The 139630-nt window shown below is 45.2% G+C and overlaps 12 protein-coding genes, 2 long non-coding RNA genes and 2 pseudogenes across 23 annotated transcripts; 9 read left to right on the top strand and 7 right to left on the bottom strand.

Moving 5' to 3' along the window:
- The first annotated feature begins 3289 nt into the window (after nucleotides 1-3289).
- On the top strand, nucleotides 3290-5180 carry LOC117189370 (DNA ligase 1-like). The gene is made up of 3 exons (XM_033394497.1): nucleotides 3290-3505; nucleotides 3565-4197; nucleotides 4730-5180. The coding sequence occupies exons 2-3, from the start codon at nucleotides 3629-3631 to the stop codon at nucleotides 4842-4844; spliced, it is 684 nt and encodes a 227-aa protein (XP_033250388.1). The 5' UTR covers nucleotides 3290-3505; nucleotides 3565-3628; the 3' UTR covers nucleotides 4845-5180.
- A 13976-nt stretch (nucleotides 5181-19156) lies between these two features.
- Nucleotides 19157-19783, top strand: LOC117189375. Its single transcript, XR_004473374.1, has 2 exons — nucleotides 19157-19420; nucleotides 19482-19783. It is a non-coding gene; the product is annotated as an uncharacterized LOC117189375 (long non-coding RNA).
- A 7288-nt stretch (nucleotides 19784-27071) lies between these two features.
- On the bottom strand, nucleotides 27072-31737 carry LOC117189374 (annotated as a pseudogene).
- Nucleotides 31738-34351: 2614 nt separating this feature from the next.
- On the top strand, nucleotides 34352-35847 carry LOC117189376. Its single transcript, XR_004473375.1, has 3 exons — nucleotides 34352-35067; nucleotides 35123-35370; nucleotides 35436-35847. It is a non-coding gene; the product is annotated as an uncharacterized LOC117189376 (long non-coding RNA).
- On the bottom strand, nucleotides 35767-37493 carry LOC117189368 (regulator of nonsense transcripts 3B-like). The gene is made up of 2 exons (XM_033394496.1): nucleotides 36185-37493; nucleotides 35767-36119 (listed from the first exon to the last, which is right to left on the bottom strand). The coding sequence occupies exons 1-2, from the start codon at nucleotides 37469-37471 to the stop codon at nucleotides 35988-35990; spliced, it is 1419 nt and encodes a 472-aa protein (XP_033250387.1). The 5' UTR covers nucleotides 37472-37493; the 3' UTR covers nucleotides 35767-35987.
- A 1250-nt stretch (nucleotides 37494-38743) lies between these two features.
- Nucleotides 38744-40276, top strand: LOC117189373. Its single transcript, XM_033394500.1, has one exon. It carries the CDS (start codon nucleotides 38760-38762, stop codon nucleotides 39078-39080), a length of 321 nt encoding a protein of 106 aa, XP_033250391.1. The 5' UTR covers nucleotides 38744-38759; the 3' UTR covers nucleotides 39081-40276.
- On the top strand, nucleotides 39185-40276 carry LOC117189371. 2 transcript variants are annotated; one of them, XM_033394498.1, is made up of 2 exons: nucleotides 39185-39543; nucleotides 39619-40276. In XM_033394498.1, exons 1-2 carry the CDS (start codon nucleotides 39210-39212, stop codon nucleotides 39963-39965), a joined length of 681 nt encoding a protein of 226 aa, XP_033250389.1. In that variant the 5' UTR covers nucleotides 39185-39209; the 3' UTR covers nucleotides 39966-40276. The 2 variants fall into 2 exon arrangements, with proteins under 2 accessions (XP_033250389.1, XP_033250390.1); XM_033394499.1 differs by having other exon boundaries at nucleotides 39458-39543; nucleotides 39606-40276.
- A 76-nt stretch (nucleotides 40277-40352) lies between these two features.
- LOC117189369 lies at nucleotides 40353-41697 on the bottom strand (annotated as a pseudogene).
- Nucleotides 41698-42382: 685 nt separating this feature from the next.
- LOC117189367 (histone-lysine N-methyltransferase 2C-like) lies at nucleotides 42383-47582 on the top strand. The gene is made up of 9 exons (XM_033394495.1): nucleotides 42383-43040; nucleotides 43122-43244; nucleotides 43302-43471; nucleotides 43533-43723; nucleotides 43795-45764; nucleotides 45836-45983; nucleotides 46043-46353; nucleotides 46412-46720; nucleotides 46776-47582. Exons 1-9 carry the CDS (start codon nucleotides 42449-42451, stop codon nucleotides 47420-47422), a joined length of 4461 nt encoding a protein of 1486 aa, XP_033250386.1. The 5' UTR covers nucleotides 42383-42448; the 3' UTR covers nucleotides 47423-47582.
- Nucleotides 47583-63419: 15837 nt separating this feature from the next.
- LOC117191037 lies at nucleotides 63420-64315 on the top strand. 2 transcript variants are annotated; one of them, XM_033396007.1, is made up of 4 exons: nucleotides 63420-63447; nucleotides 63518-63693; nucleotides 63759-64092; nucleotides 64178-64314. In XM_033396007.1, exons 1-4 carry the CDS (start codon nucleotides 63443-63445, stop codon nucleotides 64269-64271), a joined length of 609 nt encoding a protein of 202 aa, XP_033251898.1. In that variant the 5' UTR covers nucleotides 63420-63442; the 3' UTR covers nucleotides 64272-64314. The 2 variants fall into 2 exon arrangements, with proteins under 2 accessions (XP_033251898.1, XP_033251899.1); XM_033396008.1 differs by having other exon boundaries at nucleotides 63440-63460; nucleotides 64178-64315.
- Nucleotides 64316-64522: 207 nt separating this feature from the next.
- On the bottom strand, nucleotides 64523-66041 carry LOC117190561 (nucleosome assembly protein 1-like 1). The gene is made up of 5 exons (XM_033395616.1): nucleotides 65934-66041; nucleotides 65410-65878; nucleotides 65204-65344; nucleotides 64947-65135; nucleotides 64523-64873 (listed from the first exon to the last, which is right to left on the bottom strand). The coding sequence occupies exons 1-5, from the start codon at nucleotides 66020-66022 to the stop codon at nucleotides 64643-64645; spliced, it is 1119 nt and encodes a 372-aa protein (XP_033251507.1). The 5' UTR covers nucleotides 66023-66041; the 3' UTR covers nucleotides 64523-64642.
- Nucleotides 66042-68016: 1975 nt separating this feature from the next.
- On the bottom strand, nucleotides 68017-69337 carry LOC117190562. The gene is made up of 2 exons (XM_033395617.1): nucleotides 68669-69337; nucleotides 68017-68610 (listed from the first exon to the last, which is right to left on the bottom strand). The coding sequence occupies exons 1-2, from the start codon at nucleotides 68694-68696 to the stop codon at nucleotides 68159-68161; spliced, it is 480 nt and encodes a 159-aa protein (XP_033251508.1). The 5' UTR covers nucleotides 68697-69337; the 3' UTR covers nucleotides 68017-68158.
- An 18736-nt stretch (nucleotides 69338-88073) lies between these two features.
- LOC117185707 (solute carrier family 12 member 6-like) lies at nucleotides 88074-98502 on the top strand. Of its 7 annotated transcripts, XM_033394569.1 has the most exons (22): nucleotides 90009-90185; nucleotides 90821-90977; nucleotides 91264-91455; nucleotides 91685-91818; nucleotides 91879-91961; nucleotides 92023-92125; nucleotides 92198-92303; nucleotides 92362-92491; nucleotides 92549-92667; nucleotides 92730-92948; nucleotides 93015-93171; nucleotides 93234-93493; nucleotides 93554-93806; nucleotides 93869-94231; nucleotides 94304-94490; nucleotides 94548-94763; nucleotides 94853-94960; nucleotides 95296-95349; nucleotides 96348-96440; nucleotides 97837-97970; nucleotides 98037-98176; nucleotides 98254-98502. In XM_033394569.1, exons 2-22 carry the CDS (start codon nucleotides 90887-90889, stop codon nucleotides 98343-98345), a joined length of 3234 nt encoding a protein of 1077 aa, XP_033250460.1. In that variant the 5' UTR covers nucleotides 90009-90185; nucleotides 90821-90886; the 3' UTR covers nucleotides 98346-98502. The 7 variants fall into 7 exon arrangements, with proteins under 7 accessions (XP_033250459.1, XP_033250454.1, XP_033250457.1 ...); XM_033394563.1 differs by lacking the exons at nucleotides 90009-90185; nucleotides 90821-90977; nucleotides 95296-95349 and adding exons at nucleotides 88077-88240; nucleotides 89404-89532 and having other exon boundaries at nucleotides 98254-98345; XM_033394565.1 differs by lacking the exon at nucleotides 95296-95349 and having other exon boundaries at nucleotides 98254-98345.
- A 324-nt stretch (nucleotides 98503-98826) lies between these two features.
- On the top strand, nucleotides 98827-100464 carry LOC117189444 (WD repeat-containing protein 47-like). Its single transcript, XM_033394572.1, has 5 exons — nucleotides 98827-99006; nucleotides 99198-99355; nucleotides 99425-99827; nucleotides 99891-100114; nucleotides 100184-100464. The coding sequence occupies exons 1-5, from the start codon at nucleotides 98971-98973 to the stop codon at nucleotides 100407-100409; spliced, it is 1047 nt and encodes a 348-aa protein (XP_033250463.1). The 5' UTR covers nucleotides 98827-98970; the 3' UTR covers nucleotides 100410-100464.
- An 839-nt stretch (nucleotides 100465-101303) lies between these two features.
- Nucleotides 101304-108973, bottom strand: LOC117185953 (calcium-transporting ATPase sarcoplasmic/endoplasmic reticulum type-like). Of its 2 annotated transcripts, XM_033394571.1 has the most exons (10): nucleotides 108868-108973; nucleotides 106612-106764; nucleotides 106520-106537; nucleotides 106340-106422; nucleotides 104085-106256; nucleotides 103909-104024; nucleotides 103594-103829; nucleotides 103412-103530; nucleotides 103224-103341; nucleotides 101304-101570 (listed from the first exon to the last, which is right to left on the bottom strand). In XM_033394571.1, the coding sequence occupies exons 2-10, from the start codon at nucleotides 106727-106729 to the stop codon at nucleotides 101551-101553; spliced, it is 3000 nt and encodes a 999-aa protein (XP_033250462.1). In that variant the 5' UTR covers nucleotides 106730-106764; nucleotides 108868-108973; the 3' UTR covers nucleotides 101304-101550. The 2 variants fall into 2 exon arrangements, with proteins under 2 accessions (XP_033250462.1, XP_033250461.1); XM_033394570.1 differs by lacking the exons at nucleotides 101304-101570; nucleotides 103224-103341; nucleotides 103412-103530; nucleotides 108868-108973 and adding an exon at nucleotides 107194-107417 and having other exon boundaries at nucleotides 103574-103829.
- A 2336-nt stretch (nucleotides 108974-111309) lies between these two features.
- LOC117190914 (digestive organ expansion factor homolog) lies at nucleotides 111310-113856 on the bottom strand. The gene is made up of 4 exons (XM_033395920.1): nucleotides 113574-113856; nucleotides 112818-113513; nucleotides 111590-112765; nucleotides 111310-111481 (listed from the first exon to the last, which is right to left on the bottom strand). Exons 2-3 carry the CDS (start codon nucleotides 113503-113505, stop codon nucleotides 111627-111629), a joined length of 1827 nt encoding a protein of 608 aa, XP_033251811.1. The 5' UTR covers nucleotides 113506-113513; nucleotides 113574-113856; the 3' UTR covers nucleotides 111310-111481; nucleotides 111590-111626.
- Between the last annotated feature and the right edge of the window lie 25774 nt (nucleotides 113857-139630).

Here is a 139630-nt window from a genome sequence, read left to right as displayed (position 1 = left end):
AAACGAATTGTTAAAGATAATTTCCCATTGCCCCTTATTGAGGACTGTCTTGAGTTTTTAGAAAACAAGTGCTGTTTTTCCATTATAGATTTGAAAAGTGGGTATCATCAAATAGGCGTAGAAGAAAAATCAGTTCCGTATACATCGTTTGTGACACCGCAAGGACAGTATGAGTACTTGAGAATGCCCTTTGGGTTAAAAAATGGATCCGCTATTTTTCAGAGATTTATTTCGGAGCCCTTTAGAGACTTTATTAGGAACAAAAGCATTGTAGTGTACATGGATGATATATTAGTAGCGACTAAAATAGTTGAAGAACACATGGATATATTAAAAAGACTATGCATTCGGTTTAGCGAGCAAAATTTAGAGATAAATCTAAAAAAGTGTAGGTTTGACAATCGAAACATCGGTTTCCTGGGGTATAAAGTTAATCAAAACGGAATAGTTCCTAGTGATTCCCATATTGAGGCCTTGAAAAAATACCCAGTCCCTCAAAATGTAAAAGCACTGCACTCATGCTTGGGATTCTTTTCGTATTTTCGACGTTTCATGTTGTCATTTGCGACGACAGCTAAGCCCTTGGTGCAGTTGATAAAAGAAGGTGGTCCGTTTCCCATGAATAGAGAACAGGTGAAGACGTTTGAAACTCTTAAGAATGCGTTGGCAAATCCTCCGGTATTAGCCATTTTTAGCCCAAATAGAGAAACGGAATTACATACAGACGCAAGTTCATACGGTTATGGCGCAATACTGATGCAAAGACAAGATGATGGGAAGATGCACCCTGTGTCCTATTATTCCGGCAAAACAACAGAAAGAGAATCACGTTATCATAGGTTCGAACTAGAGACATTGGCTATAATTTATGCATTGAGGCGTTTTAGAGCATATTTGGAGCATAGGTCCTTCAAAATAATCACGGATTGTAATTCGTTAGTACAGACGTTAACCAGAAAGTCAATTAGTCCTAAGATAGCACGGTGGTCCCTAGAGTTAGAGAACTATGATTACTCCATTATGCACAGACCTGGAGCCATATAGAGAATAGTGAATATAGGGTAGAGGATGGATCGAAGATTGAAATTAGAGATTTGAGCCAATGTAGAAGAAGCGTTAACGATGTGGTGGGGGGAGTAAAGTACATTAGTAATAGGAATTCAGATAAAGAGAAAAAATGTGTTGAGGATACAGTAGAGAGGGACAAGTTAGAGTTTCAGGAGGAAAGATTACTAAAATCATTGATAGTTGGGGTAGTAGGTGCAACGCCAGAAGATGTTGATTTGATATTGCAAACAGAACAGATGCGAGACAAGGAAGTAGTTAGGATTCGAAAAATGCTAGAGGATGGAATTGAATTAGATTTTGAAATGATAGATGGTATTGTTTACAAGAGGAGTTGTGAAAACAAACTATGTTTCTATGTACCAATGTGTATGGAAGAGCAGTTGATAAGGCGGTCACACGAAAAACTAGGACATCTGGCCGCAGAGAAGTGCGTGAGTGACCTTTTGAGGACCTACTGGTTTCCGTCAATGAGAAGTAAAGTGGCAAGGTTCATCAGAAACTGTCTACCGTGTATACTACACTCGATGCCTAAAACAATTCATAACAGAACGCTCCATAGTATCCCAAAGTCGTGTGTTCCTTTTCATACCCTACATGCTGATCATTTGGGTCCGTTGCCGAGTATTAGTTCTAAGCGAAAACACCTCCTTGTGGTAATAGATGCATTCACTAAGTTTGTCAAATTGTTCCCGGCTAATAGTACCAGCACGCGGGAAGCGAAGGATGCCTTAAGTAAATATTTGGATTTCTATAGTCGCCCTACTAGGATAATATCAGATCGTGGGACCTGTTTCACCTCGTTAGAGTTCTCTAGTTTTCTGCAGGAGAGAGGGATAGAGCACATTAAGGTAGCTACAGGTGCACCGCAGGCGAATGGCCAAGTGGAGCGGGTGAATCGTGTTCTTACTCCTATGTTAGGAAAACTGTCAGAGCCCCTTGAGCAAGCCGATTGGTATAGGTTGACGAGCAAGGTAGAGCACGCCATTAATAACTCCGTTAACAGCAGTACGAAAAAGACACCTAGCACATTGTTATTTGGAATACCCCAGAAAGGACCCGTTGTAGATGAATTAACCGAATACCTAGAGGAGAAGTTAGCGTCAGAACTTAGAGAGTTGGAAACTATAAGAGAAATAGCAAATGAGAACATACGGTTGTCGCAGAAAAGAAATGAGAAGATGTATGCCCATAAACATAGAGCCCCATTAAAGTATGAACCTGGTGACTATGTAGCAGTCCGGCATGTGGACACAACACCGGGGATCAATAAGGAGTTCGCACCAAAGTATCGAGGACCGTACAGGATCAATAGAGTATTGGATAATGATCGTTATGAGGTTGTCGACATTGAGGACTGTCAGTTGACGCATATGCCATTCCGAAGTATACTAGAACCAGCAAGGCTTAAACCCTGGGTAGAGTGTAAGGATAAAACCATGGTCTCATGTTGTTAATCGATGAAATAGTATGTTAAGTAAGACAATACCGAATAAGAAATGTTTGACCAACTGTATGCCTTAGTGTGTAGATCGTGGGCGATCTGTAGTCAGGTTGCCCGAATGTAAGATATGAATATTAGTTTATAAGATTTGAATATTAGTTTAAGATTTACTCATCGATAGTATTATAAGAAATACCAATGTACTCGATATATCGATACTTTTCCTCGACAAGTATCGATATGCCAACACACATTCATTCGAATACGACGATCAAGAAAGAAGAACATATAATAAAACCGTGCTATTAAAAGTTTACAAATTGGATAAAATTATGTGGGCAGAACTAAGGGTTTTAGTTAGCCAGAATTATTCGACGGAATATCAAAAACGAGGAATATGTAAGAGAACTATCGATAGTGCCATCGATAATACTCCACCTCTATTGGAAACTGGCGGGAACACACAATAGCTGCTAAGTGCATTTTGTATTTGTATTAAAAGTGCATCAACATGCAACAGTCCATAACGTAAATATTGTTCAATAGTTTTTACTCATTCTACTGCATTGCCTAATCCATATTTTGGTTTTCCTATTTTAAGCAAAATTCCGATGTGCCGGAGAGCCCTGGCAAAGCCAGAGCAGTTTCGGAGTAAGACCAAAAATGGATTTTATTTAAGACAATGCAACTCAAGTGTTTTAACAATTTGTCGTATAGAATTAAGTCGGAGATTGATTTGGCTGAAAATGAACCAAAAATCAAGCGTGAAGATAAGACGTCTGATGCTAAGATTGAAGCAAAGCGTATTGATCCAAATCCGAGCACAATGGAAGCTATGGAAATCAAGGAGGAGCCGACAAGCAAAGTTGAACGGAAAGTAACAACAATTGGACTGAACTCCACATCAAAAGATAACTAAGAGGAAGTGGAAAACTACGATCCTTCAAACGAAGCGTATCATCCTCTGGAGCACGCATACTGGAAGGCCAAAGCGGTGTAAGTATATCCATTCTCAGAATAACATAGCTTTAATTTAATGAAATAACCTTTTTTAGGACACCGTATTTGGCGTTAGCTCGAACGTTTCAAGTGATAGAGGAGACCAAAGGCCGCCTCAAGATGATTGATACGTTAAGCATTTTTTTTTCCTCGGTTATGTTAGTTAGCCCAAATGACTTGCTGCCCAGTGTTTATCTCAGTATTAACCAGCTGGCCCCCGCTTACGAGGGGCTGGAACTTGGTGTGGCTGAGACAACGTTAATGAAGGCCATCTGCAAGGCGACGGGCCGTAACTTGGCACACATCAAGTCTCAAACGCACTTAACCGGCGACCTGGGCATTGTCGCCGAGCAGTCGCGCGGTTCGCAACGCATGATGTTTCAGCCTGCTCCACTGAACATCAGAGGAGTATTCAACAAGCTAAGAGAAATAGCCAAGATATCTGGTCAGTCCAAGATGACTCTCGTCTATGATGTCTTTGTGGCCTGTCGATCATCTGAGGCTCGTTTCTTTATACGCTCCCTGATGGGCAAGTTGCGCATTGGCATCGCAGAGCAAAGACTTCTCACTGCTCTTGCAATTGCTTTGGTGAAGAAAAATCACATTAACGACTGCAAGGTCAGCAAAATAGTCGACGTTTACAAAGATGAAATAACGGAGACTACGTTATTGCTGAAAACAGCATATAGGTAGATACTAGTGTTGGGTAAACATTGCTCATTTTAGGGAACATGTTCACTTGTTCTTTTTTAGTATGTGAGTCAACTCACTCATATTGCTCACTTGTTCACCTGATTGCTCAGTTGCTCATTGCTCACTTAGATTGCTCAGTTTTTACTATTTCACTATACTTTCGAAGTATCGAATATACTTTGAATTAGCGACATACTGAATTTTCAAAAGAATAAACAGTTTTGCCGGTAATACAATAAGTGTGAAGTAAAAGCAAATATGAGCAACTGACAGAATGCAAAATGCCCTTTGAGGAGCAAAATTGCGCAAAAAGTGAGTAGAGAACAAGTGAGCAAAAATGAACAAGTGAACAACAAAGAACAAGTGAGCAAAAAAGAACAAGTGAACAAAAAAGAACAGCTTGGAAGGAACATGTTCAGTTGCTCACTTAAGTGAACAACTCTTTTTTGTTCACTCACTCATGAGCAACACAACACTAGTAGGTACACGAGTTATCAGTATCTACATATTAAAATACGTATTTTCTAGCCAATGCCCCAACTACGACATTATTATTCCTGCAATATTGAAGTATGACATCAAGGAGCTCCAAGAGCGTTGCCCGAAAAAAACGTTGTTCAACACTGGTATGGCGCGTACCTAAAATTGTTTGCGGAAGGAAAAAATTAACATATTTCAAGACGTTCGCTGATAGTTTTAATCAAAAAGACATTTTCCGAAGCTTCTGGGGGTGCCTCACACGCCTACGAAGACGGCGCGAAGAAATTCCCAAAGCTTCATCAATTAAGTCGAAAAACCTGGAATTTACTGCATGGCGTTCCGGAATAACTCTTAAAACGGCTCTTGGAACTCCGTCTGGACCCTGAGAAGCATGGCAAGCATAGGAAAGACAAGGATGGCCACGGAGAAGGCGACGGGAGTTAAAATTCGCATGGAAACGCTGAAAAAAAGGGAAGGAGAAGCTAAATCCGCCATGCGGGTAGGAGTAAAGATGGCGGCAAAAACGGCTCCGCAGCTTTTGGCTTCTAAACTGCTGTGCAAGAAACCAAACTTGTCGACGAACGTGTCGACAAACATGTCCACGAACACGACAACAAGCAAATTAAATAACTGCGGTAGCGGATTGTGTTTTTAAAAAGTTTTTATTTTACTTCTAACTTCACTGATATAGATTTAAGTAGAGGGTCACAAAGGATTCCGGGCAAAGGGTTTGCGCGATCTTAATTTTTAGCTCGACTTTGCGGTGTCGCTTCTGGATCAAGACTGACTTGAACTTTCTGATCTTTGCATCGTTGATCCCTTTCGGGAATAGTTTTTCTATAAACATTTCAATTGATTTCGCCATCCCGAGTATTGGATTTCGTCATCCAAAGAGAGAACTGTAAAATGCCTAAAGTGCAGGATCTGCAGAAAGCCGGGAGTGAGATTGTTTATGATAAGCCGGGTTTGGGCAAACATTGGTTTTCCATTTAGGCGAGTGTCAAAGATTGGTATTGCGGCGGGAGCCCTTGAGATTGTACATCTTAGAAATCAATTAGGCGGAGTGAGTGAAATTGTTTTTGTTTTGGAAAGCCAAAGATTGTTTACAACTCGTATAAGAGCTCAATAGAATTGGGTACGTTAACTCCCCCCATTCTTAAATGTTTCGACCCGATACATTTTGAAGTTCTGATAGAGCTCTAATTTCTTCTGACAGTATTTGAATGTTGCTTTCCACTATTTCTTCTGACGGTATTATTATTGATTTAATAAGTACAAATTTGGTTAATTTATAGCCGAAGTAAAATAACATTATCAATATCAAAATGATTAAGAATAATGTTGTTAATGGTAAGGCCGTATTACCTAATGTTATAAGGGGATTTAAAATATTAACATTATCAAAAGAAAATTGCTTATCATTCGATTGTATATAATCAACTAATTCAAAATCGCTATATCTATGATGCGATATATATCTTAGAATTTTACCCTTATCATTTATGTGGGTTATATTATTTATTACAATTGTGTTGTTGAATATAAGGAGATACGATCCTAACAAAGTAGTATTGTCTACGATATTTTTGCCTGAAACTAATATGGCACCATCCTGAATGATGTCTATTTCTTTGTTTTTTTCCTTTTTTTTAGTGCAGTTGGCTTTAAAGCCATTAAATAAATTGGTGAAACAGGTCTTCTTTAAATTTATTTGTGCGTAATTGTTAAAAGTTTCACTTTTAAAATTATTCATTAAATAGTATTTCTCCTTACATTCACAAACTTTTTCACTTATAACTAACATTCCATCATTTTGTGAGATGGCTCTTGCATGGTAAAAATTGCAAATATCTTTAATTTGAGGATATTTTATGTAAATGATTATTAAATCAGTATTTCGAATTATTTTAACCTTTGCAATGTCCAGCAGATCAGACAGTTCAACAGGATGTTTTTCATGCTTATAAATGTCCTCTATTTCGTTTTTATTTAAAATTTTTGTATTGAAAATGTTTACTTTTAAGAGGGTTATGGTATCAACTAAATTTAGTAGGTCAAAAGTTATTAATTTTAAACGATGCTTTCTCAGTATCGTTTCTTCATTGAAGATGACATTTTTTAATGAATTTGATAGCAATTCAATTTCTTTGAAAAATTTGAAATTTATTACAAATTGTTTATTATTATTTTCAGTAAATTCATTTACTTTATTTTGTATTTTCAAAAAGTCGTCATGATCAGGGCTGCCTGCTATCCATTTCCAAATGGTACCTAATTCATTTATTCCCCTTTCATTCCGTTTTGGAACTAATTCTGAAATCATTAATTTTAATAGACTTAAGTCCATTGATATTTCCCACTCATCGTCTGAATTAATTGCTTTGTTGACATATTTGGATTCTTTATCAATTATCTCTCTATAAAAACTCAAATTAGTAATATGGAAAAGTTCAGCGTATGTTTCATAAGTGTAAACGTCTCTGTCGTCTTTGAGCAATAGATAGTCACTATGCGTATAGTCAATTACTTCCGAAGTCGTCAATATAACAAAAGTCAGTATTAGTATATTCGCATACATTTTCTGGAAAAAAAATATTTAATATTTGATGTTATCTTTATGTATAATTCTGTTTCTATTGTTGATTATAATTTTATTCGGTCGATTTTCCTTGACTACCTGCTTTTTGTATCGGGATTGAAGTTTATTTCTTTCCCCGAATTTCTTTTCATAAACTACTTCTCCTATTTTATAATCTTTTTCTCTTCTATCTTTGTTATGTAGCTTAAGCATTTTGGTCTGAGCTTCCTTAAGTAATATTGGATTATGCTTGTGTTCTATTTTGTTATGCAATATGTCATATGGCATTTGATTGGTCGTTGAATGTATCGTCAGGTTATATTTCAGTGCCGCCCTTATTATTATTTCTGAATAATCTGTTAGATTTAGTTCATCCTTGATGCACCGCGCTATTTCTGTTAGTGTGGAATGTACCCTTTCTACCTGACCATTTGAGGTGCTGTGTCTGGGATCAGCATAATAAATAGTTAAGTTACTTCTTTGTATGAATGATCTAAATTGTGCTGAAGTAAAGCTTGGTTCGTTGTCAGTCATTAAAGATGTTGCTAACGGAAAGTGTTGCAAAATTTCCATTACCTTATTTTCAATGTTTAATTTACTTTGAATTTCCTTGACCACCAAGTATTTGGAATAAGAATCTATACAAGTTATGAATGTTAGGTTTTGGGCATAGTATATGTCTAAGTGTAATTGATCTCCTTCTTTTGCTGGAATGGGAGCTTCCCCAATTGGAATTTTTACAGGGTGTCTGTGATATTTGTTTTTGTTACAGATCTCAATTTTTTATATATTCTTTTAATTTTTTGTGCAGGTTTGGCCAATAATACAGCTTAGTTATTTGCTTGTAATTTTCGTCTAGTCCTCTATGGGCTCTGCAATGTGTTTCTTCTATAATTATAGCTTTATCTTCTGAATTTACTACATCTTGGAGGAACTTTCTCGTGAAGAGAAATTTATTTATGAAGTTTTCCTTTAGCTTATTTTGGATAAGGTATAAATCTTCTAAAGTGCAGTGTATTCCTGTGGTTAAGTGAGGCTGAATAAATTCTTTTAAAATTATTAGCAGATTGTCTACCGTATCAAATTCAATAATATGTCGGGTATTTTCATAAACTCTTACTAACTCATGAACTGTGAATCTCCCTTGCGCTAATAGTAGCTGCTGTTTAAATTGGCTTAGAGACTTGCTAGTCTCTTGAATGACGTTTTCAAAACTACTCTCTGCTGAATGCTGAGTATTTATGTCTGATTCTGATTCTGTCTGGTCCACATCACTATCTGTCATATGATTTATTTTAATCCGAGATAAAGCGTCCGCTACTACGTTAGTTGAGCCTGGCTTATAAATGATTTTTGGTGTGAAACTTTCTATATAGGAATACCAACGTTTCATTTCAACATTTGGATTTTTTTGCGACATTGCAAAGGACAAATGTTGGTGATCTGTATGTATTTCAATTCCACTCACTCCGTATAAATAATTTCGCAAATTTTTTAATGCCCATACAATAGCTAATAATTCCTTTTTATACCCGATACTCAAAATGAGTATTGGGGTATATTAGATTTGTGGTAAAAGTGGATGTGTGTAACGTCCAGAAGGAATCGTTTCCGACCCCATAAAGTATAGATATTCTTGATCAGCATCAATAGCCGAGTCGATTGAGCCCTGTCTGTCTGTCCGTCTGTCCGTCCGTCCGTCCGTCCGTCCGTCCGTCCGTCCGTCCGTCCGTCCGTCCGTCCGTCCCCTTCAGCGCCTAGTGCTCAAAGACTATAAGATCTAGAGCAACGATGTTTTGGATCCAGACTTCTGTGATATGTCACTGCTACAAAAATATTTCAAAACTTCGCCCCGCCCACTTCCGCCCTCACAAAGGACGAAAATCTGTGGCATCCACATTTTTAAAGATACGATAAAACCAAAAACGCAGAATCGTAGAGGATGACTATATGTTCTAGAGTGTAAGATCTCAACCAGATCGTATAATTATTATAGCCAGAATTAAGAAAACAATTTCATTCTTTCTCGCTCTGTCTCTCTCTAACACACAGGTTTCATGGTCGGTTTTGTCAATTGCAAAATATGAGTTCAAGGATCTCAGAACCTATAAGAGCCAGAGCAACCAAATTTGGTATCCACACTCCTGTGATATCCGACCTTGACCGTTTTCTGTCCAAATTTCGAAACACCCCCTTCCGCCCCCGCAAAGGACGAAAATCTGGGGCATCCACAAATCTCAGAGACTATTAAGGCTACAGTAACCAAATTTGGTATCCGCACTTCTGTTAGATCTCACTATAAAACGTATATCTCAGAATTTCGCCCCACCCCCTTCCGCCCCCACAAAGGACGAAAATCTGTTGCATCCACAATATTGCACATTCGAGAAAACTAAAAACGCAGAATCATAGATAATGACCATATCTATCAGATTGCTGAATCTGGATCAGATCAGATCATTTTTATAGCCAAAAGGAACAAATCAATTTGCACTGGCTACGCAGCGCCCGACGTCACGCTCAGACTGATTTTCTGTCTCTCTCGCACGCACTCCTTGTCGTGTCGTTTAATATTAGCGGCGTCTGCCGGAGAAGAGCCATACTGACTTAGTATCGGGTATAACTGTAGAGTTGCGGTCTCCGCAGCAACTCACAACGTTCCCCCTCGTTATTAGTAGCATATAACTGCTCGGTTTTACTTAAAGTTTTAGAAATAAATGTTATGGGATTCCCATCTTGCGACAAAACTGCACCTATTGCTATGTCCGATGCATCTGTGGTTAATGTGAATTTTTTATTGTAATCTGGTTGTACTAATTCAATATGTGCTATTAAACTGTCCTTTAAATTTTTAAATGCTCCCATTGCTGGTTCATCCAGCTGTATTAATGTTTTCTTGGATGCCCTTCGTGAAACTTTCCCATTTACTCCACTGAGATATTTTGTTAATGGTTTGGCAATTGTAGCATAATTTCGGACAAATTTTCTGTAATACCCTGTTAGTCCTAAGAAGCTACGTAGCTCTCTGATATTTTTAGGAATTGGATAGTTTTGTATTGTGGAGATTTTGTCTGGATCTGTTTTAATGATATTTTGGGAAACAATGTATCCCAGAAATTTGGTTTCCAATTGAAAGAATTTAGACTTTTCTAGGGAAATTTTCATGTTAGCGTTTTGCAATATCTGTATTATATGAATTAGATCTTTATAATGTTGTTCTATAGTTTTTGAAAATATTATTATATCGTCCATATAGACGTGACAAGTTTTCCCAACTTGTTCTCTAAGTATATCGTCCATTGCCCTTTGGAAAATTCTGGGATCGTTCGTCAATCCCATAGGCATTCTTAGAAATTCATATTTGCCGTTATTTATGGAAAAAGATGTTTTTTCAATATCTGATTCCCTCATTAAAATCTGATAGAAACCTGACTCTAAATCAATGGCCGAGAAATACTTTGCCTTACCTAAATTGGCAAGGATTACTGAAGGATCTTGCATAGGGTATCTATCCGGTACGGTGTTTTCATTAGGTTTCTTAAAGTCTATTACTAATCTATGTTTAGGAGTTCCGTCCTCATTTACTCCCTTCTTTGGTACTACTATTACCGGTGAATTATATGGGCTTTTACTAGGTCTGATTACACCTTCATCTAACATTTTACTTATTTCGTTATTAACGAAATCGTTAACCGAATAAGCGTATGGATACTGCTTGCCATATACCGGTCTATCATGTTCAGTGTTAATCTCTCCTTTCATATCCGTTCTGAACGGTAACTGTAAATTTATATTGGCATGGTCTTCTTCGATGATAGATACCATTTTCTCTCTGAGATTTTCTAAATTGTCCTCTTTGTAGGTTATTGTGTTATACAATTTCATTTTTTATACCCGATACTCAAAATGAGTATTGGGGTATATTAGATTTGTGGTAAAAGTGGATGTGTGTAACGTCCAGAAGGAATCGTTTCCGACCCCATAAAGTATATATATTCTTGATCAGCATCAATAGCCGAGTCGATTGAGCCCTGTCTGTCTGTCCGTCTGTCCGTCCGTCCGTCCGTCCGTCCGTCCGTCCGTCCGTCCCTTCAGCGCCTAGTGCTCAAAGACTATAAGAGCTAGAGCAACGATGTTTTGTATCCAGACTTCTGTGATATGTCACTGCTACAAAAATATTTCAAAACTTCGCCCCGCCCACTTCCGCCCTCACAAAGGACGAAAATCTGTGGCATCCACATTTTTAAAGATACGATAAAACCAAAAACGCAGAATCGTAGAGGATGACTATATGTTCTAGAGTGTAAGATCTCAACCAGATCGTATAATTATTATAGCCAGAATCAAGAAAACAATTTCATTCTTTCTCGCTCTGTCTCTCTCTAACACACAGGTTTCACGGTCGGCTTTGCCAATTGCAAAATATGAGTTCAAGGATCTCAGAACCTATAAGAGCAAGAACAACCAAATTTGGTATCCACACTCCTGTGATATCGGACCTTGACCGTTTCGTGTTCAAATTTCGCCACACCCCCTTCCGCCCCCGCAAAGGACGAAAATCTGGGGCATCCACAAATCTCAGAGACTATTAAGGCTAGAGTAACCAAATTTGGTATCCGCACTTCTGTTAGATCTCACTATAAAACGTATATCTCAGAATTTCGCCCCACCCCTTCCGCCCCCACAAAGGACGAAAATCTGTTGCATCCACAATATTGCACATTCGAGAAAACTAAAAACGCAGAATCATAGATAATGACTATATCTATCAGATTGCTGAATCTGGATCAGATCGGATTATTTTTGTAGCTAAAAGCAAGAAATCAATTTGCAGTGGCCACGCAGCGCCCGACGTCACGCTCAGACTGATTTTCTGTCTCTCTCGCACGCACTCTTTGTCGTGTCGTTCAATATTAGCGGCTTCTGCCGGAGGAGAGCCATACTGACTTAGTATCGGGTATAACTGTAGAGTTGCGGTGTACGCAGCAACTCACAACGTTCCCCCTCGTTTCAATTCAGAATTTGCATAATTTTGAATGTCGGATATTTCTACGACGGCGCGTTCAGGATTTTTGCATCCCAAACTTTTAAATTGTTCATTGTCGGATAATTCAACGACGGCGTGTTCAGGATTCTTTAATCCCAAACTATTCGAACTTTTAGTGTCGGATAATTCTACGACGGCGTGCTCAGGATATTTTAATCCCAAACTATTAAAACTTTGGATGTCGGATAATTCAACGACGGCGGGTTCAGGATATTTGAATCCCAAACTATTGACGGATAATTCTTCGTCGGCGTGCTCAGAATTTTTTGATCCCAAGCTATATAAACTTCCTTCTACCTTTACTGAATCACTTTTCATTTCTTTTTCTTCTTCAAAATATTTTTTTATTATATATTCCTTCAACGGAAGGATGGTTTTTCCTTCTATAAGGGTTAATTTGTTTAAAGAAAGGACCTCGTCATATATTAGTTTCTCCTCATTGTCTTTATAACTTAAAGTCCCCTTTCCTGTATCAATAACAGCTCCGATTTTCTTTAATAGGTTAAATCCTATTAGTAAATCTGCCTCCATTCCATCTATTTCATAAAACACTTGTTTTGTGTTGAAAATAGTTATATTATGGAAATATTTAATTATTGAAAACCCATTCACTGTAGCAACTTTCTTATAAATTGATAATTCTTTTTTATTTTCGTAAATTCCATTTTTTATATAACATGAAGTTGCTCCCGTATCTATCAAAACTTTTAATTCTCTGTTTATTTTTTTATCTACTCTTTTTAAGTAGGGCAGACCTACTTCGGGGGCTGATCTAAAAAATGGTCCTCCTCAATGTTATTTATCCGCATTGCTTTATTAGCCGGTTGTTCCGACATTTCGTTTGGCTTTCGTTTCTGCGCCTGATTTTCGTTAGACTGATTATTCGGTACTACGTTTGCCCTAAAATGCTGAGCTTGGTTATAATTGTTATTATTTCTCCTATAATAACCGTTAGTATTCTCCCGATAATTTCTATTATTATTATTTCCCCTGAATTGATTGCTGTTCTGTCGGTTCTTGATTTGTATCGATTCGTCTACATCCATTGGTTCTGGGACCTGATTTTGTTGTCTATTACCCAAGAAATAGGGTTGTCCCCATGACATGTTATTCCTCTGAAGATCCTTTTTTTGGTCGAATGGTGAACTATTAGTCCTTGGTTGTCGTTGGTTGAATCCTAATGTATTGTAGTTATTATTCCCTGAATTTCTGGGGCCACTGAATTGGTAGGCAAATTGGGCCCGAATGTTATTTGATTGCAATTCCTGTACCTTTGCCAAGGCATTCGGTAAATCTGGGGGATTCAATGAAAATAGGATTTCTGCGATGCCGCCGTTTAGGCCAGTGACAAAAATGCGTAAGGCATTGTCTCTAATTTTTATACCCGATACTCAAAATGAGTATTGGGGTATATTAGATTTGTGGTAAAAGTGGATGTGTGTAACGTCCAGAAGGAATCGTTTCCGACCCCATAAAGTATATATATTCTTGATCAGCATCAATAGTTGAAAAATATATATTAGCTTATTTCCACGGTTAAAGATTGTTGTTAACGTTACAGACAAGGAGGAACTAGTCCCAATTGCTGATGTACACACATACTCGTACTTCGTGTTGCAAGAGAAAAATTTAAAAAGTGATACGTATAATAAAACAGATTTTAGATTTATTTGGGCCATATTTCGGGCCAGCGGACAAGGAACGAAGTCTGAACAGCATCGTTGACCAATTGCCAGAATACGGATGCGTTTTGTGCCTGATGCTGCCAGTGGTCCAAGTCATCGTGGTGTCGGTTGCCGTGGCCAGATATCCAATAGTTCGGATTATCTCGACTGTCGCTATATTCGGATTTGATGCTTAGCCAGTGATCTGCATTGTCGCGCGGAGCAAACATTTCGGGCTTTCGGTTATTCGTTTTAAGCGGTAGATTAGGTACGGATCGAACAAAGCGTTGCGGGTTGTTTGAGCCCTGTCTGTCCGTTCGTCCGTCCGTCCGTCCGTCCGTCCGTCCGTCCGTCCGTCCGTCCGTCTGTCCGTCCGTCCGTCCCTCCGTCCGTCCGGACCTAATTGAACTTATATATTTATTAATACAACTTTTGCTCACGAACTATCCGGTAGGGGTCGTCCTTCTTAGTTTGGCTGACAGATCTTCGAACGGGTCTTCCTTCTTGATTTGGCTGACAGGTCTTCGAACGGGTCTTCCTTCTTAAATTTCTTTGTTTAACTGGGTCTTCTGGGGGTCTTCCTTCTTTGGTTTAGCTGATAGTTTCACTTTCTTTGTATTTTGGTTTGGTTGGCTTTGTTTAAAAACTTTGGTTTTGTTGGTTTTTTTGTATTTTTGAATTGTCTTGATTAGCTTTTGTATTTATTTGTATTTTGTATTGTATTTGTATTTGTATTTGTATTGTATATTGTATTTATTTTTGCACACCATAAGCTCCGGTTTGTTTCCTTTTTATCTCACTTTTTTTTATCTTATATCTATGTCCTTCGGGTTTCGGCACGACGCAACACTTTTATTATTCGGTGCTTTTTATACAACGTCGCCCCACGTTGGGCGCCAATTAAATAACTGCGGTAGCGGATTGTGTTTTTAAAAAGTTTTTATTTTACTTCTAACTTCACTGATATAGATTTAAGTAGAGGGTCACAAAGGATTCCGGGCAAAGGGTTTGCGCGATCTTAATTTTTAGCTCGACTTTGCGGTGTCGCTTCTGGATCAAGACTGACTTGAACTTTCTGATCTTTGCATCGTTGATCCCTTTCGGGAATAGTTTTTCTATAAACATTTCAATTGATTTAGCCATCCCGAGCATTGGATTTCGTCATCCAAAGAGAGAACTGTAAAATGCCTAAAGTGCAGGATCTGCAGAAAGCCGGGAGTGAGATTGTTTATGAGAAGCCGGGTGTGGGCAAACATTGGTTTTCCATTTAGGCGAGTGTCAAAGATTGGGATTGCGGCGGGAGCCCTTGAGATTGTACATCTTAGAAATCAATTAGGCGGAGGCCCAAGATTGAAATTGTTTTCGTTTTGGAAAGCCAAAGATTGTTTACAACTCGTATAAGAGCTCAATAGAATTGGGTACGTTAACTGACATGCCGCCCGGAACGCAGAGGCGGCCAAGGCAGCAGCCAACATGGCAGAGTGGAAGAACTCAATAAACTCAGACTGCGTCCAAATGAGCGAGAAATTTGTTAGATCTTCATCCGTGGCATCTTCTCTGGCCCAGGATAAGCTAAACGCACTAGGAGCCAAACTCACAGCGTTCCTGATTGATCCAAACAACATCATTAAAGGGGATTCCTTAGCGAATAAATTTATTAAGGAAATTAGAGAATTTGTCAATGCTTCCAACGCAGAACTAGATAGGCGTCAGATTGCCCAAGGGATGGCAGTTGGTTCTCAAAACATCCAACAATGAAGATTCTTCAGCTAAATATTCAAAGTCTGACACACAACAACAACAAACAGTTCCTCTCAATGTTCCTAGACAAGAACGCAATAGATATTGCCATCCTCTCAGAGATTTGGGTGTTGAACAACGCGGACTGCAGCATTTTAGACTATAACTTTTTCTGCAGGCCCAGAGAGGACGACTACGGCGGGGTTGGCATCTACGTCAGGAAAAACATTCAATTCAGCATTTTAAAAATAGAGAACGACTTGGAAATTTTAGGAATAAAAACATTAAACCTCAAGAGCAATTTCAATATTTTTAGCATATATGCACCGCCATCAACAACAGTTTCACAGTTTAAATCGGGCACAAAAAAGTTTTTCGAATTCGCGGCTTCGCTTGACATACCCTCAATAGTGGGCGGGGACTTCAACGCTAGGTCTTCTATCTGGGGAAGTCCGATCTGTGATCGCAAGGGTCGCAGCATTGAGAATTCCACCCGGGAGGCCGGATTTATCTGCCTAAACGACGGTTCGCCAACCTTCTCCAGGAGCCCATCTCAATTCTCCGTTCTTGACCTTTCTTTTTCGAACTACAGAAATGGAACTATTAACTGGCAAGTCCTCAAAACAAAAATTACGAACAGCAACCACTTCCCAATTGTATTAGCAGTGCAAGGCCTAAATGCCTCCCTCCAAGGCAAGAAGATCCTTCACAACAGAATAGCCCGGATTCTGGGTGCAAGTGATTTCTCAAATCTGGAGGAGCTCAATGAAAAAGTGACATCCCTGACCTTAAAAAACACGGTCACATTCCCAAGCAAGAACAAGTACGTTGCTAAGAAATGGTGGAACGAGGAAACGGAAAAACTTTTTCGCGTGAGAAACGCTTGCAGGCAAAAATTCTACATCACCAAAAAATTGGCTGATGCCAGAGCAACCTTAGAAGCTGACAAAAATCTACAAAATCACGTAAAAAATCTTATAAAGCGCAACTTTTCCAAGTTTATAGAAGAGGTCTCCTCATCGCCCTCTATGTGGAGCAGGGTGAAGAACATCAAAAAATACGGTCAAATCAAAAATGTAGGGAACAAATGGACGAACGAAGATGACAAAAAACTTTCTCAATATGGTTAAAGTAACCCCATCCACGTCAAACAGTAGGCCCCTAAGAAAATTCCTGCCCCTTTGTTAGGACCAGACGACCCGGAACCCCTGGAACTGGAAGAATTCCTGGCCTTCCTAAAAACCAGGAACCCCAATTCGGCTAGAGGCCCTGATGGCATCTCGTTCAGGATGCTTCAAAAGCTACCAAGTGGGAAAAACAAGACATTTTTGAAATTATAAATAAAGTATGGCTGAGTGGCGGCATCCCTGAAGTCTGGCGCAGGATAAAAGTGGTACCCATCCCCAAGAAGAATGCAGACCCTACTTCCTTCCAAAACCATAGGCCGATTTGTTTGATTAACACGCTGTTTAAGTCCATAGAGGGGTTGATAAGGTTGAAGTTGGACGAGCACATAGCAAACTGTGACCTGCTGCCGGTCAGGTCCTATGCCTTCAGGAGAAACAGGTCCACGGCTCTTTGCATCAACGACCTTATCAACAAAGTTCTGGCGCTGAAGGCGAGGAGTTGTCGCAGCTTGCCTAGATTTACAAAGAGCGTTAGACTGCGTAAGAGTGGACACACTCGATCACAGGATGAGCGATATGCGGTTCAATACAAGCCTCACGGCTTGGATCTCCAGCTTCCTTAACAGACGAATTCTCATAAAGGGCAAAAGCGAGGTAGAGGTGAACAGAGGTGTTAGCCAGGGTAGATGTCTCAGCCCAACCCTTTTTAACCTTTACACAGCCGAACTACATGATATTAACAGTCATAACTGCTTACTGTTTCAGTATGCTGATGACTTTTTCATAGTTTGTTTTCATAAAGACGTATCCATTGCGAAAGGTGTGCTGGAAGACAGTATAGATAAGTTCGAAGAAAAATGCAATAGGCTAAACCTGTCATTCAATCCGGTGAAGTCTAAAGTGATTTACTTCAACAATCGTAGAGCGGCGCTAAATATCTCGCATCAAGGAGTTGAAATCAGACAAGTGGAGCAGATCAAATACCTAGGCAGGACTATCTCAGCAAACAACTCAGCCTCTGGTCACATTGATCTGGCCATCTCGGAATCGAACAGAAACTGTGCGTTTCTCAGATTACTCAGTGGGTGTCACTATGGTATCAGCCCCAAAAGAGGGCTTATATTTTACAAGGCATTTGTCAGAAGTAGGATAGAGTACGCGTGCTCATCATTCTGCAACCTGTCCAAATCTGCCTTGGCCAAAATCAAATCCCACTGCAACCATCACCTCAGAAAGTCGCTGGGTCTGATAATCTGCATTCCTGTTCCTATCATATATCACATGGCAGGAGAACTTCCCCCGGACTACAGGATGAGGTTCCTGGCGGCGAAAGAGTTGGTTAAGGTGTTTGCATTTAATCTCTCAGCAAGTGAAACAGTGTCAGCAAATAGGGATTTAAACACGGGCTACGCTAAGGCATATCGGGAGTTTGGCAGCATAATAGATAGAGTTGATTTTTTCGAGAACACAGCATCATTTTGCACTAAAATTAGCTCCGACTTCGAATTTTTCAAGGGTTCTGCACCCAACAAGCACGCTATAGACCAGGCAGGTATCATGCTGCTCCACGGGGAAAAGAAGGATCAGCTGACAAAGGGTGGTTTTGAAATCTATTACACGGATGGGTCAGTCGCAGATGGGCATTCCAGCGCCGCTTTCCTGCACGATAGGACAGGTTTTTTAGATAGCTATTACACGCACAAAACCCTTTCCTCGTTGTCCGCCGAGCTCCTTGCTATCGAGAAGGCATTAGACCATGCTATTTTGTACAATTTTCCTCGTGTCGCGCTCCTGACAGACAGCAGAAACGGGGCCCTCATTCTGGCGAAGAACATTCAGGATAACTCTATCGCCTACAAAATCAGAGAAAAGATCCAACAAAATCCACATCTAAGAACTGTAGAGGTTCACTACATTCCCGGACACGCTAACATCCCTCAGAACACTTCAGTTGACGCAGCAGCCAAAGAAGCCCACAGACGAGGAAAATACACAGTGGTTAAATGGAACCTTAAAGACGCTATGTGCGAAATACACAGAATCTTAAAAGCAGAATGGGAGAGAGAATACGCCGAGTTTGCTAGTATCAAGCACCGAGGTTACTGCTCGCTTTTCCCCTCAACATCATCCAAACCGTGGTTCCTAAATAAAACTAAGCTTAAAGCCATTGACGCTAAAAGAATCAACAGACTGCTTAGTGGTAACGCATTCTCGCCAAAATGCATGTAGTTCCTAGTAACATATGTGATAGGCTAATCACACTGACGACCATCCACCATCCATTTCGGGGATGGTCCGTAAGGTTGTGCCGTTCCGAAAATTTCCCAGTTAGTCCACCATCCATTTTGGATGTTCCTAAACCGCACGTTTCTATGCGATAGTTAGCCGATGGTTTTCAAATGCAACTCTGAATAATTGTCATTCACAATGGAAAAATGGTATTCACTGCGAAAACGTAAACAATGATTGTGACAAAATTAACAAAAAACAAAAACAACAACAGAACAGCTCGGAAGGACAGCAACCAAATTTTCGAAAAACTTATTAATAAAATGGATTTAGTGCCAGAAAACTCCTCCAGTGGTACGTTGAATAGATATATTTGTTTTTTATTGTTTATAATATATAATATTACACAATGCAGCAAACAAGAGAACAACAGCAGGAGGCAGGGTGAAATGGAGTGCCGCGCTTGAGAGCCTGCTGATTGACATATGGAAGGAGAAAATTGAAGATTTGCGCGGACCACGCAAAAATTCACATGTGTAAATTAAGTAGCCTTAGCTGCTTGATGCGGTGGTCCTCGTGCGGGTTCCGTGGTATAGAATCCTTTATGAAGATTATGTTGGAGAGATAACTGTCTCTCTTATCACTGGCCTTGTGGTACAGTGGTATATAATTAATAATTCAAAGTGTTTACGGCTGGTTGCCGGAGCAAGGTTTATTAACAAGCGTTAGCTTTCGTTATAAGAACAGAACTAAAACTAGGAGCCACCAGCAAGCTGGGTCATAAGCTGAATCAAAAGTATTTAATTGCCAAAGAATGCAAAGCTACAAAATATATGTACTTAGAGCTACAAAGCTACAGTCGGTAAGCCGACTTGGCATAAGCGACAATGCTGATCTTGCGGCATATGCAAGATATCAGATTACCGCCAGTTGACCGTCACATTCAGGGCGCTGAACTGAAGTTCGCTGATTTGGCATCTTGAGTGCAAACAACATGGAGCAGAGCACATGGTAAGTTTTATTAATTTATTGCTAAAAAAAATATATTTCATTTAAGGTGTTCATTGCAGATCCTGATGAGTACTTTTCGGATATTATTGAGATGGACCTGGACGGATCTTGTAGCTCCAGCACCTTGTCTGGGCGTCCGCCAAAGAAAAAGAAAAAGACCGACATTTCGTGGCTGGCAGAGATCGCCCAGGAGCGTCTCGAACAACAAAAGGACCACCACAGAAAGAAGGAGGAGCACGACGTTAAGCAGGAGAAGATAGTGCAGGACTTGATCAGCACCCAAACAAAATTCCAGAACGACTTATTAGAAGTTTTGCGATTGCAGATCGTATCTGTTCTGCTGTCTGATTAAAGTCAGCAGAACTGTTGCTGGTATCAGGCTGTTCGCGCTGCTCATTTGTTGCAAGATCCCAATTTTCATTAATCGCGCTGTTGTGCAAATTTAATATATTGTGTAAAATACAACAGCTCATTATTATGGCGCTATTATTTTTGTGGTGGCTATCAAGACCTTTTCCGATTATTCGAAATCTGGCTTTTAAATGCCCAAATGCATTTTCCACCACTCGCCTAGCTTTGGAAAGGTTGTAGTTAAACGTGCGCTGTTCCAAAGAGACGACTGTGGAAAACGGGTAAGGTTTCATCAGCTTCTTAGAAAACCTAAATGCCGAGTCCCCGATAAGCATTACAGGGACGTTTACTCCGCTTATTTCCTTGGCTTTCTCTTGGAGTAATGCCGATGCTTCGATATGTTTTGCAAGGCTTGACTTCTGGTATATCATCGAGTCATTGCACCTTCCTGCAGAGCCGATATTTACATATGTAAATCTGTATCTAAAAAGAATCGGATTTAAATAATTTAGGACATTAAACCAACTTGCTAAATACATATTTTTGTGCAAGATATTTGCATACCTATAATCCACTAGGGCAAACAAGACTGTGGAATACCAACCCTTATAGTTATTGTTTGTAGGAGGGCGGATCACCGGAGCGGCTTTACAGCGACGAGTGGGAAAATATCCAAAAGAAGAAGTCAGAGTTGTTTCAATAAATATGTTCCTTGTATTTCGGTATATATGTATGCGGACTGTAGGTGCGCGTATGTGCACGACGACAGCTTGTAGCGGGGTGGGAAACGTAACTAAAACTAGGCCTTACGATCTATGCTCCATGATGGCTTGAGCGCCGGGTGGATCGTGGGTCGTAAAGTCTCCCGAGCACCCCTCCGAGCGCGCGAGAGCGAGTTGAGACCGGAGCGCACGAAGTTGGCACAGTGAGCGGCAATCGTCTGCTGCTGGCCTGAACATCCTCCCCCCCCCCCCCCCCCCCCCCCCCCCCCCCCCCCCCCCCCCCCCCCCCCCACCCCCCTGCAGGATGCAAAGCCCAATCGGTGTCTATGGCTGTGTGCATGCGCCGGATACGATCCATCCGAACACCGTGCTCTGGGCCACAGGAAGGCCGTCCTCGCGTGCCAGGAACCCGGGTTGGATCACTTTCGGGTAGACGTCGGCGCCTAAGACCAGAGAGATGGTGGCTGGTCGATGGAATTGCGCATCTGCGAGCTTCAGATCGTCAAATCGAGCCCGGATCGTACCGCTCAAAGGTCGGATCGGCGTGCGGATGCGCAAACGGGGCTCGACCTACAGGATGGCTTCCAGTCGGAAGGCGCCTGTCTTGGTACGAATGACCGCGGTGCACACCTTCTCGTTGCCGACGCGCGTAGTGGGTATCTTGAAGGCGGAGGCCAATGAGTCGTCAATGCAGCTCACCGGCGTGCATGGGTCGATGAGCGCGCCCGTCTCGAAATCCTTCGAGCCCGTATCCAGGACCACCAGCGCCGTCGGGAGGATATTGAGGCTCCTATGTTGTAGAAGGGAGCTTACGGAGGGCGCCGGGGTTCCTACGACGGGGCGGTTCACGGGGTGACGGGGACGGCACTCAGCTTGAGCCGCTGGACTCGCAAACGATGAGGTCGCGGTTCCTACGACCGGTCGGCTGACGGGCCGACGAGGACGGCGTTCGGCGTGAGCCGGCGTAGATGGCGGCGGTGCAGCCAGGTCTGGACGGGCTGGGCGACGAGGGCGGCGTCCGGCGTGGGCCGATGTAGCTGTCGACTGTATTCGCGAGGCTGAGCGGGCTGGACAGCGAGGCGCGGAGATGTGGAGTAGCGTGTGGTGGTTCTTGCCACACACCCCGCACAGCCCGCCAGGGACTGAGGCAGTCCTTCCCGGAGTGCTGGTGCGCCAGGCAGTTGGCGCAGTATTTGTTTCTCAGGACGGCTCGGAGCCTCTTCTCAGGGCTCAGGCGCGGAAACACATGGCAGGTCCGTAGCGGGTGTATTCCTGAGCAGACTCGGCAACGGTAGGTGCTTCTACCTCGTGGATGCCGGCTCTCCCCGGTGCGGTTGGCGCGTGAGCGTGGGGCCATGTCTGGATACGATAAACTAGGAGGAAGGAAAGTGGTCGAAGAAGTATTATTAATGAAACTTGGAGCTTTGGAAGGTACATTCGCGTTATTGTTGGACGGAACTAGGGCGTTCTACTGGGAGGAGAGCGACCTTTACAACAGGCCTTTTAAGGACCCCGCGGGCAGTAAGGATATCTACCACACGGACTCTGTCGTCAGCGCCGGGATACACGGACTGGACTCTCCCGAGCCGCCATTCATTGGAGGGCAGGTTGTCTTCTTTGACGACAACCATATCCTCTTTCCACCGCTGGCAAAACTGTTGGGTGATCGCCTTTAAATGCTGCCTTCGATTGATTATTGATTTAAGGTCACCCTTTATTTCGGGTTCGGCCGTGGACATCAAGGGTCCCCCGGTAAGGAAGTGCCCGGGAGTAAGGGCCAGCAACTCAGTTGGATCTTCGGACATCGGCGAGAGCGGCCTGGAATTAAGGCATGCTTCGATCTTTGCGAGAAGCGTGGAAAGCTCTTCGAAAGTGTACTTCCGAGTGGACGTGGCTTTGTAAAAGAGAGTTTTGAAACTCTTCACCCCGGCTTCCCATAGACCTCCCATGTGTGGAGCTCCTGGTGGGATAAAACGCCACGAAACCCGGTGATGGCTGTACGCATCAGTTATCGAGCCCTTGAATGCATCTAGGAAGTCACGGGAAAGCACCTTGGCGGCACCAACGAAAGTTTTGCCATTGTCGGAGTGAATGCGCTGCGGACACCCTCGTCGACGACACCCTCGACGAAACGAGCGAAGGCTGCAAGAAATTTCTCGGTCGTGAGATCCGACGTGGGCTCCAAATGGATCGCCTTCGTGGAAAAACACACGAACACACACACATACCTCTTGGTTATCATGCACGCTCTGCCTGTGTAATTCCGTATTTCGAAGGGACCCGCGTAGTCAATTCCGGTGTGCGTGAACGGTCTGGAAAAGGACGTTCGTTCCGTAGGAAGATCACCCATCATTTGGGCTTGCAACTTCTGTCTGTGGATGACGCATACCTTGCAGGAGTTTACCACCCCCTTCATGAGTTTCTGAACCTTGGGAATCCAGAACTTGGATCGGATAAGTCGCACCATTAGTTGGTTCCCGCCATGAAGAGTTATCCGGTGGGTGAATTGCGCGAGAAGGCGGGATACCCGGCAGCGGTACGGCAGAATAATGGGATGCCGTTCGTCGTACTTCAGAAAGGTAGAAGTTGCGATACGGCCACATGCTCTTATGAGCCCATGTTGGTCTAGGAACGGGTTCAAATTCAGGATAGAACTTGACCTTGGCACTTGCCGCTTCTCGCTAAGGCAGTGATGCTCTTGGGAGTATTCCCTGCGCTGAGTCTCTAGGATAAGAGTGCGCTCAGCTTCGGTAATGTCTTCGCTTGCAAGGTGGTCCTCTTGTCCGGTGACCAGCTTCCGGCAGCGTTTTGTGAGCGAAGGACATAAGCACGGACTCGCAGGGCTCTCTCCAGATTGGAGAACCGATCGAGGAAGTCTTCGGATGGGCTCGGTGCAAAATGAACCTTCAGAGCACGTTGCTCGAGGGTTATCACGGGATCGTCCCCGCCTTGGGCTGGCCATTGATGCCGGGGCCCTTGCAACCACGCTGGTCCGTGCCACCAGAGTTGGTTCTCGACGAACTCCTGTAACGATACGCCCCTGCTGGCGAGGTCGGCGGGATTTTGTGCGGACGGAACGTGACCCCAATTCTCGACCCCGGTGGCTTGCGAAATTCTGGTCACTCGGTTGGCCACGAAGGTAGTCCAGTGGCAAGCAGGCTTTTTCAGCCAGGACAGGACTATAGCGGAATCTGTCCAGAAGTAACAGGTTGTAGGTGCGCTTGGCATATTTGGCAGGATAGCCGTCGCCATTTCGGACAGCAGCACGGCGCCGCACAGCTCTAACCGGGGGAGCGATACAGTCTTAACGGGTGCGACTCGTGTTTTCGCGGTAAGCAACTGCACCTTGACCAGGTGGTCAGTCTCGATGCGTACGTAGATCGCCGCACCGTACGCCTTTTCGGACGCATCGCAAAATCCGTGATGCTCGACCCTTACAGCTGGTTCGGAGCCAATCCACCTTGGAATGCGGATCTGGTCGAGAGCGGAGTAGCTCCGCAGAAAACTCTGCCAGCGCTGACGCATCTCGGTCGGAAGATCTTCGTCCCATCCCCCTTCTTGCAACCAGATCTCTTGCATGAAGATCTTTGACCGGACAATGAAAGGCGCCAACCAGCCCGCAGGGTCGAACAACCTTGCTATCTGGGAAAGCACCGCTCGCTTGGTATTGGATGCCGTAAATGCCAGTTCTGGCGGAACGAAGAAGAAATCGTCTGTTGTCGCCTTCCAGCGAATTCGGAGAGTCTTGGCTGTGCGTTCTGCCTCGAGTTCAAGGAAGTCGGTGTGAAGGAGATGGTCATTCGGAATGGTAGTCAGGATATCCTTGTGGTTGGACGTCCATTTTCTCAGTGGAAACCCGGCAGAACTCAGGGCGGCCTGTAACTCGCGGATAGCTAGTTGAGCCTCAGTGGGAGAGTCTGCTCCCGCTAGGACGTCGTCGACATACATACAGGACCGAATGATGTGACTGGCTCTTGGGAATCGGGACTGGACATCGTCTGCAAGCTGTTGCAACACCCGGATGGCGAGAAAGGGAGCACAATTGACTCCAAAGGTGACAGTTTGCAACTCATAGTCGCGTATCTCGCCCTCCTTGTTGCGAAACAAAATTCGCTGGAAGGGGGTGTGCTTCGGATCTACCCAAATCTGCCGATACATCTTGGTGATGTCAGCATTGAAGACGTACCGGTAGTAGCGCCACTTCAGGATCTGAAGGGTTAAGTCGGACTGGAGAACAGGGCCGGGGTGCAGAAGGTCATTCAAGCTGATACCGTTAGTCGACGGGCTGGATGCGTTAAATACAACGCGGACTTTCGTGGTGGTGCTATCAGGCTTGAAGACAGCGTGGTGCGGCAGGTAGTAGGTTGAGGACCCATGAGTCGGAAGAACTTCTGTCATGTGTCCAAGCTCTAGGTATTCTTGGATCACGGTGTCGTACTGCTCTTGTAGGGGACTGTTTCTTTTCAAGCGATTTTCGTTTCTTAGGAACTGGGCCAGCGCGGTTGCCCTTGAATACCCCAGATCTGATCCGAGATGATCTGGGTCGCGAAACGGTAACGTGACGACGTATTTCCCGCTTGGCGTTCTTGACGTAGTTCGGAGGAACTAGCCATGATGACTTGAGCGCCGGGTGGATCGTGGGTCGTAAAGTCTCCCGAGCGCCCCTCCGAGCGCGCGAGAGCGAGTTGAGACCGGAGCGCACGAAGTTGGCACAGTGCGCGGCAATCGTCTGCTGCCCAATCGGTGTCTATGGCTGTGTGCATGCGCCGGATACGATCCATCCGAACACCGTGCTCTGGGCCACAGGAAGGCCGTCCTCGCGTGCCAGGAACCCGGGTTGGATCACTTTCGGGTAGACGTCGTCACTTAATACCAGAGAGATGGTGGCTGGTCGATGGAATTGCGCATCTGCGAGCTTCAGATCGTCAAATCGAGCCCGGATCGTACCACTCAAAGGTCGGATCGGCGTGCGGATGCGCAAACGGGGCTCGACCTTCAGGATGGCTTCCAGTCGGAAGTCGCCCGTCTTGGTACGAATGACCGCGGTGCACACCTTCTCGTTGCCGACGCGCGTAGTGGGTATCTTGAAGGCGGAGGCCAATGAGTCGTCAATGCAGCTCACCGGCGTGCATGGGTCGATGAGCGCGCCCGTTTCGAAATCCTTCGAGCCCGTATCCAGGACCACCAGCGCCGTCGGGAGGATATTGAGGCTCCTATGTTGTAGAAGGGAGCTTACGGAGGGCGCCGGGGTTCCTACGACGGGGCGGTTCACGGGGTGACGGGGACGGCACTCAGCTTGAGCCGCTGGACTCGCAAACGATGAGGTCGCGGTTCCTACGACCGGTCGGCTGACGGTCTGGACGGGCTGGGCGACGAGGGCGGCGTCCGGCGTGGGCCGATGTAGCTGTCGACTGTATTCGCGAGGCTGAGCGGGCTGGACAGCGAGGCGCGGAGATGTGGAGTAGCGTGTGGTGGTTCTTGCCACACACCCCGCACAGCCCGCCACTGAGGCAGTCCTTCCCGGAGTGCTGGTGCGCCAGGCAGTTGGCGCAGTATTTGTTTCTCAGGACGGCTCGGAGCCTCTTCTCAGGGCTCAGGCGCAGAAACACATGGCAGGTCCGTAGCGGGTGTATTCCTGAGCAGACTCGGCAACGGTAGGTGCCTCTACCCCGTGGATGCCGGCTCTCCCCGGTGCGGTTGGCGCGTGAGCGTGGGGCCATGTCTGGATACGATAAACTAGGAGGAAGGAAAGTGGTCGAAGAAGTATTAGTAATGAAACTTGGAGCTTTGGAAGGTACATTCGTGTTATTGTTGGACGGAACTAGGGCGTTCTACTGGGAGGAGAACGACCTTTACAACAGGCCTTTTAAGGACCCCGCGGGCAGTAAGGATATCTACCACACTGACTCTGTCGTCAGCGCCGGGATACACGGACTGGACTCTCCCGAGCCGCCATTCATTGGAGGGCAGGTTGTCTTCTTTGACGACAACCATATCCTCTTTCCACCGCTGGCAAAACTGTTGGGTGATCGCCTTTAAATGCTGCCATCGATTGATTATTGATTTAAGGTCACCCTTTATTTCGGGTTCGGCCGTGGACATCAAGGGTCCCCCGGTAAGGAAGTGCCCGGGAGTAAGGGCCAGCAACTCAGTTGGATCTTCGGACATCGGCGAGAGCGGCCTGGAATTAAGGCATGCTTCGATCTTTGCGAGAAGCGTGGAAAGCTCTTCGAAAGTGTACTTCCGAGTGGACGTGGCTTTGTAAAAGAGAGTTTTGAAACTCTTCACCCCGGCTTCCCATAGACCTCCCATGTGTGGAGCCCCTGGTGGGATAAAACGCCACGAAACCCGGTGATGGCTGTACGCATCAGTTATCGAGCCCTTGAATGCATCTAGGAAGTCACGGGAAAGCACCTTGGCGGCACCAACGAAAGTTTTGCCATTGTCGGAGTGAATGCGCTGCGGACACCCTCGTCGACGACACCCTCGACGAAACGAGCGAAGGCTGCAAGAAATTTCTCGGTCGTGAGATCCGACGTGGGCTCCAAATGGATCGCCTTCGTGGAAAAACACACGAACACACACACATACCCCTTGGTTATCAGGCACGCTCTGCCTGTGTAATTCCGTATTTGGAAGGGACCCGCGTAGTCAATTCCGGTGTGCGTGAACGGTCTGGAAAAGGACGTTCGTTCCGTAGGAAGATCACCCATCATTTGGGCTTGCAACTTCTGTCTGTGGATGACGCATACCTTGCAGGAGTTTACCACCCCCTTCATGAGTTTCTGAACCTTGGGAATCCAGAACTTGGATCGGATAAGTCGCACCATTAGTTGGTTCCCGCCATGAAGAGTTATCCGGTGGGTGAATTGCGCGAGAAGGCGGGATAGCCGGCAGCGGTACGGCAGAATAATGGGATGCCGTTCGTCGTACTTCAGAAAGGTAGAAGTTGCGATACGGCCACATGCTCTTATGAGCCCATGTTGGTCTAGGAACGGGTTCAAATTCAGGATAGAACTTGACCTTGGCACTGGCCGCTTCTCGCTAAGGCAGTGATGCTCTTGGGAGTATTCCCTGCGCTGAGTCTCTAGGATAAGAGTGCGCTCAGCTTCGGTAATGTCTTCGCTTGCAAGGTGGTCCTCTTGTCCGGTGACCAGCTTCCGGCAGCGTTTTGTGAGCGAAGGACATAAGCACGGACTCGCAGGGCTCTCTCCAGATTGGAGAACCGATCGAGGAAGTCTTCGGATGGGCTCGGTGCAAAATGAACCTTCAGAGCACGTTGCTCGAGGGTTATCACGGGATCGTCCCCGCCTTGGGCTGGCCATTGATGCCGGGGCCCTTGCAACCACGCTGGTCCGTGCCACCAGAGTTGGTTCTCGACGAACTCCTGTAAGGATACGCCCCTGCTGGCGAGGTCGGCGGGATTTTGTGCGGACGGAACGTGACCCCAATTCTCGACCCCGGTGGCTTGCGAAATTCTGGTCACTCGGTTGGCCACGAAGGTAGTCCAGTGGCAAGCAGGCTTTTTCAGCCAGGACAGGACTATAGCGGAATCTGTCCAGAAGTAACAGGTTGTAGGTGCGCTTGGCATATTTGGCAGGATAGCCGTCGCCATTTCGGACAGCAGCACGGCGCCGCACAGCTCTAACCGGGGGAGCGATACAGTCTTAACGGGTGCGACTCGTGTTTTCGCGGTAAGCAACTGCACCTTGACCAGGTGGTCAGTCTCGATGCGCACGTAGATCGCCGCACCGTACGCCTTTTCGGACGCATCGCAAAATCCGTGATGCTCGACCCTTACAGCTGGTTCGGAGCCAATCCACCTTGGAATGCGGATCTGGTCGAGAGTGGAGTAGCTCCGCAGAAAACTCTGCCAGCGCTGACGCATCTCGGTCGGAAGATCTTCGTCCCATCCCACTTCTTGCAACCAGATCTCTTGCATGAAGATCTTTGACCGGACAATGAAAGGCGCCAACCAGCCCGCAGGGTCGAACAACCTTGCTATCTGGGAAAGCACCGCTCGCTTGGTATTGGATGCCGTAAATGCCAGTTCTGGCGGAACGAAGAAGAAATCGTCTGTTGTCGCCTTCCAGCGAATTCGGAGAGTCTTGGCTGTGCGTTCTGCCTCGAGTTCAAGGAAGTCGGTGTGAAGGAGATGGTCATTCGGAATGGTAGTCAGGATATCCTTGTGGTTGGACGTCCATTTTCTCAGTGGAAACCCGGCAGAACTCAGGGCGGCCTGTAAGTCGCGGATAGCTAGTTGAGCCTCAGTGGGAGAGTCTGCTCCCGCTAGGACGTCGTCGACATACATACAGGACCGAATGATGTGACTGGCTCTTGGGAATCGGGACTGGACATCGTCTGCAAGCTGTTGCAACACCCGGATGGCGAGAAAGGGAGCACAATTGACTCCAAAGGTGACAGTTTGCAACTCATAGTCGCGTATCTCGCCCTCCTTGTTGCGAAACAAAATTCGCTGGAAGGGGGTGTGCTTCGGATCTACCCAAATCTGCCGATACATCTTGGTGATGTCAGCATTGAAGACGTACCGGTAGTAGCGCCACTTCAGGATCTGAAGGGTTAAGTCGGACTGGAGAACAGGGCCGGGGTGCAGAAGGTCATTCAAGCTGATACGGTTAGTCGACGGGCTGGATGCGTTAAATACAACGCGGACTTTCGTGGTGGTGCTATCAGGCTTGAAGACAGCGTGGTGCGGCAGGTAGTAGGTTGAGGACCCATGAGTCGGAAGAACTTCTGTCATGTGTCCAAGCTCTAGGTATTCTTGGATCACGGTGTCGTACTGCTCTTGTAGGGGACTGTTTCTTTTCAAACGATTTTCGTTTCTTAGGAACTGGGCCAGCGCGGTTGCCCTTGAATACCCCAGATCTGATCCGAGATGATCTGGGTCGCGAAACGGTAACGTGACGACGTATTTCCCGCTTGGCGTTCTTGACGTAGTTCGGAGGAAATTTCTTTCGCAGTACGAATCCGACTCGCTTTCTATTTTAGTAGGAATGTCCTCCACCTCCCAAAACTTTGTGAGGAGTTTGTCTAACGGAGTCTCTAGCTCGGTGGAAATTTGCGTGGAGAAGGATGCGACCCTGCCTTGTACCGTGTTTGGCACTGGGCCTGTAAGAACCCATCCGAAAATAGTCTCCTGTCCGAGGAGAGATCCACAGATGTTCGTCTGTGAGCCGCTCAAGAGGATGGATGGAAGGATGTCGGCACCAATCAGGACATCTATTTGTGAGCTTGCGTAAAATGTCGGGTCTGCCCATGGCAGGTTCTCGCAACGAGTGTTGCGGGATCGGATGGGAGGGAAGGCTGCCTGATAGATCCGGCAGGACATAGGCTGTGGCGTCCAAGTGTAAGCCCGGCTTAGTCGGGGAGCGGATGGAAAAATGGCAGAGCTTCTTGGACTGAGCGGATATGGTCTGATTGAGGCCCGAGACCTGTGCCTGGGCGAGTCGGAATGGCAACTTAATGATCTGGAAGAGACGTTCCGTAATGAACGTCGCCTCGGAGCCCGGGTCGATTAGAGCGCGGGCGCGAAAGTTTGTTCCCAAGTGGCAAATATTAATAATAGCCGTGCCCAGGAGTACCGCCCTCTGGCCGGAGGCGAAATAGTTCTGAACGCTAGGCTGAGCTTCGGCAGGAGTCGGAAGTGGTACGGAGTTGGGCACGGATTGGCTGGAAACTGGAGTGCCACGGTGCAGCAGCGTATGATGCCGGTCTCCACACGTGTTGCAGTTGTGGGCGCTTTGGCATTCACGAAAGCATTTTTTGCTTAATATAGCTGGAGCGAGCATCAGGTCTCATCTGAAGGAATTGAGGGCATACCCGGATCGGATGGTTCTCTTTGGAGCAAAGATCACACGTTCTCCGCTTCGGATCCACAGTTGTTCCGAACGAGTGACCCCGCCTTGCAACAGGGCTCCCTTGGGAACGGAATGGGTTGGGATTGCCCTTTGAACTCTCTGACATGGGTAGACTCGCCCTGGAGTGGGCCTGAGTCTCCATGCCTGGATGGCCATCCTCGGTCACCTCGAGAGACAGGTACCGCTCCGCCAGGAACTTGTCCATAGCGTGCCAGGTGGGAAATTCGGACTTGTGTGTCACGGACTGCTCCCAAAACTCCAAAGTCGCTTTCGGCAACTTCGCGGATATGGGGTACACTAACACTCCGTCAGCGAAAATGCTGTCTGTGGAGACCTCGGAGTGGTTGAGTGTCGTAAGGCACTTGTGGACGGCCCTCTGAAGCTCTTTTAGCGCTGCAGCTGACTCGGTGCGGATTTGGGGCAGACTGAAAAGGATCTTCAGCTGGGCTTTGAGTATCAGCCTCTTGTTTTGGAAACGCTCACGGAGGGCGCTCCATGCGGACGCGAACCCTTCGTTCGTGAGTGAAGCCTGTGCCACTATGTCGTGGGCCTCACCGCTTGTTTTTTTGTTGAGGTGGAACAGTTTTTCTACTGGAGCCAACCTCGGGTTCTCTATATATATGGCGGTGAACAGGACTCGGAACGTGGGCCACTGCTGGTAGTCCCCACTGAAAACATCAGTGTCACATGGAGGAAGACGGCAACCGCCGGAAGTCGGCACTTGAATGGCCAGTTGAGGCGTGTGAGGGACAGTCGGGGGTTCGAGCTGATCGTTCAGTTCGGCAAGGCATTGCGCGTAGACCGCGTAGCAGTCATCGTACATCCCCTGGACGTCAGCTGCCCCCTCTGGATCTACTTCCGTTATCGCCTCCACACAGGCCTCGAACTCCGCGTCCACCTTCGCCCACAGGCTTCGGAGTTGATCTCGATGGACTTGGGAGAGCGAGCGGGTTGGTGTGCTAGCATCTGGAGCGCTGAGCTTCTGGTCGAAGCGTGTCAGTCTGCTTGCAGCCAAGGCAAACTTAGACCGTGCGAAACTGACGACCGATTGGGCCATAGTGCTCGGAAGCGTGCGAGGGACGACCGAGGGGAGCAACAAGGCCTCAAAGGCATGTGGTGTGTGAGCCCTGGACGTGGTCGGACCTCGCTCAGCTGGGGCCGGACGGGAAGCTGTGGGCGTAGTGATTGAGCCGTTGGAGCTGGGTGGATGGGTCAAACTCAGCGAACTCCCCCGCCTAAACTTCTTGCGAGATTTCTTCTCACCAGTGGGCATGGTTGGCTGATGGATTTGCGATAGCGCGTATCAGAGTCGCAAAGCAGGTGAGCGGAAATGGCCTGGCCGTGGTTATGTGGCCTTGGCGGGATTTATCGCGAGTATTTATATAGTAGAAGTCGGGCACCGTGGCCGGAATATATAAATATAAAATACTACGATCAAATAAAAAACAAAGGGCCAACCAAGAGCGACTAATGAGGATGAGCAATGATATGGATGCACAAGGTACCCCTATATAGAGTCGGTTGCAAACGAATGTTGAAAACAATATACCCTCGCAGTGCTGGGTAGCGCTACACTTGGCGTTCCGTTACGGTCAAGCGCGGCACCGAAAAATATTCTCCCACCAACAACAGCGCAAGCAAACGGTGGAGAAGCGAAAGCGAAAGGAAAAACGAAACGAATGCACCGCTGCTGCTGCTTGTATGTGTGTGCGTATGGATGTAAGTGCTATGTACCGTGGCTTGGGTTGACGACCCAACCTTTTGGCGAGATGTAAAACAACGGTTAAAACGGTGGATGACCGTTTTATATGCAATATGTATAATTTTAAAATGCGTACGTATGTATGTATATGTAAGATAAATATATATGTGGTGCCGTATGTATGGATCGTGTCTTATTTTTGTTGGCAATATAATTAGTTAAATACGGAGACGCAGTGATTTATTTTCTTTATTTATAAAACCGAAAACCGATGGAACGTTGAGCATGGAAAAAAAAAACAACAAACCAATTGCAAGCATATGAATTTATGATTGTTGTCAGCCGCTTGGATTGCGTTGCGATGTGTACATGTGCTTGTATGCATGTGCATATGTCAGCAACCAAAGCTCAGCTAGCTGGGAGAGGTAGGAATATATACACTGGATCGGAGGTTGACCGCAGGAGCTTGCTCGGATCAAATCAAACCTTTGGAGAAGTAGGTGGCCACAACCGTTGGCAGAACGAGGTATGGTTTAATTTGGAGCTAGAGCGAGAAATGAATACATATGTATGTACATATGTATGCCACGGGTACTCGGACTGGGATGGAAAACTCGCACAAAATCACTGCCCGGGTGTTGGGCTTACTTATCTTGAACTTAGAGCGATCCGCCGATGCTGGCTGGGGTAAGCTTCTCCTTATGGGGAAGGCGAAGATCCGGCTCGAAGGACCAATGTTTGTAGGAGGGCGGATCAGCGCTCCGGTGATTTTCCAGCGACGAGTGGGAAAATATCCAAAAGAAGAAGTCAGAGTTGTTCCAATAAATATGTTCCTTGTATTTCGGTATATATGTATGTGGACTGTAGGTGCGCGTATGTCCACGACGACAGCTTGTAGCGGGGTGGGAAACGTAACTAAAACTAGGCCTTACGATCTATGCTCCATGATGGCTTGAGCGCCGGGTGGAAAGTGGGTCGTAAAGTCTCCCGAGCGCCCCTCCGAGCGCGCGAGAGCGAGTTGAGACCGGAGCGCACGAAGTTGGCACAGTGCGCGGCAATCGTCTGCTGCTGGCCTGAACAGTTATGGTGGTCTACTGCCTCAGGTGCTGGTGGTTTTATTTCGATGTGGCATCCATCTAGAATAAAAAGGAAGTTTAAAAACCAATTTATATGTAAACATATTGCTGAAGTTCTTATTGATTTCCTACCAATTGAACCTAGGCACTGAGGAAACCCAATTGCCTCGAATCCCTTTTTGCTGTTGAACCACAGCCGAAATAATTGCTATATCTTCATCATCCATTATAAGAACCAAGAATTAATAAATCTTCCGCGCAAATTTAATGAACTTGTTATTGGCATCAGCTGTTTTTGACGGATGGTGGATGGTGGCAGTGTGAATCGGAGTTTCACATCTGTCAAAAAATCCCACCATTCCCCCGGGATGGGCTAAGTGTGCAGAGCCTATGATACATGCGAAAGTATCGATAACGCCTCGCATTTAATTTTCAATTTTACAAAGTACAACACAACAAGGCAAAACTTCCCATCTCTAAGAAAATATAATGATATTTACAAATTCTTTGAAAAAGAAAACATCAGCGCGTACCAAACACTAATTGACTTCATCGACGAAATTGATGTAAAGCTATAAACAGTACTCCAACATCTTCTATTCTTTGACTTGGCAATTTCCACCTTCAAAAGGCGGGCGGCCAAATAATCCCACGCTACTCACGGGTAGTTTGGTAACTTAAATCCTAAAAAAAAAAAAAGAGCGTTGCCCCATGCACCCAGGCATGCCACTGAGGCCAATGCTCGCACAACCAACAAAAGGAGTTCATGAGGTGTTTGAGCGCTTTAGAAGCATGCACATAACGTGCGAATGGAAATACGACGGCGAACGAGCCCAGATTCACTGCAACGAGCGGGGAGAGATAAGCATATTCTCTCGCAACTCGGAGAACAACACGGCGAAGTATCCGGATTTGATTGCCAGGAGCAAAGGTTTCCTTAAGGGTGCAGTGCAGTCTTACATTATTGATAGCGAAATCGTTGCCTGGGACGTTGAGCGAAAGCAGATTCTGCCATTCCAAGTACTCAGTACGCGCAAAAGAAAAAACGTGGACATAGAAGAGATCAAAGTTCAAGTCTGTGTTTACATATTCGATCTTCTGTATATTAATGGTACGACCCTTGTCACAAGTCCATTATCCGAGCGCCGCAAGCTGCTGCTAGAAGATTTCCAGGAAGTCGAAGGTGAATGGAAATTCGCCACAGCTCTGGACACTAACGATATGGATGAGGTGCAGCAATTTTTAGAGGAATCAGTTTAAGGTCGGTCGAGCATCAGTAGCCATTTCCAAAAATTAGATCGTTGATGTTCTTCCAGGCAATTGTGAGGGACTCATGGTCAAGACATTGGATGAGGAAGCCACGTATGAAATCGCAAAAAGATCAAGGAATTGGCTTAAGTTGAAAAAGGATTATTTGTCAAATTATTTGTCGACTCGCTTGATCTTGTTGTAATTGGCGGCTACAAAGGAAAGGGACGACGAACCGGGACCTATGGCGGATTTCTGCTTGCCTGCTATGACACCAAAAACGAGGAATACCAGAGCATCTGCAAAATTGGAACAGGTTCTATTTAATTTTATTAATTTTACATTTAGATGAATCCAATTCACTAAATTGACTTCTTTCAGGGTTCACTGATGAAGATTTGCGGATACACTCTGAATTCTTAGGCAAACATATCATACCCAGTGCCAAGTCATACTTTAGATATGACTCAAGCCTGGAACCGGACAACTGGTTTGAGCCGGCTGAGGTTTGGGAAGTAAAGTGCGCAGACCTCTCACTTAGCCCCATCCATAAAGCAGCCATAGGCATCGTTGACACCGAGCGGGCTATTTCGCTCCGATTCCCGCGATTCATTCGAATTCGAGATGATAAGAGCAGCGAAAACGCAACAGATGCCAATCAAGTAGCCCACATGTACCAGTCGCAGGATCAGGCTAAGAATAATCAGAATACTTGTACACAGATGGATATGGAGAGCGAGTTCTACTGACGCAACTGCCCCATCCCAAGAGTGAATGTTCATTTATTTAAAAATAAACATATTTTTCTTATTTCACGATGGCCGGTTCGTTTGCACTGCAGCTATTTTCTGAAGACTTGGAGATACCCTGGCAGGGCTTCGACTTATTGTGACGACCTGGCCTCTTGTTTTTCCTTGCCGGCTTCTCCTCAGCTCAAGAAACCTCTACATCCGAAATTGGCTCGTCGCGCGATTTGTAGGCGTCTTTGTTACCGTTTTGAGACTGATCTCCCGATCCCTTACGAACGCGAGCCTTTGGCTGATATATTGCAATAGAAGGACGATCCTGCAACAAATAATATGATCATTTTTATTTTTTTCAAGTTAAATGTTTGGGTGTTTGGTAATCACCTTATTTCGAATGCGACGCTCCTCGGGTGATCGAAAGCTTGACTTCCGCGTATCATCGAAACTTTTTGACCTAGATGGACCTGCTGGCTGAACCGTAGTAGCTGTCGAATTGTCGTTTTCCGATTGATCGCTGACAGCTTGAACAGTTTTCTTTATGGTATCTGGAACGCTGGTTTCTTCCTTCGATTTTGGCTGCGCTGCTTCCGAGCAATCACCTACATTCGTTTTCTTGGACGCCGATGGAAGTTCTTCAAATTTTTTCAAATCAAATTTGCTTTCTTTTCTTAAAATAGCAATATCTCTTTCTGGCTTATTTAGATCTTTCTGCTGTTTAGATTTTTTACCACTTTTATTGCTGAAAGGCTTTTCCTTATCGGGGTTATCTTGGCGTTCAGGATTTTTTATATCTTTCTGGTCACGTTCGCGGTTCAGCTTTCGCTGCTCATGCTCTTCACGTCGACGTTTGTCGCGCTCCGTCCGACGTTTTGACCGTGAGTTCTTTGCTCCTTCAGTTGTCTGATTTTGGGATTGAACATCTTTAGCGCCGGCTTTGGGCTTGGTGCCAGTATCCTTTTTAACGTCAGCAGTGGATTCTTTCGGCTTACTGCTTTCCGACTGTTCCATTAATCTGACTTGCTTTTGCTCCTCGCGGTGTTTCTTTTTCTCTTCATTCCGTTTTCGGGCTTCTTCCCGCCACTTTTCCTTTTTGTTAGCTAGGTATTGAAGCAGAGGGGTGGACCTCACCCTGTCGTCAGATTTTTGGTCGAACGTCAGGTCGATCTTAACTTCACCTATGCGGCTTGCCTCTTCTCTTTCATCAGCCAGCTTCTGAAGAAAAGCCTGGTAGTGCGCCTCGGTCTCAATCGTGTTTACCTTGTCATCAGTTCGGGACTTGTTCTTAAGGAAGCACTGGAAAGGAGCATACTCCACCATGGCATGGTATTCAACGCCATATTGATTAACGAAAACGTATCCATCAAATCGAACTCGAAATTGCAGAAGCTCGGTGTTATCCTTTGGGGTCATATCGATGTATGCCCGGCATGTCGCGTCATGACCCAGGGACCAATCTGCTTGGCAGTAATAGTACGAGTCGCTTTCCGACGGCAACGGCCCCACTTGATCCAAGAATTCCTTCTCCGTCATTGTCGGCGGCAAATGCCGCATCACTATCTTGACGGTCGGATTACTTTTTTCCTTCCTGTCTTTTCTCCTGTTTCCCCGCGGTCTCTCTGGCTTACTATCAGGATTACTAGCCTTTTGCTTTTCATCTTTAATTTCTGACATGTTGCCCCCAAATCAAAACAATGTTTGCTACGCAGTGTGACCGGGGATTTATCGGCAAAATATACTGTATGATTTTAAAAATATACCACAAATATACTGACGAATTCAAGTTAAATTATAATTATTCCTCAATTTTGATATTCCGTCGACTATTACTAGCTAGGTAAATCTCTCAGTCCTGCCTACATAATTTTAGTCCGTTGATGAATAAATTTATGTTTTTTAGATCAGTTTAGTCCTTGCTTTTATTGTATTTTGGCTAAAACAAGGCATAAACAAAATAATTCAACAAAAAAAAAAACAGTCGCAATGTTGCTGGTATTTGAAGACATGATTCGTTTATAGGCCTTTGTATACCCTATTTCGTTAATTTCTTTTGAAGATGAAACGTAAAAACCTTTTCTCAAATTGATATGTTTTAGACATATTCATGTATATTATTAGTATCTTGTATATATATATCTCGATCCTGATAACTACACATCCTGGAATGAAAAAAATTTTCTCAATTTATAATATCCTTTTCCCTAGGGTGTGAAAATTAGTGTTGCCGGGAATCATTGTTGTCAACCGGTTATGCACCAATAAATACTCGTTTTTAATCTTCCGTCAAATATTCCCATCTATATGGATCTCTCAGTTTTGCCCAGATAATTTTATACAATTGATGAATCAATGTTCTACTTCATTGGCTTAATTTAAATACTTGCTTTTATTGGATTTTTATATACCGTTGAAAATGAAATTTAATAGATTGATGAAATTGACAAAATATACCATTATAAAGTATTAAAAATACCGGAACCAGCAGAGATGCCAGGATTCGTTCAGAAATGAACTACTTGTTGTATGGCTCACAAAATCCAATGCTATTCCAATATACTTAAGTTGAGGACCAGTCATACAGCGTTAGCGAAAATAAAATATGCTTTACTAAATTTACATTGACCCTCACCACAGCGGACGACGTCACCTTAGTACTAAATTCACCTTGAGCTGGCTCACGAAAAATATATCGAAGTAAAGTCCAATTATTCCCGGCGCATCCATAGTCAACAAATAATGGACCTGCATACGACCACTGTCAACGTGCAATCGTACGGATCGTCTTTAAAGTGTTGTGTTTGTGTGTACAACCGGGCGCGTATGTTGCAGGCCATGCGAATGCAAAGGACTCCGGAAAACGAAAATGGAAAACTAGAAGAGACATCTAAAAAAAACTCCAGATTTGTTGTGCAATTGCAAGGTGCAACGATATTGCAGTGTTGCCCATCTTACTGAGGATCTCATGGAGCACCGCGACTTCTGCCGGATTCTAAGGGAAGTCCAACAGGTGGAGACCATTTCATTTCCTCATTTTCTGCAAGGTGTTGTTCTGTCCCGTACCATGCTGAACCAGGCCATTTCTCAGTTAAAGCTCATCCTGAGCGTCAAACTCCGGCGACCTCTTTCCTTGCGCGAGAAAGAAATAATTGGAAATCCTGGTTACTGCGTTATTTGCTATCGAACCACGCCTCTAAATTCTTGCGCAGGATGTGAGGGCGTGGCCTACTGCTCTGAGTACCATCGGCAGCTCGACAAGGATAATCACACGCCGAAAGTGTTATGAACCCTAGCCCTCGTCTACAGCCCCTACCGACTGCTCGAATCAAATCAATTTCAAATCAAAGAATTCCATAGAAGCAGCATCCTTCAAGAGACCAATCTTGTCGAGACATTTTACAATGCTACTTTGCTAATGGTGAACGACAGCCCAAAAAATCTTCAGCAGTACGATCTGCTTGCTGCTTGCTCTTCATTTAGTACCGTTTGCACCGTTTGCCTAGCTTTGACCCATTTGACCATTGTGGCTGAACCAGATAAGGCTGTCATCGTGTACATTGTGGGAGCAACCAGTGAATGTCTACGCTACTTCGAAGAAATGCATCTAAAATTCTTCTTTCTCCAGTACGAAAGTGTACAAAATTTTGAATTGTACTTTATTGGAAACATGATAGAGGCCCAAGAATCTGAGGAGTCAATTTTTTGCGTGGGAGATCTAAAAAGAACGGTTCTTAAACGGAATGTACCTGGTACGTTTACACGTTTTTCAAAGACGACCAAAATAGATCCCACTCTGATTATAATGCTTCAGCTCGATTTAACAGGGATCGGAAATATGACCCCTCTTCTTGTTTCGCAATTTTATCCTCGTTCTGTACAAATAGAGGAACCAGATGATCGCTATTGGCCGGAATGTCTCATTAAGATTCTTCAAACATATGGTGCGCCAATTTTTTTTACATCTATATCAAAGGTGCTAGCACTTTCCAATTATTCAGTATTCAACGATTTGGCCAGAGAGAACGACATTGTGATCAAACGATCGTACAATATCACCAAAAATCTCTATCGTGGAATATTGCCATTGCGCAATCATTGTGCCGAAGACTCTGAAATGATAGTGTACAACAACAACTATCTTGAGGTGATGTTTACGAATCCCAAAAACTGAGATATTATTATGCATAAAACTAAACTCTTTGAAAGAGTTAATATCGAAAAGTATACAATTCGTGTACTTAATACTCATTAGATCTAGATCTAGATCTAGATAGTACCCACATAAGGGGTATAAAAAGTTGGCTTTGTTTTAGAGTTATATAAAATTCTGTTATATTCCATTGCAATTTAATAAATATCTATTTTTAAGAAAAATATGTGAACAAATACGTTCGCATCTGTTACACTCCATTTTGAAATATGTGAACAAAGATTTGCTTATCTGCTATGTTTCAATATAATAAACATCGTTCAACTTTTAAATTGTATATTTGTAGTGCTTAGATTCGCCTCCATTTTAGGTGACGCCAAACGCAGCCCATGCCATAATTTCAGACAATTTTTGTAAATTACATTATTGGTAATTTATTAGACAAATATAATTTGATACCTAAACTATAGCCTATAAATGTATTAAGTATAAATGCTCAGCTTAGCAACGTGGCCATTAACCTATTTTAGAAAGAACTAGGAATTCAAGCTTAATTTTTCGTACTCGCGGTCGTACGTGCGTTTTAACTGAATTTTGTAGTCTGGAGAATTTAGAGTTATTGGAGACGATACCGGTCTAAGATGCCTTTTTTGAAATTACAACAATTAGATCAATCAGCCAATAAAATGACTGATGAAGGTCTCCTTCGCAAAGATATGGAGCTTTCTTCGAGGACTCTACTTTGAAACCACAGTTTTCCAGCAGGTCCATAAATTTTGTGGCCTCTTCTTCGTCCGTTGTTACTGCTTTCTAGGAGTGAACGAATAGGCAGATGCGAGGAATTTGTCTCAACATAATGCATATATGGAAGCACTAAGGCTATGACCGCTCGACCCGCTGGTGCGAGTGTATTGTGAATATCTTCCAAAAGTTTGAATGGGTCAAAACATCTATCTAGTACGTTGAGGCATAATATCAGCTCCATGTTTTGCAAGCCTCCAATCTCCGTAATCACATTGAAATTGAGTTTCTTCAGTCTAACTCGCATGGTCCAGCTAGCTTCCGTGGCAAACACTCTAAGGCCAGCATTTCCACTTAGTTCAGCCACCGTGTTGGCCACTCGTAATGAGATTTCGCCGTCGCCGGCACCGATATCCAAAAGCGTAACCTAAAATACATTCGTAAAGTATTTTTTCCAACATAAGTAAAATGGTTTGATCAAACCGGCTCCGATGTTGCGGAAAATCCTCCAGCTACAAGCTACTTGTTGAATTGATCCTCTGATAGAATAAACATTGAGCCACGCTTTAGAAAGCCATTGATATCGGTTTGAGTCATAAAAAACTGGAGAATTGACCGGGCTAATGCGTGCCATAAATGCAACCATATGTTGACCGACAGTAATTTGGTTCGTTCCAGCCAGTGCACTGTGGTGCTATCCGGTTGCTCAAGAGCCACAAATTTCGACTGAAACCTGGGAGGCAACGCGTGAGCCAATGAGTACCACTGGAATTTGGAAGCAAGCAACTATTAGATCTGTTCATAAAATCATAAAAACTCGGTCCATACCCTTCGGGTGTCTATGCTGTCCAGGGAGTTGTCATTGTGAAACTTAGCATGAATGACTCGGGCTAGAGTACCTCGCGGACGATAAATAGCCATCTTAATAGCTCATTTACATGTTCTTGTCTTATTTAAGCTTTCCTCTTGACTTTTTTTTATTTTAATCTTATCACAATTTACTTTATGTACAAATAGTCACATCGCTAACTAGAGATGGCCGTGCATTGTATGGTCCATTGCACTACGTTTCAAGACCATTGTAGTCTGAAAGACTGATTTAACATGAGGTGAGGTAAACAAATTATTGTAGTGTTTAGTCTCCCAGTGGTATTAGTGAAGAAGCTGTGATTCTTTTGTGCCAAAAATATGTTTTCCAACACGCGCAACTGATTTAGATTAGCCAAAAACCAACAGAACATATCTAAACCAACGCATATATTTTTCCCGCTCACATTGCATCCTTCTCCCATACGGTTTTTATAACTCGTCTCACTGCCTTAACTTGAAGAATAGTCCACCTCGACCGTACTTTTTCTATATAGACATGTTGATAATGACATGAATATGTAGTTGCTATGTAGCAAAACTTGTACTACCATGTAGAAACGTTAATTTTGTAGAAACTTTGTTTGATTTTTTTTGTTGAAACCATATTTTATTTACAGTCCAATAAAGAGAAGTACTGACAATTAGCCAATCTTATAGAAAATTGATTAATTTATTGGAGAAAATTATTTATTTAGTGCTGAGGCATCCATCTAGATAGTAACACTCTACCGAATACGAAATAGATGAAATATTATTATGAGCTAAGGTAACCCACAGGTGAACTTATTTAGTTCGTTCATGAACGACCCAACAACATTAAATTAATGTATACAAAATAAAAGCGGCGAATTTATGTTGTTTTTTACATTAAGCGCAAGGAATTAATAAAATAAATGAATACAAACGTGGTGGTGAACGCTGAGGAGAAGCCTGCGGTGGGCGATGAACTTCCATATTCGCCAGAACAGTTTCCGGGAAAGGTGTGCTGTTTATGCAATCTCGGAGAAAGAAGTGCCTTGGGCCAGGGGACGATTCTCCAACTAAAGGCTCCCGCTGACATAAAAGATGAATATCCACCTGATCGGCTCACAGAAGATGGGAGTCGATCGTATTATGGATCCAAAGAGGAAGCGGCTTGCACTGCCGAGAGCAACTATGAATTGGACAAAATCGGGCAGGCGGAGGTCGTGCATCCTTCAAAGTTCCTCGACGAAGGATTCGTTTATGTGCATCGAATGTGTGTAATGTGGTCATTGCGTAAAAGCCAGATAGCCGACTCAGATGCCGCGTATTTTGTGAACCATATTGGCGAGTTCTTAAAACAGAAATGCAACTTCTGCGGTCGATATGGAGCCTCCATCAATTGCAAGATGAATTGCCGCCAAGTGCATCACTGGCCGTGTGCCGCTGCCGCCGGATGTCTGTTAATATTGGAGAGCTTTACAGTATTTTGCATTGAGCATTTGAGCCAAGTGCCTTTAATATGTAAGATTTAAGGATTAGTAACCATCCCTTGACTGTTGAACGATAAATTGTTCTATAAATCATAAATTTGTCGCACTGTAGGTAGTGACAATAACGTTGAGTGTCTATCATGTTCTTCGTTGGGGGATCTATCGAAGCTGATAATGTGTAGCACCTGTGGAGATCATTTCCATTCCACCTGCATCGGCTTGGCCAATCTGCCAGGTAATGTTCTTACTTCAGCTCTGATTCTTTTCTCATTCCGTGCCGCTTTTTTTGCAGACACTCGTTCTGGATGGAACTGCGCTCGCTGTACAAAATGCCAAATTTGTCGACAGCAAGACTCGAATGATTTGAAATACGTCAAATGTGAGCAGTGTCAAAAGATATATCACGCCTCGTGTTTTCGACCCGTAATCTCAGCAATTCCGAAATATGGATGGAAATGCAATGTAAGTAGGATGTTAATATATATGTTCATATGCATGCTGGTATGACATTTTAATATTTTAGCGCTGTCGAGTCTGCACAGACTGTGGATCCAGAACTCCCGGTGGTGGTAGCTCCTCTCGTTGGCATAGCCACTACACCATCTGCGATTCTTGTTATCAACAGCGAAATAAAGGATTTTCATGCCCGTTTTGTCAAAAAGCATATAGAGCAGCATCACATAAGGAAATGGTTAAATGTAGCTGGTGCCACAAGTATGTTTAAAGCATTGAGTCGTGTCCTGCATTGTTTCGTATTGTACATTTATGTATGCATTCTTTTTTAGGTTTGTGCACAGTACATGTGATGAAGAAGCAGACCTTACGGCTTACCACAAGAAAAAAGAACAAAATCCTGACTATGATTACATCTGTCCGAACTGTAAGCAAAATTCTTCTGGCCCTGCCCAGCCTCAACAGCTGATTGACTCGATCGTGTTAACTGCCATGGACTCCTCAGCAGAGCAGTTAAGTGTAAAAGACCTAGAACTTGTTGATCCCTTAGAATCCAAGCCTATTGCGGATGTGTCCACTGATGATGTTCAGAAGATGCCCCCCACTGGGAAGAAGAAGATGTGTCTGTCAAACGTACGAGGAAAGAGTGGAAAATTTCTCCATCGCATGGGCGTACTCTCGCAAATAAACAAAAAGCGCAGCACGCGTGGCAAAGGACGGGCGATTGTGCTGCCAAACCTGTCAAGAGATCGTTATGCAAATCGAAACATGGATGCTGACCTAACCAGCGACAAGAAGATGGTATTATGCTCTACTCGCGACAAGTTCACGCTGAATCAGGATATTTGCGTGATGTGCGGTTCATTGGGTATTGAAAGTGACTCGGTAATGATCACCTGTGCCCAGTGCGGCCAATGCTATCACTCGTATTGTGCCAGTGTCAAGCCTTCCAAGGGAATTCTACAGAAGGGCTGGCGTTGCCTGGACTGTACGGTCTGCGAGGGATGTGGGAAGAAAAATGACGAAGCTCGGCTTCTTCTGTGCGATGAATGTGACATTTCATACCACATATATTGTGTCGATCCCCCACTGGAGACAGTTCCCTCTGGCAACTGGAAGTGTTCCTTCTGTAGGCTGTGCCAAAAGTGCGGGCTGAATCCCACGGAAAAGAGTGATTATGGCGACTCCAACATGCCGGAGTGCCCCTTATGTACCAGCCAATCGTCGTGTTCAGTGTGTCGGAATCCTTACAGTACTGGGGAAATGATAATTCAATGTGAAACCTGTGAGCTCTGGTCGCATTTCCTGTGTGACTCTATAAACGTTCAGCTCACTATTGAGTACTATGACCAAAACGTGTACAAGTGCTTGAAATGTCGTTGCGCTGGAAAGCCGCCGTTATCATTAAATGATGGAAAACCCGGTAGCTCAACACAGACACAGACCAATAAGGTTTCAGCTCATCCAGGCAGCGGAGCGGGTGGGGCAGAAGGAAAGAATGCAAGTGGCTCGGATCAAGGCCAAATGACTTTGTCAAGTGATCTGGTCGAGAGCACTCCAGAAGCTATTCATTGGATAGACGGTGTATGCCTGAGTGAAAATGGATTAACCATGATAAAGTCCCTATCCACTGAGATCAAACGCAAGAGAAAGATGCGACAAACCATTGGCAATGGCAAGGACTCTAAAGGTGATGCTGCGACTGCTGAGGAAGCTCAGAGTGAGAAGTACAAAGACGGCATGGTCTGGGATGGCACGGAGAATCCCATTCCTGAAGGTTTCACCATTACCACAAATGACGAAGGTGTGCATATTTTGCGCAAGAAACGGCAGCGCAACTTACAAAAATTAGGCATTGGTGGGTTCTCAGTTCGCAATCGAGCTCTGAAAAAGGACAGTGAAGATACACCAGTGGCCGACCAGCTGAATGCGATTATGGTTATGGACAAGAAAAAGAAAATTATACGCAAAAAGCAGAAAAATAAGCTAATCGAAGCATATCCACCGTACTTGCAAGAAGCCTTTTTTGGAAAGCCTCTATTGGAATCTGGCGAGCTAGTGCTAGGAGAATCGGACTCTTCTGATGAAATAGACGCATCAATGAAAATGTATTTTACGCGTGTCGAAGGCATAAGCCTCGATCAGGAGGCGTCACTGGTGAATAAGAGTGCTGCAAAGTCGTTGAAGAAGGTGAAAGCTGAGAAAAATCAACCTGAAAATAAAAATGCCTTGACAGAGCAAATATCCATTGGACCAGGACTACAGCCGAAAACAGCGAATGGATCTACAGCAAACGTTTTTGGTAAATAAACGAGCTATTGCTGTTATTTGGGGATGCAATTTTTAATGCGTCAGTTAATATTCTATTCACAGATCCTTCACAATCAGATTTATCGAATACTATGCTGGCCAGCAGGAATCCATTAGATTCCTTGGCATCGCCAAATATTTCAGAGTTAGACGGTATGAATACGTCTGTAAATTCGGTTACATCATCTGAAAATATGGAAAAGCCAATGAGGTAAGCGGATACTTCCAATTTTGGTGAGGCAAACTTCTACTTTTTTTTTATATTTGAAGGGAATCACCCGTTGTCTTGGTGGATAACTACGCTGTGCCTCAACAGATTGTCCCGGATCAGAAGTTCCACAATCAGATATATTTGCCGGGGAATGTGGTGTCTAATCCCGCTCAGCAGCTACACTATCACTCACAGCCGGATCTCTTGAGTGCAAAGAATGCGAATAAGCAGAAAATGCAAAGCATGATGGCTCAGGTGTGTTTGCAGACCGAAAAGAGAGTCGAAGAAGAGCCTAAGCCTGTGGAGCCCGTCACGGAAAGTTTGAATGCTGGGACACAGAAAACAGCTGAAAAAATGCGCAAGGACGAGGGTAAAGCCATTCATTATACATCTTATTTTCAATATATATACCGTATTTCTTGTTAAAGATCTTGGTCTTATGGCCACCATTTCGGCTGTACTATATGCAAATACTGAGCATCCGAATATAAAGGATTTGTTTCCGAATTGGAACGATCGCTGTAAGCAGATTCTGAAAAGATGGCGCTCCTTGTGCAACGAAAAAAAGGCTCCGTTTTTACAAAAAGCCAAGGATAACCGTTCGGCACTAAGGCAGAGACGTGAACAGAACAAGATCCCTTTGCCAACAAAGCCTCAAAAGCAAGAAGACATTGGACGAGCATGGAAGCATCAAAGTAAAGTGAAGGAGGAGCAGTCAAATATGTTTGTCACTTATAGTAGGTATACTATTCAAAATACGTACGTTTTAAGAAATGAATCTCCTCTGTTTAGATGGCAATACATATGACTCGTGCTATGTGGGTGGCCCACCGCCAGCTACAGTTAACCCGCACCTTGCGACTCCAAGTTTAAATGAAAATCATGTAGTCAAGGCCCCGATGCAAAGAGCAATTATTCATGTATCACCAGCATCAACATCAAACACTGTGAAAATTTCCACGGTAGACAACCGATTGGATTTGAATTCAGCTTACGGACCCGAACCAATCGGAGACAAAAAGCTAAGGAATCTATTGCAGAAAAATAGCTCAGAATCGATGCTAATGGGACCAAATTCTGAATTATTTTTACAAAATGATGTTCTGCGGCTCGGCATGATGTCTAATACCCCACTAACACAGAACAATCCGATGCTAAGTGTTACCGGAAAAGCACCGCCAACGGATGGAAGGAGCTTAGACCAAGATGTGAAGATGAACGAGTCGCAGGAGGGCACAGCTTCTGTAGTAGAATTAGAAAATGTTGGATTCGGTGATCTTTTGGGAGGCTTAGGGGAGGGCGATGATGATGATTTACTGAAATCGCTAACCTCCGAAATAGGAGATGACTTTAACATTCTTGAGTATGCGGACCCCGAACTGGACGTTAATGTACTGAACACGTTGGACTTTGATGACAATGAAAAATGTTCTGCATAATCTTAATCTGTTTGGATAAATACGAATGTGTGTGCGAACCAAGAGGATAATGCAAATTAATAGCCGAAAAAAATTGAATAACAAGATTTAAAAAGATATTGTTGGTGGTAATGTTACTTATATATCATGTTTTTCTGCAATTTTTCAAATAAAAACGCTTTTAAAATAATCTAAATAAACTTGTGTTAAGTTATTGGGCTTATACTAGTATGATATTGGACGGAGTAACTAAAACCACATAGACATTGATCTAGTCTATCGATTTGGGAGAACATGGAACTGGAACTGGAACTGGATACTGATTTCTCATATCGTAAGAGATTCGTACTATTGTTACCTTTGTTTTCATACTGTAAGGAAGCGATCCTGGGCTGGGGTACATATCTTAGTCTCCTCCAGGGTCGAAATTACAGTAATATTTATAATTTGCCGGGACTACGTATTTCGGACCGACGATGGAGGGACGGGGCAGCAGTCCCGCGGACGGGAGCGATCGTAGCGTGGGACGGGGCCGTTGGTTTCACCGAGAGCACTCCGGTTATCGCCGAATAGCGCCTTCAGGACCCCACCGAACTCAGAATCAATACGGAGGTCTTTACTATGCGATAATACCGACAGGTGTCGCCGAGAGTACCTAGGCTATCGCCGGACAGTACTTACGGGACCCCGCCGGCCTGAGAGTTACTACGAAGCGGAAAGGGGGACTATGCTACGCGGAAATACCGACAAGTATCGCCGAGAGTACCTAGGCTATCGCCGGACGGTACTTACGGGACCCTGTCGGCCTAAGAATTACTACGACGCGGTAAGGGGAAATTTGCTATGCGGAAATACCGGCAAGTATCGCCGAGAGTGCCTAGGCTATCGCCGGACGGCACTTACGGGACCCTGTCGGAGTAAGAATTACAACGACGCGGAAAGGGGAACTTTGCTATGCGGAAATACCGACAAGTATCGCCGAGAGTACCTAGGCTATCGCCGGACGGTACTTACGGGACCCTGTCGGCCTAAGAATTACTACGACGCGGAAGGGGGACTTTGCTATGCGCAAATACCGGCAAGTATCGCCGAGAGTACCTAGGCTATCGCCGGACGGTACTTACGGGACCCTGTCGGCCTAAGAATTACTACGACGCGGAAAGGGGAACTTTGCTATGCGGAAATACCGACAAGTATCGCCGAGAGTACCTAGGCTATCGCCGGACGGTACTTACGGGACCCTGTCGGCCTAAGAATTACTACGACGCGGAAGGGGGACTTTGCTATGCGGAAATACCGGCAAGTATCGCCGAGAGTACCTAGGCTATCCCCGGACGGTACTTACGGGACCCTGTCGGCCTAAGAATTACTACGACGCGGAAAGGGGAACTTTGCTATGCGGAAATACCGACAAGTATCGCCGAGGGTACCTAGGCTATCGCCGGACGGTACTTACGGGACCCTGTCGGCCTAAGAATTACTACGAGGGTCAGGGATATCGACGAGCATCACCGAGAGTGCCTAGGCAATCGCCGGATAGCACTTACGGGACACTGTCGAACTAAGAATTACCACGGGGGGTCAGGGATATCAACAAGCATCGCCGAGGGTGCCTAGGCAATCGCCGGATAGCACTTACGGGACGCTGTCGAACTAAGAATTACTACGAGGGTCGGGGGTACCGGCAAGCATCGCCGAGAGTGCCTAGGCAATCGCCGGATAGCACTTACGGGACACCGCCGAACTAAGAATTACTACGAGTACGAGAATACCGACGCGTATCGCCGAGAGCGCTTAGGCAATCGCCGGATAGCACTCACGGGGCACTGTCGGGTTAAACATTACTGCGAAAATCTTTATCATACAGGGCAGGTATCGCCGAGAGGGCTTAGGGAATCGCCGGACAGCCCCTTCGGGACCCAGGGAACTACGGGGATCAGGCGAGACACCAACAGGCGTCACCGGGGGCGCTTAGACGATCGTCGGATAGCGGCCTCGGGACCCTGCGGGGTCACAAACTACGGGAGGGAATCATGCGGAGGGAACGCCGACAGGTGTCACCGAGAACGCCTAGGCAATCGCCGGACAGCGGCCTCAGGATCCTGTCGGGCTACGAACTACTGGATGGAAGCACGCAGGCTCGGGCAAGAGGCGGGAGAAAGGGCAGAGAAGATGAAGCCCCGGGCCTCCAGGTTCCGTAGTGTACAGATTGTTGGTGGTCGGGCTATGTTTCTGTTATATTCGTTACACTTCACTTTATATTCTTTTGGTTCCCTACCTATCGCACCGCTCAGCAGCCCGTATACACGTCTAGAGACTAGCTTACCCCTGAACTCCCACGCTTGTACTCGTCGAAAGCCTCCTCTTCCCCGTGGGTGCAGCGTAGATGCAGGATCTCCTCTCCGTAAGTGTGGTATCGATGCCGGATCTTCCCCGTGTCACTGATAGCGTTGGAGTGGATCCGGGCCGCCACGTGTTTTTACCTTTTCCAAGCCACTCGAATTTTTCCGCGAACACGTCCGACTCCTACGACTGCTTCCAAAAAACCCTTTTTTTCCTTCCACGTTTTCCCAGCTCAGAGCCGGCGTTCTGCTGGCTCTCCGATCCAGCGTCAGCGTGAGCGGCTAGCGTCGTCATCTTCCGCGGCGGCAGAGGGCCGGCGCCGTCGTTCGGCGTCTATAGCTGCGCCGGTGACTTTCGCCTCTCTTTTCCGCTGCTGGCGCGTCGTTGCTGGATTTGATTGCTGTTCTCAGCGGTCCTCTTCTGCCGTTGCTGCGTTGATGCTGTTATCTTATCTTTTCAGCGCTTCTCCTCTGCCGTTGCTGCGTCGATGCCGGCGGCTCGCTGTTCTCGGCGTTTCTCTTCTGCCGCTGCCGCGTCGATGCCGGCGGCTCGCTGGATCCCGGTGTTTTCCTCGTCTCTCTTTGGCCGCTGCTGCGTCGTTTTTGTTGGGTTTGGTTCTCGGCGTATTCCTCGTCTCTCTTTGGCCGCTGCTGCGTCGTTGTTTTCGGGTTTCTGCTTTCTCGGTGTATTCACGCCGTTGCTGCTTCGATGCCGTTGGTTTTCGGTCCTCGGTGTATTCCTCTCTCGTTTTGGCTGCTGCTGACTCGTTGTTGTTGGTTTTTGGTTTTGAAAAGCCAGTGGCGTCCGCCGTGATCGCGACTTTCCCCCCCTTTAAAGAAGATAATAAGCTACGTGGGGCTTAGAGACCCCTCGGGCCGTATAATGTATAAAATTAATGTCATGTAGCCTTCGTGGCCTTCCCCCTCCCCCCCCCTTAACCTAAAACTGAAAAGTCAATAAAGAAAAGTCAAAAATCTTAATTCTAATAACGTAATCTCGGGTCCCTCCAATGGGAAAATGACGGCGAACTGATGGGCGGAAAAAATGTGGGTGGAGCGTACGCGCCCTCACACCCCCTCCATAATTCGGCGGTGCCGAAGAGTGACGGTGACGGCCCGGCTGCGGGTAATCTTTATGCGGAAGCAAGTGCCGTCATGGACCTCCAGTCGCCGGACTTCTAGTCGGTAGGCGCGATCGCGTAAGAATACGGTGATGTTGGATATGAGGTCCCGGGGCAACTGTCGACCTGGCGCGTTCGTCCGCCATTCGGGGGAGCCTCTGCCCATTCCGGGTCGTCCTGCACCGCGGCTACCGTAGGGTGGAGTCGGAGGATCTGCAGCAGGTCGGCCATCTCGCCATACTCCAGCGGGAGGCTCTCTTCGGAGTCGAAGTCAACGACTCCCTCATCGGGACGTTGTGGGGGTAGTCCGGCGTGAGCGGCTACGAGGGGAGACGGGACGTCATCTGACCCCGACGGGTTGGCTGGCGCCCACTGCTGGTTCGTCTGGGGCGCGAAGCCCAGGCTCATGAGGGACCCGGAATCGGACTCTCCGTCGTCGCGTTGGGGTCCTACTTCCCCCCCTGTATCGCTTGCGTGGGACACGTCGGAGTAGTGTGGTCCAGCACCGTCCCCGGATTCGTCCTCGTGGTGTACTGCTGGAGGGGTGGCTGCCCGACCTTGACCGGCCAGGTTCCACTCGGCCCAAAGGGGCGAGTCCCATTCGTTCCCGCGAGCCAGTGGGTGTCTGTTCCCTTCGTCCTGCAGCGTGGACGCCAGGCTTTGAGCGTCGCGTATTATCGTCTCGTGCTCGTCGGTGTCCGTTGTCGCGTTGTCGTCGTCGATGGCAGCCCCATAACTCCCGAACCAACGGCGATTCAGGGCGGCGACGTCGTGATTGGGCGCCGAGCGGACACCTGCGGTTGCGAAGCGGCCATCGGGCTCTACTTCCTCTTCGGCGTCGGTCCCCGGGTCCTGGGTTTGTTGGTCGATCCACCCTTGGATGGCTGCCGCGCGCTGGCACCATGGCATCCTGTCCTGTTGTCGAAGTGTCGCCTCTCCGACCCGCCTCAGCTGGGCTTGACGGGAGGCGGATGGCCCATTGGGGTCGACGATCCAGCCGCGAGCACGGTTTGTTGTTGGTTCGTCGGCAGGTGCCGGGACTTCAGGCAGCTGGTCTCCGCTAGGGTGTCCCGTCTTATCACCATTTGCCCCTAGGGGCCGAGCTTGCCTTCCGTCTCTTAGACGCTTCATGTCTTCAGCCCGTTGGGTGTTCTCCTGTACGACCTTGAACACTTCCTGCAGTCGTGTCGCCTTCTCGTGGGCAGGCTCTGGTTCATTTCCTAATCCTGGGGTCACTTCGTCGTACAAGGCTCCTGGTAGCCTTGGTTCTAGTCCGAGTACCAAAAAGGCCGGGCTGAAGCCCGTGGTGTCCGACGTGCTGCTGTTTATGGCCAAGCTTAGCTCGGGGAGGAGATCGTCCCAGGTCCGTTGGTCCCCGTCGACGTATTGTGCAATCATTGTCTTGATGGTCCGGTTTGCCCTCTCCGTCGGGTTTTGCTGAGGGGTATACGGCGCGGTGTGCTCGAGTTCCATTCCCGCCACCTCGCAAAATTTCCGGAAGGATCGACTGGTGAATTGTGTTCCGTTGTCGCACACAAACTTCCACGGGACCCCGAATCGGCAGAGTATCCTCTCGGAACGCCTTCTCCAAGTGGGCGGTTGTGGCTTTCCGGAGTGGCACAAGTTCTACCCATTTGCAGAATGAGTCGAAGAACACGAGGAGCATCGTGTTGCAGTGCGTTGAGCGGGGTAGTGGGCCTACGAAGTCCGCGCAAAGGATGTCGAACGGGCCCTTCGCCTGTCGCGTATACATGTGACCTGCGGGTTTGTTCTGGCTCACCTTAAATTTTTGGCAGCTTTCGCAATGTGTCATGTATCGGGCCACGTCTCTGTAGAGTCCTGGCCAGTAATATCGTTGGGTTACCCGAGTGGTAGTCTTCCGTATTCCTAGGTGTCCGGCGGTCGAGTCATCGTGGCATTCTTCTAACACTCGTCTACGATGGCCACTGGTGACGCATAACTTCCACTGGTGAGATTCTTCCTCGATTGGTCGGTGTCCAGGCTGCCGGTAGATCTGTCCGTTCTCGATTATAAATTCTCTGCATTCCTCAGGTCGTGACTGGATACGTTTGAGCAACCTTTGTATCCAGGGGCAGGTGGGCAGGTCTTCTAGGGTGTCGGTATGGTGTCGATAGGTTGCCGGGAAAGAGCGTCTGCTACGATGTTTTGGCTTCCGCGTCGGTAAAGCACGTCAAAGCGATACTGCTGGAGTTCCAGCGCCCAACGGGCGATGCGACCGGTTGGATTATTGATCGAGTTTAACCGCTTCAAGGCGAGATGGTCGGTGATGACGTCGAAGTGGTAGCCCTCCAGGTAGCATCGTAATTTCCTGATGGCCCAGACGATGGCTAAGCACTCCTTTTCCGTGGCTGAGTAGTTCTCTTCTGCTTTCAAGAGCCTTCGACTGGCGTAGGCTATGACCTTCTCCTCTCCACTGATCTGTTGCGTCAGGACCGCCCCTAGACCGTAGTCGCTTGCGTCAGTTTGTAGAGCGAACCTCTCCGCGAAATCCGGGCAGGCTAAGACGGGTGCTTGGGTTAACTTCAACTCCTCGAAAGCGGCCTGCTGTTCGTCACTCCAGATCCACCTTTTCTCCTTCTTCAGGAGGCTAGTCATTGGTTGTACAATCGTCGCGAAGTTTGGGACAAACCTCCGGTACCACGATGCCATTCCTAGGCAGCGTCGAAGCTCCTTTATTGAACTGGGTGGGGCCAACTTCCGGACGGCGACGATCTTATCTGGGTCGGTGTGTATACCCTGCTCACTAATGACATGTCCCAGGTATACGATGCTTTTCTGGAAGAAGCTGCATTTCTTTTGGTTCAATCTTAGATTTGCTTCCCGTAGTCTCCGGAACACCTCTCGCAGATGGTCGACGTGTTCCTCCAACGCCGCTCCGATGACAATAATGTCATCAAGGTAAGCGAATGCGTTGGGTTTCATCTGTGGTGCGATGACGCTGTCCAAGGCTCGCTGGAACGTGTCCGATGCTGAGTGCAGTCCGAACGGCATCACCTTCCAATGGAAGAGTCCTCTGCCCGGAACGGTGAAGGCGGTACATTCTCGGCTCCCCTCGGCCATCGGGATCTGCCAATACCCGTTCTTGAGGTCCAAAGTCGAGATGTAACGTGCGTTACGGAGCCTCTCGATGATGTGGTTGATCCTGGGCAGTGGGTAGGCGTCGGGTATTGATTGCGCGTTGAGTTGTCGGTAGTCTACGCACATCCGCATCTCGCCTGTCTTCTTTGCCACCAGTACGATGGGCGCGCTGTGTGGGCTTTTTGAAGCTTCGATTCGCCCGTCTTGCAGCAACTCGTCGACCTGAGCATTGATGATTTTCTGCATGGCCGGATTTTTGGGGAAGTACCTCTGCTTTATCGGCTTGTCGTCCTTCAGAGTGATGGTATGCTCAGCTACGTGAGACACGCCCTCCAATCCCTCGAACTTGGCCAATTCTTGCTTCAAAAACTCGGCTACCCACGGCGGGAGGGGTGGTTCGGTGGTGGGGGCTGTCGGTGGCGAGATTTCTTCGAGCAGGGCACATGTTATGATGGCGAGGTTCACGGTGATAGGGTCAGTCGAGTCTGATCTTCGAAATGGGTTGCGTTGTCGACCGGCCGCGGCATCGGCTAAAGGGGCGAGTTGATAATCCGTTGGGGGGATAGGTGCGAGTTGGTCTACCTTGACCCGCTCCCGTCCTTCGGGGCCGTGGTCTTCCTGGCGTAGCGGGTCGTGGTGTAGAACGATGCTGGTTTCCCGTGGGGTCGTTCGCCCTGATTGAGCCGCACTGCTGGGCACTTCTGATTTGGCTCGCGTCGATCGTGTTGTATCCTTAGCGCCGCCGGGTCCGTCTCGGTCGGGGCTTAGATGCGTTGTCCTTGTATTGCTGCTGGGTCTGGCATGGTCGAGGCTTCGATGCGTTGTCCTTGTATTGCTGCTGAGTCTGGCGTGGTCGAAACTTAGATACGTTGTCCTGATGCTACTGCTGGTTCTGGCGTGGTCGTGGCTTAGCTCCGTTGTCTTGGTAGGGATACTCTGGGTGGTTTTCGAGGCCCTGGGTGTGCCCAGCGGTGTCGCAGTCGTCTCCGTCGAATCCTCGTTGCTCTGGGTGTTCTTCGAGGCGGACGGACTGGCCCTGGGTGTGTCCAGCGGTGTCGCAGTCGTCTCCGTCGAATCTTCGTTGCTTTGGGTGTTCTTCGAGGCGGACGGACTGGCCCTGGGTGTGTCCAGCGGTGTCGCAGTCGTCTCCGTCGAATCTTCGTTGCTTTGGGTGTTCTTCGAGGCGGACGGACTGGCCCTGGGTGTGTCCAGCGGTGTCGCAGTCGTCTCCGTCGAATCTTCGTTGCTTTGGGTGTTCTTCGAGGCGGACGGACTGGCCCTGGGTGTGTCCAGCGGTGTCGCAGTCGTCTCCGTCGAATCTTCGTTGATGGTTCTGGCGCGGTCGTATCGAATCGTGGGTTGGGTTCGGGTGGCGTTGCTGGGTCTGGCGTGTTCGATATCCTGGGGCGTTGTCATGGTTACGTTGCTGGGTCTGGCGTGGTCGAGATTCTGGTGCGTTGTCATGGTTACGTTGATGGGTCTGGCGTGGTTGGGATTCTGGTGCGTTGTCACTGGTACATTGCTGGGTCTGGCGTGGTCGGGATTCTGGTGCGTTGTCACTGGTACGTTGATGGGTCTGGCGTGTTCGACACTCCGGTGCGTTGTCATGGTTACGTTGATGGGTCTGGCGTGGTTGAGATTCTGGTGCGTCGGCTTCGTCCGGTGGGTCGCTGTTGGATTGGTCGAGTGGGTAGGAGCAGCGGATGCAGTCGCGGGACTTTCGTCACTAAAAGTATCCATGCGGGGCCGATTCGAGGATGATGTGGGGATCGGGTTGGTTTCCCGGATCGCCCGCTGGGTCAACTGCAAGTACGCTCGTCCGCATTGTATTATGGCCTGGACGCCGCAAAGGAAATCGAGCCCCAGTATGATGTCGTCCACTACCATGGGTAGGACTAATAGAATCACCCGCGTTTCCTGTTGATCCAGACGCACCTTGACCGAAACTGCTTGCGTCACCTCCTTTGCGTTTGCTCCCGTGTCGAGGGTAGCTGTGAGCGGTACTCCTTCGATGGTTACTAGCGCGGCGATCCTGCCTCCTTCCAAACTTAAGGGATGAGTTACTCCTGGGGGCCCTGGAGGTATGTCTCCGATCGGTTCCCTGACGAGCGGAGACTCGGCCCGTTTCCCGACTCGAATAGCCTACAGCAGTCGATCGTCCGGATGCCGCGGCGGCCACACTCCCAACAGAATAGCACTCGCCGATTCCTGCATGAACTGCTGAAATGACCTTCCTCCCCGCAATTCCGGCAGGCCCGGCGTGTGTTCACCGCCCGGTCTCCATCCTGGGTCACTACGCGGCTTGCCGTCTCGGCGCTCAGGGAGGGCCTGGTGTCGTCTGGAGGAGCATGCTGTGGGGTGGATAAACCGGGTCCTTGGTATGTTGGCGTTCTGGCTTTCGTATTTGGGCGGTCGTTAGCTGGGTGGGTTTGTTCGCGGTCCCGCGTTGTCTCGTACGCTACGATCAATTGGGTCAGTTCTCGCAACGTCTCGAACTCATGTCTACGGGTGAACAGTTGGTATTCCGGCCGAAGGTTCTCGTAGATCCTGTCCAGCTCCCTGTCTGGAGTATACTGAGCTCGTTGCATCATGAGTCGGAGGTCGATCAAGTAGTCCTGAAAGGCTTCTCGGGGTCGTTGGCGACGGGAGCGGATCGTATCTTCCAAGCGCTGAAAGTATCGCGGGGGTAGGAAGAACTCCAAGAACTCCTTCCGGAACTCGGTCCTTGGCTTGCCTTGCATCTGGAACGTCCTAAACCATCCTTCTGCCTTGCCAGTTAGTAGCCCCGAGATGGCTCGCGGCAGTTGTGCTGGGCTTCCGCCATATGAGTCGACCCTTTCTTCCGACCGTTCGATGAAAGCCAGCGCATCCGAGTGTCCGTCGAACTTCAGACCCCAATTGCGCAGTTTATCGGCCAGGGCGGCGAAGGAAATTTCTTCCCTTCCGGGTCGCGAAGTTCCGGCTTCCTCGGGGAAGCGGTGCTGGTGGTGATTGTCACCATGTCGTCGGTCAGTCGTGGTTTCAAGCCGGCCAGAGTCGCCGTGAGCTGCACGCGGGAACTCGGGAATTATGATAGACAGAGGCTGCTCCGCACAGATCCCTTCCTTCCGCTCTCGCTGACTCGGTCCCGGCGACGGGGACGTGTTCCTTGGGCTTCTCGGGCTGGGCGCGCTTTCGAAGACCATTCCGAGCTCTTTGATCCATTTTTCGATGGCAGTCGGATGCTCACCGCGCGAAATAAAGGCCGAGATCCGGCTGCGCAGTTCGTCCACTGTCCCGGTTTCAACGAGGCCGAATTCGGCGGCGATGGCCTGCAATTCGTCCTTGCGCCGATACGAAATCCACTGTACCCCCATGTCGAAGTACGGTGGTCGAACTGGCACTTCGCGTTTCCGACGGTAGTATCACGTATTGACCCTCCGGTAGAATCTTTTCTTAGGTAACGCACTGAATACCGGAGTCCTTGGGGCTAGTCACGGAAGCGCGGCGTATGCACGGTTAACAGTGGAGGCGTCCTTGGCGTCCTTGCTGCTTGGGGTCCTGGTCGATAGTCCTTGCTATCGTTGTCCTTGGAACTGTCCTGACTGTTGATCCTGGCTAGGCCGGTCGATAGTCCTTGCTGTCGTTGTCCTGGGGATTGTCCTTGTGGTCCTGGTCGTGCTGGGTTCGTTGATTTAAGCGTTGGATCTCGTCCCGTGTTGATGGCTGAACGCTGACTGATCACTTTGAAGGCCGGGCGTTTTCTGATCGCGCTGAATACCGGGCATTTACTGATCGCGCTGAAGACCGGGCATTGACTATTCTCGCTGAGGGTCGGGCATCGACTATTCTCGCTGAGGGCCGGGCGTTGACTATCGGCTATTGTTTTGTAGGCCGGGCATTGACGGCTTGCTATCGTTTTGAAGGCCGGGCATTGACTATCCTCGCTGAGGGCCTGAGTACGAAATATATAGCCGGGCTGGTTGGTCTTCGGGAGGATTCCGGCCTCTACCGCTCACGACTCGCTGGTCGCCGCGTACGTGTCGCTCTCTCTCTAGCGATTTCTGCCCAGCTTCGGCTCTGTTCTCTTTCTCTGCCGCCTCGCCGCGGCGACCTCACGTGCGGTTTTTATACCCGATACTCAAAATGAGTATTGGGGTATATTAGATTTGTGGTAAAAGTGGATGTGTGTAACGTCCAGAAGGAATCGTTTCCGACCCCATAAAGTATATATATTCTTGATCAGCATCAATAGCCGAGTCGATTGGGCCCTGTCTGTCTGTCTGTCTGTCTGTCTGTCCGTCTGTCCGTCTGTCCGTCTGTCCGTCCGTCCGTCTGTCCGTCCCCTTCAGCGCCTAGTGCTCAAAGACTATAAGAGCTAGAGCAACGATGTTTTGGATCCAGACTTCTGTGATATGTCGCTGCTACAAAAATATTTCAAAACTTCGCCCCGCCCACTTCCGCCCCCACAAAGGACGAAAATCTGTTGCATCCACAATATTGTACATTCGAGAAAACTAAAAACGCAGAATCATAGATAATGACCATATCTATCAGATTGCTGAATCTGGATCAGATCAGATCATTTTTATAGCCAATAGGAACAAATCAATTTGCAGTGGCTACGCAGCGCCCGACGTCACGCTCAGACTGATTTTCTGTCTCTCTCGCGCGCACTCTTTGTCGTGTCGTTCAATATTAGCGGCGTCTGCCGGAGGAGAGCCATACTGACTAAGTATCGGGTATAACTGTAGAGTTGCGGTGTCCGCAGCAACTCACAACGTTCCCCCTCGTTTTTTTTTTTCAGAGATATGCAGCTATTCTTGTCCTAATGATTCCGACTGGCCGTGCTTGCGCATGGTACAGTCCCGATTCCCCCTGCTACTCGTTCTTCTGATCGACTGTTCCACTTAGCGCCCCAAAACATAACGGAATCCCGGAGTCCCTGCTCGGGCGCCATCTGTAAGAAAGCGATCCTGGGCTGGGGTACATATCTCAGTCTACACCAGGGTCGAAATTACAGTAATATTTATAATTTGCAGGGACTCCGTATTTCGGACCGACGATGGGGGGACGGGGCAGCAGTCCCGTGGACGGGAGCTATCGTAGCGTGGGACGGGGCCGTTGGTTTCACCGAGAGCACTCCGGTTATCGCCGAATAGCGCCTTCAGGACCCCACCGAACTCAGAATCAATACGGAGGTCTTTACTATGCGATAATACCGACAGGTGTCGCCGAGAGTACCTAGGCTATCGCCGGACAGTACTTACGGGACCCCGCCGGCCTGAGAGTTACTACGAAGCGGAAAGGGGGACTATGCTACGCGGAAATACCGACAAGTATCGCCGAGAATACCTAGGCTATCGCCGGACGGTACTTACGGGACCCTGTCGGCCTAAGAATTACTACGACGCGGAAAGGGGAACTTTGCTATGCGGAAATACCGGCAAGTATCGCCGAGAGTGCCTAGGCTATCGCCGGACGGCACTTACGGGACCCTGTCGGCCTAAGAATTACTACGACGCGGAAAGGGGAACTTTGCTATGCGGAAATACCGGCAAGTATCGCCGAGGCTATCGCCGGACGGTACTTACGGGACCCTGTCGGCCTAAGAATTACTACGACGCGGAAGGGGGACTTTGCTATGCGGAAATACGGCAAGTATCGCCGAGAGTACCTAGGCTATCGCCGGACGGTACTTACGGGACCCTGTCGGCCTAAGAATTACTACGAAGCGGAAAGGGGAACTTTGCTATGCGGAAATACCGGCAAGTATCGCCGAGAGTGCCTAGGCTATCGCCGGACGGCACTTACGGGACCCTGTCGGCCTAAGAATTACTACGACGCGGAAAGGGGAACTTTGCTATGCGGAAATACCGACAAGTATCGCCGAGGCTATCGCCGGACGGTACTTAAGGGACCCTGTCGGCCTAAGAATTACTACGACGCGGAAGGGGGACTTTGCTATGCGGAAATACCGGCAAGTATCGCCGAGAGTACCTAGGCTATCGCCGGACGGTACTTACGGGACCCTGTCGGCCTAAGAATTACTACGACGCGGAAAGGGGAACTTTGCTATGCGGAAATACCGGCAAGTATCGCCGAGAGTGCCTAGGCTATCGCCGGACGGCACTTACGGGACCCTGTCGGCCTAAGAATTACTACGACGCGGAAAGGGGAACTTTGCTATGCGGAAATACCGGCAAGTATCGCCGAGAGTGCCTAGGCTATCGCCGGACGGCACTTACGGGACCCTGTCGGCCTAAGAATTACTACGAAGCGGAAAGGGGGACTATGCTACGCGGAAATACCGACAAGTATCGCCGAGAGTACCTAGGCTATCGCCGGACGGCACTTACGGGACCCTGTCGGCCTAAGAATTACTACGACGCGGAAAGGGGAACTTTGCTATGCGGAAATACCGGCAAGTATCGCCGAGAGTGCCTAGGCTATCGCAGGACGGCACTTACGGGACCCTGTCGGCCTAAGAATTACTACGACGCGGAAAGGGGAACTTTGCTATGCGGAAATACCGACAAGTATCGCCGAGGCTATCGCCGGACGGTACTTACGGGACCCTGTCGGCCTAAGAATTACTACGACGCGGAAGGGGGACTTTGCTATGCGGAAATACCGGCAAGTATCGCCGAGAGTACCTAGGCTATCGCCGGACGGTACTTACGGGACCCTGTCGGCCTAAGAATTACTACGACGCGGAAAGGGGAACTTTGCTATGCGGAAATACCGACAAGTATCGCCGAGAGTACCTAGGCTATCGCCGGACGGTACTTACGGGACCCTGTCGGCCTAAGAATTACTACGACGCGGAAAGGGGGTTTTTGCTATGCGGAAATACCGACAAGTATCGCCGAGGGTACCTAGGCTATCGCCGGACGGTACTTACGGGACCCTGTCGGCCTAAGAATTACTACGAGGGTCAGGGATATCGACGAGCATCACCGAGAGTGCCTAGGCAATCGCCGGATAGCACTTACGGGACACTGTCGAACTAAGAATTACCACGGTGGGTCAGGGATATCAACAAGCATCGCCGAGGGTGCCTAGGCAATCGCCGGATAGCACTTACGGGACGCTGTCGAACTAAGAATTACTACGAGGGTCGGGGGTACCGGCAAGCATCGCCGAGTGTGCCTAGGCAATCGCCGGATAGCACTTACGGGACACCGCCGAACTAAGAATTACTACGACGCGGAAGGGGGACTTTGCTATGCGGAAATACCGACGCGTATCGCCGAGAGCGCTTAGGCAATCGCCGGATAGCACTCACGGGGCACTGTCGGGCTAAACATTACTGCGAAAATCTTTATCATACAGGGCAGGTATCGCCGAGAGGGCTTAGGCAATCGCCGGACAGCCCCTTCGGGACCCAGGGAACTACGGGTATCAGGCGAGACACCAACAGGCGTCACCGGGGGCGCTTAGACGATCGTCGGATAGCGGCCTCGGGACCCTGCGGGGTCACAAACTACGGGAGGGAATCATGCGGAGGGAACGCCGACAGGTGTCACCGAGAACGCCTAGGCAATCGCCGGATCCTGTCGGGCTACGAACTACTAGATGGAAGCACGCAGGCTCGGGCAAGAGGCGGGAGGAAGGGCAGAGAAGATGAAGCCCCGGGCCTCCAGGTTCCGTAGTGTACAGATTGTTGGTGGTCGGGCTATGTTTCTGTTATATTCGTTACGTTTCACTTTATTCTCTATTGGTTCCCTACCTATCGCACCGCTCAGCAGACCGTATACACGTCTAGAGACTAGCTTACCCCTGAACTCCCACGCTTGTACTCGTCGAAAGCCTCCTCTTCCCCGTGGCTGCAGCGTAGATGCAGGATCTCCTCTCCGTAAGTGTGGTATCGATGCAGGGTCTTCTCCCCGTAAGCGCAGCGTCGATGCCGGATCTTCCCCGTGTCACTGATAGCGTTGGAGTGGATCCGGGCCGCCACGTGTTTTTACTTTTTCCAAGCCACTCGAATTTTTCCGCGAACACGTCCGACTCCTACGACTGCTTCCAAAAAACCCTTTTTTTCCTTCCACGTTTTCCCAGCTCAGAGCCGGCGTTCTGCTGGCTCTCCGATCCAGCGTCAGCGTGAGCGGCTAGCGTCGTCATCTTCCGCGGCGGCAGAGGGCCGGCGCCGTCGTTCGGCGTCTATAGCTACGCCGGTGACTTTCGCCTCTCTTTTCCGTTGCTGGCGCGTCGTTGCTGGATTTGATTGCTGTTCTCAGCGGTCCTCTTCTGCCGTTGCTGCGTTGATGCTGTTATCTTATATTTTCAGCGCTTCTCCTCTGCCGTTGCTGCGTCGATGCCGGCGGCTCGCTGTTCTCGGCGTTTCTCTTCTGCCGCTGCCGCGTCGATGCCGGCGGCTCGCTGGATCCCGGTGTTTTCCTCGTCTCTCTTTGGCCGCTGCTGCGTCGTTTTTGTTGGGTTTGGTTCTCGGCGTATTCCTCGTCTCTCTTTGGCCGCTGCTGCGTCGTTGTTTTCGGGTTTCTGCTTTCTCGCTGTATTCACGCCGTTGTATTCCTCTCTCGTTTTGGCTGCTGCTGACTCGTTGTTGTTGGGTTTTGGTTTTGAAAAGCCAGTGGCGTCCGCCGTGATCGCGACTTTCCCCCCTTTAAAGAAGATAATAAGCTACGTGGGACTTAGAGACCCCTCGGGCCGTATAATGTATAAAATTAATGTCATGTAGCCTTCGTGGCCTTCCCCCTCCCCCCCCCCCCCCCCTTAACCTAAAACTGAAAAGTCAATAAAGAAAAGTCAAAAATCTTAATTCTAATAACGTAATCTCGGGTCCCTCCAATGGGAAAATGACGGGCTGATGGGCGGAAAAAATGTGGGTGGAGCGTACGCTCCCTCACAATACTTATGTTTCTATGAATAAAAGTGGATAATGATATATCTTAGATATCTCAGTTTAAACGCAATTATTTTACTACTTTTAGTTTGTAAGACTAATTCTAGGCTGAACCTAAAATATGCAATTTTAGGGCGCGCACCAAGTCATGCTGCACGAAATGAAACTATAAGTAGGTACTATTTGCACTCAATGAAAGTGGTTTTCTCCTATCTGAGTATTTTCTTTCTAAGCTCTTCGACCAAGAACCAAATATGATGTACAAAAACAATGCGACTTATGTTTTATAAGTAAGTGATTTTTCAGCAGACGTGCCTGTTTTGGTATATCTTTACATTTTTTTAGAAACAACACAAAAACCTTTGAAGCATCCGCTTTTGACGAAGACTATATGCATAAAGGTTCTTCTGGCTGCTCCCCATCGGATAAATTTGCTATTGTTTTACATGGCTGGATCCAAAGCTGTGCTGATGATCGGTCTCTGGCGCTTATCGATCGTAAGCAGATAATGATCTATCTATAACTGATGAATGTCCTGTACATACATATGACACAAACAATTCCAGGATTAAGCTATTATCGTGGAGGCTGCGTGATATGTATTGATTAGAGTATAATTGCGAGTACATCGTATATGCGGTAAGGTGGTAAGGTAATGTGCACAGGCAATTTTTGCTAACCCCTTCTTATACACCCTTTCGCCGTACAGGTTGTATACAAATTTCGAGAACATTACTGGTGCCATAGTGTCAGTCATTCTGACTCTCATTAAAAATGGATTCGATACTAAACGAGGCTATATGTTTGGATTTAGCTTTGGGGGACAACTTGCGTCTGCTGTAGGCCGCTCCTTAGGACCACAACATATGATCCAAAGCATAGATAGTAATTCCATTATGATTAATTTCATTTTAAAACACCGACTGATTAATTGTTCTTTCATTGCGCAGCGTGTGACATGGCTGGGCCCGGATTCGATCCGATTGCAGTAGATCACTCGAAAGCTGGCAAACATGTGCAATGCTTTCATTCAAGCCGTGATAAAGGAACGTTTGTATACTCTTGCCACAGAAATATAATGCTGGGCAGCTTTGGACTCGCCCAGCCATCAGTATCCAGTCAACTTCATCTTGGCAGCCACGGGCTCTGCGTTGACATCTATATTAATGCTTTTGATTACCCATTTTACGCCCTCAACTCGACGCCATCGAAGTGCATAGACCTGCAAAAGGTAGCGAAAATACCAGCTGATTATACGGTCGGGTATGAAGAGAACTTTGACAAGTAAGTTCGAGGAAATTCTACCTATGAAGGTAGCGAAAGCATAAAATGTGTTGAGCATTCACTCACAGCTTGTCTTCTTTTCCAGCCGAGTTACTGGGAAAATTTTCGTCCCCACTAGTCTACATTATCCTTACAACTTATCAAAAAAAGAGCTCAAGCTGTTAGCTGGAAAAAAGTAGCTTAGCACATCATACTTCTGCTCGTTCCTATTTCTGTAAGCGTTAGACAAGCATTAGTAATTTAATAAAATTTAATCCTACCATACAACCAGCATTTAATTTATATTGTATTCCCACGAATGCCTATTCAACTTGAGCACCTCCATCTTTTGAGACACTATCTAGATTTTTGATAATGTTTAGTGCTCTAATATAAAGTATAAGATCAAGTTTTCATAGGTGTAACAATAATTGTACACACAGTTTAGTAGTTCACTTTCGTTTAGTTTAATTCACCAAAAATATATTTCAAATTAAATTTGAATTATGTATATACATAATATCGGTAAACACTATTCCAATCGATGAAACACCGCCATCATATCTTGTGCCTACTGGTTGGGGCAGTCATTGGGCGACTGTTTCTTGTTACCGGCATGTTTGTTGTGACCCTTGGTTGGAGGTGCAACTTCATCGTCATCGTCCTCCTCCTCGTTTTCATCGAACTCCTCCTCGTCTTCGTCGTCCTCATCATCGACAATGTCACCAGTAAAGTAAAGCACCGCCTTTGCAATTATTCTGGCCCGCAAAAAGTGACCAATTTCAAAATCGGTTGCCAGTATCTGCAATAAAAAGAGCCCCCAAGTTAGTAATTTCGATGCTATTCGATTACCAAATGAGATGAGATGTCCATACTTGCTGAGATTCATCATCAATTTCCTCCTTATCGGATGGAACCTCTGGTGGGTTGAAGAAATTGAAAAAGGAATCGCTTGGAACCTGTTTGACAATGGTGCGCACTGCGCCACGCTCCTTATGCTTCTGCTTCTTCCTGATTGTCTTCACAGTTAGGTTCATTTTCTTCTCCCAGGTAATGTTGCATCCCTTGAAATCAATTGAATACAATCATTTTTGTGCTTCTCATTCATTGAACGTCACTCAGCCCAACATACCGAACACTTGTAGATTTCTGGTCCTTCAAAGGCGAACGGATCATCAGGGTCGACAGTGGACTTCAGAACGTACTGCTTTGTAAGAACTGTGTTCGAAAAGTACTCATTCTTATCGAAATGGAACTCCAATGTGTAAGAGTGCTGAAATAGTTCAAAAATTAGCTATGCAGTACTAAGCATGGAAGCTTAGTTGCTTTTCTACATACCCCATCATCGTATTTGATGGATATATCAGTTAGTTTGCGCATAGCTGGTTCATCGTGTGGTTGAACCATTTCCGACAGAATAGCAGTGTTACGGAAAACCGTTAGCCAGAATCCGGGAATGCCCTTCGCATCTTGGGGAATACTTTTGATAGCTTTCAGTGATTCACTGTAGTGCTCTTCGGCATCGGATTCTGTTTCAGGGTTCTCGGGCTCTGTCCAATTGGGCTTCTCCACAGGGGGGTCTACTGTACCGATGACAATTTCCTTGCGTTTATCGAACATGGGCTGGTACTTGAGCTGATACTTCTGCTCCAGCTTGTAAACCTCCTCGAAGAACTCAGCCTCGATCTTCAGATGTTCCAACTGCAGATTTTTAAGCACTACAATTCTATTTTGAATTGGAACTGGCAGCGCTTTAACCATTTCTTGCAAATACTGCCGCCTCATAACCGAATTCATGTAAGCCGGCCTGCAATTCACAATTTTCAGACGTCGTCGTCAAGCCTCAAGTTCACATTACTTACATGGACTGGCAGTCGGAATTGACAGACTTCTCGTCGTCGACCTCATTACAGGACTCGGCCTCTACGTGTCCCTCTGGTGATGCGTCCATTTTTAATAAATGCGGAATTCTTGAACAAACCAAATAGTTTATTTAACAACTTCTCACCATTTGCATGCTTTTATTTAACACTTATTTACAATGCCGAAGCATACACGCCCTTCACCAACATATGTACATATACATACATCTGCATGTACAGTCAAGGAAAAAAGTCAACATACAGCACCGATTTTTCAATATTTCGGGTTTTCGCATTGAAAATTAAAAAAGTTGGTATGCCATTATTTAGGACACTTAAAGTTATTATTATTTCAAAAAAAAAAACTTAAACAAAAATTATGTATACTAAAGTTACAACGAAAAAACATAAAATGTTCACGGAAAAAAGTGTACATACAGCCTCTATGCTTTTGTATTATAGTCTCAAAGTCATCTTAATATTAATACTTTTTATACTTTTAATATTTGATTGGTCCACCATTGGCATCTATTGCAGCCTGTAGTCGTCGGGGCATCGATGCCACCAAATTTTCGGTTGTTGTGGGCGGAACTTCGGCCCAAGCTCGAATGAGGGCGACATATTTTTACAGACATATTTTTTTATTTTATACATAAAAATAATGCGCCATACCGATCGCCCTTACACACATATGTGTGTGGGTATTCAATCAATTTACCACACATCGCGTTATTAGAAAACACGTGTTAACGCAAAAGAGCGTCCAGGCGCAAAGCGCAGAATTCGTATTCGTTCATATTTCTTAGTCAATCAAATTGCACATTTGCTTTGTGCGAGTCAAAGACCACGGATTATTTCTCCCTCTAATGTACCTTTCAAAAACAGTAATTAGCCTAGGAAAACTTACCTTTTTGCTTTAACAAAAACTCGCGAAAATTATTCGACAAGCACCAGGAAATGACGCCGATAGAAAAACACCAGTGCTGCCATTTTAGCCTATTTGAGGCTAGATCTAGCTTGAAAACGGATATGCTTGGAAAATTATGACAATGCTTAATAGGCTCTGCACACTGAGCCCATCCCGGGGGAATGGTGGAATTTTTTGACAGATGTGAAACTCCGATTCACACTGCCACCATCCACCATCCGTCAAAAACAGCTGATGCCAATAACAAGTTCATTAAATTTGCGCGGAAGATTTATTAATTCTTGGTTCTTATAATGGATGATGAAGATATAGCAATTATTTCGGCTGTGGTTCAACAGCAAAATATTTTCTTGCACCAACTAATAATGTTGCTGTCAATGAATAATGATGATGACGATGATGACTTTAACATTGACGAGGATGAGATGACGCAGATGACTGCCATAAAAACACAAAAGCCAGGAAGATTATGGTCGTTTGTGAGTACTTCTACTAACTTCAACCATAGTTTAAAGTACAAGGACATATTTTATGGTTTTAGAAGCGGTTCGGGACATTTTGGGAGAAAGATGTACCAGAAAACAATGAGGCGTTTTTCAAAGAGAGTTTCCGATTGGAGAGGCCCTGCTTTGATATTTTAGTGAATCGGCTTGAAGTGCTGCGAAAGAAGGACACCAACTGCCGAGCTGCAATTCCTTTGGAAAAGCGCATCGCCATTGCGCTATACACTTTGGGCTCGTCCTCTGAGTACCGAACAGTTGGCAGGCTTTTCGGTGTAGCTCCAAACAGTGTGTGTAATATCCTGCACGAGTTTTGCAGAGCACTTATCGACGAGTTTTCGAAGGAGTACATGTCGCCCAATTACCTAACTTCCGACAAAATTGATGAGTGCGTAAAGGGATTCGAGGCAATTGGGTTTCCTCAGTGCCTAGGTGCAATTGGTAGGATATCAATAAGAACTTCAGCAATATGTTTACATATAAATTGGTTTTTAAACTTCCTTTTTATTCTAGATGGATGCCACATCGAAATAAAACCACCAGCACCTGAGGCAGTAGACCACCATAACTATAAGGGCTGGTATTCCACAGTCTTGTTTGCCCTAGTGGATTATAGGTATGCAAATATCTTGCAAAAAAATATGTATTTAGCAAGTTGGTTTAATGTCCTAAATTATTTAAATCCGATTCTTTTTAGATACAGATTTACATATGTAAATATCGGCTCTGCAGGAAGGTGCAATGACTCGATGATATACCAGAAGTCAAGCCGTGCAAAACATATCGAAGCATCGGCATTACTCCAAGAGAAAGCCAAGGAAATAAGCGGAGTAAACGTCCCTGTAATGCTTATCGGGGACTCGGCATTTAGGTTTTCTAAAAAGCTGATGAAACCTTACCCGTTTTCCACAGTCGCCTCTTTGGAACAGCGCACGTTTAACTACAACCTTTCCAAAGCTAGGCGAGTGGTGGAAAATGCATTTGGGCATTTCTAATAAGTCTAATAAGTCGTTCTGGAATTTTGTTTGGGTGCTGATCAAGTCCTGCACCATCTTCTCCTGCCTAACGTCGTGCTCCTCCTTCTTTCTGTGGTGGTCCTTTTGTTGTTCGAGACGCTCCTGGGCGATCTCTGCCAGCCACGAAATGTCGGTCTTTTTCTTTTTCTTTGGCGGACGCCCAGACAAGGTGCTGGAGCTACAAGATCCGTCCAGGTCCATCTCAATAATATCCGAAAAGTACTCATCAGGATCTGCAATGAACACCTTAAATGAAATATATTTTTTTAGCAATAAATTAATAAAACTTACTGTCGTTGTCCAATGTGCTCTGCTCCATGTTGTTTGCACTCAAGATGCCAAATCAGCGAACTTCAGTTCAGCGCCCTGAATGTGACGGTCAACCGGCGGTAATCTGATATCTTGCACATGCCGCAAGATCAGCATTATCGCTTATGCCAAGTCGGCTTACCGACTGTAGCTTTGTAGCTCTAAGTACATATATTTTGTAGCTTTGCATTCTTTGGCAATTAAATACTTTTGATTCAGCTTATGCCCCAGCTTGCTGGTGGCTCCTAGTTTTAGTTCTGTTCTTATAACGAAAGCTAACGCTTGTTAATAAACCTTGCTCCGGCAACCAGCCGTAAACACTTTGAATTATTAATTCTATACCACTGTACCACAAGGCCAGTGATAAGAGAGACAGTTATCTCTACAACATAATCTTCATAAAGGATTCTATACCACGGAACCCGCACGAGGACCACCGCATCAAGCAGCTAAGGCTACTTGGACATACGGACAACTTAATTTACACATGTGAATTTTTGCGTGGTTCGCGCAAATCTTCAATTTTCTCCTTCCATATGTCAATCAGCAGGCTCTCAAGCGCGGCACTCCATTTCACCCTGCCGCCTGCTGTTGTTCTCTTGTTTGCTGCATTGTGTAATAATATTATATATTATAAACAATAAAAAACAAATATATCTATTCAACGTACCACTGGTGGAGTTTTCTGGCACTAAATCCATTTTATTAATAAGTTTTTCGAAAATTTGGTCTGCTGTCCTTCCGAGCTGTTCTGTTGTTGTTTTTGTTTTTTGTTAATTTTGTCACAATCATTGTTTACGTTTTCGCAGTGAATACCATTGTTCGGGCCAGCCGCTGAAGAATAACCGTAACTTTAACATTATTATTGTATGAGCAGAGAGAGCCGCCTATGTTGTAAAACGTTGACGTTCTGCAGAGCTGCTGCGCTCTCCCGCTAAAGGGGCTCTCTGCCGCCGCCACTTCGGCAACTACTTTGATCTGCTGCCGCCACTTCGGCAATCACTTTGATCTAACGCCGTCGTCTATAGTTTAGTTCAATGCTAACCCCTCTGCGCATTGGTTGCATATCGATCTCGCATAAAGTTTATCTGGCAATAGCAAGCAATCGGCTTCCGCTAAGCCACCAAGATTAAATACGAATTATGAAGTTTAAGCCAAAATCTCTTTTCATTTTTGAAACACATAGGTGCCAAAAAAGCTTGGCATCTCAAACATTGGTGACCCCCGAAGTGATATAAAACCATTGCTTAATCGCGTTCCGTTAAAACACTTATTATTTATACAATATTTTGTTGTTGGGTAGTTTAACTACCAACAAATACATTTGGGTGCACGTTGAAAAACAGTTTAAAGTGCAAATTCAGTGAGAGTGCGGCTGGAATATTTATAGACAAATTCCGGTACTTTAAGCGTCGAATCTCTCATTCTCTGCGCAGCTGCAGCCGCGGTTCTTGCCTTTTCGTGTCTTGCATTCTCGCTCTGGCATCTATACATCGTCGCTTAAGCGGTATTTCATTTTCCGTTGTTGTGTCGAATTGCACAACGGTTAACATGGACAACGATCCGAATACAGGCGCGGGCGGAAATATTGTGGTGGCTGATTCCAGACTGAGTCTGTATAAGCGTAAAAGTCAGTCATTATATGATCGATTGCACAGGCTTGGCGAATCCTTCGCGGGGAATAAAATCGATAAGCTGACCGCCGCGGAAGTCGAGGTGCGCCTTGATATGTTGGCAGAAATTCGAGAGGAATTTAATAAGGCCCATAATGAGTTGGAGGCTCTCGATCAAAACGAGATTGGGAGTGAGCTGCGCGAAATCTTCGATACTCTTTTCATATCGTTGAAAGCTGAGTTGCTGGCTGCTGTTGAAGTAAGCCAGTCACACGCCGCTGCCCATTCTACGACTCTGCCAAGCCATTCCGGACATAGTATCATCATCATGGCTCACAAGCAGCGCCTTTCTGAGCTGAAGGTGCCTAAATTTTCTGGTGGTTACGTCGAGTTCTCGGATTTTATGGCAATGTTCAAATCGGTGATTGAAGCGGATGCGGATCTCAGTGACATCGAGAAATTCCAGCACCTTCGCTCTTGCCTCGCTGATGCGGCTTTGGATTCGGTTCGATCGTTAGAGCTCTCCAGTGCCAATTATCGTGCGGCTCTGGATATACTTAATAAACGCTTTAATAACAAAAGACTTGTTTTCCAGGCACACATCAAGAAGATTCTTGGGCTAAAGAGGGTAGACTCGCCTTCTGCTAAAAGGCTTCGGGAGTTTTCGGATGCAGTCAATTTACACATGCGAGCGTTGCAGACATTGGGAACTGCTGAGGAGATTTCAGTATTCATGGTCATCAACATGCTGCTGCAGAAGTTGGATTCGAAGACGCAAACCAAATGGGAGGAGCACACATCGTCGGATGCTATACCTACCGCAGAGGAATTCTTCGAATTCTTGGTTAAGAAAACGTTTGTAGCTTCCAAATCTTCCGCCGACCCGTCTGTATGCGTCTTTTGCCACTCAGCGGGCCATGGAATATACTCGTGTAAGATATTCGGAAATCTCTCACCGTTGCTGCGCCACAAAGAAGTGAAGAAGCTTTCCCTATGCTTCAATTGCCTAAAGCCGGGGCACCGGACCCGCGCATGCAATAGTGGAAAATGTCGAGTATGCGGCGGTAGGCATCATAGTTTGTTGCACTTCAATAGTATACAGCCCACAACACAAGGCTGCCCAGGTATTACTCCTCCCGATCTGGCCGTTCAACCGGACACTCTTTCCGTTGCTCAAAATTCTGCTAGCAGCTCGTCTCTACTTTCGTCTACCTCTCTTGCTGCCCAAGGTCTTCACTCTGATGTCGTGCTTCTGGCTACAGCCGTGGTTCTCAGCTTCAGCTTAGGAAATTCAATCGTCTGCACTTGTGTCTGGGCTGGGCGATACCAGCGTTTCTACTGAGGGATCCACCATAAGCATTTGTATGCGTTCTCGCACCTCTGCTTACCCAACTACACTTACTGCTCTCATCGCCCCCACGATTACCGATTCTCAACCAAGTATGACAGTAAATGTATCCGATTGGCGTATTCCATCTAACATTCAGCTCGCTGATCCTGCATTTTTCTATCCTCAACGGGTTGATCTTCTCATTGGTGCGAGCGTTTTTTATGATCTCCTCTGCGTAGGGCAAATCAAACTCACCGATGGACTGCCTCTTCTGCAGAAGACCCGGCTTGGGTGGATCGAATCTGGCGGTGGACAGAAGGTATCAAGTTCGGCGCTTTTGGCTACGCACAATTGTCCAGATTCGATAGCTGAGATGGAAGCAAGGTTGGATAAAACTCTTCGTATGTTTTGGGAAGTCGAGAATTGTGTGGAGGCTGGTTTGAATACCAAAGAAGAAGACGATTGTGAAGCACATTTCGTAAGCCACCTTTCACGGTTGCCATCCGGGGAGTATGCAGTTCGTCTGCCGCTAAATAACAATACTGATCGTTTAGGAGAATCTTATGCTCAGGCTTATCGACGGTTCATCAGTCTGGAGCGAAAACTGGAGCGTAATCCTACACTCAAGGAGCGGTATTCCGCCTTTATGAGGGAGTACATTGATTTGCATCATATGCACCAGTCCTACCCTCTTGGCTCAGCTGCTCTGCGGCAGGAGTTTTACGTGGATGACCTTATTTCGGGCGGTAATTCGGTCGCACAGGTCATGGACAAGATGCACCAAACATCAGCTTTACTGTCCCGTGGTAATTTTAGACTTAGGAAATGGTGCTCCAGTCACCAGGAAGTACTTGAGGGAACCCCTGAAGATGACATAGAGAAGTTCCTAAAGTTTAATGATGGAAGCGACATTGCCAAAACTCTCGGCTTAGCGTGGGACCCTGCTTCGGATCAGCTGCTTTTTGCCTTGTCCGCACTGGACACAAGCTCAAAGCCATCAAAGCGGTCGGTTTTATCTACGATTGCGCGGTTCTACGACCCTCTTGGATTGATAAATCCAGTCATTGTCAGGTGCAAAATCTTCCTTCAGCAGCTTTGGAGAGAAAATTTGGATTGGGATGAAAGCCTACCCTCAGCGTTGCATTCAACTTGGATGGACTTGAGAAATAGTTTGGCAAGCATTTCTCGGATCTCATTTCCTCGCTTGGTTCTTCGTTCTAGTGTGGCTACAGAAGTTCACGGATTCTGTGATGCCAGCTTGGAAGCATATGGCGCTTGCGTGTATGTCGTGTCCAGGGAAGCCCAGTCTTTGAGCCACGTTTTGTGCTCAAAGTCGCGAGTGGCGCCGCTAAAGACTATATCGATTCCTAAGCTGGAATTAAGTGGAGCCCATTTGCTTGCGAAAATCATGCAGAATGTAAAGGACATGGGAATCTTTACAGGTCGGTTCTATTGCTGGTCGGATTCGTCAACAGCATTATCTTGGATTAGGGACGAGCCAGCTAAATTTCAAGTTTTCGTGGCAAATCGAGTGGCATCAATTCAGGAGTTGACGGCAGCCATGGAATGGCGCTATGTTCCCACCTCTTTAAATCCTGCTGATATTCTCTCGAGAGGCTCGCTTCCCAACCATCTTATCCAGTCAGAGCTATGGTTTCACGGCCCATCCTTTTTGCTAGGCTCCAAGGATAAGTGGCCTGTATCTCCATCTAACAACATAGCAACTTTGGAGCTTCGCAAGAGAGGATTGCTAATCACGTCTCCACATGCCGATCTCACGTCCGGATGCAAATTTGCGAATTCATTCTTTCGCATGCAGCGCACATTCGCCTACATGCATAAATTTATACATCGTCTTAGGCATCCAGGACTCACCATTTCTGATATTCGGCAAGGAACGCATCTTCTAATTCGACACATTCAGCTGGCAAATTTGTGGATGGACATAAAGGAGATTCGGCGCAATGGTCAAGTCATGAAATCCAGTTCTATTAGTTCGCTCAACCCGTTCATCGATCATTCTGGACTACTTAGAGTTGGAGGTCGTCTTGGCAACTCATCGCTAGGATTTGACGCTCAGCACCCGCTCATTCTGCCAAAGGGACATTCCATTACCTTTGCGCTGATAAGATATTATCATGAAAGAAACCTCCATGCCGGACCTCGCGCCTTGCTATCCAAAATTCTGCTGGAATATTGGCACATTGGAGGTGTTAAGGCAGTGTCAAGGGTCGTCAGCAGATGTGTGAGATGCTTCAGGACTAGGCCGCGCATGGTCGAACACATCATGGGAGACCTACCTAAGGAACGTTTGGAAGGATCTCGAGCTTTTGAAGTCACTGGAGTAGATTACTGTGGACCTTTTTTCTACCGATCAGAAATCCGCACGAGGCCTCCGATCAAGTGCTACATTAGCGTATTCATCTGTTTCACTTCTAAGGCTATACACATGGAGCTCGTAAAGGATTTGACCACCGCATCGTTTCTAGGCGCACTAAAGCGTTTTACTTCCACTCGAGGAAGGCCAAGTCAAATTTGGTCGGACAATGCGACAAACTTCGTTGGGGCCAAGAACGAGCTTCTGGAGCTAAAGAAGCTTTGTCTGAGCGAACGGCATATGAAGGAGGTCCACGAATCCTGCTTGGCTGACTCGATCGACTGGCGTTTCATCCCACCTCGCTCTCCGCATTTTGGCGGGTTGTGGGAAGCGGCCGTGAAGACCGCAAAATATCACCTGTACCGCTCAGTTGGACCATCTGTGCTTAGCTTCGACGAGCTGCGCACTCTGATCTGTCAGATCACTGCAATTGTTAACTCTCGCCCTTTGCTCTCGCTTTCAGAAAATCCTGATGATTTAGACGTTTTGACTCCTGCTCATCTGCTTTTAGGCGGCCCCCATGAGCAAATCCTCGAGCCTGACCTAACGAAGCTTAACTACAATCGTCTGGATGGCTGGCAGCGGGTCACCCAACTACAGCAAATATTTTGGAGCCGTTGGCGCGAAGAGTATCTCACTCTTTTGCAAGAGCGCGCGAAGTGGCGTACCCCCGCGCAAAACATCTGCAAGAACGACCTCGTTCTGGTGAAGGACGAAAATCTTCCTCCAATGCGTTGGCCACTGGCTAGAGTGGTCGATGTCGTTTTGGGCAAGGACGGAGTGTGTCGCGTCGCTGACCTGAAGACATCCTCAGGAAACATCAGGAGGGCCGTCACTCGGCTATGTTTGCTGCCCCTTAAGGAATCTGTTGAGAGACTAGCTCCCAACGGGGGGAATTATGTTCGGGCCAGCCGCTGAAGAATAACCGTAACTTTAACATTATTATTGTATGAGCAGAGAAAGCCGCCTATGTTGTAAAACGTTGACGTTCTGCAGAGCTGCTGCGCTCTCCCGCTAAAGGGGCTCTCTGCCGCCGCCACTTCGGCAACTACTTTGATCTGCTGCCGCCACTTCGGCTATCACTTTGATCTAACGCCGTCGTCTATAGTTTAGTTCTATGCTAACCCCTCTGCGCATTGGTTGCATATCGATCTCGCATAAAGTTTATCTGGCAATAGCAAGCAATCGGCTTCCGCTAAGCCACCAAGATTAAATACGAATTATAAAGTTTAACCCAAAATCTCTTTTCATTTTTGAAACACATAGGTGCCAAAAAAGCTTGGCATCTCAAGCAACCATTTTTCCATTGTGAATGACAATTATTCAGAGTTGCATTTGAAAACCATCGGCTAACTATCGCATAGAAACGTGCGGTTTAGGAACATCCAAAATGGATGGTGGACTAACTGGGAAATTTTCGGAACGGCAAAACCTTACGGACCATCCCCGAAATGGATGGTGGATGGTGGATGGTCGTCAGTGTGAATAGCCTATTACGGACCATCCCCGAAATGGATGGTGGATGGTGGATGGTCGTCAGTGTGAATAGCCTATAAGCCTTAAATCTAACCTTTTTTAATTTCACTAAAAAATGCATTTAGTCCCTTGGCAAAGTACAGATGACACTATAAAGCTTTGGTCAGAAGTACATAAGTTAGTATGCTGCTGGCAAATAAAAATCTTTTCAATAAATCGCTTTATTTGCCATTGTAATTTTAAGTCTACCGTAGTCAAATGCTGAACGGGTATTCAGTCAAATGAATATCGTTAAGACCAATATTAATATTATGTATAAGGTTTGTTTTAGAAATATTTAATTGTTTGATATATACGACTAAAATACTTTTGAAATTTAACAAATATGGATTGCAATGATAACACAATTAGAAATCTATATATCTACGTGCAGTTTTATTTGTGGCTTATTTTGTAGCCTTTTTTTTAATTTTTAGCTTGTTCTAGCTTTTTGTGAAATCTAGCATATTTTGACGCTCAAAATCTGGCATCACTCGACCGATTGATCCATTGATCACATATACCGTCCGACCCTCAGAAAATACCAAAATATACCTTCTCATTTAAAAATATACGTAAATATACTGATTTCGATACTCCGTGGAATATTACTAGCTAGATGGAACATTCAGCCATGCCCACATAATTTTATACGATTTTTGAATCAATTTTCTACTTGACTGGCTTGTTTTAAATACTTGGCTTAGATTGTTTTTGCATCAATGTTGGTTCTAACTAAAAAAAAAAAAGCACGATATCCTTCACCTGAACTGCGCTAACGTTATTAAATTTTCATTACCCCCTTGGCTTTAAAAGGTTAATCGTTCTCCGTCCTGGGATGGAAACCATATTATATTGCTTAATTTTGATGTTCCGTCGAAAATTACTAGCTAGAAAAAGCGCCCAGCTATGCCCACATAATTTTATACAATAAATGACTCTATTTTTCACTAGGCTGGTTGATTTTAAACTCCTGCTTTTGTTGGATTTAGTCTAAAAAAAGGTTTTAGGCTTCTAGGCTACACATGCTGTAACGGACCTGCTTCTTGGTTCGCTTGAGTTTGCTGGGCTCGCTCAGCGGTCGGCCGATTCGTCGCAACGTATTTTTATTGTTGCCCCCAACGACAAATGATTAGACCTTCCTTTTCTTTAATCGAATCTCTCTTTATTCGTACTTATATTAGGACTTAGGGCTAGATGCTTCAATTCAGCTTATCTATGGATCTCCACCACGCGTGGGCTCTCGTCGGGTGTGGCAGCGTTGAGGCTGTTGATTGGGGCAGTTTGACCTCCGCTATTGCTTTGGCCCGCCACGCAAATCCGCACTCTACGTCTCGCACTCCCCTCTTAGCTTCCGCCGGCAACTGTGGATCACCTCTTAACTTAGACTCACTCTGGGGGCAGGCGGGGCCTGTCTTCCTGTTGTTATTCGCTTCACTGCACTTCTTCGAACCGTACCGGGTATTACTCTCACGTTTCGACGGGGTTTCAACGTGCGCGCGCGATCACTTCTCCACGGAAAAAAGAGAGCCGCTTCGTTGCCGCAGCCTCCTTTTATAGCCCCTTGACGGGCCCCGGCTCGGCGTTGGTAGTTTTCCATCGCCGTCTCCTGGTTTCCACGGCCTTCGTAACGGGGCCTGGCCGGTGGCGTGATCCCATGCCCTTATTTGGTCATGCGTCGGATCGCTGCCGGCCCGATCCCGCCGTCTCCTCTGCCTCTCGCGTTTCTCTTGCTCCGAGAGCGGGACACTTCTCCTCTCGGGGCCCTTGGCCTCTTCGCCGCATCCGGCTATCCGTGGGTATCTGGGCTGACCTTCGCCTTATCCAGCCAGCCATCAGCCTTTATCCGACCGTCCCTCCGCCTTTATCCGGCTATGCCTTGGTCGAATTCGGCCTGTGGGAACCACGGTTCCTCACACCCCCCTCTTTCTTCCCGCAGCGGAATACTCCCGTTTTCCGCGACCTTGCGACGGAGTGTGCTTTCCTCATTCAAACGGCCCCATTTTACGCGCACTCCTTACGGCATCTGGGATTACGGGCGCCCTGGCGCCCTCTGGCGCCTTTGCTCGGGCGGCGCTGGCAGCCCTTGCAATTTTCCGGCTGGGGCCGAATCCCCACCTATCGATAAGGTGTGGGGGTGCTTAGGCGATCCACTCGATATCTCTCCCCCGTACGTATTCCACTTTTCTCTTTTTCTTCTCTCTTTATTCATTTTCTCTTTTTTTTCTTTCCCCCTTTTTTTCCTTACTTGTGCTCGCGGAACACCTCCGTGCGCGTGGCCGACATCGCAATGCGGTACCGGGTACCCCGCTCGCTCACCAGCTTCTTCACCCTCCTACCCACGAGGCGAATCTGGGCCTGCGCGCGGATCACCGCCGCCGGCCACTCCTCCCGCGGGATCGCCCTCCAGTGGACCGTGGCTGCTGGTGCCGAGCTCTGCCGTTGCAGGGCCGGTCGCTTCGGTCCTGCACAGGGCTCCGGGCAGGAGGCCTGTCGCTTCAGAGCCGGGCGCTCGGCCGCCGTCGACCTCTCCGGTGCGGGCCACACCCACGGTCCGCGCTCCCACGCCTCGAGTTCCACCTCCGTCGGTGCTGTCGCCGCCGTCGCCGTTTCCGCGGCCCGCGTCTCTGCTTCTGCCGCTGCCTCGGCCGTCGCCGTCTGGGCCGCCGTCGCCGTTTCCGCGGTCTGCGTCTCTGCTGCCGCCGTCGCCGCCTCTGCCGCTGTCTCGGCCGTCGCTGTCTGGACCGCCGTCGCCGTTTCCGCGGCCCGCGTCTCGGCTTCTGCCGCTGCCTCGGCCGTCGCCGTCTGGGCCGCCGTCGCCTTTTCCGCGGTCTGCGTCTCTGCTGCCGCCGTCGCCGCCTCTGCCGCTGTCTCGGCCGTCGCTGTCTGGACCGCCGTCGCCGGCTGGGCCGCCGTCGCCATTTCCGCGGCCTGCGTCTCTGCTGTCACCTTCGCCGCTTCTGCAGTCCGCATCGCTGCCTCCGCCGTCGGCATTGCTGCCGCTGAGGTCGTGGGGGCGGGTCCGGGGTCCCTCCTCCGCGGGTCCCTGCTGTTGCTGCCGCGTGGACTCTCCTCCCACACCCGGGTGCCGGCCTCTGGCTGGGCTTCGCTCGGGGCGGGCCCCGAGGCCCACGTGATGTGCAGGGTCTGGTGGTGCCACACCATCCCCTGGCGCACGGCGGTCCGCACCTCCTGCGATACATACGGACCCATTACGGCCGCCTCCGGTCCCCTCCACTGTGGTTGCTGCTGCCACTGCTCCTGCCCCTGCTGCTGGTGATGCGGCTGCTGGTGCTGCTGGTGCTGGTGCTGCTGTTGCTGCTGCTGGTGCTGCTGCTGCTGCTGCTGGTGCTGCTGCTGCTGCTGCTGGTGCTGCTGCTGCTGGTGCTGCTCCTCCTCGGCCTGCGGCTGCCGCCTCTCGGGGCCCTCGTCATCCTCGGCCGGTGGCGTAGGCTGCCACAGCTCGCCTTCCTCCTCCTCGGCCTGCTGCAGCCGCCGCTGCCACTCGGCCTCTGGGTTCGTAGCCTGCTTGCCCGTGGCCTGGGGCGGCGTTCCCTCGGTCTCCGCCTCGTCGGTCCGGGGCTGCATCGGCGGCAGCACCACCCGGAATGGTGGGGGTGGCGGCGCCTCGTCGCTCTCTTGGCCGTGCTCCTCCGTACTGGCGGCTCTTTCCGCCTGTCGCCGCCGCGCCTCCATCCGCTCGTCCCTCCGCCGCCTGATCGCCCGCGCCCTCTCCAGCACTTGGTGCATCCGGCGCTTCTCCTCCGGCGTCGCCTCCTGAAACCTCCGCCTCACCGCCTCAATTTTGTCGCGCAGGGTCAACGGCCTTCCATTCCTCGTCTCCGGCTCCGCCCTTTGCTGCCGTCTCCATCTGGCCTTCTCCTGAGCGGTTGGGGCGCGCGGGCCGTCGGTGCATGTGACCTCGTCGTCTTCCTCCTCCTCCTCATCCGATGACACCGTCGGCGACACCGAGTCGTGCCCCGATGGTGACACAAACGGCGAGGCCAGCAGTTGAAGGAACTGGGAGCCATCGCACCAATCCTCCTCGTCGCTACGCGAGAGCAGAGACGCCCGTCGCTGACGAGAAGTACCGGCGCGATAGCCCCCTCCTCCCACGATCGCCTGTTGCTCCTCCAGGAAGGCCCTAATATCATCCATCTTTTTCCTGCCATCCTCGTGGTTGAGCCCGCGGTTCATCTCCATTTTTTTTGCTGCCTTTCTTGCGTTCTTTCTGGTGATAACTACCTTCAAGTGTTCGCTGTTCCGTTTTCCACCCGCCTATATACACGCGTTGCATTGCCAATCGTTCCCTCTACCGGTGCCGGTGCTCCGTGTCTCGGTCTCTCCCGCCTGGTTCTAACGGTTGTTGCGTCTGTACTCATGGCCCTCAGCCTCGTCTCTCTGCCGGCCGCGCTCTCTAACGGCATCTTTCCCCTGGTTGTGCGAGTGCCGGCGCGCTCTCCGCTCTCTAGCCGATTTCGCCTTATCCCTTCTTTTTTGGATACTGTTGTGTTCTCGCCGCGTTTCTCTGTTGGCTCATGGATAAAACTTTTCCATCTTTGATGGACCCACCCCCTTCCCGTTCATGATTATTTTGCTTTTTATACCCCCATTTTATTTTTGCTTATTCACAACTTTTATTCAGCCCTTTATTCTTGTTTATTTTAATTGCTATTTAATGGATTGATGGATTGCTAATTATTTACTTTTAATTGTTATAAAAAAATTGCTATTTATTCTTACATGCTACCGCCGACCTGTCTTCTTCATCCCGTGCTGCTCGGACCCTCCTTGGCCTGGGTGAGTTCTCCCCCCCCGGATGCCTTTTACTCCACCCTTTCTCCCTTTCCAGCTCGCCCTCTGCCCTCAATGCGGGCCGCTTGCCGCGATTCCGCTCGTGAACAATGGGTCATCCGACCCTCCGCCCGGGCTGGAATCTTGGGCTCACATCCCAGGGCAACTCCTTTGCGCCACCGGCCGGACTCTTTTGACGGGTGTCTCCCTCACACAGTGGCTCGGACCCGAGGATCATCCGACTCCTCGCCCGGTAGTCCACGCATGAGCGGCACCCGTCGTTCCGGCCCGACGCTCGTAGTTGCCCCGTGAGTCCGCGTTGAGGCGTGAACCTGGCCCCTGGGTTTTTCCTGGTCATCCGCTGTCTGAGATTACACTCCCCGACCCTGGATTCGCCTCCCAGCTTTGGGTGACGCGTTTCCTGTTCAGGTTTGCTGCGCTTTTCCTCTTCTCGTTTTATTTTCCTTTCTTTTTACTAATCTTCGCTTCTTTCAGATTTCTCCAAACACAGTCTTCCTGTTCGCCTTTTTTTTTTTTTAATCTAAGTGCACAAGTCCATCACCCTGCGTGCTGACGAGTCTCGTGCGTGTCCTGCGCGGCACCCTTCCCCAGTGTCCTGCGTGGCACTCTACCGTTCCTGGTCCTGCGTGACCCTTTAGGGCGACCTATTACAGCCATTCTCCTTCACCCCTGTGTCTCTCGCTCCTCGGGTTGGGGTTTCAGATCTCGTATGTGTGCCGTTCTCTTCTTCCTGTCGCCCTCCTTTCTTAGGTTGCAGATAACCGGGGATATAAAGTCCTCTATCTGGTATGGCCCATCGTACCTTGGTGCCAGCTTCGCGGCGAATCCCTCCGCTGCATTGGAAAGGTGGTGCTGTTTGGCCCACACGACCTCTCCCACTTTGGGTCTCCACGGTCTTCTTCTCAGGTTGTAATGCCTGGCCTGATCCTGGGCTGCCCTTTCCAAGTTGCGTCGAACCAACTGAAACAGCTCCTTTAATTTCTTCGCATTTTCATCCGGCGTCTCTGTGCCTTGTCCCGTGCCTACCGTCTCCTCGTCATATAGGGCCTTTGGCAGCCGGGGTTCCCTTCCTTGCACCACGAACGCCGGTGAATATCCCGTTGTATCCGACACTCCCGAATTCATGGCCAGCATCAGCTCCGGCCATTTTTCATCCCAACACCTTTGATCACCCTCGGTAAACTGAGCTATCATGGTCTTTACCGTTCTGTTCGTTCGCTCTGACGGATTCTCTTGCGGCTTGTATGGCGCCGTAAACTGGTGACGAACTCCTAGCTGCTCCAGGAATCTTGTAAATGCCCTGCTTGCAAACTGCACCCCATTGTCCGTAATGAAGACTTTGGGCGTGCCAAAACGGGCTATTATGCGCTCCCGACAGGCCTTTATTAGTGCCTCTGCTGTGGCCTTCCTCAGCGGCACCAACTCGGTCCACTTGGAGAATCGATCCACCAGCACCAACAACATCGAGTTCCCATGTTTCGACCTCGGCAGAGGACCCACAAAGTCCGCGCATACCGTTGCCCATGGTTCTTCCGGCACCTGTGTCAACATTTCTCCTGCCGCTTGTAGCTGACTTGGCTTATAGCGAAGACATAGTTCGCACTTCCGCACGTAGGCCCTCACGTCCCTGTACATATCTGGCCAGTAATATCTTGCCGCCACCCGTGCCGTGGTTCTCCTTCCGCCGGCGTGGCCTGCTTCCGGACTATCGTGGCTTTCCTTTAAGACCCTTTCTCGGGCATATTTCGGCACACATAACTTCCACGAGGCGACTTCTTCGCTCCCTGCCCGGTGAGGAATGTGCCGGTACAAGTTTCCCCCCTTCTCCACATAGTCGGGGTACTTCGGGGATTCTTTTCTGATCTTTTCTACCATGCCCTCTAACCACTTGCAGGGCGGCTCGCCTACTGGTTGTGTGCCCTCCTCACTTCTTATCCGACGGCCTCGCTCCTCCACCGGTTGTCGGGAGAGTGCGTCGGCTACCACGTTGAGCTGTCCTTTCCTGTACGCGACTTCAAAGTCGTACTGCTGTAGCTCTAATGCCCATCTCGCCACTCTTCCCGACGGACTTTCTATGCTATTTAGCCATTTCAGAGCCATGTGGTCCGTGACCACCTTGAAGCGATATCCTTCCAAGTATGGCCTCAACCGGCGGATGGCCCACACAATGGCCAGACATTCTTTCTCGGTCGCCGAATAGTTCCTTTCGGGTCCATTTAGCGTCCTGCTAGCATATGATATTACCCGTTCGCCCCTTTCCGTCTTCTGCGTGAGAATCGCATCCAGCCCGTAATCACTGGCGTCTGTCTGCAGAATGAACTTCTTCGAGAAGTCGGGGCACGCCAGCACGGGGTCCGCCACTAGTCGTCTTTTCACCTCCTCGAACGCTTCTTGCCGTTCTTGTGTCCAGACCCATTCCGTCTTCTTCTTGAGGAGCCCGGACAGGGGCTGCACGAGGGTGGCGAAGTCGGGCACGAACCTCCGGTACCATGAGGCCACTCCCAAATACTGTCTCAGCTCCTTGGTCTCAGCTCTCGGCGGTTTCAATTCGGCTATGGCTGCGACTTTCTCGGGGTCTGTACATATCCCCTCACCGGTCACCTTGTGGCCTAGATACCGCAGCTCTTTCCTAAAGAACTCGCACTTGTCTGCGTTCAGCCGCAGGTTCGCCAAGCGCAGCCGTCGAAAGACCTCTTTCAGGTTTCTTCGGTGTTCTTCCTCTGTTCGCCCGATGACCACTATGTCATCCTGGTATGCGAACGCGTGCGGCATCATTTCTGGCCCAATCACTTGGTCTAACGCCCGTTGGAAGGTGGCCGACGCGGAGTGTAACCCAAACGGCATCACCTTCCATTGGTATAGCCCATTCCGGTCACCGTGAACGCCGTGATCGGCCGGCTGCTCTCGGCCAGGGGGATCTGCCAATATCCATCCTTCAGATCTAGGCTACTTATGAATTTCGCTTCCCGCAGTTGATCGAGGATGTAATCGATCCTGGGCATTGGGTACGCGTCCTTTACTGATCTCGCGTTAACTTGACGAAAGTCCACGCACAATCTCCATTTGCCATTTTTCTTCTTTACCATCACTATAGGCGAACTGTAGGGGCTCTTTGACGGCTCTATGCATCCCATTTCTACTAGTTCGTCCACTTTCTGGTTAATCTCGGCCTGCATTTTGGGGTTCTTCGGGTAATATCTTTGCTTAATCGGTTGCGGGTCACTCATGGTGATTGTGTGCACCGCCACATTAGACACCCCCTCGATCTTGGAAAATGCCTCTAACTCTCGGGCTAAGAATTCCTCCACTGGCTCTTCCCTCGCCCCCTTATTCTGCCTCATGCCCGCTGACACCCCTCTGGCGGCCATTCTTAGGGTCGTGTCCGTTTCGTTGTCGGACTCCGGAGCCGTGTCTCCAGCTTCGGCCTTCGCCACGGACAGTCTTTCCTCCTGGTTTCGCCTCGTTCCCGATGCCCTGCACAGGTCACCACTGCCCCGACCGCGCGGAGAAAATCCCATCCCAACACTAACTCATCAATCACACCCGGCAATACGAGTAGCACCATTGGGATCTCCTTGTTCCCAAAGCATACCTTCGTTTCAATCTGGCACGTGACCTCCTGGCTATGGCCATCCGCCAACCTCACCCTTTTCCTTGCCGCCGCCTCCCGGCCTTCACCCTTTAGTCGGTCCGCCAGCTCGCGGCTCACGAAACTGCTGGTAGCTCCTGTATCCACCGTGGCTTGCAGCTCCATGCCCGCGACCTCCACTACTGCGGATAACTGTTCCTCCTCGCTGGTCAGCCTGCCGACTAGGCTTGAGGGACCGTTTCTTGCGACCCTGGAACGGCCCTCCGCGGCGTGGGTCGCGGGGCGTTTCCCGTCTTCCTGCAGCATTGCCATGCCGAGATGCCCACTTTTCCGCATCTCCAGCAGTAGGTGAGAGGTCGGCCGTTGCACTCCCGGCTCCAATGATCCGCGCTCCCACACCTTCGGCACGCCTGGGCCGGATTCTTGACATATCCGTTCTCGATATTGCCGTTGGTCGGTGTCGGCCTAATGACACGCTCTCCCCTCTCCGCCCGTGCTGCTCCGTCCAGCGGGCCGTCCTTGCATCGCCGACATGCCGTCGTCTCGGCTGGCTTGTGGAAGGGATTCGCTGCCCGGGCTTTCACGGTTGGATTCTCCCGTTGGAACTCTAGGCGGTCCCTCTCCAACGCCTCGAACTCGTCTGCCAGTTCCATCATGGTGTCGAGGTCCTTGCACCGGTGCGGCCTCATATACGCTCTCAGATCGGGCATGCTATTCTCACGAATCAGCTCCGTCTGCTCCTCTTGCGGACATTTCAGGGGTCGCAGATGGTAGAGATGCAGACCATATACTCTTTGAATGGCTCGCCCCATTTCTGTTTCCGCATCCTCACTTCCTGCAGCAACTTCTCAAAGTATCCCCGCGGCAGAAAGTAAGCCTGGAAGCTCGACGAGAACTCTTTCCACGTTCTCCACTGTCGATTGTTCGCCACGAACCACATCAGCGCCCGCCCTTTTAGCAGCTCCGGCATCGCCCTTGGGATCAGATCCGGATCCAGACCGTACGTCTCGGCGGACCACTCGACCTGCTCCAAGAACTCGAGAGGCTTCGTCGTCCCGTCGAACCGGAACGACCACTCTCTCACCTGTTTCGCCACTCTAGCGTAGTCCAGGTGTGCTGGCCGTATTGTGGCTGGTTCGGTTCTCCCTCTTTCGGTCTCTCGGCTTCGATCCCTTCCTTGGTGGCGGGGCCTGCTAGGCGTCCCCGTGTGCGAGCGTTCCGGTATTGGCACTGAGAGACTCGCTATCAATTCTCTCTGTATGTCGACTGGGGACCTCCACAGCGTCGCCGCGGTTGCGCCGGGTGGGGGTGCCAGGTGCTCGTACGCGGCTTGTTTGTCGTCCGCCCGGGGTGTCGGCGAGGACCTGTCCGCCCGACACTCCCATACCTCAATCAGATCGGCCCACTCCGACTCATCTTCGTGTTCCCTCATCCACTCCTTAAATGTTCTTCTCATTTCGTCCACTGTGCCCTCCAGCCGCACGCCGAAGGCGTGGCCGCATTGGACAAGCTCCTCCTTTCTCAACCGGTGGATCCATTGTCCCTTCCCCATTCTCTCATCTATATTTCTCCTCCCTTTGTCCTACTATTTGTCGTTGTAGGCCCCACGTTGGGCGCCAGTTGTAACGGACCTGCTTCTTGGTTCGCTTGAGTTTGCTGGGCTCGCTCAGCGGTCGGCCGATTCGTCGCAACGTATTTTTATTGTTGCCCCCAACGACAAATGATTAGACCTTCCTTTTCTTTAATCGAATCTCTCTTTATTCGTACTTATATTAGGACTTAGGGCTAGATGCTACAATTCAGCTTATCTATGGATCTCCACCACGCGTGGGCTCTCGTCGGGTGTGGCAGCGTTGAGGCTGTTGATTGGGGCAGTTTGACCTCCGCTATTGCTTTGGCCCGCCACGCAAATCCGCACTCTACGTCTCGCACTCCCCTCTTAGCTTCCGCCGGCAACTGTGGATCACCTCTTAACTTAGACTCACTCTGGGGGCAGGCGGGGCCTGTCTTCCTGTTGTTATTCGCTTCACTGCACTTCTTCGAACCGTACCGGGTATTACTCTCACGTTTCGACGGGGTTTCAACGTGCGCGCGCGATCACTTCTCCACGGAAAAAAGAGAGCCGCTTCGTTGCCGCAGCCTCCTTTTATAGCCCCTTGACGGGCCCCGGCTCGGCGTTGGTAGTTTTCCATCGCCGTCTCCTGGTTTCCACGGCCTTCGTAACGGGGCCTGGCCGGTGGCGTGATCCCATGCCCTTATTTGGTCATGCGTCGGATCGCTGCCGGCCCGATCCCGCCGTCTCCTCTGCCTCTCGCGTTTCTCTTGCTCCGAGAGCGGGACACTTCTCCTCTCGGGGCCCTTGGCCTCTTCGCCGCATCCGGCTATCCGTGGGTATCTGGGCTGACCTTCGCCTTATCCAGCCAGCCATCAGCCTTTATCCGACCCTCCCTCCGCCTTTATCCGGCTATGCCTTGGTCGAATTCGGCCTGTGGGAACCACGGTTCCTCACAATGCATTTAAACGCAATTTTCTAATTTATGGTAATTGGATAGCTGTTATTAATTAGAGAATAAATATAATGAATTATTGTAGTTTTTAGTTCACTTTCAACCAAAGTTGCTATTTCAGCGAGTACTTACCTTTGCCGACCAAAGACTGGTATGATTCCTCCACATTCGTATCCGGTCTTTCGTATCACCTTTCCTCTGTGCACTCCTTGTCCACGCTGCTGTCCATTTCGTCTTTTAAATCATTCATGGTTTGGGAGTGGTCAGTAAAATTATTATCCCCACCACACGGGCCAAGTAGTATAGAGGGCATCGCCGAAGCTCCTTTTGTGGGTATATACTTTATATACTTGCTTTTTTTGGATTTCTATATAACGTTAAATATGAAATTTAATAGATTGAATAAATTTATAAAAATATACCATAATATACCGATATACCGTCAATATACATTCACCTCAATTTCGACGTCAAAACCCAACAAACAAATTTAGTATGCAGGAGCTATGTCTGTAAAGGAAACGAAATGTATCGTGGGGGATCAAATAGAAATATCCATTTTAAAATTGATAATAATAATTGATAATTCTAAACTGATAATAAAGTAATATATAATTTTAATGTTATTTTGATCTTAATTAGCATTTTAGCCCTCGAGCAGCTGTGGAAAAAATATACATTATTTGTAAAAAAAAAAAACAACAACGAAAAGTCTATTAATATTTACCAGTTGTTACGGCTTTTTGAAATAAATGCAAGCAAAATTTGCAAAATCCTGCTAAAATAAAATAAAACATTTAAGTGTGCTGCAATGCGACCAATTATTAGACCAATCTAGTCTGAAAAGAGATGTGGCACAATAAGACACCATGTTTAATTAGTTTTGGGAACCGTTTACTCATAGCACTATAGTCTAATACCTGTTACACAATTTGAGCTGAAACGATGTTTGCCAAAGATTCAAACAACCGGATCGATTGAAAATTGTAACTGGAGCTCCTCCCATAAGGTTTTCTGTCTTAGCTTGAGGCGTAGTGGATGCGACCAAAAAAAAAATACATTCTGGTATATTTAGCATGATAGTATTTTTTCCACAACTGTGTCTAATTTGGATTGATGTTCATCGAAATCATCAACCGTATACATCATAAACAAATGTATGTATACATACATATGAACCTACATCAATGTAAAAATGCTCAAAAGGGCACACATACATATGTACATATATACCGGCTGCACGAAGGCTGGGCTGGCGCATTAGAACTAAAATAACTAAATGCTGGATTTAATGTAATAGCATATATTTGTAGCTACGATTATGATACGTATTCACATATTTATATATGTATACATGTATATACATATGCACATAAGTACGCATGCTAGCCACTTTTAACTGCTTTATAAATTTGGACCTGAAACCGTAAATTTGGGCGTTCACAAATGCTGAATAAAAATTATCAAAAAATGCTATCATTGGAATTAGAGTGCTAATTGCAATAAAAATAATTCCAAAATACACTCGCTACTCATGCGTTCCCCTATGAGTTACATTTGATTTCAATTATACTTTTCATTAATACAACAGTATTTCCCCCAACTCGCGATTCCAAATCATATACAGTAGAAAATCATTTTGTATTACTCATGCGCCTTTAATATGATAGTTTTATTTTATTCGTACAATTGAAAAGTTCACTAAAATTAAGGAGAAAAGAAGGAGTAACAATAATTAATAAATAACAAGAAAGGAAGTTACAAGCCCGCAGAGTGTCGACGATCCCCGATTACCAGGCGCTTTGCAAGTAAATGGAAATACAAATTTTTCTACGCGTAAACATTACATTTTTCCCGTATCTTAATCGTATGAAATGTCTGTGCATATGCACATATGTACATATGTATTTATATACATATGTATGTACCTTTGTTTTGGCCAATGTGAGATTTGTTTAATTGTGCGACAGCTTCAATAAGTGCTGTATTTGACCCTACGTCTTGATTGTTGTTAGATAATACTTACATACATACATACATACCCGTTCATATTATCCGAGGCATATTTTTACGTGCGGATAACTACAAATGTTCCTGCTGAAATGCACTCATGTACGGCTATGCATGTACATACATACATATTTTTCTGAACGATATTTTATTTAATGATTTTGTATGGTATACGTATACACATTCATACATATTTATGAAGCCCGTCGCGCACACAAGTAAGCACATTGACTGCTGCTATCCGAAATCAAAGAGGAAAATGATCATGATAATCTTGGATGGAGATACTCTTGTATGCATTTACATATATATGTACATATCTATGTGCATGTGCGTGCAGTAGAGTAGTGAAAATAGTTCTTGGTTCCCAATCCCTCCATTTGTGTATCTAAATTTCATATTATCTTATGGGTTTTATATTCAAATAATCGCATGGGAAATCACATGCAATTTAGTGTCAGAAAAAAATGTATTTTGGAATTTCTTTGTACCCATGTTTCAGAATGGTAGTAGCACTGATTTCTTAGCTGATATATGAAAACTTTTCTGCAAAAGCTAAATTATTTGTTGTAGAATAAGAGAATTGATTTATCGTATCTTATGTTTCCGTGCAATCGGGTCATGATAAATCAAACCAGTTATTGTGCAATCGATTATATAAGAGTTCTTCAACTTTGAAAGACGTATCTATTAATGATATTTTAGATGATTCCAAAATGCATAAATCCATTTCACACACCCTTTCATATGGTATCAGTAAGCTATAAAACACTTGCTGTGATATAACAAAAACATGACTTAGGCGTGGCGTGGCCCTCTTTGGTTTTCTAATATGAGTCGATCCTGGTGAAAAATTCTGGGGAGCTAAAGTCTGGGGAAAAAATTAAAATAAAATGATCTCCGCGTATTATTCTAGTAGCGGATGAAAGTTTTTCATTAACAATATTATCTCCATTTTCAGAGTGCCTTTGAATAACAAATATGCCAGATAGATTTCAAGTCACAAAAGCAGACGAAGACACCGTATTGGATTATCATCAAGATAAAGCAAGTGGAAAGCTTTTGGGAGATATCCACGATGAAACACTAGGTGAGAATCAATTAACGTTACGTAACTTATTGCGAGAAAAATTAAAATTTTCATGATCTTAATGTTAATGATGAAAGTTTTCATACAATTGTTAGAAATGTTCGACTAATTTATGTATGTATTTATATATTGAGGACATGCGCATCTTCTGGCTAAAGCTAAGAGCTATAAACTATTTGTATTGATAGGCGTTGTAAATTTCCATGCTCCGTTGGTGACTACTGTAACGTCGTATAGAGCTTATGGGCTTGCATTTCAATCTCACTGTGCCCCAATTGTGAAAATCCAGAGTGCCCTGCTGACACATTTACTCTCAGCTGTAAAGCAAGCTTGCTCTCGGCAAGAGTGTGTGTATAGAAATTGTGTGTAGTCAAAAGCTTTCGATTTCGTCTCAATTGAACGCTCAGGGTCCTGGGCAACATAATTTTTATTCGGCCGAATACACAGTTTTCTTAGTTTTTCTATTAATCTAGACGAGAAGTAGCATACATTTGAGCGTTTTCGCTCGACTAAAATAATTTTAGAAAGAATATTCTTTCAAATAAATTTAAAAAAACATGAAAAACCAGTTCTTTTTGAGCGCTTATAATATGTAACATACTTTTAAAAATCGACGAAAATCCAACAATAATCAAACACACACATGAATAAAAGTGCGTTCAATTATTAAGTGTTTGCAAATTGAGAAGTCATAATCCGAGGGCGTGCGTATTTTCTCCCATTCGTATTCGAATGTTTCAAGTGCTGTTTGCTTCTTCGTTTCGTAACAGTTCAAAGAAATATTAACATTGATGGGTGCTCCGCCAGGCCAGGCGAACGCGCCATTCCACATTCCGAAATAACACCAATTCACTGCCGTTCAGCTACCTACGCACGAGGAGGGGCTGAAAATCCTTGACCTAAATTAATCGGTTACATATTTTCCGTCCGCGATGCCACTGTGTGAGCATCCTGCCCTCTATTCGCATAATGTCCGCACTTCACTCTGGAGCACCCGTGGCCCTTGCCTTGTTTTGATCTCCTGCCTTTAATACTCATTCAAGTAGCTCTCCACATACAAGTACGAGTACGAGTATACATATTTATGTGTGCGAGCGAATATACTAATACAATCCCAAGTGATTGCAAATCAACCTATTTCAAAGGAGCAGAAAAACCTACCTCCGGCCCGCACCCGCACTGAATGGACCACGCCTTTTAGTTATATAATACATATATGTAGATGTGTACATATACAAGATATGTCCAATGCTATGCCTACTAAATTCTCGTTCAAAATACTTTCTAGTGTTACCTAATTTTAAGTGAAAAGTGCAATCTAGAAGAAAACTTTAAACCCGAACATAACGTTAACATGCAAAGTAACAGTGCAAAAGATGATTCGGATGAAATGGAAATAATATCATCCGAACACAATGGCACAGTACACGATACAAAAAATGAAGGTATGGTATGCAGAGGATTACCGACTATACATACAAGTACTCTTATGTATAATCGTATTTAGATTTTAAGAAGTTTTGTCGATTTAGTGGACGAATTCTACAACAAGCTGTCCCACACTACAGTTTCGATCTATACTTAAATAATCGTTTATAAAACTTTTAGATTATTTTACCGTAACATATATATTACTAGTCATTTGAAAACTATGACATATCTGACGCCGCCTCTTTCTTGCTACAGTACAGCCAATACGTTTGTTGAATGAACCTCTAATGATATTTGCAGACTCAGGTGATATCCACAGGGCTGAAGAAAACCAGAAGTCTAATATCGACCCAAATCTCTATCTATACGATGATGATTTGGCGACCAGGCCCCATATATCAACATTCATTTCATCAATTGCCAATTATGAAAACACGATACCAGCGGCCACTGATCCCGATGCAAAGCCACCAGCACCATCGGCGCGAATGGGTATGTTGTACACAAATTAATTAACTTGCGAGTACTTGTGAGAGTATTTCTCGTGAAATAATCTCAAATGATGGAACCAAAGCGTTCCGCCAATGCCACCAAATAATCGTAAATAAATAATTAACTGATTCGTGGGAAATTCTCAACGACTATGTATGCCTCACTTGGATAAGGTTCTTTCGAATTGAGTAAACGATCTCTCTCTGGCTGCTTGGCTTTGTATTTGTAGGTACCCTAATTGGAGTGTTCTTGCCATGCATTCAAAATATCTTTGGAGTAATATTGTTCATTCGGTTAACATGGGTTGTCGGTACGGCTGGCGCAATATGTGGATTCTTAATTGTATTGACCTGCTGCTGTGTGGTAAGAGACTCTGCGATAATTTTCCAGCCCACTTTAGCTCCATTAACACAATTTTCTTAGACGATGCTAACGGCGATCTCGATGTCAGCTATTGCAACAAATGGAGTAGTGCCGGCGGGAGGGAGTTACTTCATGATATCACGGTAATTTTAAAACCCCAAATCCGAGTACTCTCAATTTTAAATGTATTGTGTTCATAAGCAGATCCCTTGGACCTGAATTTGGCGGTGCGGTGGGGATGCTTTTCTATACGGGAACCACACTGGCAGCGGCGATGTACATTGTTGGTGCTGTTGAGATTGTATTGGTAAGTTCTAAAAAAAAATAGTAATATTAATATGTTTATGTCTACAACGACGCACTCATTCACTACATACAGACATATATGGCACCTTGGGCATCGATCTTTGGGGACTTCACAAAGGATGCCGATGCCATGTACAATAACTTCCGGGTCTACGGCACAGTATTGCTCATTTTTATGGGTAAGCTGAAATCTGATGAGGAAAGGCAAGAATTAATGGTTGTCTTTCAATTCCCAAGGCTTAATTGTGTTCGTGGGCGTCAAGTTTGTCAATAAGTTTGCCACGGTGGCACTGGCCTGTGTAATACTCTCAATCATAGCAGTGTATGTCGGTATTTTTGACAATATTCATGGCAACGAAAAGCTATAGTAAGTGCAGTCATCGTATCTTGTGAGAATCGAAAATAACATTTTACTTGATTGCAGCATGTGTGTCCTTGGAAAGCGACTTCTGAAGGACATTCCCATAGACAATTGTACAAAGGATGACTCATTCATGCGCGATATCTATTGCCCGAATAACCGTTGCGATGATTACTACCTAAGTAATGAAGATACAAACCGCTTGAAGCAGAAACCTTTTTAAATCCGACTTGTTTTTTAATAGATAATAATGTTTCCAAAGTGAAGGGCATCAAAGGGCTTGCCAGCGGCGTTTTCTATGATAATATCTTCCCCTCGTTTTTGGAGAAAGGACAGCTTATATCGTATGGCCACCGTTCGATTGACATTGAGAACATCGGAAACGAATCTTACAATCAAATTATGGCCGATATAACCACTACCTTCACGCTGCTTATCGGCATCTTCTTCCCATCGGTCACAGGTGTGTTTTTGTTTCTATTCATATAAAAGTTATCCATATTTGACCCGAGTTTTTGTCACAAATCAGGCATCATGGCTGGATCCAATCGCTCGGGCGACCTTGCTGATGCCCAGAAAAGTATACCAATAGGAACGATATGTGCCATCCTGACAACCAGCACTGTTTACTTGTCCAGCGTCTTGTTCTTCGCCGGCACAGTGGACAATCTTCTGCTGAGAGACAAGTAAGCTGCCAATTGACCCATTCTGGAAAGAATTAATAGGGTCAATTCTAACCTATTTCTAGATTTGGACAATCGATCGGCGGAAAACTGGTCGTTGCAAATATCGCCTGGCCAAACCAATGGGTTATACTGATTGGGTCGTTCCTATCGACCCTTGGAGCTGGACTACAAAGTTTGACTGGCGCCCCCCGTTTGCTCCAAGCAATAGCCAGAGATGAAATCATACCATTTTTGGCGCCGTTTGCAAAGTCCTCCAAACGTGGAGAACCCACCCGAGCTCTGCTTCTGACTATAGTCATTTGCCACTGCGGCATTCTCCTAGGTAAGCTTGAATTTGCTTCATGTTTTGTAATATGTCATATTGCTTTGTTTGTATCAAAAGGTAATGTGGATTTGCTGGCGCCGTTGCTATCCATGTTCTTTCTCATGTGCTACGGATTCGTAAATTTGGCTTGCGCCGTACAAACTTTACTCAGAACACCGAATTGGAGACCGCGCTTTAAGTTCTATCACTGGAGCTTATCCCTGATAGGCCTGACGCTCTGCATATCAGTCATGATCATGACTTCCTGGTATTTTGCTCTGCTTGCTATGGGAATGGCCGTCGTCATATACAAATATATAGAATACCACGGGTATGATACATTAAAATATTCGAATGTGATGGAATTATAACTTTTCTGTTTTGCGTTTGCAGAGCCGAGAAGGAGTGGGGTGATGGCATTCGTGGAATGGCTCTCACTGCCGCGAGGTTCTCCCTTCTCCGTCTAGAGGAAGGCCCACCGCATACGAAAAATTGGCGTCCGCAAATCTTGGTGCTTTCGAAGCTCAACGACAACCTCTTGCCAAAGTATAGGAAAATATTCTCCTTTGCTACTCAGCTAAAAGCTGGCAAAGGATTGACAATTTGTGTGTCTGTGTTAAAAGGCGACCACACAAAAATTGCAAACAAAGCCGTCGACGCAAAATCCACATTGCGCAAGTACATGACCGACGAGAAGGTAAAGGGATTCTGTGATATTTTGGTGGCCCAACAGATCGGAGAAGGTCTAAGTTCAGTGTAAGTTGGTCTCCGAATCCCGAGCGCCTAGCAACGAGAGCGCGTAGCATCAGCATATCATCTTTCTTACAGCATCCAAACAATTGGCCTGGGGGGAATGAAGCCAAACACAGTCATCATTGGCTGGCCGTATAGCTGGAGGCAAGAGGGCCGCAATAGCTGGAGGACTTTTATCCAAACAGTGCGAACAGTGGCTGCCTGCCACATGGCTCTGATGGTGCCAAAGGGAATCAACTTCTATCCAGAATCAAACCACAAAGTAGTAAAGAGAAACCCATTTCCCTTAACTGGCCGATTAATTGTATAAAATTTTCAGATTGGTGGCAATATTGATATTTGGTGGATAGTCCACGACGGAGGTTTGCTTATGCTGCTGCCATTCTTGCTAAAACAACATCGCACATGGCGTAACTGCAAGCTACGCATCTTCACAGTTGCTCAAATCGAGGACAACTCGATTCAAATGAAGAAAGATCTTAAGACATTCCTGTACCACCTTCGAATTGAAGCCGATGTTGAAGTGGTTGAAATGGTACAGCAAACCACCCATCCCATCCCATGGAGATAGCTAAAGCATAATAAATCATATACATATTTCTCTTTATTGGTAAACCATTGCAGAATAACAGCGACATTTCTGCGTATACCTATGAGAGAACACTCATGATGGAACAGCGCAATCAGATGCTGAGAGCATTAGGTTTAAATAAAAAAGAGAACTCCAAAGTGGTGAGTATTTGGTTTTTGTTAAGAAAAAAAAAAAAACGTTTCATTATGGTCATGACATCTGTACTGCAGATTATTTAAAGTTCAGGTCTTCATACTAACATGATATATTTTTAGTTTTAATGATTACAACTCATACTGCACATTAAGTTATTGATTTAATTAAATCTTTATTAGCATTATTTCTATACGAAAATAAGTTATTTACTTACTTCAACTGTAGAAAAAAGTAGAAACCGTATCGGCTTTTGTTTCCCATCAATATATCGACTTCTTATCCATATGAATATTGAGATCGAAATTAAAACTTTACACTTTGTATATTTGAAAATCAAAAGGTTCAGACTATAATGGATTTTAAGGAAACACCCAGAGATAATAAATTGTCTTTGGTAAAGAATATCTACAGAATCACTATATATAAAGATACATATACATACAAACTTTTCATTAGCCCAAACATTCTGTGTGTTTATCTATGTACATACTATATACAAATACATACATGTGTGATTCTCATTGTCATCCTTTCATATCATACATTTCTTTGTTGTACCAGTACATGTACATTATTTGTGGCTAAAGCAAACACCCCATGGATCTTTTAAAACCCTCTTGAATTGTATTTATACACACATTCCGCGACTATATTACATACAAAATATTATCCAAGGAATACTCACCCTACGATATTGCATATTGCGTAAATACATATGCATCTACCCAGGAGACGGGATTTCTCAGAACTGTAATTCATTAGAAAGTAATCTTCATGAACAGATCATCGGCAATTGCTGGGCTGGCATGGTCACGTCTAATTGTCTAAATCAGCATACTCTTTATATAGGTTAGGTTACGTACATAATAATATTTGATATAATTTACCTATTGCTTTATGCTGGATAGTTCTAAGTTCCACCATGCTCCAAATATGAGTTTCATTTTAATGTTCTTTTATACAATTTGGTTTGTGCCAAAAGTTTGATATCGAATCATTGCCCATATCATCATATTATACATATATACATAAATACTTTTACTCCAGTGTGCTGCGGTTTGCGTCATGTGTAATCATTTGGATAGCTTTTGTATACACCCAAGGCACTTGAGTGGTTTATCCAGCTTGGTATCCTATCCTCGAGCTTTATACAATCTTGATATTTGTTGCACTTTAATAAATAATTTCGGCATGCGGATCCAAATGTAATATTCAAATGATCAGATTAGCTGAAAATTTGCCATTGGGAATACCCATATTGTATAACAGATAGTTCCAGTTTTAGTTTGTTGTGTGAAACCCGAGAATACTCGTACTTTATTCCCCTGAAAAGTATTGGCCTCTTCCCCTTGATCAACCGTTTTTTCATATGCATCATGGTAACATTTCCAGGTCCAAACAATTGTAGACCACCATTATGACGCCACCAGAACGGCGTCGAAAGTTCGGTTTGCCGATCCAACTATAGAAGAAACACAGAATCACGTATGTACTCTTTTTATTATACCCGATACTCAAAATGAGTATTGGGGTATATTAGATTTGTGGTAAAAGTGGATGTGTGTAACGTCCAGAAGGAATCGTTTTCGACCCCATAAAGTATATATATTCTTGATCAGCATCAATAGCCGAGTCGATAGAGCCCTGTCTGTCTGTCCGTCCGTCTGTCCGTCCCTTTCAGCGCCTAATGCTCAAAGACTATAAGAGCTAGAGCAACGATGTTTTGGATCCAGACTTCTGTGATATGTCACTGCTACAAAAATATTTCAAAACTTTGCCCCGCCCACTTCCGCACCCACAAAGGGCGAAAATCTGTGGCATCCACAATTTTAAAGATACGAGAAAACCACAAACGCAGAATCGTAGAGAATGACCATATCTTTTAGACTGCAGAATCTGAATTGGATCGTATTATTATTATAGCCAGCATCAAGAAAACAATTTCATTTTTTCTCTTCCTGTCTCTCTCTAACACACAGGTAGCATAGGCGGCTTTGCTTAGAGTAAAACATTAGCGCCTAGATCTCAGAGACTATAAAAGCTAGAGCAACCAAATTTGGTGTCCACACTCCTAATATATCGGACCGAGACGAGTTTGTTTCAAAATTTCGCCACACCCCCTTCCGCCCCCGCAAAGGATGAAAATCTGGGGATATTCTTAAATCTCAGAGACTATTAAGGCTAGAGTAACCAAATTTGGTATCCGCACTTCTGTTAGATCTCACTATAAAACGTATATCTCAAAATTTCGACCCACCCCCTTCCGCCCCCACAAAGGACGAAAATCTGTTGCATCCACAATATTGCAGATTCGAGAAAACTAAAAACGCAGAATCATAGAGAATGACCATATCTATCCGGTTGCTGAATCTGGATCAGATCGGATCATTTTTGTAGCCAAAAGCAAGAAATCAATTTGCAGTGGCTACGCAGCGCCCGACGTCACGTTCAGACTGATTTTCTGTCTCTCTAGCACTCTTTGTCGTGTCGTTTAATATTAGCGGCGTCTGACGGAGGAGAGCCATACTGACTTAGTATCGGGTATAACTGTAGAGTTGCGGTGTCCGCAGCAACTCACAACGTTCCCCCTCGTTTTTAAATTATTATTTACCATTACTTCCAGTCCGTCAATACATAAAAGTTAAGTGGGATCAACGAACAAGTAAAGAGTAAAACCTATAGAGACGTTTGTTTTGGATCCATCCATTCGTACATCAAATTAGTTGTAATTGATATGGTTATTGGTTTTATAAATATTTTCGCTTTTTGACAATGAGTTTACATGAACTTTTCTGTTTTTTATAATCACCGGCACTTGTCATTCGTAGATAGGTCTACATTTCTATTGTTCTGATAATATTTATGGTCGTTGCTTCTGCAGGAGTCTCATAACGATGAGAAACGTAACTCAATTGATTCGGACGGTCCCGAGGAGACGGACGCTCCCGAAGCTACTTCTAAAAAGGATGAATCGGCAGAGAAAGCCGACAGCAAATTCAAGTCCAATGTGAAACCGTAAGGCACAACCTAAACAGTCCAGTTGATGGACCTAATCAATTTAAAAAAAAAAAACAATTTTAGGGACGAGTTCAATGTTCGTCGCATGCACACAGCAATAAAACTGAACGAGGTTATTGTGGAAAAGTCACAGGATGCCCAGTTGGTCATAATGAATTTACCAGGACCACCTAGGGAAGTGAAAGCGGAGCGTGAAAGCAATTGTAAGAAGATCGATCTACCGAGAGATTTTTCAAACCTGGGAACTGTGACTCATTTTTGACTCTCCTCTCTATTTTAGATATGGAATTTCTGGAAGTATTAACAGAGGGTCTTGAAAAAGTGTTAATGGTTCGTGGTGGAGGCCGCGAGGTTATAACAATTTACTCTTAAGAGCATTAATCGCTCAGTTTTATAAGAGTTCGCAACACTAGACAAGTTTAAGAATCAATCAAATTTTTAAAAGAAGGTTATTAGTTTGTTATATTCAATCATATGTCCAAATGTTTTATTTTTACCTAAATAAAATATCAAAAAATTGTAACAATGATGAACCAGTGTACCATTTTTGTCATTCGTATTTGGCTCAAAGGCTGTCACAATACTGATCTAATGTGTGGTGAGGTTTGCATTACCGAAGGAAAACTGAGGGGGCTGACTCTGTACTAAAAACCAGGCCGACAAAATTTAAGCAATGTACATCACAAAGTATCGTTGTGTATACATACAATACATAACTACTGTATACATAACTACTATTCTAAACTATTTTGCTTCAATTCCACCCAACACACATACAAATCGTATGGGTGTTAAAGATCTATTAAAACGTTGCCCAACACAGACTCTACTGCCCGTCTCTCTCAAAAATAAATAATTGAAACGTGGAGAGTCGTACGGCCTATTACCATCGATGGCTGAGGGGCTTGGTGAACAACATACATTGGTTCGGAATACCTGAAAAATACTCTATTTACAATTTGGAATTACAAAAAGACTAAAGATAAACGCAGCATTCATGAATTCTGAAGCTAAGGACTTGGATTTAAGAAAGGTAAGCGCTGGTTAGACGCATTTGTTTATTTTGAACACGCAAGCAGTTTGCTGGCTGGCAACAAAAGAGTAGAGGCACAAAGGCCATAAATATTTGCATATACTTATGTAGTATAGTTATAGCATGCATTAACTACAGCATTTAATAACTGTTCAGATAATTAATCAAATTAAATTTCTCTTTGCCAAAAGGGCGATGCAGAACGGCCACACTTCGAAGCAGTTACAACTTTGTGCGACTCGCAGGCGATTCGGAGTGTCGATTTTCATCCGAATGGAAAGTTGTACGCGGTGGGCTCCAATTCAAAGACTTTTCGGATCTGTCAGTATCCACAACTTTCCAAGCTAAGGTAGTATTTGATAGCCATTTTTTGCGGAACAAAGTGTGAATAAATAATAAATATACAATATTTTGTTAGAAATGGGCAGCAGACCACCGTGTATCCACCGTCAGTTCTGTGCAAGCGGACGAAGCACCATCGAGGATCAATATACTGCAATTGCTGGTCCAGAGATGGAGAGATCATTGCCACAGGATCAAACGACAAAACAATCAAGTATATGAGATTTAACAACGATACAAATCAGCTGGTGGGGCACGAGATGGAGCTGAATATGCACGATGGAACTGTTCGCGACATGTGCTTCCTTGACGACTCTTCCACGAAGTCACGACTCTTAGTGAGCGGTGGCGCTGGGGACTGCAAGATCTACATTACCGACTGTGTTTCAGGAACCCCGTTCCAGGCGTTCAGTGGCCATTCCGGTCATATTTTGTCCCTGTTTAGCTGGAATAATGCAATGTTCGTATCCGGATCACAGGTAATCATGAAACCGACCGTTTGCCCATTGATATATGTTCATAAAAGTTGACTTTGTGTTCAGGATCAAACGATACGCTTTTGGGATCTTCGAGTAAATGTTTCGGTAAACACCTTAGGGCATGAGCGTAAGGATAACACACTGGGAAACTCTGCTGTGACAGCAGTCTGCGTTGATCCGACAGGCAGGCTTCTCGTATCCGGGCATGCGGATAGCTCGTGCGTACTATATGACATCCGTGGAAATCGGCGAATACAGCGGTTTTATCCTCACAGCGCTGAAATAAGGTAATGCGAATGCCCATAGGATTTAGGGTAAACAAACTTATAGTTTCTTTATTTCTCGTATTTTTAAAGGTGCGTTCGGTTTTCTCCCTCCGCTTATTACATGCTGACTTGCAGCTACGACAATTCGGTCAAGCTTACAGATCTGCAAGGTGATCTGGCACATGAGCTTTCCTCCGTGGTGGTGGCAGAGCATAAAGATAAAGCAATTACCATTCGATGGCATCCAACAGAATTTTCATTCATCTCAACATCCGCGGACAAAACTGCCACATTATGGGCCTTACCTCCCTCGTAATAGCCACGGAGCCCTACTCTGATGGCGAACCACGAGTCAATGCATTCCTTTCGTTGTCAATATTTGATTTGTGCTGATTGATCAATGCATTTGTTGATCAGACTGATCTAATTTATGAAATAAACCAGAGCTGGAATCCATTCCATGCAGCTTGCTCGCAATTAATTTAAATCTAGGACTTTACCGACCATAGAATCCGGCCAAAGGCATTAAGTTACTGGGTGCAATGCAATCGTTATCTCTTTTGGAATCAATAAATAAATAATGAAACATCCACTTAAAATTAATATTCAATGCTCGAAGTAAAGACAAATAAAAGACCAGGCTTAAAGTTTTATATTTGGTACATATTTATTTAATCCTTTCTTACTAACCCACAGTTCCATTAATGTTTTACTTTCTAAAGCAAATAATTTTATTTATGTTGGATTCAATGTTGCAGTTGCAAGTAACAGGGCTGGCTTAGCGATTAATACACGAATGATAAAGGTAGAAAAATTTGTCATCATTCACATTCATTTCCACATTCGTATCCGGTTATGGTGCGCAAAACCGTTACCACTTGTCGACGACGGCGTCAGGAACTACATTTTGTATATGCAAACAATGGTAACGATTATTACCAAATTGTTTTTCATCAAAAATATTTAACCGATTTAACGCATGAGCAAACCAAGCTTGATGGGGATAAATACTGGGGATGGTACTTCTGCGGATGGAACTGCATTGTGGAGGACCAGGACCAGGTAAGCAGCTTCGGGTAGCGGTCTTGAGCACTGCGTCTTCCGAAACTCTGGAAATTGGCAGTTTCCGTGGGCTTACGCTTTACACTTGCCAAAGCAAATTATAGGGGGAAATTGCATACGACCAGTTTCGGATTTCTTGTTTTATTATTTCGTTTTTACGTTTAGATATCTTACATGCTGAATTTCAAATCTGTGTTTTTTTTTGTTCGTTTATGCCATTGAGTGCGATAATGTAATAGACAATAATGCACAACGACAGCAACAGCGACTACTCTGTTTTTTAGATTCACCACAAATTTGGCGCACTCTCGACATATGTAATATAATAACTGCACGTACTTTTCTAAAGCAGGGATGGATTCATTTTATGTTATGGTAATTAATCGGGGATCCAATTAATGAAATCTGGGATTGACTGTATAAGAAAATAAACAATAGTTCATTGAGAATGTGTATATTGGGTTGGTATCGGGAGCTATGTTTGTACATATATAATTTCAAGTCGTTGGTACTAAATTGCCAGGTCGATCGTTCTTCGCACCAACGACGTGCACGTGCAAGCAAACAGAATTATAAATAGAATTTGCAGCAGCCAAAGAAAGCTTATTTTTGGGTGGAGGGACACCAGTGGCCCTGACCTTTCTTCAGGGTTCGTAGAGCTTAGTATGTTTTAGTTCTGCATTATTTATTGAATTAATGTTAGGTTAGGTAATTGTGTGGGTAATTTTTGTTTAATCAATTCACAGCGTCTCTAATTTTATAACAAAATAAATTATGTATTATGTTAATTTAATTAAGTATTCGCTAAAAATGCTAGAAGGATTACTTAATTCCATAGAACTGAGACTGACATAAATTACACAATTTGATTCCCAGTCAATTAATAGTCCTTAAACATGTTCAAAATGATTGCTGCACACACAGCCCGGTGGTGTTCCTAAGCAATTGCCCAAAATACATACAATACAATGCAAACACAATCTGAAGCCGAGACGAGACGATACGTACGTACGCTCCCAATATGTTAGTTGTTGTGTTGGCTGCGTACTGAATTATTGACTTTATTCAATATCTTTTGCTCAAAAACAATTCTTACAGCTACGGAATGAGTATACCAATATTTCAGATTTTATTTATGAAAGTATTATCAAACATTTGTATGTATCCTTGAAAAGGAAAGGTAAATTACGTTAGCCATAGACTGAGTTCGGATACGAAACTCGTTAAAAAAGATTTAAAAATTAGGTTCGATTTTTGAATGGCTAAACAAAAATGCCCACAAATAATGGGGTCTAGCACGAATACGCAATTGTAGCAAGAGATAGTAAATTTAAATTGTTTTGTTCTTTTGCATAACTAAACCTACAGAGAAATCAGCTTGTCAGTTGCTCAACGAGGAGACCAATTTTTCAAATTGATTTTCTTTCCTGTTCAAAAAGCTATCTCATTTACAGCGATCTTGTGTATACGCTCCTTGCCGACAAGCCAGTAAAACATATTTGGATAAAACCTAACTATTACAATTGAAAAATATACCCGGTTTGGAACTCTTATGTATCTACAGCATTGTATGTACAAAAAGCATCCTGCTACAATTTAATAATATACAAACACAAATATATATATATGTATATTTTTTGGGTATATACGTTTGGTTTGGTGTGTGTTAGGTTTACCGTTAGGTCAATAGGGTGATCGGTAAATAGTCTGACGCTGTTTGTTCAATGCCAAAAGCAGGGAGTGAGTCAGTCGGAGGCCCCGTGGATTCAGTATCACTAGTAGTCTGTAATTCTGTGATACCGGGGAGTGGTAGTGGTGGTATTGGAAATCAGTTATAGTTGGGAACAATCTTTATATTGGTTATGTTATGTCGTTACGTTAGATATTTATAATTTTAGTTTCTGTTTGTTTCTGTTTATATTTAGTAACATTTTATACTAGAAATTAGAATAATGAAATTGGGCTTATGGATTATCATTATATTTTTAAAGCATCATAGCGTACAGCAGGCCAAAGTAGACAGCCCACATTAACACAATCCCATGCATCTTATATATAGGACTCTCACCATCTGCGATTTTTCTAGCAACAAACTTCAATGTTTCATCTAATAAAACTACAGGAATTGAAAATTTCATCACAGTTAGCCATTCCTCTGCAGACAACGGTGTCACTTGGAAGACGGTCTATAGATGGAAGATGTAGAGTTCAACAATTTATATGCGTGAACATATCCCGCTTAAATTTGATACTTACGGAGAGGACGTCAACGTAAAGAATAACGAAGTGAAGAGTGAAGGAAAGTGCCATCGATCCAATCAGCCACAAATTGCACCATGGGGGCATGCTGATCAGGGACTGATTCTCAGACAAGCGGCATAGATAAACGTCGGTCCCTCATTACAAGTACATATACGGGCTTTCAGTTCGTCATTACCTGTTCATTGCGTTCAACATCTCAATTGTTACGAGTACGGACAGGGCCATGGTCATCGCTTTGGGATCGCTGAAGATCTTGCAGTCGACACCCTTGAACTCGTCGCCGCCTCCCAAGCAGGACAGATGGTGAGTGAGTTGCCAGTATGTCAGACCAGGACCTTCGCTAGAGGCTATAAACCACCAGGCAGCAGCACCAACTGTAGCTCCGCCGACATAGAATCCAATGGCCATATAGCTGCAATTGGTTGAAATCGAAACGAACAGATAACATGAGATGAGATGAGTTTCCTCATTTGCTTATGAAGTAGTCCTACCGGAAGAACAACCAGCCGGAAATGAGACCTTCGTCGGCCTTCCTTGGGGGTTTATCCATGATGTCCAGATCAGGTGGATTAAAACCAAGAGCTGTAGCTGGCAGACCATCAGTAACCTAAGGAGACAGAGTGAGCTAAGAACATTCAATTCAGAAATCCAATTAGCTCCCACGTACCAAGTTGACCCAAAGCAACTGGACGGGAATCAAAGCTTCGGGAAGGCCAAGGGCAGCGGTAAGGAAGATGGATACGCCTTCACCAATGTTCGAGGAGATGAGGTAACGAATGAACTTTTTCCTGTTGTTATAAATAGCGCGACCTTCTTCAACGGCAGACACAATGGAAGAGAAGTTGTCGTCGGCCAAGACCATTTCGGCGGCAGATTTGGCCACAGCAGTACCGGAGCCCATGGCAATACCGATTTCGGCCTTCTTTAAAGCTGGAGCGTCGTTCACACCATCACCAGTCATGGCAGAGATTTCGTTCATGCCTTGGAGGTACTCAACAATCTTGGACTTGTGCTGTGGCTCCACACGGGAGAAGAGTCGGGAGCGTGCAACGGCAGCCTTCTGTTCCGCGATTGACAGATCATCGAACTCGCGGCCGGAATAAGATTTGCCAGTGGTGTCTTCGTCCTCAGTAAAGACGCCGATTCTGCGGCAGATGGCTTCGGCAGTGGCCTTGTTGTCACCAGTAATCACAATAACACGAATACCGGCAGCACGGCAGCGGACAATGGCATCGAAGACCTCCTTGCGGGGGGGATCCAACATACCGACGACTCCGACGAATGTCAGATTAACCTCATACTGATAGAACTTTGTGGAATCTCCCAAATCCATATCCTCTGGGCGAATGGGGCTATCAGCAACAGCGAGAGCCAGGCAACGCAGGGTGTCGCGTCCAGTGCCATACTGTCCAGTCAGGGCAAGAATCTTGGCCTTCAGTGCCGAAGTCAGTGGCACCTTGGACGTGCCGACTCGAGCGTGTGTGCAGCGATCCAACACACCCTCGGGGGCGCCTTTGACGAAGAGTTTGGGACCAGTGCCCAGGCGGGAGGACTTGAGTGGGGTGCAGTACGATGACATGGATTTACGATCGCGAGAGAACTCCAGGGTGAATTCCTTCTTCCACTTGGTCTCGATCTCGCCGCGAGCGGCAATGGCGTTGGATCGGCGGTCTAGGCCAGACTTGTTGACGCTGAATGCGTTCAATTTCTCGGCCAACACAATCAGGGCAGTCTCTGTGGCCTCACCGACCTTCTCGAAGGCAGCCTTGAACTCATTGTAATCGATGGCAGAGTCGTTGCACATGATGCAAACCGTTGCCAGTTCCTGGAGCGCCTCGTAGTCACTGGCCTTCACCCGCTGGCCGCCCAAGAAGAGCTCGCCAATGGGCTCGTAGGTGGATCCTGTCAGTTCAAACTCCAGGAAGCTGCTGTCAGTGCCCTCCACCTTCTCGAAGATCAACATGCGGGAAACGGACATTTGGTTGGTGGTGAGAGTGCCGGTCTTATCAGAGCAGATGACGGATGTGCAGCCCAAGGTCTCGACAGATGGCAGGGAGCGTACAATGGCATTCTTCTTGGCCATGCGGCGTGTGCCCAAGGCCAAGCAGGTAGTAATAACGGCGGGCAGACCCTCTGGGATGGCAGCGACAGCCAAGGCCACAGCAATCTTGAAATAGTAGATGGCACCCTTGATCCAGGAGCCACCGTGGGCGGGATCGTTAAAGTGGCCAATGTTGATGGCCCAGACAGCGACGCAAATGACGGAAATAACCTTGGACAGCTGCTCGCCGAACTCGTCCAGTTTCTGTTGCAGTGGTGTCTTAATCTCTTCAGTCTCCGACATTTCGGTACGAATTTTACCGATAGCAGTGCTCAGTCCCGTGCCAATAACGACGCCACGGGCCTTGCCAGCGGCCACGTTGGTGCCCGAGAACAGAATGTTCTTTTTGTCCTGGTTGACGGCGCGTGGATCGGGAATAGCGTCGGTGTGCTTAATAACCGATACAGACTCGCCGGTGAGGATAGACTGATCGATTCTGATGGTGGTTGAGTAAATGTGGGTGAGACGAATATCGGCGGGGATCTTGTCACCAACAGACACCTCGACCAAGTCTCCGGGGACAATCTCTTTCGCCCTGACCTTCTGGATGCCAGATTTGTCTTGACGGATTACCTTGCCCATCTCAGGCTCATACTCCTTGAGAGCCTCAATGGCGGACTCGGCGTTCCTTTCCTGCCATACACCAACCACCGCATTAGCTATCAGAATAAGTAAAATAACTAAGGGCTCTACAAATGCAGTGAACGTCTCTTCGTGTTCTTCAAATAGCGCCAATACCTGTGATTAAATAAAACGATAGCAAGTTTATATGCGGAACCGAGTAGAGTAGTTTACACAACTCCGGAGTGACGTAGACTTACAAATGAAATGATGGCTGCCAAAAGCAAAATCTTCACTAGAAGATCGTCGAACTGCTCTAAAACTAATTGCCAAATACTCTTTCCTGCGAAATAAAACAATGGGTAAATGTGAATGACATTAGAACGGTTTTTTTATCATGAGCATGAGCGCGTATTGCACTCGATGATCAGAGTGCGCACCTTCCTCAGTTGGCAATTCTGAAATGATAAAGAGGTGAACGCAAGTGAGTCAGTGTTGCTTGGGTATATTGATATTGAAGAATTGTAATTACCGTTCGGTCCATATTTTGCCTGGTTCGTCTTAATCTGATCAAGGGTAAGACCGCGCTCTCCGTCTGTACCGAAGAAGTTCAGAGACTGTTCGACGGTTTTCGAATGACCGTCTTCCATTTTGATTTGTTATCCTCTTCGTTCAGTTGCCTTCACTTCATGTGTAAAGATTGAAAAGAAAAACAAAGCCAAGTATTTTGATTATTTTCTGATAATAGGTTTGTACTGACAAGAATAGTAATTGGGAATACCAATATGCATATGCATACGCAAGTGTGTTCATATGCAGTTAAAACTACCTCATTAGATTTCGTATGTACATACATATGTGCATGTTAGTAAGTACCTGAATGCATACATACGAGTATGTGCAAGTAATGTACGGCTGAACATACATATGTATGTACATACATACATACATCTCTACTGTAAAGTAAATATGCAAATTCTTAGACATTTGGACAAAGTACATAAATGAAAAGGGGCGGGAGGGAGGTATGGACCAGTTGAGACCCCTAGTGGTCGAGCAACTATTACCAATTATTTAAGTACTAATTAAGAGTTAGTAAGAATATTTGCATTACCGCTCAAGCCAGACTAGTCTAATCTCCACTTATGAGATTCACACACGTGTCACTTTGCTTTGCACAACAGAGGCAATATTTGCCAAGATCGCCAACACGCAATTTGATTTCTTTACGTGTGTATTGATTCAGTACAAATCATATAAAACAACGAACGCACTGCGTGTTAAGTACTGAATTTTCACTGCAACTTGTTATATATTGTACGCCATGGCGCTTTTTTTCTAAATATGTGTGCTTCTGATAATATTGCACTAAGTCTCGAGCCGCTGATTTTGTGAGTTTCATCGGCGTTCGTTTCACCTGGCGACTATGACACGACATTTATTGGTAGCAGGGTTGCATGTAAGCAGTAATCTATGAACATATCGACAGTGTCCTATAAATGATAATTTGGTGTTACTTTAATATATTATAAAATATTTGCCTTTGTTGTATCACCGACAAAACGAACCAGAACGAGACGAGCCACTACTATCAACTGAACACACATCGTAGGAAGTTTTTGCGCCTCTACCCAACACTTTCTTTCTTTTCCGAGATGAGCTAAAAATAGCAACCTAGAACCCGAAAAATACAAGTTTAATTTTGAACACATATGTACATATATAAATATGTACTGGGAACACATAAATAAGTATGAATGTACAGAAATACTACATATGTACTGGCAGACAGACGATCTTAGGGAGGACTTTTATATTCATATGTGTCTTTAGGCATAAGTATATTTTTACGGCTCAAGATATTTAGAGTACACATATCTGCATTCTGATGGATGTCGACCAGTGTAGAGGAGAGCTCTCCACGGTATGAATTTTCTAATTCCAATTGTCAGTTGGAAAGATGAGATCTGCTAAGGAATTGTATAATTCATGTGTATGTGTAATGAATATGTACATATTTTATATGTATAGGTATTTTATCCTTTCGGGAAGGAGACCCCTACGTAGGTCCACAGCCTTATCGGTTCTTGTAATGTGCTCAAATTCAGAATTATCAATCTGTCATGAATTAATTACTTAATCATATTTAATCATTCGAATGGACGTAGAAAGTCCTGGCATAACCAGTAAATAAAATGATATGATATGGAATTTATTTATGTATGTACATGATAGTAGTTTAAAAACGTAGCATGCATACATTTCCGTTCTTATTCGCCTCGGGGGCTGACACAACGGTTGCATAATCAGTTTTTCTGTCACAGATAGATGCTATGCACGGGCTATGCTATGTAGGACACAAGTGAAAACTTTACATCAGTGTGTCTATTTGGGACTGTGCATTGGTATTGGTGACATTCAAAAATTTCAATATGACTACGGAGGTCGAGGTTGTTCACTGTTTCTCCTCTTTACGGGTAATTTCCATTGGATATCTGTAGGCGGGGGGTTCAACTAGTAAACTTATAACTAAAACTGTGGAAACACTTTAAAACACCAACTCTCAAGTGTAAGTATGTACATATGTACGGTATGTACGGTATGTACGGTACGGGTATATGTAGGTAATTTATATAAATTGATGAATTTTCCATGATTTTAGGCGCGCGATTGAACATTTTTACATTTTGGGAGTATATTTTTTTTTTGGATTGGTTTTTTATGGAGTTTGGAGTAAAACACTACTTTTTTGGTTTGGAATTGTTGCAAAAAAATCAACAAAACTTACAATTATTATTCTTAGTAAAAATTCCGTTATTATATAATAAATTTATTTCAGTCGGAAGACCAAGAGCTAACACAAAGATCGCGCTATTATAACGATCAACGGCAACTGAACGCAAGGAGAACGCTGCTTGATGAGAGTGTCTATTTGAATTACAAAATTCATATATTTTGGCAAAATTCCCAAAACTACATACACTCTCTATTTTGGCCCGGGAAAATACTTTTAGCACGCACAAACTTTTGAGCACTTACCACCTATCCGATTGTTGGCGGTTGTGCTCGGATCTCACAGAAGGAAAATATATTGTCGGCCGCAGATACATATACGTAGGTAGATACAGATGCAGATACATACAGGAACATCCATATGGTTGTATGTACCAGAGTGTGCTCAAAGATTCGAACGAACTAAGCTGCGTGGGGTAATATGGGGAGATCATCGGTATTTGGGAGTGTAGAGCGTATTTCAAACTGCACGTGTGTCTGTTTAATATTTAGAAATTATTATTTATAAACTTTGCCCAGTGACTAGTAGTATGTTAGTTCTTAGTTAGTTTGCTACACACAGGATTATTATGGATAACAGTTTCGTAGGATTATCAAAGGAGCCTAGTTCATTGCAAACTGGCAATAAACCTCTTTAATTTAACAAATATACAAAACTACACCATGCCTTTTTAAACTTCTTTGAAATTACGACATCCAAATATAGGTGGCTCTCATAGTTATCTAAACATGAACATTGTTTTACGGTACTGCAGATAGCATCCCCGAACAATCGAACAAATGAAAGAGTATGCACGTTCCGGATATTTCTGCTTTTTATACCCGATACTCAAAATGAGTATTGGGGTATATTAGATTTGTGGAAAAAGTGGATGTGTGTAACGTCCAGAAGAAATCGTTTCCGACCCCATAAAGTATATATATTCTTGATCAGCATCAATAGCCGAGTCGATTGGGCCCTGTCTGTCTGTCCGTCTGTCCGTCCGTCCGTCTGTCCGTCCCCTTCAGCGCCTAGTGCTCAAAGACTATAAGAGCTAGAGCAACGATGTTTTGGACCCAGACTTCTGTGATATGTCACTGCTACAAAAATATTTCAAAACTTCGCACCGCCCACTTCCGCCCCCACAAAGGACGCAAATCTGTGGCATCCACATTTTTAAAGATACGATAAAACCAAAAACGCAGAATCGTAGAGGATGATTTTATGTTCTAGAATGTAAAATTTCAACCAGATCGTATAATTATTATAGCCAGAATCAAGAAATCAATTTCATTCTTTCTCGCTCTGTCTCTCTCTAACACACAGGTTTCATGGTCGGTTTTGCCAATTGCAAAATATGAGTTCAAGGATCTCAGAACCTATAAGAGCCAGAGCAACCAAATTTGGTATCCACACTCCTGTGATATTGGACCTTGACCGTTTCGTGTCCAAATTTCGCCACACCCCCTTCCGCCCACGCAAAGGACGAAAATCTGGGGCATCCACAAATCTCAGAAACTATTAAGGCTAGAGTAACCAAATTTGGTATCCGCACTTCTCTCGATCTCACTATAAAACGTATATCTCAGAATTTCGCCCCAACCCCTTCCGCCCCCACAAAAGACGAAAATCTGTTCCATCCACAATATTGCACATTCGAGAAAACTAAAAACGCAGAATCATAGATAATGACCATATCTATCAGATTCCTGAATCTGGATCAGATCGGATCATTCTTGTAGCCAAAAGGAACACATCAATTTGCAGTGGCTACGCAGCGCCCGACGTCAAGCTCAGACTAATTTTCTGTCTCTCTCGCACGCACTCTTTGTCGTGTCGTTTAATATTAGCGGCGTCTGCCGGAGGAGAGCCATACTGACTAAGTATCGGGTATAACTGTAGAGTTGCGGTGTCCGCAGCAACTCACAACGTTCCCCTCGTTTCTTCTAGTTTCAGCAGGGACTGCCAGCCGTCGTTTAGCCGCTTAAAATAGTCTTGTAATGGCTTTATGGCCTCTCAAAAAGTTGGCAAGAGCGCAACCGCTCTCCGCACATGTTCTTTTCTGTATTATATCCGCCTTTTGCAGCACGATATTTCAGAGAGCATACATAAATATGCATTTGTCTACTATTTTACCTTTCAATAGACATACATAAGTACATATACATATATGGACACTATTTTTTAAACTACCTGAATAACTAAAAGATATAAATATGCAATCAGGGTCACGGCTCTGGTGCTCCAGTTGTAAGCTCAATCTGATTAAGATCCAAAAAAGTGAATTAATTCAATCACAATTATCTTGTAATTATCGGAACATTTTTTGAATGGTATTCAAATTAGTATTACCATTTATACCAGCCTAACAACTTGCTTATTCTAAAAGTTCTATATTTTAAAGTAGTTATTTGCTCAGATTGTACAATTTTCTAATATCTGAATAGAATATAAATATTTTATGCATTCAGAAATGATGATATTCATATTCTAGAAAATTTATTTAGTATTCTTTGACTCAAAAAGATTACAATTGTGTTGTGTTATGTAACAATTGCATTCGTAGTTTGCTTTGTGTGAGTAACTCCGACAAATAAAAGCAATCCTTCCCCAAGATGTGGATTTCCGCCTATAAATATATTCATTGTAAATGCACATTATTCCAATAAATAATAATAATTTTTTTGTTTTACAAATACACACACATATTTACATTTAAAAATATATGTATACACACCTTCACTGTAACTGTAAGGTCTGGTCTACATTGTAGGTTATTTCGTCTTGGTCGAAGAGAGGTAGGAATCTTTTTTTCCGGTGCTCAATTTAAGTGCATTTTCGCTTCCAACAATGTTGCTCAAACTGAGAAGGTCATACTTTGTATAAAGTATATTGACACTCATTTCATCTCCAAAGCCATCTCGCGGGTTCTGGTTGGATTCGAGCATAAAATTGATTAGCTCTGAGTAAAAGTGCGGAAAGTTGGGCGGTTGGTACATAATTAAATTTCGAATACCCTTGATTCGGGTACGTCGGAAGAAGTGAGCGCTTTCTGAATAAAGCAGAACAGACGCTCCGCTATGGAAGAATATGTCTCTCGCCCGAGAAATTTTTTCCTTCTTGGTATATTCGCTTATCTGAACAAAACTGATCATATCAGTTTTGAACTGGTTGCGTATACGTACAAAATCGAAGTAGCTAGGCACGTACAACATACAATGGGAAAAGCCGGACTTTCTAAACTGTGGCATAATGTGCTTGGCAAAATGCTGAAAGCGATCATCAAATGTTGACTCCACATTGGTGCAGTTAATTTTGCGGAAAACTTGTTGAATTGGCGTAATAACATTTCGGATATCGCCATATTCAACTAGATTTGTGATCCGCACTTTGCCTTGGTAGTTTTGGCATTTACTATTGACCACTGCCCGAAATTCGGGAAGTTCGTGAGATGAGAAAAATAGGGTTTGGCGGTAGAAGCTAGAAGCCCCGCTTAGACACCAAGTTCGAACCCTTTGGCAATTTGTGTCTGGCAGGTTCTGCGGTTGCAGATGAAGGTGGTCTAACGAGTGAAGAAGATTTTCCCAGTTCTGGGCTAAGAAAAGATCCGCTTGGTCGATTATAAGTAATTCAATCGAATTCAAGAAGTCAATGTCACTGTCCTTGTCCGTGACAAGCATGCGTAGTCCTAGTGGAGAAGCAATAAGTATGTCTGAAGAGTTCATGTCAGAAAAAAGTGAAACGGACTTCTTTGTAAAACGCATTCCAATTTTAAAGTTGTCATCTGTGTTTCCACTGAAAGTTTGCTCATAGTCATATTGTTTTGGGTTCGTTTTGGGGAAATGTATCGTGTTTCCCGAGTAGTCTTGAAGGAACCGCTCATAATTTGTCATTATATTTTTCCTGGTTTGATCTGCAAATAAAAGATCAATTATTTGCTTTCGTCTTCAACTTACAGTTCTTACCATCTTGACTGCCAATTAGTAAGTCTCCGATAAGCTTCACTATCTTCAAAGCCGACTCCCTGAAGGGCACTATAAAGAGCACCTTCATACGATTTAGTCCTTGGTCTCTAAAGGTCTCCGGAATAGAAATTTCATTCGGAGACAACTTTAGTGACTTGGCGAGTGCTGCCACTTTCTCGTTATTACGCAGTATCAGAGATCTGACCTTTAGCATATGGTTCAGCGCGTGCAGGCAGTACATGTACCGGATCTCTTCGGCATTGCTGTGTGTTCGGTAAGGATAGTACAGGTCCTGATAGTTATTTACAATATGAAAGAGTTCCGACTGTAGCGCAGAAAGCGGAAACGCTACCTTTGCGCTTATGGACATTTTGACTTCTAATTTTTGCAGATCAGAAGAGCTGGAAATGCCACTCGGTGGACTGCAGTCGGGGTTATGTGCGTTTAAATCTAGCAAAGGAATCTCAAACTTTAAATTTCCCACTGCCGGCCAACTGCTCTTAATCAATGTGGTATCCGTTCGAGAGATCAAATCGCTGATATTGTCTTCAGATAGGTCGATATCAAATCGCTTTGAAAACGAATTGTATGAATCAAATTCGTCATTTGATTGGACAGAACTTTTGCTCTGTTTCTCAACGGTTTTTACTGGTGCAGGCACAAAGGCGGCTTCGCTCTCGTTTGGCATGATAAAGCCTGAAAAAACGATTCATGGTCAAGGAAAGTGGTATTGAGATTATATACTTGTTTACATACCTGTTGGTACATTGCTGTATCCATTCACAAGCTGCTCATAGAATCCAGTTTCGTCAGCTGGGGCTTGTAATTCTGACAGGAGATCTGCTCCAGGCTCAAAAGAATTCCCTGTCAGGGCTGGGAGTGCTTCCTTTCTGTGCGATTCCTACATTTGCTTGCTTCTCTGAATGTAGCTATAGTTTTTCGAAAATTTCTCATTCTTGCGAACGGGGGCGTAAGGCTTTGCTTTATGTTTCGAGTGTTTCTGCTTCATGTTAACAATTTAGCTAAAAACACGCACGTGCGATGATGATAAACATAAACATATGGATTCGATCACAAGTATCGATAGCACATAGTGATGGTAGAACATAACCTTAAGATTTTGATTTTTCTATAATGGTCGTATTCCTATACACTTCAAGACCAGTATAGTCTAAAATTTACGGGAAAAGATAGATTCACACCATAAAATAATAATAATGGCCTGAAATGATGTGGGCAGAGCTAAGGGTTTTACTTAAGGGTTGCTGATGCATTATTCAACGGAATATACAAACGAAGCAATAGGAACGATTTTTGTCTTAAGTTTTATTTGTTTGACCTTTTTCGCTAAACCCGTTTTAGACAAGTAAGTCAAGTAGAATTGATTCATTAATCGGATAAAATTATATGGGCAAAGCTGAGAAATCTATATAGCTGGGAATATTCTAAGGAAGATCAAAAACCAGGAATTCGTCGTCATAGCCGGTTGACAACAATGATTCCCATTCCATGCACACATACCCTGGGGGAAATGGATGTTATAGAACTGAGAAAATGTTTGTCTTCCAGGGCTCAGTAGGTATCAGGATCGACATAAATATATACAAGATACTAATAATGTACTTGAATATGTCTAAAGAATATCAATTTGAGAAAAGGTCTTAATAAATTACGTTTGATCTTCATATAAAATTAACGAAATAGGGTGTACAAAGGCCTATACACGCATCATCTCTTCAAATACCAACAACATTGCGACTGTTTTTTTTGTTGAACTATTTTGTTTAAACCTTGTTTTAGTCAAAATACAATAAAAGCAAGGACTAAAAACTAACCAATTGTGTAGAAAATTTATTCATCAATGGGCTGAAATTATGTGGGCACGGCTAAATGTTCTATATAGCTGGTAATATTTGACGGAATATCAAAAACGAGGAATATGTAAAATAGAACTTGAATTCGTCAGTATATTTACGGTATATTTTAAAATTGAGGCGGTATATTTTGGTATATTTCTGAGGGTCGGACGGTATATTTTATCCGATAAATCTGAACAGGCAGGTAGTGATGTAAATTTGAATAAAACATCGATGTCGATGTCCATCGATGTTGTCAAAATCAAACATCGATGTTGGATTGATACATCGGATTTAACTTCTAACTTCTCTTTTAGTAACCTATCAGAATGGAAGAGGCTTGCGTAGTAAGCTCAGCATTCTTTTCCGGGATAGTGTTGCATTTGCTTCCCACGTTATTGTGTTTACTGAAACCTGGTTAAAGCCGGACATTCTTAGTTCCGAGGTTTTGGCAGTTCGGTACACAACTTTTAGAAAGGACCGTTCGTCTCGACGTGCAGGGGGGGTTCTAATTGCAGTGGACTCTTACTTCACGTCGGAACACTTCACAGTCCAAGTTCAACAGGAATTGGAATTCCTGTGTGTAAAACTGATTCTTCCCGCTTTCGCTATATTCATTACTTGCTCGTATATCCCACCGTCTTCGGATATTTCAATTTATGAGCAGCACTTGTCCGCTTTAACCGCTGTTTCTTCCTCGCTATCTGATAAAGATCGTATGATAGTTCTTGGTGACTTCAACTTGCCAGGAACTGTTTGGTCTTCGGTAAGCGAGTCTAGTATCCTAGTGCCCATGTCACGCCATGACTTTGTGGACGGCTTGCTTGACCTATCCCTGTCTCAAGTCAACCATGTGAAAAATTCCTTGGGTCGATTGCTTGATCTGTGCTTTGTATCGGATCCGACCATAGTGTTGTTAACCCGAGCCCTTCCGCTCACTATACCTGAAGACGCCTACCACCCTACTTTCGAAGTGTCGCTAGATATAGGACCAACTGTATTGGATCGGTCGAGTAGGCTGCCCGAACGTGTCCGCTGCTTTCGTAAAGCCGAGTTTGCGAAGCTTAATAACCTCATTAGGGATTTTGATTGGTCCGCTTTGTACTTGTGCACTGATATCATAAAAGGCACAAAAATTTTTTACAATGCTCTTGGCACATTTTTCGATTCTTGTGTCCCGCTTTCTTGTCCGACTTGATCTGGAAAACCCCCTTGGTTTACCAAAGAGTTATCCAGTCTAAAAAACTTAAAATCAAGACTTTATAAAAAATTTCAAGAAGTGGGTTCTCCTACTTCTCATTCTCGCTATGTAATAGCTCGGTCAAACTTTTCAGTTCTTAATGCTCAATGCTATAAGAACTACCTATCTCGATGCAGGATACGTTTTTCTCAGGACCCTAAACAGTTTTACAGCTTCGTAAACAGTAAGCGTAGAACGTCCGCACACCCATCCTCGGTATCATTTTGTAATACGTCGGCAAATAATGATCAGGCAATTGCCGATCTTTTTGCCCAATTTTTCCAAACCACCTATTCTGAGGAAAGCTACTCTGGTCATCCGTACCCATACGGTTTACCGAGGTCGAACGGCATTTTCAGTCCCTTGTTAAATGAATGTTCCCTACTTCATGATCTTCAAATAGTTAAGCCGGTGTTTTCACCGGGTCCAGACGGGGTTCCAGGTTGTGTACTCAGGTACTGCGCCGAGGCTCTGTGTGGACCTTTGCTTAAACTATTCACCCTGTCCATTGATTCTTCTTGCTTCCCCCGATCTGGAAGGAATCGTTTATAATTCCTCTTCATAAAAAAGGTAGCAAGTCTGATGCAAAAAATTATAGAGGTATAGCGAAGTTATCCGCTATTCCTAAAATGTTTGAGAAGGTTTTAACTCCGCACTTGCAACATCTCTGCAAGTCACTTATATCTCCAACTCAGCATGGATTTATAAGGCGGCGATCAACCACCACGAACTTGTTAGAGTTTACCTCTTTCATTATTAAAGGCTTTCAATGTAACTTACAGACGGATGTTATTTACACCGACATTAGTAAAGCATTCGACTCTGTAAACCATTCCCTTTTAGCGGATAAACTTGACCTTTTAGGGTTTCCGCCCAACCTCCTGAGATGGATTTCTAGCTATCTTTGTTCTACGTCTCAAAGAGTCCTCTTCAAAAACTCCCTCTCTTTACCAGTAAAGGTTTCTTCGGGAGTACCACAAGGCAGGCATCTAGGCCCCTTACTCTTCGCACTCTTTATTAATGACTTGCCTTCAGTATTAACATATTCTCGAGTACTTATGTATGCGGATGATGATAAACTCTGTGTCCAGTACAAGGACATTTCATTTCATTCTCGCTTGCAATCCGATCTCAATAACTTTCAGTCATGGTGTTGTGCAAACTTGTTACACCTTAATGCCTCGAAATGCAAAGTCATGACATTTCATCGTTCTATCCCTTTGTTGGCTCCCTACACCCTATTTGGTGGTTCTCTTGAGAGAACTACCCTGGTGGATGATCTGGGTGTTATGTTAGACCCCAAGTTAAAGTTTTCCGAACACATTTCTACCATGGTAAATAAGGCCATGGGCGTGCTTGGGTTTATAAAGAGGTGGTCAAAGGAATTTGACGACCCCTATATAACAAAGACTCTCTATACCTCGCTTGTTCGCCCGATCTTAGAATACGGCTCCTGTGTATGGTGCCCTCAGTACAAAGTACACCAGGACCGTATAGAATCAGTACAGAAAAACTTTTTACTCTTTGCTCTGCGGGGCCTTAACTGGGATGCGGGTGTAAGACTCCCATCTTACTCTAGTAGACTACTATTAGTAAACCTCCCATCCTTAGTTAACCGTAGAAAAATGCTTGGTGTGATATTTATGCACAACTTGATCAGGGGTGACATAGACAGCCCTGATCTGTTGAGCCACATAAACTTCACGATTCCTATTAGACTGACTAGAAATTTTATACCGTTGTTCCTTCCACTTTGTAGATCGAATTATTCCTTGCATGAACCGTTTAGGGGCTTATGCTCGGATTATAATTCCCTCTACCATATTATATCCACCACTAATTCGCTTCCTCTTATTAAATTATTAATCCTTACACACCTTTCTATTAATTAGTAACTGTAGTGGTATTTGTATTTTGATTGCATGCTTAGTTTCTTAGTAAGTTTAGTACTAATTTTCCTCGAATGTTAGTCTAATAGCTATCTTTCTTGCATGTTCGCGTTTGGTTCGGCTACGCACCGCGCGTCATGCGGCAGCGCCCCTCGGTCGGTTGGGCGGGAAGAGGGCTGCGTTTTGCCTGGGACCCGCGCGTAACAGCCTTCTGCTGGTGTCACACGGGCCACTTGACGGTGCAGTAATTTCATCGCCTCTTGAAAGGTGCAGTCATTGCATGTCAACGTCCAAAGATTGTTGCTGCTTACAGAAGACAAATTGTAGCGCTTGTAGCAGGAAATGCTGAGTTTTTTTGTGGCGCCATCTAGTGCTCAGAGTGGCAGGCGAACGACAGGTCGAGGGAAAACCAAAAAGACGGTAACAGGTCAAAACGTCAGGCTATCTCTGTTGAAAATGCATCCAGGGACCTGTTAGAGGATTTGCCGCCAGAACGTTGGCGTCCCTATCGGCTATTCCCTCGTGAAAGTCAATTGAGTCGGTTGCGTATCGGTCCGACGAAAAGGAAAAACCAAGAATTTAATGAAGAGAAAAACTCTAGGGAATCTAAATATCTAAATCCAAGATTCGACTGCGAGATTCTTGGTTGAAGGCGAGTGGGCTATTCAGTCGTCAGAAGCCGTATAGCGCTGAGTCCGATTGGGGTAAGTGCTGCGGGAAGAGAAGAGAAGGGCTAAAGGAGAATAAAGAGTTGTCCCATTTGTAGTCTTGGCGTAGTCATTTGTAGTCTTTCTTTGCTTTCGCGTACCTTTCACCTGCAGAAGCAGGGGAAAGAATTTGTGCTGTTCCCTTTCGCCCAGGAGGTGGAAAGGAAACATAGATAACAGTCGGGAGAAAGAGAATAGAAAAAAAAGAGGAAGCAACGGATTGACGGAGTAATTGTAATTTGTAATTTGTAAATTTGTAATTTGTAAATGTGTAATTAATTATGATTTCTGTGCGGAGTTAATTAGGAGAGAATGTAACGTGCAACCACGATGTAGGCGAGATGGTCCTCTCAGCTTGGAGCGGCACGCTGTCAATTTTCCGGCTACTGGCTCGTCGGCCACGAGTGTGGTGTTCTTATGTATTTTGCTCCTAAGCTGAGGCCTTCCCTATTATTATTTTACATTTAATGCGTGTCACTAAGCCATTTGAAACCGGACGGAAAGCACAACACCTAAAACGAAAGACAATGACTGCACTGGTGAACGGACAACAACAAGAATTCCTCAGCTGTTCATGAGGAGTGATGTTCGCCCACCCTACCTTGGTCTTGTTGTGCCCGATAACACATGATTTGCTACAAGACCCCTTATTTTATGGGGGACCTACAGGGGCTTGCTGCAGGAGATCAAACACTATTGCTTCTACTCACACATTATAAACATTTATTCATTGCTTATGACTAAAATTCTTGATCCCTTGTAATTAAGTTTATTCATTAGTTTCTCCCTTCCCCGAGTATTGGCTACGACTTAATTTTAAATAAAATAGAGTGAAGTAATGTAAATAAGTAAGAAGCTTAGATTAGATATGTTTGAGAACAGATAATTTGAATAGGAATGAAAACAAAAGAAATTTAAGAAATTTTAATCTGAGCATTCGCTGGCATATCGATCCATCAAAAGGGAAGGTGTAATACGCGAGAGACGTAGGGAAAAGAATCAAGAGGAGAGCAATTATTTACGACTTTCCGATGCCCTCTCTTTTCATCCCACTAATTGGGTGTGCTCCCTTCAGAGCATTCGCCACACAAAAAAATGTAAGATAATTTATTTGTTTAATCAAAACCACTTACAGGAACCTCCATCGACGAAGCGCTTCCGACTTGGGTTTCTGAAAAGTTTAAAAAAAAAAGAGAACACACAAAATTCGCACACACAAAAAAAAAGTGAGACGACGACCGAGTGGCTCAGGCAGGTCGAGCTAATTTTACTGTGAATTTTTATCTCTCTTCTTCCCGTTCCTCACGCCCCTTCCGCATTCCTCTGCGCTCAGTCTCGCATTCCTCTTTGCGGATCACCGGCGCTTATCGAGCACCGGTATGTGGGGGCTCGCCCTCAGCGGCAAAGTTAGGTGGAGAAAAAGGGAAAGGGATAGAGAGATCAAAAAGCCTAAGTGAAGAGGGACAATGAAATAACCCGGGTAAAAATGCTTAGAGCATATGACTGTGTTACGTTTTTTTTTTTTTGACTTATTCTTGCTATTTGTTTTTGTTTCTTTTGGACCAGGCTAGATCTCTGTGACAATTTCAACTTCGATCAGCCACTAACTGCCGAACACTTTTTCCTCTCTGCCTCCCCCTACGCGCGGGGTATAGACGCATACGCGGAGCGATGAAACAAACTGACGCGGCTGCCGTCTGCCGGGCACTAGCTGGCCCCTCCTCTCTGGCTCGCCGAATTGCTCCAAGGCGACGTCCCAAAGCTCCGGCGAATTTCTATGACCTGCAGCTGGTTGTCGTGGAAGACGAGCCTCCTCCAATTACCAACCTAGGGAAATTTGCACACACAGAACACCTTTATAAACTTCACTCGGCTGTTTTTCTTTTCAACTTACCCAAACGGGTGCCCCGTCGAAAGGGTGTATTGCAAGGGTATCACTGTACAACGCCTCACTGCCTGAGATATATTTCCTTGTCGTTATTTAATTTAAAAGGTTTCTCTCTCTTTTTTTTTTTAGAATATTTAAAAACCCCGCTGCCACTTTAGAAAATGAACACCATCCAATGCTGTCGACCAGGCTTGGAATGCTGCAATGGCGTCCAATGACATCTATTTGTAGCCTCTCTTCTCGTCGAACTTCGACTTCGAACACGCTCTCCTTTCGACGAGGAAGTCTGACCTGGCTCTGACCCACTCTCTGATCCCAGGCCCTCTTTGCCGACTGCTAAAGAGAATTTCTCTTGCCTCTCGTCAGATGGTGCCTAATTTTCGGCGGACCCCCAAAAACCCTAGGCCTCCTCACAGCAGCTACAAGCCTCACCGTACAACTCCCCCCTGCCAAGATCAGACTTGGTGTGCAGAAGGCTCACAAGGATGAACCGCTTGTCGCTGTTATTGGCGGATATCTTTCCCGTGGTATTTCCCAATGGTTCGGCCCTGCAGATCTTCCAACTCATAAAGCGAATTTCCGAGCTTTCTCCGAACTCTAGCCTTCACGAAAGCGTGGTATCCAGCTTGGAAGTTGCTTTGTTTAAAATTCCTTCTATAAACTTCCTGCCCAACCTGGTATACTACCTCTCTTGATCTTAGATTACTGCTTTTCACTATGAGCATTTTGCTTATCCATTACTTCACCTGCTTTCTTCCTGACCAACTCCAAGGAATCCTCTTTTGTGAAAGCTACCGCCCTGTCTTCCAACATCTCCAGCTATCTCAGCAAAGAGTAAGTGCCACCAGAAGTGATCATCTGCTGACCAAACACCATGTAATATGGCGTAGCGCCTACTCCCGAGTGGATGGACGATCTCAGCGCGCAACAAATGCTGCTTAAATTCTCGTCCCAATCTTTTTGATCCGGACGCACATACGATCTGATGGCGGCAATCACTGAGCGATTGACTCTCTCGGAGGCATTTGCCTGTGGCGCGTGTACCGCTGTCAAGGTATGTGAGATACGGTGGCTTTTTAAAAGGCTTTGGAATTTTTCAGCCCTGAATTGGGATCTATTGTCGGACACTATGGTTTCGGGCACCCCGAAAGTATGAAAGAGATCCTCCCGCAAGTATTTGATAACTACATCAGCTGTCAGCTTCTTAACGGCTTTGAGGAAAACAAATTTAGAATAATGGTCTAACACGATAAAAATAGCGACGTGACCACTTCGAGACCTAGGATATGGACCAAGAAAATCAATGTAAAGTCGCTGAAAGAATCTTTGTGATTCGGCCGGCTTTCCCATGGGTGGCCGCAAAGTAAAGTTCGGCGCTTTTGTGGTCTTACATTCACTGCAATTGTTCACATAAGCTTTGACGTCGTTAACCAATCCTGGCCAAAAGTAGTACCTACGGACGCGCTCCAAGGTCTTATGAATACCCCCATGCGAGGCTAACGGATCATCATGTGACTGTTTTAAGATCTCGCTGATCAAATCCTTAGGCACCCATAATTTCCAGGCAAACGAGTCATGAAGTAAGTCGCCATTCGCATGCTCAGCTCTTCGGTAAACTAAGTTGTCGACCACTTTTACGTCTGGCAATCGTTCCTGGTTGCTCTCTACACGCTCCGCCAATTCACGATACCCTGCCGCTCTGAAGTGAGGAGAGTCTAGATCCACCAGAAGCCCATTACTCTTGTCTATCGCTGCGATCTCATCCTGGTGAACCCTTGACAATGCATCTGGGACTATGTTCTGGGTTCCCTTTCGGTGCTCGATACTAAATCGGAAACCTTGCAATTTTAGTGCCCATCGAGCTAACCTCGAGTGCAGATCATTTTGGGACATCAACCACTTCAGTGATGCATGATCCGTTATCACGGTGAATTGATGACCTTCGACATAAGCTATGAACTTTTTTATGCACACTAAGGCCGCCAGGCACTCTAGCTCGGTCACTGTATAATTGCCCTGGGCTTTATTCAGCTTTTTAGACACGAAAGCTATCGGCATTTCATCCCCTTCCTCCGTCTTCTGGACTAGTACACCCCCTACTCCCGTATTGCTCGCATCGCAATGTATATAGAAGGGCTTTCCAAAGTCCGGACTTCTTAAAACTGGAGCCTTGCACAGCGTTTCTTTCAATTTCTCAAAGGCCTCTATTCCACCCTGGGACATGACGAATTTTTGTTTTTGTTTTAGCAAGTCTGTTAAAGGGGCGGATAGCGAAGCAAAATCATGTATAAATTTCCTATCCCACCCGGCCATTCCAAGGAAGCTCCTTAGGGCTCGGAGAGTTCTTGGGAGCGGAAACTTAGTAATAGCGGAAATCTTTTCCGGGTCTGTTTTAATACCGCCTTCGCCAATTACGTGACCTAGATATTTTACGGATTTCCTACAGAATCTGCTCTTCTCTATATTTATGGTCAGCCCTGCGTGACGGATGTGTTCTGCCACCGAACGCAGTACCTCAAGATGCGAGGGAAATGTGTCTGAAATGACCAGCAGGTCATCTAAGTAGACAAACACTTGATTTCGAAGAGCTGCGGGTATTACCTTATCCATGAGTCTGGACATGGTTTGTGAGGCGTTGCATAAACCAAAAGGCATGACCTTGTATTGGTACAACGGCCTCCCTGGTATGTTGAATGCAGTCTTGTCTCTCGACGCCACCTCCAAAGGTATTTGCCAAAATGCATCTTTCAAGTCCAGGCAAGTTACATATTCTGCCTTGGGCAATCTACTCAAGATGCCATCAATTTGGGGCAACGGGTACGAATCTTTTTCTGTCACCGCGTTTACTTTTCGACTGTCTAGACAAAGACGAGCTTTCCCAGGCTTTTGGACCAGAACCACCGGAGAAGACCAAGCGCTTCCTGACTCCTCAATCACCCCTAATCTCAGCATCCTATCAACTTCCCCGTACAGCAATTTCTCAACGGCCGGTGAGACTGAGAAATGTCTCTGCTTTACGGGCTTCGCATTCCCCACATCGATGGTATGACAAAGCATATCTGTCCTTCCCAGACCCGACACAGCGAAAGATGGAAATAGAGAAATCACCTGGTTTAACGCTGCCTCCTGAGCAGAAGTAAGTGTATGAACATCTGAACTCTCGCAAATTTCGGAAATCTTCCATTCGGACTTTAATAATTTATAAAGGGACCAAAAATCAATACCTAAATATAAATCTTGACTTAAATTAGGAATTATGAATAGCTCTATCGTTTTCGACTCCCCGCGGTACTCTATCTTAGTTGTTATCTTGCCTACTATTTGATGCTTCTTTCCATCTGCCGTAAAAGCATTGGACGACACCACTTTAAATGGTTTCTTACTGCATACTACCTCCTATGCCAATTGACCACCCACGCAACTCATTCCGGCGCCAGTATCTAGCAATCCTATTCTATCGAGTAACTTGACCTCGGCATACGGCCTCTTATCTCCTTCCTTTTTCCTTATTTCATTAATACATTTGAGAGATTTAAAATGGGCCTTAGTTCTACGTGCATTTCTAGTAAATCTCCTTGACTTAACAATTTCCACTGGAGGTGCTAACTTCTTACCCTCTATCAAATTTATATGCCATCCCACTATCGGTGGCTCCGCCTCCCAAAAATCCCGAGAAGGCTCTTTTTGCGTTTTGCCACTTGCTACATCTAGTTTTGTTTCGCCGACCCCCTCTGCGGAACACTGGTCAGCCGACGAGACTCTGCCGTGTTCTCCTTGGTGTTTTTTTGACACTTTTTGCAAGATGGCTTATACGTGTTCGGCGCTCCGCAGCCAAAGCAGAATATTTTCCGTTTAGCAACGCAGTCGTGGTAACGGTGTCCTTCTTTTCGACAATTCCAACACACCAAGGATAAAGCTGCTATCTCCTCCCCAAACTCCGATTCTGAGAATTCTTCCGCATCCTCTCACAAGGCTTCGTCCACTAGCTCCGAGATTTGCTTTCGAAATGGAGCAGGTTTTTGATAGCCATGAGTCCGACGCACCTCTTCCATAAAACATTCTCGCCTCCGACATATATCCCGTAGTGCTTCTATTAAGTCTATTTTCTGATTCAGGATCTCATTCTGTATTTCCGGCCGCAAATTTCGACGAACTATCTCGACCAGAGTTTTATGAGAAAGAGGCTGCTCTAACCTGTCAGTGAGTTTTTGGATTGCGTCAAAAAATACCTCGAAAGTATCTTTTTATACCCGATACTCAAAATGAGTATTGGGGTATATTAGATTTGTGGTAAAAGTGGATGTGTGTAACGTCCAGAAGGAATCGTTTCCGACCCCATAAAGTATATATATTCTTGATCAGCATCAATAGCCGAGTCGATTGGGCCCTGTCTGTCTGTCCGTCTGTCCGTCCGTCCGTCTGTCCGTCCCCTTCAGCGCCTAGTGCTCAAAGACTATAAGAGCTAGAGCAACGATGTTTTGGACCCAGACTTCTGTGATATGTCACTGCTACAAAAATATTTCAAAACTTCGCACCGCCCACTTCCGCCCCCACAAAGAACGAAAATCTGTGGCATCCACAATTTTAAAGATATGAGAAAACCAAAACGTAGAATTGTAGAAAATGCCCATATCCTTAAGACTGCGGAATCTGAATTGGATCGTATTATTATTATAGCCAGCATCAAGAAAACAATTTCATTTTTTCTCGCCCTGTCTCTCTCTAACACACACGTAGCATAGGCGGCTCTGCTTAGAGTAAAACATTAGCGCCTAGATCTCAGAGACTACAAAAGCTAGAGCAACCAAATTTGGTATCCACACTCCTAATATATCGGACCGAGACGAGTTTGTTTCAAAATTTCGCCACACCCCCTTCCGCCCCCGCAAAGGACGAAAATCTGGGGATATTCAAAAATCTCAAAGACTATTAAGGCTAGAGTAACCAAATTTGGTATCCGCACTCCTGTTAGATCTAACTATAAAACGTGTATCTCAAAATTTCACCCCACCCCTTTCCGCCCTCACAAAGAACGAAAATCTGTTGCATCCACAATATTGCACATTCGGGAAAACTAAAAAAACAGAATCATAGATAATGACCATATCTATCAGATTGCTGAATCTGGATCAGATCAGATCATTTTTATAGCCAATAGGAACAAATCAATTTGCAGTGGCTACGCAGCGCCCGACGTCACGCTCAGACTGATTTTCTGTCTCTCTCGCACGCACTCTTTGTCGTGTCGTTTAATATTAGCGGCGTCTGCCGGAGGAGAGCCATACTGACTTAGTATCGGGTATAACTGTAGAGTTGCGGTGTCCGCAGCGTTTTATAGTAAGATCTAACAGAAGTGCGGATACCAAATTTGGTTACTCTAGCCTTAATAGTCTCTGAGATTTTTGAATATCCCCAGATTTTCGTCCTTTGCGGGGGCGGAAGGGGGAGTGGCGAAATTTTGAAACAAACTCGTCTCGGTCCGATATATTAGGAGTGTGGATACCAAATTTGGTTGCTCTAGCTTTTATAGTCTCTGAGATCTAGGCGCTAATGTTTTACTCTAAGCAAAGCCGCCTATGCTACGTGTGTGTTAGAGAGAGACAGGGCGAGAAAAAATGAAATTGTTTTCTTGATGCTGGCTATAATAATAATACGATCCAATTCAGATTCCGCAGTCTTAAGAATATGGGCATTCTCTACAATTCTACGTTTTTGGTTTTCTCATATCTTTAAAATTGTGGATGCCACAGATTTTCGTCCTTTGTGGGGGCGGAAGTGGGCGGGGCGAAGTTTTGAAATTTTTTTGTAGCAGAGACATATCACAGAAGTCTGGATCCAAAACATCGTTGCTCTAGCTCTTATAGTCTTTGAGCACTAGGCGCTGAAGGGGACGGACAGACGGACGGACGGACAGACGGACAGACGGACAGACAGACAGACAGACAGGGCCCAATCGACTCGGCTATTGATGCTGATCAAGAATATATATACTTTATGGGGTCGGAAACGATTCCTTCTGGACGTTACACACATCCACTTTTACCACAAATCTAATATACCCCAATACTCATTTTGAGTATCGGGTATAAATATATATATTTCCACATATATACGCTGGAAGCATATAATCACAAGTGCCGTACAGTCCAGTGGTCAGTGAATAAGAAGAATTTAATGCAGATATATTTGGGGAAAAAGGTATGTTTTCATATTAATGCCGTGCACGTGCTGACATAACCTATGTTGCAGGGAAGTGTACCTAAGCTGCCCCATCGCGGTATAGTCTCGAGAAGACTACCCTGGGAGCTGGCTTAGGCGTACAGTTGTCGAGGTCTCTCCAACTCCAACCATAATTCATCTTTTCTGGATCTTATATTACCACCGAGTTCGGAATCTCCAAAGATCCAAGTGAACCAGATCAGCCTCAATCGCGAAGAATATTTAGTGCTGCTCAGTCATAAATAACAAAATATAGGCTTGGCGGAAGATTCGTCAGTACGGCCAGGAACCATATACATCGCACCTGTTGACCTCTAACCAACTTCAGGCGGGCAAGAGTCTACAAAGCAGCCGCACGGGATCGAGTTTTGTCCAATTTACATTTAGTTCATTATCAAGTTCCAACGCATAACACCAGCAGTTTAACGTAATGTAACTGAAATTTTATTAACACCCCTCTTTGATGTTACGCGCGTACATATCTCCATGCATATGTGCATATGCACACTAAATTGTCTTTCGTTTGTTACTTTTTGGTTCAATTTTCGCGATAGAGCATAACAATTAAATTTCTGTCTGTATTATGAAAACCAAAACAACTGGCTGATGACTATGCGACGGTGTTTGTAGCGTAATTGTATTGTATGCATTATATATTTCTGATTTTCCATATTTCAAGCTGCTGTCAACATCTACGACATCATTGGGCCCAACGATCAGCGTAAGACAATAACGCCGGAGTGAGTAATTATGTACAGCGAAAAGTAGTTTGGTCAAAAGAGCCATTGGCTTGAAAGTGTAGATATGCATACAACGTATAATGATTCAAACCCGTCTGCTCAGTGTGTATAATGCACCCCAGTCTGATCTAGCTTTTGTTTACGATTTCGATTCTTATTCTCTCGTTTTTATATATATATATATCTATACCCTAATAATTTCCATGCTTTAAATAATGAATTTATAACTAAACTTATATGATAATTAGGATTAAGGAAATATTACCCACAAATTAGAACCTAAGTCAATTGTTGTGTTTCTACAACTGCAACGTAATGAATATTGAAATTGAAGTCTCCCATTATATTAAAATATGAATCGTTTTGAATTGAAATGAATCTTTAAAATCATAAAAATGGTCTGTCGAGTATCCGTGCCAGGATCTTATAAAATGTGGTAAATCTTAGTAAAGGATTCATCAAGGGACAATGCAAGAACTCGAACGCATTGTCATGGTAGGGTGGGTACAGAAGAGAGGGGCAATCAACACCTAGGTTCTCTCTAAATAGAAATGGTTCAGTAGGGCTTTTATTTGGCGTGCCGGCGCTATCAGTATTTCAGTTTACTTTGTTTTTGTATAATCACTTATAGTTTCCCGTAAAGTGCACTATTTAAATGTAGTGGAGTACGATAGTACAATTAGGTGAGGAAGAACCCCGACCATCCGGCGAGCTAGACCCGAGCCTTGCAAGAGTGCACACGACCAACCCTATTTGTACGCCGTCCTTAAGTTCAGTCATAGTCATCTGCTGATATCAAGGGCCTATATATCTGTTTACATATATATATATTTAAACTCTGGTACACTACACATTTACGGCGCCCAACGTGGGGCCAGGTAAACTACAAATTTATGGCGCCCAACGTGGGGCCAGGCAACTTGCCTTAGAATCTAAAACCAATTCAGAGCCGATATTTAAATTTGGATTTATAGTGTCTTACTATATAGGCCGTTTATTTTAATAAGACAAGCAAATCTTGCCTTGGTTCTACAAGCTCAACCGGTAATACATCAAAATTTCAGCGACACATTTTCTTTTGCAAAATATTGCATAAAGGTTAAAGATTTCAAAATTTATACTTAGACTCGGTTTTTGGGATTTAGCAAATGCAATTCAATTGATTCGGATTGGTTGACCAAAACAGACCTATAGTATCGAATTGTGAGTATCAGAGACAGTTATGCAATACCATACAGTGATCAGAATAAACAGGAATTGTTTTAGGATTTTGCGGTTCTAGTTCATTTCATTTTGGATTGACCGAACAAAGCAAACCTGCTTTTTCACTTTAGGCATCTTGAGTTATTCGGATTTACAATTTTATATTGCCAAATCGCGATAGTTGTCCAATGATTCAGTGCACGAGGTCATTAACCTATAAATAGTCCATATTAACGAAAATAGAAAAGCCTACTGAAACCAAATAGATATTTTGTAAGTATTCTGGCATGTGGGAAAGACAGACATTATTATTACAATCAATACCTTCTTATATAATTTTTTTTTATTAGTTTTTTTTTGAATTCCTTAAATATTGTCTGATATACAATGGCTGTAAGGCGAAGTACAGATGATATAACAACTGCTTTGCAGGAAGCAGAACCATTTTGTGGAATTTGCAACGAAGTATTGGGAACTAGTGAGATTATAGCCCACACCCCGTGTAGACACAAATTCCATAAACTTTGTATTTTGGAACAGATTAGGACAAACCCAAAATGTCCCACCTGTTCATTAGATTGTTTTGCTCTGGCACAAACATTCTCTAACAACACGTTGTTAGCCGAGCTTAACGCCGAAGGAACACGTCCAACTAGTGCTAACGAATCTTTTAGCACAATAGACGGAACGTCTAATCGACCTAAAAAGGGCCAAAAGTTTATTAGAAGGGGTATGAATACGAGATCAACTCAACGATCCCGGTTAGATCGCTCACCAACAGAAACTGATACCAGCAACACAACCCTTCCAATAACCACTCAAGTGGAAATCGCTAACTACGTCCAGTCTGCTGTAAGCATTCAACAGGCTCAGTTAATGGAACAACTAACTTCATTTTTAAGGAAAACAATTGAATCTTCGATTCAAAATCAATTAGCGTCACTCCAGTTGACACAACCAGAACATATCACACCCGATTATTCCGGTGACAATAACATTAACCAAACAAATAACGTGGGTATCGGTCAAGCACGAGATAGTCACGCAGAAGTTCTTTTAGATTTTTCAAGAGCGAGTGCAAATCGAAGTAATTCGAGCTCACACGTAGCACCAGCAAAAGTTTCCAGTATAATGCAGAATTGGCGCATTAAATTCGATGGTTCAAAAACATGCATGAGGATGGATGAGTTCATTTATCGAGTACGTTCTCTAACGCAGCAAAATCTTTATAACAATTATCAATTGCTTTGTGATCACTTGTATCTTTTATTCGCGGGAAAATTTCGATGGAAATTCCATCGAACTTACCCAAACTTTAATTGGGATACGTTTTGTATAGAGTTTAGACGAAGATTTGAAGATGTTGAGACCGACTATGATATCTGGGAAAAGATTACGAAACGTCGTCAGGGCGAAAACGAATCCTTCGATGACTTTCAATATGCTATCGAAGATCTCGTGGATAGGCTTCAAAATTCGGTTACAGAAGAAGATGTTGTGAATCTACTTATTAGAAATTCCAAGCCCACTCTTCACCACGAGCTTCTTCACTTAAATATTGCCAACAGATCGCTATTACGACAAGAGGTACGTAAGCACGAGCAGTTTTATAACGATATAAAATCGGTCAAGCAAAGGACTCTTCGCTCATACGTATTGGAATTGTCAGGTCCAGACGATAGCGAGCAGCTATTCGATGACTTGGTCGAGCATAATGAAGTGTGTCAAATACAACGTCGTACTTCACACACAGTTCCAACTTGCTGGAACTGTGACAACAAAGGTCATAAATTTGACGATTGTGTAGATCCTCGTAAGATCTTTTGCTACGGGTGTGGAACAAAAGATACTTACAAGCCGGTATGTCCCAAATGTAACCCTCCGGGAAACCTGCAGAAGGATGTGTTAAACAACAACAAGCGGACACATCCTTAGAAAAAAGTTTGCAAGAATCACCTACTAGTTTAACGAACGACCAAAGTTTAAGGAAGCCTAAGATCAGCTCACAAACAGTAGAGGAACCCCTGCCTACGGCATATCATTATTCATTTACTCCTTTACCTGAAAGGGAAGCAAATTATATTACAACGCGTAAGAACATTTTTGATAAGATAGATAGTTTTAAATTTGTAAGAAAGCCCAAACGTTCAACTAAACGTTTAAGACAATTTTGGAAGATGGTTCGCAAGAATAAGAACAAGTTTGTTTCAGCTATATTTCTTAGTTCGGATAACAGGCTGTATACTAATGTCACCATTGAAGGCAGTGATTACGTAGCTTTGTTAGATTCGGGGGCCACAATCAGTTGTATTGGAGGCTCAGCCGCGAAAGAAATTTTGGCACATTGCAAGGTTAAAAAGTGTTCAGGAGCAATACGAACGGCTAACGATACTGAAAGCAAGGTTACAGGAAAGCTGGTAACACAAATTAATTACCGTGGATGCACGGCAGACCTAGAAATGTTTCTTATTCCTGAACTCAAGCAAGACGTCTATTTGGGGATAGACTTCTGGCAAAAATTTGGACTTTTAGATAAAATCACACACACTGCAGAGGTATCTGAATTAGAAGTTGGAGGTACGGACGACGTCGAAGAACCACCGAACCTACATAAATTGACAGCAGACGAGAGAATTCGCTTAGATAAAGTGATAGGTTGTTTTCCATCTTTCGCTACTGAAGGATTAGGCCGTACCAGTTTAGTCACACACTCTATAGATGTTGGAGCAGCTATTCCCGTAAAGCAACGACATTGGCCGGTATCACCAGCCATTGAGAAATTGATGTTTGCCGAGGTGGACAATATGCTTGCGCTCGATGTTATAGAGGAGTCGACTAGTCCCTGGAGCAGTAATTGCGTTTTGGTAAAGAAAGGCGAAAAATATAGACTGTGTCTCGGATTCAAGAGAGGTGAACAAGGTTACAAGACGGGATGCATATCCGTTACCACATATTGATGGTATTCTAAGTCGGTTACCACCATGAAACACGCATTTTGGCAAATCCCGTTGGATGAACAATCGCGACAGTACACTGCATTTACAGTGCCTAACCGACCGTTATATCAATATAAAATGATGCCTTTTGGTCTTTGCAATGCCGCTCAAACTCTCTGTAGACTAATGGATCGAGTTATTCCAGCTCATCTTCGTACACGTGTGTTTGTATATTTAGATGATCTACTTGTTTTATCAGAGGACTTCGAGTCGCATTTACTGTTGTTACAGGAGATAGCGTTGTGTCTACGCAAAGCAAATCTAACCATTAACATAGGGAAATCGAACTTTTGCATAAAAGAAATCACGTATTTGGGTTTTATTATTGGTAATGGTCAGATAAAGACAAATCCAGACAAAATCAAGGCCATCTCGAAGTTCCCTGTGCCAGTTACCGTTAAGCAACTGCGTCGATTTTTGGGGTTATCCGGTTGGTACCGACGTTTCGTTGAAAATTATGCTACCGTTAGTTTTCCCCTAACCGGGTTGCTTAAGAAGAAAAAAGATTTACAGTGGAATGAGGATGCTCAACAGTCGTTTGAGACCTTAAAGTCCTGTTTAACCGCATCACCCAATTTGATAACTCCTGACTTCTCAAAACCTTTTATTTTGCTCTGTGATGCTAGCGCTTACGGAATCGGCTGTGTTTTAGCGCAAGAACGCGACGGCGTTGAATTGCCAATTGCTTACATGTCAGAAAAATTATCCAAGGCACAACGTAATTATTCGGTTACCGAACTAGAGTGCTTAGCAGTCATAAAGGGAATACAAAAATTCCGCTCTTATATTGAGGGACAGGACTTCGTAAATGGTTAATGCAACAAAAAGATTTATCGGGTAGATTAGCCAGAAGGTCTATGAAATTGCGTAGTTTCACATTTAATATCCTACATAGAAAGGGGACACTGAATGTTGTCGCTGACACTCTATCGCGTCAGGATGAACCGGCTATAGAGGAGCTCACGCAAATAAACCCCATGGTTGATCTAGACTCAGATCAATTCAAATCAGCTGAGTATCTGAGTTTAATAGAAAGCATTCAACAGAATCAGAGTAAGTTCCCAGACTTGAAAGTGATAGACGGTCAAGTTTTCAAAAGGACAGTATTCGCTTCGGGAGATGAGTCTCAAGAGAACGCATCATGGAAACTTTGGGTTCCGTCAGGGTTAATTACGAACGTATTATATCAAGCTCATGACGCCCCTAGCTCCGCACATTGTGGGATGAGTAAAACCATAGAGAAGCTTAAAAGATATTTATTCTGGCCTCGCATGGTTAGCCAGACGCGCAAGTACATATCGGAATACACCGTTTGTCGCACGACCAAGAGTCCGAATATGATTCTTAGACCTCCTATGGGTAAACCATTCACTTCGGATAGGCCGTTTCAAAATTATACATAGATCTCTTAGAACCATACCCACGCACGAAGAAGGGAAACATAGGATTGCTCATAGTTGTCGATCACAATACCAAGTTCCATTTTCTGTGTCCCCTGAAGAAATTTACAGCCCCAAAGATCAGTGAATATCTGGAAAGGTCTCTCTTTTATACATTTGGGGTGCCAGAATACATTTGGGCAGGAAAACGCGCTCTTGCGTAAACTAGACCTTTTGAACGACGATACTAGAATAGAGAACCCAGATTCCTTGCAGCTAATCCGGCAACAGGCTAAAGCGAATGTCAAAGCGATACTCAAAATGAGTATTGGGGTATATTAGATTTGTGGTAAAAGTGGATGTGTGTAACGTCCAGAAGGAATCGTTTCCGACCCCATAAAGTATATATATTCTTGATCAGCATCAATAGCCGAGTCGATTGAGCCCTGTCTGTCTGTCCGTCTGTCCGTCCGTCCGTCCGTCCGTCCGTCCGACCGACCGTCCGTCCGTCCGTCCGTCCCCTTCAGCGCCTAGTGCTCAAAGACTATAAGAGCTAGAGCAACGATGTTTTGGATCCAGACTTCTGTTATATGTCACTGCTACAAAAATATTTCAAAATTTCGCCTTGCCCACTTCCGCCCCCACAAAGGACGAAAATCTGTGGCATCTACATTTTTAAAGATAGTATAAAACTAAAAACTCAGAATCGTAGAAGATGACTATATATTCTAGAGTGCAAAATGTGAACCAGATCGTATTATTATTATAGCCAGAATCAAGAAAACAATTTCATTCTTTCTCGCTCTGTCTCTCTCTAACACACAGGTTTCATGGTCGGTTTTGCCAATTGCAAAATATGAGTTCAAGGATCTCAGAACCTATAAGAGCCAGAGCAACCAAATTTGGTATCCACACTCCTGTGATATCGGACCTTGACCGTTTCGTGTCCAAATTTCGGCACACCCCCTTCCGCCCACGCAAAGGACGAAAATCTGGGGCATCCACAAATCTCAGAGACTATTAAGGCTAGTGTAACCAAATTTGGTATCCGCACTTCTGTTGGATCTCATTATAAAACGTTTATCTCAGAATTTCGCCCCACCCCCTTCCGCCCCAACAAAAGACGAAAATCTGTTGCATCCACAATATTGCACATTCGAGAAAACTAAAAACGCAGAATCATAGATAATGACCATATCTATCAGATTGCTGAATCTGGATCAGATCAGATCATTTTTATAGCCAATAGGAACAAATCAATTTGCAGTGGCTACGCAGCGCCCGACGAATTTCCGAGCTTTCTCCGAACTCTAGCCTTCACGAAAGCGTGGTCAAGCTTAGCGTTGTATCCAGCTTGGAAGTTGCTTTGTTTAAAATTCCTTCTATAAACTTCCTGCCCAACCTGGTATACTACCTCTCTTGATCTTAGATTACTGCTTTTCACTACGAGCATTTTGCTTATCCATTACTTCACCTGCTTTCTTCCTGACCAACTCCAAGGAATCCTCTTTTCTGAAATCTACCGCCCTGTCTTCCAACATCTCCAGCGATCTCAGCAAAGAGTAATTGCCACCAGAAGTGATCATCTGCAGACCAAACACCATGTAATATGGCGTAGCGCATACTCCCGAGTGGATGGACGATCTCAGCGCGCAACAAATGCTGCTTAAATTCTCGTCGAAATCTTTTTGATCCGGACGCACATACGCTCTGATGGCGGCAATCACTGAGCGATTGACTCTCTCGGAGGCATTTGCCTGTGGCGCGTGTACCGCTGTCAAGGTATGTGAGATACGGTGGCTTTTTAAAAGGCTTTGGAATTTTTCAGCCCTGAATTGGGATCCATTGTCGGACACTATGGTTTCGGGCACCCTGAAAGTATGAAAGAGATCCTCCCGCAAGTATTTGATAACTACATCAGCTGTCAGCTTCTTAACGGCTTTGAGGAAAACAAATTTAGAATAATGGAATAATGGACCAAGAAAATCAATGTAAAGTCGCTGAAAGAATCTTTGTGATTCGGCCGGCTTTCCCATGGGTGGCCGCAAAGTAAAGTTCGGCGCTTTTGTGGTCTTACATTCACTGCAATTGTTCACATAAGCTTTGACGTCGTTAACCAATCCTGGCCAAAAGTAGTACCTACGGACGCGCTCCAAGGTCTTATGAATACCCCCATGCGAGGCTAATGGATCATCATGTGACTGTTTTAAGATCTCGCTGATCAAATCCTTAGGCACCCATAATTTCCAGGCAAACGAGTCATGAAGTAAGTCGCCATTCGCATGCTCAGCTCTTCGGTAAACTAAGTTGTCGACCACTTTTACGTCTGGCAATCGTTCCTGGTTGCTCTCTACACGCTCCGCCAATTCACGATACCCTGCCGCTCTGAAGTGAGGAGAGTCTAGATCCACCAGAAGCCCATTACTCTTGTCTATCGCTGCGATCTCATCCTGGTGAACCCTTGACAATGCATCTGGGACTATGTTCTGGGTTCCCTTTCGGTGCTCGATACTAAATCGGAAACCTTGCAATTTTAGTGCCCATCGAGCTAACCTCGAGTGCAGATCATTTTGGGACATCAACCACTTCAGTGATGCCTGATCCGTTATCACGGTGAATTGATGACCTTCGACATAAGCTATGAACTTTTTTATGCACACTAAGTCCGCCAGGCACTCTAGCTCGGTCACTGTATAATTGCCCTGGGCTTTATTCAGCTTTTTAGACACGAAAGCTATCGGCATTTCATCCCCTTCCTCCGTCTTCTGGACTAGTACACCCCCTACTCCCGTATTGCTCGCATCGCAATGTATATAGAAGGGCTTTCCAAAGTCAGGACTTCTTAAAACTGGAGCCTTGCACAGCGTTTCTTTCAATTTCTCAAAGGCCTCTATTCCACCCTGGGACATGACGAATTTTTGTTTTTGTTTTAGCAAGTCTGTTAAAGGGGCGGATAGCGAAGCAAAATCATGTATAAATTTCCTATACCACCCGGCCATTCCAAGGAAGCTCCTTAGGGCTCGGAGAGTTCTTGGGAGCGGAAACTTAGTAATAGCGGAAATCTTTTCCGGGTCTGTTTTAATACCGCCTTCGCCAATTACGTGACCTAGATATTTTACGGATTTCCTACAGAATCTGCTCTTCTCTATATTTATGGTCAGCCCTGCGTGACGGATGTGTTCTGCCACCGAACGCAGTACCTCAAGATGCGAGGGAAATGTGTCTGAAATGACCAGCAGGTCATCTAAGTAGACAAACACTTGATTTCGAAGAGCTGCGGGTATTACCTTATCCATGAGTCTGGACATGGTTTGTGAGGCGTTGCATAAACCAAAAGGCATGACCTTGTATTGGTACAACGGCCTCCCTGGTATGTTGAATGCAGTCTTGTCTCTCGACGCCACCTCCAAAGGTATTTGCCAAAATGCATCTTTCAAGTCCAGGCAAGTTACATATTCTGCCTTGGGCAATCTACTCAAGATGCCATCAATTTGGGGCAACGGGTACGAATCTTTTTCTGTCACCGCGTTTACTTTTCGACTGTCTAGACAAAGACGAGCTTTCCCAGGCTTTTGGACCAGAACCACCGGAGAAGACCAAGCGCTTCCTGACTCCTCAATCACCCCTAATCTCAGCATCCTATCAACTTCCCCGTACAGCAATTTCTCAACGGCCGGTGAGACTGAGAAATGTCTCTGCTTTACGGGCTTCGCATTCCCCACATCGATGGTATGACAAAGCATATCTGTCCTTCCCAGACCCGACACAGCGAAAGATGGAAATAGAGAAATCACCTGGTTTAACGCTGCCTCCTGAGCAGAAGTAAGTGTATGAACATCTGAACTCTCGCAAATTTCGGAAATCTTCCATTCGGACGGTAATAATTTATAAAGGGACCAAAAATCAATACCTAAATATAAATCTTGACTTAAATTAGGAATTATGAATAGCTCTATCGTTTTCGACTCCCCGCGGTACTCTATCTTAGTTGTTATCTTGCCTACTATTTGATGCTTCTTTCCATCTGCCGTAAAAGCATTGGACGACACCACTTTAAATGGTTTCTTACTGCATACTACCTCCTTTGCCAATTGACCACCCACGCAACTCATTCCGGCGCCAGTATCTAGCAATCCTATTCTATCGAGTAACTTGACCTCGGCATACGGCCTCTTATCTCCTTCCTTTTTCCTTATTTCATTAATACATTTGAGAGATTTAAAATGGGCCTTAGTTCTACGTGCATTTCTAGTAAATCTCCTTGACTTAACAATTTCCACTGGAGGTGCTAACTTCTTACCCTCTATCAAATTTATATGCCATCCCACTATCGGTGGCTCCGCCTCCCAAAAATCCCGAGAAGGCTCTTTTTGCGTTTTGCCACTTGCTACATCTAGTTTTGTTTCGCCGACCCCCTCTGCGGAACACTGGTCAGCCGACGAGACTCTGCCGTGTTCTCCTTGGTGTTTTTTTGACACTTTTTGCAAGATGGCTTATACGTGTTCGGCGCTCCGCATCCAAAGCAGAATATTTTCCGTTTAGCAACGCAGTCGTGGTAACGGTGTCCTTCTTTTCGACAATTCCAACACACCAAGGATAAAGCTGCTATCTCCTCCCCAAACTCCGATTCTGAGAATTCTTCCGCATCCTCTCACAAGGCTTCGTCCACTAGCTCCGAGATTTGCTTTCGAAATGGAGCAGGTTTTTGATAGCCATGAGTCCGGCGCACCTCTTCCATAAAACATTCTCGCCTCCGACATATATCCCGTAGTGCTTCTATTGAGTCTATTTTCTGATTCAGGATCTCATTCTGTATTTCCGGCCGCAAATTTCGACGAACTATCTCGACCAGAGTTTTATGAGAAAGAGGCTGCTCTAACCTGTCAGTGAGTTTTTGGATTGCGTCAAAAAATACCTCGAAAGTATCTTTTTATACCCGATACTCAAAATGAGTATTGGGGTATATTAGATTTGTGGTAAAAGTGGATGTGTGTAACGTCCAGAAGGAATCGTTTCCGACCCCATAAAGTATATATATTCTTGATCAGCATCAATAGCCGAGTCGATTGGGCCCTGTCTGTCTGTCCGTCTGTCCGTCTGTCCGTCCGTCCGTCTGTCCGTCCCCTTCAGCGCCTAGTGCTCAAAGACTATAAGAGCTAGAGCAACGATGTTTTGGACCCAGACTTCTGTGATATGTCACTGCTACAAAAATATTTCAAAACTTCGCCCCGCCCACTTCCGCCCCCACAAAGGACGAAAATCTGTGGCATCCACAATTTTAAAGATATGAGAAAACCAAAAACGTAGAATTGTAGAGAATGCCCATATCCTTAAGACTGCGGAATCTGAATTGGATCGTATTATTATTATAGCCAGCATCAAGAAAACAATTTCATTTTTTCTCGCCCTGTCTCTCTCTAACACACACGTAGCATAGGCGGCTCTGCTTAGAGTAAAACATTAGCGCCTAGATCTCAGAGACTACAAAAGCTAGAGCAACCAAATTTGGTATCCACACTCCTAATATATCGGACCGAGACGAGTTTGTTTCAAAATTTCGCCACACCCCCTTCCGCCCCCGCAAAGGACGAAAATCTGGGGATATTCAAAAATCTCAGAGACTATTAAGGCTAGAGTAACCAAATTTGGTATCCGCACTCCTGTTAGATCTAACTATAAAACGTGTATCTCAAAATTTCACCCCACCCCTTTCCGCCCTCACAAAGGACGAAAATCTGTTGCATCCACAATATTGCACATTCGAGAAAACTAAAAAAACAGAATCATAGATAATGACCATATCTATCAGATTGCTGAATCTGGATCAGATCAGATCATTTTTATAGCCAATAGGAACAAATCAATTTGCAGTGGCTACGCAGCGCCCGACGTCACGCTCAGACTGATTTTCTGTCTCTCTCGCACGCACTCTTTGTCGTGTCGTTTAATATTAGCGGCGTCTGCCGGAGGAGAGCCATACTGACTTAGTATCGGGTATAACTGTAGAGTTGCGGTGTCCGCAGCGTTTTATAGTAAGATCTAACAGAAGTGCGGATACCAAATTTGGTTACTCTAGCCTTAATAGTCTCTGAGATTTTTGAATTTCCCAAGATTGTGGTCCTTTGCGGGGGCGGAGGGGGGTGTGGCGAAATTTTGAAACAAACTTGTCTCGGTCCGATATATTAGGAGTGTGGATACCAAATTTGGTTGCTCTAGCTTTTATAGTCTCTGAGATCTAGGCGCTAATGTTTTACTCTAAGCAAAGCCGCCTATGCTACGTGTGTGTTAGAGAGAGACAGGGCGAGAAAAAATGAAATTGTTTTCTTGATGCTGGCTATAATAATAATACGATCCAATTCAGATTCCGCAGTGTTAAAGATATGGGCATTCTCTACAATTCTACGTTTTTGGTTTTCTCATATCTTTAAAATTGTGGATGCCACAGATTTTCGTCCTTTGTGGGGGCGGAAGTGGGCGGGGCGAAGTTTTGAAATATTTTTGTAGCAGAGACATATCACAGAAGTCTGGATCCAAAACATCGTTGCTCTAGCTCTTATAGTCTTTGAGCACTAGGCGCTGAAGGGGACGGACAGACGGACGGACGGATAGACGGACAGACGGACAGACAGACAGACAGACAGGGCCCAATCGACTCGGCTATTGATGCTGATCAAGAATATATATACTTTATGGGGT

The sequence above is a fragment of the Drosophila miranda genome (genome assembly GCF_003369915.1).
Source record: "Drosophila miranda strain MSH22 chromosome Y unlocalized genomic scaffold, D.miranda_PacBio2.1 Contig_Y1_pilon, whole genome shotgun sequence".
Taxonomy (NCBI): Eukaryota; Metazoa; Arthropoda; class Insecta; order Diptera; family Drosophilidae; genus Drosophila; species Drosophila miranda.
This window is presented reverse-complemented; position numbering and strand designations above follow the sequence as displayed.

What these genes read in the sequence shown, in the direction of transcription:
- LOC117189370 (XM_033394497.1), top strand. Translation starts at nt 3,629, where the DNA reads ATGATTGATACGTTAAGCATTTTTTTTTCCTCGGTTATGTTAGTTAGC. An exon ending in TTGCTGAAAACAGCATATAG is followed by an intron (nt 4,198 to 4,729) that starts GTAGATACTAGT and finishes CGTATTTTCTAG; the next exon opens with CCAATGCCCCAACTACGACA.
- LOC117189368 (XM_033394496.1), bottom strand. Translation starts at nt 37,471, where the DNA reads ATGTCAGAAATTAAAGATGAAAAGCAAAAGGCTAGTAATCCTGATAGT. An exon ending in AGCGTCGCATTCGAAATAAG is followed by an intron (nt 36,120 to 36,184) that starts GTGATTACCAAA and finishes TATTTGTTGCAG; the next exon opens with GATCGTCCTTCTATTGCAAT.
- LOC117189373 (XM_033394500.1), top strand. Translation starts at nt 38,760, where the DNA reads ATGGAGCACCGCGACTTCTGCCGGATTCTAAGGGAAGTCCAACAGGTG.
- LOC117189371 (XM_033394498.1), top strand. Translation starts at nt 39,210, where the DNA reads ATGGTGAACGACAGCCCAAAAAATCTTCAGCAGTACGATCTGCTTGCT. An exon ending in TCTTAAACGGAATGTACCTG is followed by an intron (nt 39,544 to 39,618) that starts GTACGTTTACAC and finishes TCGATTTAACAG; the next exon opens with GGATCGGAAATATGACCCCT.
- LOC117189367 (XM_033394495.1), top strand. Translation starts at nt 42,449, where the DNA reads ATGAATACAAACGTGGTGGTGAACGCTGAGGAGAAGCCTGCGGTGGGC. An exon ending in CGGCTTGGCCAATCTGCCAG is followed by an intron (nt 43,245 to 43,301) that starts GTAATGTTCTTA and finishes CTTTTTTTGCAG; the next exon opens with ACACTCGTTCTGGATGGAAC. An exon ending in AAATGTAGCTGGTGCCACAA is followed by an intron (nt 43,724 to 43,794) that starts GTATGTTTAAAG and finishes ATTCTTTTTTAG; the next exon opens with GTTTGTGCACAGTACATGTG.
- LOC117191037 (XM_033396007.1), top strand. An exon ending in TATGATCCAAAGCATAGATA is followed by an intron (nt 63,694 to 63,758) that starts GTAATTCCATTA and finishes TTCATTGCGCAG; the next exon opens with CGTGTGACATGGCTGGGCCC. An exon ending in TATGAAGAGAACTTTGACAA is followed by an intron (nt 64,093 to 64,177) that starts GTAAGTTCGAGG and finishes CTTCTTTTCCAG; the next exon opens with CCGAGTTACTGGGAAAATTT.
- LOC117190561 (XM_033395616.1), bottom strand. Translation starts at nt 66,022, where the DNA reads ATGGACGCATCACCAGAGGGACACGTAGAGGCCGAGTCCTGTAATGAG. An exon ending in CCATCAAATACGATGATGGG is followed by an intron (nt 65,345 to 65,409) that starts GTATGTAGAAAA and finishes GAACTATTTCAG; the next exon opens with CACTCTTACACATTGGAGTT. An exon ending in TTGATGATGAATCTCAGCAA is followed by an intron (nt 64,874 to 64,946) that starts GTATGGACATCT and finishes TTTTTATTGCAG; the next exon opens with ATACTGGCAACCGATTTTGA.
- LOC117190562 (XM_033395617.1), bottom strand. Translation starts at nt 68,696, where the DNA reads ATGGAGCAGAGCACATTGGACAACGACA. An exon ending in GAGCACATTGGACAACGACA is followed by an intron (nt 68,611 to 68,668) that starts GTAAGTTTTATT and finishes TGTTCATTGCAG; the next exon opens with ATCCTGATGAGTACTTTTCG.
- LOC117185707 (XM_033394569.1), top strand. Translation starts at nt 90,887, where the DNA reads ATGCAAAGTAACAGTGCAAAAGATGATTCGGATGAAATGGAAATAATA. An exon ending in CATGGCAACGAAAAGCTATA is followed by an intron (nt 92,492 to 92,548) that starts GTAAGTGCAGTC and finishes ACTTGATTGCAG; the next exon opens with CATGTGTGTCCTTGGAAAGC. An exon ending in AAAAAGAGAACTCCAAAGTG is followed by an intron (nt 94,961 to 95,295) that starts GTGAGTATTTGG and finishes GAAAATCAAAAG; the next exon opens with GTTCAGACTATAATGGATTT.
- LOC117189444 (XM_033394572.1), top strand. Translation starts at nt 98,971, where the DNA reads ATGAATTCTGAAGCTAAGGACTTGGATTTAAGAAAG. An exon ending in AGGACTTGGATTTAAGAAAG is followed by an intron (nt 99,007 to 99,197) that starts GTAAGCGCTGGT and finishes CTTTGCCAAAAG; the next exon opens with GGCGATGCAGAACGGCCACA. An exon ending in CCACAACTTTCCAAGCTAAG is followed by an intron (nt 99,356 to 99,424) that starts GTAGTATTTGAT and finishes ATATTTTGTTAG; the next exon opens with AAATGGGCAGCAGACCACCG.
- LOC117185953 (XM_033394571.1), bottom strand. Translation starts at nt 106,729, where the DNA reads ATGGAAGACGGTCATTCGAAAACCGTCGAACAGTCTCTGAACTTCTTC. An exon ending in GATGTTGAACGCAATGAACA is followed by an intron (nt 103,531 to 103,593) that starts GGTAATGACGAA and finishes TTTATCTATGCC; the next exon opens with GCTTGTCTGAGAATCAGTCC. An exon ending in TTTACGTTGACGTCCTCTCC is followed by an intron (nt 103,342 to 103,411) that starts GTAAGTATCAAA and finishes TTCCATCTATAG; the next exon opens with ACCGTCTTCCAAGTGACACC.
- LOC117190914 (XM_033395920.1), bottom strand. Translation starts at nt 113,505, where the DNA reads ATGCCAAACGAGAGCGAAGCCGCCTTTGTGCCTGCACCAGTAAAAACC. An exon ending in ACTAATTGGCAGTCAAGATG is followed by an intron (nt 112,766 to 112,817) that starts GTAAGAACTGTA and finishes TTTTATTTGCAG; the next exon opens with ATCAAACCAGGAAAAATATA.